At 43.3% G+C, this 121896-nt stretch overlaps 6 protein-coding genes, 1 long non-coding RNA gene and 6 other non-coding genes across 16 annotated transcripts in view; 11 read left to right on the forward strand and 2 right to left on the reverse strand.

Moving 5' to 3' along the window:
• Positions 1-1498, forward strand: part of actr5 (actin related protein 5) — a 10728-nt gene extending 9230 nt beyond the window's left edge. The window contains exon 9 of the mRNA XM_071371443.1: positions 1-1498. This exon is cut by the window's left edge and continues 454 nt beyond it. The gene's annotated coding sequence lies outside the window, so the exon portion shown is untranslated.
• A 20108-nt stretch (positions 1499-21606) lies between these two features.
• Positions 21607-25264, forward strand: LOC139557090 (cytochrome c oxidase subunit NDUFA4-like). The gene is made up of 4 exons (XM_071371452.1): positions 21607-21887; positions 23483-23568; positions 23910-23970; positions 24557-25264. The coding sequence occupies exons 1-4, from the start codon at positions 21846-21848 to the stop codon at positions 24611-24613; spliced, it is 246 nt and encodes an 81-aa protein (XP_071227553.1). The 5' UTR covers positions 21607-21845; the 3' UTR covers positions 24614-25264.
• Positions 25265-36725: 11461 nt separating this feature from the next.
• On the reverse strand, positions 36726-46360 carry LOC139557091 (neurexophilin-2-like). Its single transcript, XM_071371453.1, has 2 exons — positions 45960-46360; positions 36726-39268 (listed from the first exon to the last, which is right to left on the reverse strand). Exons 1-2 carry the CDS (start codon positions 46011-46013, stop codon positions 38483-38485), a joined length of 840 nt encoding a protein of 279 aa, XP_071227554.1. The 5' UTR covers positions 46014-46360; the 3' UTR covers positions 36726-38482.
• LOC139557092 (uncharacterized) lies at positions 43566-45302 on the forward strand. The gene is made up of 2 exons (XR_011671335.1): positions 43566-44360; positions 44692-45302. It is a non-coding gene; the product is annotated as an uncharacterized lncRNA (long non-coding RNA).
• Positions 46361-54846: 8486 nt separating the features above from the next.
• LOC139558057 (U5 spliceosomal RNA) lies at positions 54847-54962 on the forward strand. The gene has a single exon (XR_011671548.1). It is a non-coding gene; the product is annotated as a U5 spliceosomal RNA (small nuclear RNA).
• A 1235-nt stretch (positions 54963-56197) lies between these two features.
• Positions 56198-56313, forward strand: LOC139558058 (U5 spliceosomal RNA). The gene has a single exon (XR_011671549.1). It is a non-coding gene; the product is annotated as a U5 spliceosomal RNA (small nuclear RNA).
• Positions 56314-60586: 4273 nt separating this feature from the next.
• On the forward strand, positions 60587-60702 carry LOC139558059 (U5 spliceosomal RNA). The gene has a single exon (XR_011671550.1). It is a non-coding gene; the product is annotated as a U5 spliceosomal RNA (small nuclear RNA).
• A 4273-nt stretch (positions 60703-64975) lies between these two features.
• LOC139558043 (U5 spliceosomal RNA) lies at positions 64976-65091 on the forward strand. Its single transcript, XR_011671535.1, has one exon. It is a non-coding gene; the product is annotated as a U5 spliceosomal RNA (small nuclear RNA).
• Positions 65092-69364: 4273 nt separating this feature from the next.
• Positions 69365-69480, forward strand: LOC139558044 (U5 spliceosomal RNA). Its single transcript, XR_011671536.1, has one exon. It is a non-coding gene; the product is annotated as a U5 spliceosomal RNA (small nuclear RNA).
• A 4271-nt stretch (positions 69481-73751) lies between these two features.
• On the forward strand, positions 73752-73867 carry LOC139558045 (U5 spliceosomal RNA). Its single transcript, XR_011671537.1, has one exon. It is a non-coding gene; the product is annotated as a U5 spliceosomal RNA (small nuclear RNA).
• Positions 73868-75790: 1923 nt separating this feature from the next.
• stac3 (SH3 and cysteine rich domain 3) lies at positions 75791-81225 on the reverse strand. The gene is made up of 13 exons (XM_071371454.1): positions 80985-81225; positions 80436-80497; positions 80087-80165; positions 79507-79660; positions 79304-79401; positions 79112-79172; positions 78920-79017; positions 78728-78791; positions 77850-77902; positions 77626-77720; positions 77453-77504; positions 77191-77328; positions 75791-76762 (listed from the first exon to the last, which is right to left on the reverse strand). Exons 2-13 carry the CDS (start codon positions 80450-80452, stop codon positions 76664-76666), a joined length of 1008 nt encoding a protein of 335 aa, XP_071227555.1. The 5' UTR covers positions 80453-80497; positions 80985-81225; the 3' UTR covers positions 75791-76663.
• A 1674-nt stretch (positions 81226-82899) lies between these two features.
• Positions 82900-98623, forward strand: LOC139557087 (methyl-CpG-binding domain protein 5-like). Of its 3 annotated transcripts, none has more exons than XM_071371445.1 (13): positions 82900-83123; positions 83956-84155; positions 84867-85006; positions 85232-85334; positions 85445-85613; positions 86195-88357; positions 88528-89465; positions 89580-89697; positions 90127-90272; positions 90373-91023; positions 91167-91219; positions 95791-95857; positions 95993-98623. In XM_071371445.1, exons 3-13 carry the CDS (start codon positions 84891-84893, stop codon positions 96062-96064), a joined length of 4596 nt encoding a protein of 1531 aa, XP_071227546.1. In that variant the 5' UTR covers positions 82900-83123; positions 83956-84155; positions 84867-84890; the 3' UTR covers positions 96065-98623. The 3 variants fall into 3 exon arrangements, with proteins under 3 accessions (XP_071227546.1, XP_071227545.1, XP_071227547.1); XM_071371444.1 differs by having other exon boundaries at positions 82900-83096; XM_071371446.1 differs by having other exon boundaries at positions 82901-82996.
• A 453-nt stretch (positions 98624-99076) lies between these two features.
• kif5aa (kinesin family member 5A, a) lies at positions 99077-121637 on the forward strand. 2 transcript variants are annotated; one of them, XM_071371447.1, is made up of 29 exons: positions 99077-99690; positions 105063-105150; positions 105436-105509; positions 105807-105911; positions 108925-108973; positions 109079-109134; positions 109296-109383; positions 109995-110119; positions 110412-110516; positions 110984-111132; positions 111443-111591; positions 111919-112103; positions 112753-112821; positions 114466-114672; positions 114925-115071; positions 115283-115471; positions 115905-116022; positions 116110-116171; positions 116265-116395; positions 116529-116630; positions 116742-116802; positions 116994-117065; positions 117188-117292; positions 118407-118623; positions 118784-118949; positions 119061-119143; positions 119329-119356; positions 119596-119681; positions 119809-121637. In XM_071371447.1, the coding sequence occupies exons 1-28, from the start codon at positions 99562-99564 to the stop codon at positions 119672-119674; spliced, it is 3138 nt and encodes a 1045-aa protein (XP_071227548.1). In that variant the 5' UTR covers positions 99077-99561; the 3' UTR covers positions 119675-119681; positions 119809-121637. The 2 variants fall into 2 exon arrangements, with proteins under 2 accessions (XP_071227548.1, XP_071227549.1); XM_071371448.1 differs by having other exon boundaries at positions 99078-99690; positions 116265-116374.
• Positions 121638-121896: the final 259 nt, after the last annotated feature.

A 121896-nucleotide genomic window follows, 5' to 3' on the forward strand; every position in this document is an offset into this window, starting at 1 on the left:
CGTTCTGAAGGCATTGGGCTGTTTGGTTGTGTTAGTCCCTTTTATACTTCATCACATAAATGATTTGGGTTTTTACCTGTGGAGTTTTTATAATGCAATCAAGCTATGTTTAAGATTCAGTCAAGGATATGTTGTCAACCAAACATCTAGATACCACAAGCTGGCATTTGCGGTCAAATATTGTAATAAAAACATACTTTTTGTATAGCGACAATGTTTTGTGTAAGACTGTCAAGTTCCTCTTTGTTGTATGCTGTATCTAGAAGAGAGAAATCCATATCCACATGAGTATTACTGCAGTACACCATTATGCCACAGGGTGGTATTAGTCTACAGTACAGTAGATTTTTTCCCACACCTTTGACCAAACAACTGAATGCTCAGCCAATACAAGCTCTTCAGCAGCTTGTAAAGCACCATTGGCCACATTACTAGGATGTAGGAACATCCCCTTTTTACAGATGTTTTGTTATAGAGATACACATAGTTTGATCTCTACTGTAGTATTGCCACACTGTGTCCTGTTAGATATACAGTGCCTTCAGAAAGTATTCATACCCCTTGACTTATTCCACATTGTTGTGTTAGCCTGAATTTAAAATGTATTAATTCTTTCTTTTTTTCTCACCCAACTACACACAATACTCCATAATGACAAAGTGAAAACGTGTTTTTAGAAATGTTTGCAAATGTATTGAATGAAATACAGATATCTAATTTACATAAGTATTCACAGCGCTGAGTCAATACTTTGTAGAAGCACCTTTGCCAGCGATTACAGCTGTGAGTCTTTCTGGGTAAGTCTTTAAGAGCTTTCCACACCTGGATTGTGCAACATTTGCACATTATTCTTTTCAAAATTCTTCAAGCTTTGTCAAATTGATTGTTGAATCATTGCTAGACAACCAGTTTCAGGTCTTGCCATAGATTTTAAAGTAGATTTAAGTCAAAACTGTAACTTGGCCACTCAGGAACATTCCCTGTTTTCTTGGTTAGCAACTCCAGTTTATATGTGGCCTTGTGTTTTAAGTTATTGTCCTGCTGAGAGGTGAATTCATCTCCCAGTGTCTGGTGGAAGGCAGACTGAACCAGGTTTTCCTCTAGGATTTTGCCTATTCTTAGCTCCATTCCGTGTCTTTTTTATCCTGAAAAACTTCCCAGTCCTTCATGATTACATGCATACCCATAACATGATGCAGCCACTACTCTGCTTGAAATTATGTTGAGTGGTGCTCAGTAATGTGTTATTAGATTTGCCCCCAACATAAAACCTTGTATTCAGGACAAAAAGTTAATTGCTTTGCCACATTCTTTGCAGTATTACTTTAGTGCATTGTTGCAAACAGGATGCATGTTTTGGAATATTATTATTTCTGTACAGGCTTCCTTCTTTTCACTCTTGTCAATAAGGTTAGTAGTGTGGTGTAACTACAATGTTGTTGATTCATCCTCAGTTTTCTCCTTTCAAAGCCATTAAACTTTAACTGTTTTAAAGTCACCATAGGCCTCTTGGTGAAATCACTGAGCTGTTTCCTTCCTCTCCAGCAAGTGAGTTAGGTATGGATGCCTGTATCTTTGTAGTGGCTGGGCGTATTAGTACACCATCCAAATTGTAATTTATTAACTTCATCATGCTCAAATGGATATTCAATGTCAGCTTCTTTTTTTTTTTTTTACCCATCTACCAATAGGTGCCTTTCTTTGGGAGATATTGGAAAACCTCCCTGGTCTTTGTGGTTGAATCTGTGTTTGAAATTCACTGCTCAACTGAGGGACCTTACAGATAATTGAATGTGTGGGGTACAGAGATGAGGTAGTCATTAAAAAAATCCTATTGCACACAGTGAGTCCATGCAACTTATTAGGTGACGTGCAAATCTTTACTCCTGAATGTATTTAGGCTTGTCATAAAAAAAGGGGTTGAATACTTACTGAATCAAGACATTTCAGCTGTACATTTTTTTCTGAATTAATAAAAATGTCAAACTATTTCACTTTGACATTTGGTATTGTATGTATGCCAGAGGCAAAAATCTCAACTGAATCCATTTTGAATTTAGGCAATAACACAACAAAATAAGGACAAAGTAAAGGGGTATGAATATTTTCTGAAGGCACGATAACACCCCTCAGTGTTGCTTCTCTGCCACAGCAAGCTTCGAACATGTCAAAGGAGGGGGATAAATATATGATTGATTTGAATGGTTGGGTAAACTTTTGTAGTTATTGTAAAGCTGGCAGCATCATCGGGCAACCCCCCCTAGGAGTAACTCCCGGTCTGTAAATACTCATCACACAGGGCATTGGCAGCCAGACATACAGTACCAGTCAAAAGTTTGGACACACCTAATTCCAGGGTTTTGTAGAATAATAGTGAAGACATAAATACTATTAAATAACACATATGGAATCATGTAGTAAAAAAGTGTTTAAACAAAATATATGATGACATCTTTGTACACTCTTGGCATTCTCTCAACCAACTTCATGAGGTAGTCACCTGTAATGCATTTTAATTAACAGGTGTGCCATGTTAAAAGTTAATTTGTGGAATTTCTTTCCTTAATGCGTTTGAGCCAATCAGTTGTGTTGTGACAAAGTAGGGTTGGTATACAGAAGATAGCCCTATTTGGTAAAAGAGCAGGTCCATATTATGGCAAGAACAGCTCAAATAAGCAAAGAGAAACAACAGTCCATCATTACTTTAAGACATGAAGGTCAGTCAATGCGGAAAATTAAGAACTTTTAAAGTTTCTTCAAGTGCAGTCGCAAAAACCATCAAGCACTGATCTAACTGGCTCTCATGAGGACTGCCACAGCAAAGAAAGACCCAGAGTTACCTCTGCTGCAGAGGATACGTTCGTTAGAGTTACCAGCCTCAGAAATTGCAGCCCAAATAAATGCTTCAGAGTTCAAGTAACAGACACATCTCAACATCAACTGTTCAGAGGAGACTGTGTGAATCAAGCCTTAATGGTCACATTGCTGCAAAGAAACCACTACTAAAGGACACCAATAATAATAAGAGACTTGCTTGGGCCAAGAAATACGAGCAATGGACATTAGACCGGTGGAAATCTGTCCTTTGGTGTGATGAGTGCAAATTTGAGATTTTTGGTTCCAACCGCTGTGTCTTTGTGAGACGCAGAGTAGGTGAACGGATGATCTGCGTGTGTGGTTCCCACCGTGAAGCATGGAGGAGGTGGTGTGATGGTGTGGGGGTGCTTTGCTGGTGACACTGTCTGATCTATTTAGTATTCAAGGCACACTTAACCAGCATGGCTACAACAGCATTCTGCAGCGATACGCCATCCCATCTGGATTGCGCTTAGTGGGACTGTCATTTGTTTTTCAACAGGATATTGACCCAAAACACACCTCCAGGCTGTGTATGGGCAATTTGACCAAGAAGGAGAGTGATGGAGTGCTGCATCAGATGACCTGGCCTCCACAATCACCGACCCTAAGCCAATTGAGATGGTTTGAGATGAGTTGGACCGCAGAGTGAAGGAAAAGCAGCCAACAAGTGCTAGCATATGTGGGAACTCCTTCAAGACTGTTTGAAAAGCATTCCTCATGAAGCTGGTTGAGAGAATGCCAAGAGTGTGCAAAGCAGTCATCAAGGCAAAGGGAGCTACTTTGAAAAATCTATTTTGATTTAACACTTATTTGGTTACTACATGATTCCATATGTGTTATTTCATAGTTTCGATGTCTTAACTATTACTCTACAATGTAGAAAATAATAAATATAAAGAAAAAAAACCTTGAATGAGTAGGTGTGTCCAAACTTTTGACTGGTTCTGTACATCTTCCTCAGCACAGGAGTTATGAGTATTAGCAGACACCAGTGTGTCCAGAGTTCCATGAGCATGGCCTTATGTCTATTACAGCATATTGGATGACTGTCATTCATATTCCATTCACCCAGCTCAATGTAACAATGATAGGTTTAGGCTACTACATGATGCTAGAATTTTCCCTATACCCATCGTGAGGTTGCTACAACCTAGCCTATGAATGAAAGTTTACAATGTAGGTGCACACAGGTCGAGATAAAAAATTAGAGGTGACAGTGACACATTCACTACCACCTTGCACACTCTTGCCTGCATCTAGCTGATATAGGGTGTAATCATTAGTCCAACAGTTGCAAACAAGAGTTTCTATTGGACAAATTCAGGTATGTTTATTCCCGTTTTGTTCCGTTTGCTTCCGTTCTACAGAATCGACGGAATGAATACACCCCTGATCAAGCATAAACATAGTTCACTTTCATAGCAGCCACGTTGTATTCCTTCTTTTATCTATGCGCTCTACTTCTCTCACCTTTTGCTTGTGGACTTCAATGCACAAAACATCAGCTGTATGTGACCAGGCGAAAAAAACCTTTCCAAACCATATCATAACCGCTACACACAGCCTACATCGTTGTCACCATATTAGCTAAAGTAACGTCATAGTCAACATAGCTAATAGAAATAATGCGTTAGAAAACCAGTTACAATCATGCAATAACGTTAGTCAGTAAGCAGTTTAGCAGTTACACGGACAGGCCCGGTTGGCAATAAATTAGTAAAGCCAAAAGCTTACCTTGACTTGGAAGAGTTCCAGTGTTGTGTTGGATAATCATAGCCAGCTAGATAACCTATTATCCCGCTGTTTGAGCAGGGTACTTTGAGTAGGCTAAACTAGCTGACTGCATTTGCTAGTAAGTGAAAATGAAAATGAAAAACAATTACAAAATCTCTCTCGCTTCAAATTAATTTGGGAAGAAATGTATTTGTTCAAAACTGTTCAACTATTATCTATCTCTCTCATTGAGTCAACTACTCACCATATTTTATGCACTGCAGTGCTTGCTAGCTGTGGCTTATGCTTTCAGTACTAGATTCCTTCTCTGATCCTTTGATTGGGTGGACAACATGACAGTTCATCTGATAGGTTGGAGGACGTCCTCCGGAAGTTGTCATAATTACGGTGTAAGTCTATGGAAGCGGGTGAGAACCATGAGCGTCCCAGGTTTTGTATTGAAGTCAATGTACCCAGAGGAGGACGGAAGCTAGCTGTCCTGCGACTACACCATGGTGGTAACTACAGAGTGCTGTTGAGGCTACTGAAGACGTTCATTGCAAAAATAATGGGTTGTAATCAATTATTTGGTGACGTGATTATATAGTATAGTTTTATCTAAGAAGGATAACCTTTTTTATGTTTTAAAATATATATTTTTATGAAATTCACTGAGGAGGATGGTCCTTCTTCCTCTGAGGAGCCTCCACTGGCAGACACAGTCTGACTTGAATGAACCCAGCCCAAAAAGTGTGTATATGATAAGATTATCTGAGAGGACTGATCTATGGTGGGGAAGAGCAGGTTAAATTATATGTATATTGTCCTCAGAACACACCATGAACAACCTCAAACTATAGTTTTCCAGACTCTTTTTTGTAGAACAATTCAGCAATCCCATACCAAAACATAATCCACAATCTTATGCATGATTAACATTCTTAATCAAGGATATACATATGACTTTGACTAGTTGTTCAACAGGAAGTATTACAAATGGCTTTGTACTGACCTTTGCAGCAGCCGTAGAACCATTGATAATTTAATGTACAAGGCTTTCGGCCAGCCCCAAAGGAAACAGCAGGGAGTAATTTTACCCCATAGATACAGACAATAACAATGGAGCTGTTCCAAGGCAAACAAGCCAATAATCACATTAACAGAGGAGTGACGCAGCGCATCAAAACACTTGTTTCACTAAACTGCTTGATATGACTAAATCATATTCCCTCTGTACCCCCCCCCCCCTTCAAAAGTATAAAAGAGCGCATTCATTCTATTTTCCCGTCAAGTGGGGAACACTGCAGCTATATTCGAGTGTCATTGGCCACCTGGATCAACTGGATCATCATCACAGTCGGGAGAAAACAGCATTTCCTGCTGTGACCCTGGTGATAGAAAGACATTTTAACAGAACACATGCAGTGAATAATTTTTATTTATTTCACCGTTATTTACCAGGTAGGCCAGTTGAGAAAAAGTTCTCATTTACAACTGCGACCTGGCCAAGATAAAGCAAAGCGACACAAACAACAACACAGAGTTACACATGGAATAAACAAACGTACAGTCAATAACACAATAGAAAAAAGTCTATATATAGTGTGTGCAAATGGCATGAGGTGGTAAGGCAATAAATAGGCCATAGTGGGGAAGTAATTACAATTTAGCAAATTAACACTGGAGTGATAGATGTGCAGATGATGATGTGCAAGTAGAAATACTGGTGTGCAAAAGAGCAAAAAAGTAAATAAAAACAATATGGGGATGAGGTAGGTAGATTGGATGGGCTATTTACAGATGGGCTGTGTACAGCTGCAGCGATCGGTTAGCTGCTCAGATAGTAGATGTTTAAAGTTAGTGAGGGAGATAAGTCTGCAACTTCAGCGATTTTTGCAATTCGTTCCAGTCATTGGCAGCAGAGAACTGGAAGGAAAGGCGGCCAAAGGGGGTGTTGGCTTTGGGGATGACCAGTGAGATATACCTGCTGGAACGTGTGCTACGGGTGGGTGTTGTTATCGTGACCAGTAAGCTAAGATAAGGCAGAGCTTTACCTAGCAAAGACTTATAGATGACCTGGAGCCAGTAAGTCTGGTGACGAATATGTAGCGAGGGCCAGCCGACGAGAGCATACAGTTCGCAGTGGTGGGTGGTATATAGGGCTTTGGTGACAAAACGGATGGCACTGTGATAGACTGCATCCAGTTTGCTGAGTAGAGTGTTGGAGGCTATTTTTTAAATGACATCGCCGAAGTCGAAGATCGGTAGGATAGTCAGTTTTACGAGGGTATATTTGGCGGCGTGAGTGAAGGAGGCTTTGTTGCGAAATAGGAAGCCGATTCTAGATTTAATTTTGGATTGGAGATGTTTAATATGAGTCTGGAAGGAGAGTTTACAGTCTAGCCAGACACCTAGGTATTTGTAGTTGTCCACATATTCTAAGTCAGAACCATCCAGAGTGGTGATGCTAGTCGTGCGGGCAGCAATCAGTTGAAAAGCATGCATTTAGTTTTACTAGCGTTTAAGAGCAGTTGGAGGCCACGGAAGGAGCGTTATGGAATTGAAGCTCGTCTGGAGGTTAGTTAGCACAGTGTCCAAAGAAGGGCCAGATGTATACAGAATGGTGTCGTCTGCATAGAGGTAGATCAGGGAATCACCCGCAGCAAGAGCGACATCGTTGATATATACAGACAAAAGAGTCGGCCCGAGAATTGAACCCTGTGGTACCCCCATAGAGACCGCCAGAGGTCCGGACAACAGGCCCTCCGATTTGACACACTGAACTCTATCTGAGAAGTAGTTGGTGAACCAGGCGAGGCAGTCATTTGAGAAACCAAGGCTGTTGAGTCTGCCGATAAGAATACGGTGATTAACAGAGTCGGAAGCCTTGGCCAGGTCAATGAAGACGGCTGCACAGTACTGTCTTTTATCGATGGCGGTTATGATATTGTTAAATACCTTGAGCGTGGCTGAGGTGCACCCGTGACCAGCTCGGAAACCGGATTGCACAGCGGAGAAGGTACGGTGGGATTCAAAATGGTCAATGATCTGTTTATTAACTTGGCTTTCGAAGACTTTAGAAAGGCAGGGCAGGATGGATATAGGTCTGTAACAGTTTGGGTCTAGAGTGTCACCCCCTTTGAAGAGGGGGAGGACCGCGGCAGCTTTCCAATCTTTAGGGATCTCAGACGATACGAAAGATGTTGAACAGACTAGTAATAGGGGTTGCAACAATGGCTGTGGATCATTTTAGAAAGAGAGGGTGCAGATTGTCTAGCCCAGCTGATTTGTACGGGTCCAGGTTTTGCAGCTCTTTCAGAACATCTGCTATCTGGATTTGGGTGAAGGAGAAGCTGGGGAGGCCTGGGCGAGTTGCTGCGGGGAGTGCAGGGCTGTTGGCCGGTGTTGGGGTAGCCAGGAGGAGAGCATGGCCAGCCGTAGAGAAATGCTTATTGAAATTCTCGATTATCATGGATTTATTGTTGGTGACAGTGTTTCCTAGCCTCAGTGCAGTGGGCAGCTAGGAGGAGGTGCTCTTATTCTCCATGGACTTTACAGTGTCCCAAAACTTTTTGGAGTCAGAGCAACAGGATGCACATTTCTGTTTGAAAAAGCTAGCCTTTGCTTTCCTGACTGACTGCGTGTATTGGTCCCTGACTTCCCTGACAAGTTGCATATCGCGGGGACTATTCGATGCTAGTGCAGTCCGCCACAGGAAGTTTTTGTGCTGGTCGAGGGCAGTCAGGTCTGGAGTGAACCAAGGGTTATATCTGTTCGTAGTTCTCCATTTTTTTAAAGGGGCATGCTTATTTAAGATGGTGAGGAAATTACTTTTAAAGAACGACCAGGCATCCTCTACTGACGGGATGAGGTCAATATCCTTCAAGGATACCCAGGCCAGGTCGATTAGAAAGGCCTGCTCGCAGAAGTGTTTTAGGGAGCGTTTGACAGTGACGAGGGGTGGTCGTTTGACCGCAGACCCATAGCGGATGCAGGCAATGAGGCAGTGATCGCTGAGATCCTGATTGAAAACAGCAGAGGTGTATTTGGAGGGCAAGTTGGTCAGGATAATATCTATGAGGTTGCCCATGTCTATGGATTTAGGGTTGTACCTGGTGGGTTCCTTGATAATGTGTGTGAGATTGAGGGCATCAAGCTTAGATTGTAGGACTGCAGGGGTGTTAAGCATATCCCAGTTTAGATGACCTAACAGAACGAACTCTGAAGATAGATAGGGAGAAATCAATTCACATATGGTGTCCAGAGCATAGCTGGGAGCTGAGGGGGGTCTATAACAGGCGGCAACAGTGAGAGACTTATTTCTGGAGAGATTCATTTTTTAAATTAGAAGCGCGAACTGTTTGATCATAGACCTGGAAAGTATGACAAAACTCTGCAGGCTATCTCTGCAGTAGATCGCAACTCCTCCCCATTTGGCAGTTCTATCTTGACGGAAAATGTTGTAGTTGGTGGCCTTCCTAAGCCAGGATTCAGACACAGCAAGGACATCAGGGTTGGCGGAGTGTGCTAAAGCAATGAGTAAAACAGACTTAGGGAGGAGGCTTCTGATGTTAACATGCATGAAACCAAGGCTTTTACGGTTACAGAAGTCAACAAATGAGAGCGCCTGGGGACAGTCTACGCCCCTTCATCAGTGATTGGTCAACAGTACTACAACTCCTAGTATGAGTGGGAACTATGGACGGGATTCTTCAAATAAGTGTTTGTTGTTGTCATTCAACGAGGTGCAACTAGTTTTCATGTACATGTTTTCACTTGAGAAATACTGGACCAAAAATCTTAGATGTAAAATTGCGTGACTAATTTGAGATTATATCTTAGATGAATTCTGACTATTTTGAGGAAGTGATACTGGGTATGTTGTTCCTACGGCGTCTCAATAGGGAAAAACAGTAATATTGACTTTTTTCTCATTTTTAAAGCAAAGTCTTAAGAGAGTATGCGAGTCACAGACGTTTGCTTCGCCTAGCTTAGTTCTGCTAGGAGCAAACCGAACCTAGTATGCGGACATCTAAAGCTTACCGCATGCTTCCCTGTCGAAACAGTTTGTGCATACAGTATTCTATGATTACATTTGATGTTTTTGTTCATTTTGGTCATCGGCACTTTTTTTTCTCCAGCTGTTCTTTCACACACAAATGTTTCTGATGGCAAATCGGAGTTCGGTAGCCAAAGTCTACGCCCCTTCGTCGTTGATTGGTCAACATTACTACTTCTAGTAGGAGTGGGAACATGTAGTGTTGGTTCTCATTCAATGAGAGACAAGTTTTCATGCACATATTTCTTTGCTTGAGAAATACTGTACCAAACATCTTAGTTAGATGTCAAATTGTGCGACTAAGACCTCTGCAAAAAGGTCAAAATTAGTACAGATTTCTTAATCTACCTTAGATAAATTTGTACTATTTTGAGGAAGTGTATACTGGCTAAGATATTGCAACGGTGTCTCAAGAGGCACAAACAGTAAAATTGAAAAAACATAAATCTTGTTTTTCAAGCGAATGCATTTTAAGGGAGTATTCGCCTAGCCTAGCCGAGTTCTGCTAGAACCGAACCTAGTATGCGGATGCCCCACCACTTTTGATTTTGTTGATTAAAAAAATGTTGACGCAAAAGCATTGAAAACAGGGACAAAGTATGCCTACTGTTTTTTAGACTGACTTACCTCATAAGTTGGCAACTCACGCACAATTAAGCCACATAGTTTCTAAACACATTTAACATCACATCACGATCTGCGGCCAACAAGGCAGAGTTCATCTCAGCCTATGCTTCCCTCCAGTCCCTCGACTTCTTGGCACTGACGGAAACATGGATTACCACTGATAACACTGCTACTCCTACTGCTCTCTCCTCGTCTGCCCACGTGTTCTCGCACACCCCGAGAGCTTCTTGTCAGCGGGGTGGTGGCACTGGGATCCTCATCTCTCCCAAGTGGACATTCTCTCTTTCTCCCCTGACCCATCTGTCTATCGCCTCCTTTGAATTCCATGCTGTCACAGTTACCAGCCCTTTCAAGCTTAACATCCTTATCATTTATCGCCCTCCAGGTTCCCTTGGAGAGTTCATCAATGAGCTTGACGCCCTGATAAGTTCCTTTCCTGAGGATGTCTCACCTCTCACAGTTCTGGGTGACTTTAACCTCCCCACGTCTACCTTTGACTCATTCCTCTCTGCCTCCTTCTTTCCACTCCTCTCCTCTTTTGACCTCACCCTCTCACCTTCCCCCCTACTCACAAGGCAGGCAATACGCTTGACCTCATCTTTACTAGATGCTGTTCTTCCACTAATCTCATTGCAACTCCCCTCCAAGTCTCCGACCACTACCTTGTATCCTTTTCCCTCTCGCTCTCATCCAACACTTCCCACACTGCCCCTACTCGGATGGTATCGCGCCGTCCCAACCTTCGCTCTCTCTCCCCCGCTACTCTCTCCTCTTCCATCCTATCATCTCTTCCCTCTGCTCAAACCTTCTCCAACCTATCTCCTGATTCTGCCTCCTCAACCCTCCTCTCCTCCCTTTCTGCATCCTTTGACTCTCTATGTCCCCTATCCTCCAGGCCGGCTCGGTCCTCCCCTCCTGCTCCGTGGCTCGACGACTCATTGCGAGCTCACAGAACAGGGCTCCGGGCAGCCGAGCGGAAATGGAGGAAAACTCGCCTCCCTGCGGACCTGGCATCCTTTCACTCCCTCCTCTCTACATTCTCCTCTTCTGTCTCTGCTGCTAAAGCCAATTTCTACCACTCTAAATTCCAAGCATCTGCCTCTAACCCTAGGAAGCTCTTTGCCACCTTCTCCTCCCTCCTGAATCCTCCTCCCCCTCCTCCCCCCTCCTCCCTCTCTGCTGATGACTTTGTCAACCATTTTGAAAAGAAGGTCGACGACATCCGATCCTCGTTTGCTAAGTCAAACGACACCGCTGGTTCTGCTCACACTGCCCTACCCTGTGCTTTGACCTCTTTCTCCCCTCTCTCTCCAGATGAAATCTCGCGTCTTGTGACGGCCGGCCGCCCAACAACCTGCCCGCTTGACCCTATCCCCTCCTCTCTTCTCCAGACCATTTCCGGAGACCTTCTCCCTTACCTCACCTCGCTCATCAACTCATCCTTGACCGCTGGCTACGTCCCTTCCGTCTTCAAGAGAGCGAGAGTTGCACCCCTTCTGAAAAAACCTACACTCGATCCCTCCGATGTCAACAACTACAGACCAGTATCCCTTCTTTCTTTTCTCTCCAAAACTCTTGAACGTGCCGTCCTTGGCCAGCTCTCCTGCTATCTCTCTCAGAATGACCTTCTTGATCCAAATCAGTCAGGTTTCAAGACTAGTCATTCAACTGAGACTGCTCTTCTCTGTGTCACGGAGGCGCTCCGCACTGCTAAAGCTAACTCTCTCTCCTCTGCTCTCATCCTTCTAGACCTATCGGCTGCCTTTGATACTGTGAACCATCAGATCCTCCTCTCCACCCTCTCCGAGCTGGGCATCTCCGGCGCGGCCCACGCTTGGATTGCGTCCTACCTGACAGGTCGCTCCTACCAGGTGGCGTGGCGAGAATCTGTCTCCGCACCACGTGCTCTCACCACTGGTGTCCCCCAGGGCTCTGTTCTAGGCCCTCTCCTATTCTCGCTATACACCAAGTCACTTGGCTCTGTCATATCCTCACATGGTCTCTCCTATCATTGCTATGCAGACGACACACAATTAATCTTCTCCTTTCCCCCCTCTGATAACCAGGTGGTGAATCGCATCTCTGCATGTCTGGCAGACATATCAGTGTGGATGACGGATCACCACCTCAAGCTGAACCTCGGCAAGACGGAGCTGCTCTTCCTCCCGGGGAAGGACTGCCCGTTCCATGATCTCGCCATCACGGTTGACAACTCCATTGTGTCCTCCTCCCAGAGTGCTAAGAACCTTGGCGTGATCCTGGACAACACCCTGTCGTTCTCAACTAACATCAAGGCGGTGACCCGTTCCTGTAGGTTCATGCTCTACAACATTCGCAGAGTACGACCCTGCCTCACGCAGGAAGCGGCGCAGGTCCTAATCCAGGCACTTGTCATCTCCCGTCTGGATTACTGCAACTCGCTGTTGGCTGGGCTCCCTGCCTGTGCCATTAAACCCCTACAACTCATCCAGAACGCCGCAGCCCGTCTGGTGTTCAACTTTCCCAAGTTCTCTCACGTCACCCCGCTCCTCCGCTCTCTCCACTGGCTTCCAGTTGAAGCTCGCATCCGCTACAAGACCATGGTGCTTGCCTACGGAGCTGTGAGGGGAACGGCACCCCCGTACCTTCAGGCTCTGATCAGGCCCTACACCCAAACAAGGGCACTGCGTTCATCCACCTCTGGCCTGCTCGCCTCCCTACCTCTGAGGAAGTACAGTTCCCGCTCAGCCCAGTCAAAACTGTTCGCTGCTCTGGCACCCCAATGGTGGAACAAACTCCCTCACGACGCCAGGTCAGCGGAGTCAATCACCACCTTCCGGAGACACCTGAAACCCCACCTCTTTAAGGAATACCTAGGATAGGATAAAGTAATCCTTCTAACCCCCCCCCCCTTAAAAGAGTTAGATGCACTATTGTAAAGTGGTTGTTCCACTGGATATCATAAGGTGAATGCACCAATTTGTAAGTCGCTCTGGATAAGAGCGTCTGCTAAATGACTTAAATGTAAATGTAAATGTAAAACACAGAGGCGCAACACTGCAAGACTTCCGGGAACGCTTGTGAAGCAGACCAGACCGGGGTTTGTGGTTTAAGAAGTCAATGAGAGAAGTAAAAATGATTTCTTAGTTGTTCATTTTCTAAATCTAAATGCACAGCTTAGATTCAAGCCAATGTCTTAAGTAGTTGAACATGTTCACTCCAACCTCGTGAAAATGACAAACTGACACGTTTTCATTTTCATTAAAAACAGCTTAGCTAGCCAACATCGCCATGACATCACCTACAAGTGTGATCAGAGATTTATATTGTAGAAGCAGTTTCTGCCTGTCATCATACTGTACTGTTTTTGATTCAACCTTGTTCACATTGCCAGTTTGAAGTGACTCAAATCCAATTTTTTCGCATATCCAATTCGGATATGTCCTTTTTCCTGCAGTCTGAACAGCCAAAGGCACATGGAAATCGGATATTTCAAGCCACATTTCAAAACACATCCGTAGGTGGTTTGAAATCAGATACAAATCTGATTCCTGGCCATGCAACTTGTGACTAAATGGTCAAATCTGATTTATTTGCCCTGAAGTGGATTTTAGACAGTTATTTGGCATATCTTGAGGATTGCTAGCTACTCTGTTGACAGTTTGACAAGAACATGTGGTAGCTAACTAGCTTATTAATAGTTTACAACCACATTTATGAATGTGCTAGAAAGCTAAACAGCTACCTAGCTAGCTAGTTGACCGCTGTTGCTAGCCAAAAGGTTTTGAAAGTTGGATCATCTTATCCTTTGAGGCTTTAAAAGTGTTCTTACACTATAATTTTGTAAGAAAGCAACTGGGAAACCTAGGCAGGCACATAGAATTAAGAATTAGGAATTAGAATACAAGGACTATCGAGAGTAAATATTAGTTCATCATAGGAGAGCCGTAGCTCCCCCCACCGGTGATGTGGAGCAGAGCATGCTGGGCGATCTCTAACTGAGGAGAAGGAAGTAACTACAAAGTACACAAGCCGTGATAAGTTCCAGCCATCTCCTGTGATTACCTTAAGTTAGCGTTCTTTGTTTTAGCCAAGGCCAGTGTGCGTCCTTCAGAAATGTGAGGTCATATTTCTTACAATTCATGTGTTGTGGACGCACTCCTTTTGTTATGCTAATTCACGTTTTTACCGCGAGCTAGCAACTGTAAGCTTGCTAACCCTGTTGTTTCTGTCATCTCATTTCAGACATTTAGCATTTCAGTGTATAGTCTGTGGTTATATGGATGTATACAGTATAGATTATGTGGGTATTTTGTTAGCAATGAGCCTTGTGGATGCATAATACATTCAAGTTCATGCAGTTGTGTGAGGATGATGGTGCTGCTCAGTAGTGCTGTTTAGTTGCACTCCTCTGATTATTCATTAGTGAAGTCACAGCCATGTTGTTAGGTTGTGTTGCCTTGTTCAGCAGATAAACTACAAATAAAATGTCTACAATAGGTTATGTAATTGGAGGTTGTATTAAGCCTATACCTGCAATTTACTATTGTATTTAATTTACCCCTTTTCAGAACCACAAACTCTTGTTAAACACGATTGTCAAGCCATACGCTGTTCTGTGCCATTACTGCTCTGTGAATCATCGTCATTAAAACAACCTCAACTGGAATCCTACTGGTCTGTTATCTGTGCCCTTACAAGCACCTGGAAGAGATATGGGAGAGATATAGTGCTAAGTAAAACCTAAACCTACAGAATATACAGTCCACCAAGTCCTCAACTACATTGTGGTCCATTCGAGATGGATCTTCAGAGCTTTTTCCCGGAGCAAAATGAAAGACCACTACGTGAGTGAAGCTTTCACACAGCCAGCATGTCGTCCGAAGCGTCAGACACGGCCACCACAGCATCTACAAGATAGGCTATGTGAGCCATAGACTGTACGCATCACCACACCATAGCACAGCACGGTATGATGTATATGGGCAGGAAGAGGAGTGGTATTCTCATCATGAAGGAGTGGCCAAGATGACCCCCTTCTCCTCGTCATGTGCAACCTCATCCACTCGCCAGGTTCAATGGGATGCTGCCCCAGAGAGGGACCATCAGAGCCATCACCACAGAGGGTATGGTTCAGAATCCCAGCTAGCACACAGCCTGCAGAGAAAAAGAGAGCACATGGAGGTAAGCAGAGAAGCCTCCAGACCCTACGCTTACTGGGAACACAGGAAGCTGCCAACAGCTTAACAAGCAGAGCTAGAGGAGATCCGGAAAGAGAACGAGAATCTGCGTATCTCTCAACTAGCCGTTCAGAGAGAATTCGCCAAGTTTGATGGAGTTAAACATGAAATGAGGAAGCTTGTGGATAATAAGGTCTGCAGTCTCCAGTCTCCCCTTGACCTGACTAAACAACAAGAGTCTGTCCCGGCTGTACGAATTGAATTGGTTCTCCCAGTCCACCACATTCCCCCACCTGAGCTAGAGGAAGAGTTCAGCGAGGAGTACAGTGAGGAGTACGATAACAATGAAGAGGAATGCGATTATGTTGAGTGGACTGATTCACCACCATGGCCTACAGAGGGAAAATCAGAGCAGCCAGAGAAAGAGCAAGTAGTAGACCTCCTGGATAAGATGATGAGTGAGTTCAAAGTCATGAGGGATCATGCTACTTCCGCTGCTGCTAAGCAGAGCAGACCAGCATCAGTAGTCAAGACTCCAGGCCACCCTCCAAGAGAGGCTATACCTTCGCCGTGTCTCAGAGAGTCAAGTTATCACCCTGATGTGGACTATAGCCAACCTCCTCACCAGGCCAGTGCTGCACCTTCACAGCACTATGTCGGTGCAGTGACCCGGAAGTATTTTCCTCCTAGGGCTCACCTTCATGCAGCAGCCTATGAGCCACGAAGAGCCAAAGGCAACCAGAGCACCCACCAGGTCGCCGACCAGGTCAGGTTCCATGGATACCTAGGCCAGACCCTTAACCCCATCCGCAGCCCGCTGCAGCCATGCAGACCTACAGAGGGCCTAGGCCAACCATCCCTAACTTCAACAGCCGTGACCCAAGTGAGTTCGCTCGCACTAGGGAACATCCTTCCAGCTGACGGGAACGAGCTCTTCAAGTATCAGATCCTACTGCGGCGCACAATTGGCACAGCGTCATCTGGGTTAGGGTTTGGCCGGTGTAGGCCGCCATTGTAAATAATAATTTATTCTTAACCGACTTGTCTAGTTAAATAAAGGTTAAATAGTGGGTCACTTAAAGCTAGAAGAAGCCTGTCTAGTGGCAGATTCATACCTCAACTCCCCCCACGCCTTACTCAGACACCATAGTAACCCTGAACAAGAAGTTTGGACAGCCACACCATGTTGCCCTGAAGAAGATAGCCAGTGTCATGGACTCTCTCGATGTATGCCGTGGAGATACAGCTGCCTTCGAGAAGTTCGCACTACAGGTCCAGTCCTTAGTGGGCATGCTCCGGATCACTGGGTCCAGATGGCAACATAGAGCTGATGTGTGGGTCTCATGTGGCACGCCTACTCAGCAAGCTACCACCCGAGATGAGGTCAGACTTCCGCCGTCACATGTTTCATCAGCCAGGTACCACATACACCTTACTCAAGTTTTCAGAGTGGTTACAGTACGAATCCTGGTACCAAGACTATGATGACCAGTCATCAAGCAAAGGGCATAAAGACAGACTTGGGCAGAAGTCAGAAGGGCGCCACGGGAAATGTGCAACATCCATCCTTCACAGAGCTAAAGACAACCTGGAGAGTTCGGCTGCCGGCAAGAAGAAAGGCAAGGCGAAGCCATAATATCCTTATTGCAACAACCCTGAGCACTATCTCAACCAGTGCTCAGCCATCCAGATGGTCACCAAGGAGCAAGTAACAGAGTGGATCAAGACCAACAAGAAGTGCTGGCGTTGTGGAAGGGACCATCAGGCATCCCAGTGCACCCTCAAGCAGCCCTGCGGCTCTGCAAGAGAATGCATCTACAAGTCCACAAGGTCAATGCCAGAACCCCCAAAGAGGCACCAAAAGAGGAGAGCTACCTGATAAGCACAGCCACAGATGTGCTCTACCTAGACAGACCAGCTGACTGTAATTGCGTCCTACTGAAGGTGATCAGGGTGCTCCTACACCATGTAGACCGTACCCTCGACACCTACACTATTCTGGAAGACCGGTTTGAGCGTACCATGCTCCTTCCAGATGCTGCACAGAAGCTTGGGTTACAGGGGACCCCAGAAGAACTAGCTCTCAGAACCATTCGCCTAGACATCCAGACTCTCCGTGGTGCATCAGTGACCTTCCGCATCTCTCCTGCCTCGCAAACCAATACCAGTTTCCAGATCAAAGGGGCCTTCACTGCGACTCGCCTTGGACTAGCAGACCATTCCTATCCAGTGACCAGCCTTCAGAAGAGGTAAAAGCACTTGGTTGGTCTCCGCCTACAGCTGTTCATCAACGCCAAGCCTCTACTCCTCATTGGTGCAGATCATCCGCATTTGATCACCCCAATCGAACCAGGGACGTTGGGTCCTCCGGGTGGGCCATCAGCTGTCTGGACCAGACATAGATAGACGCTTCAGGGTCCGGCAAGGTTGGTGGAACAACAACTCAGGCCACAGCTATGTTTAGTGGCATCCATCATCCCCCCCAACTTCCGAGTTGTTCAGGAACGCTGAGAAGCACTGGCAGGTTGACACCTTACCGTTCGGGAATGAGAAAGGGGTGACCCGGTCAAGGCAGGACCAGGAAGCCGTCGACCTGCTCGAGACCAAGACTGTACACAAAGAGGTAGACGGAGTGTTTCGCTACGCCACCCCGCAAGAGAGACATGCCCTGCTTCCAAGCCCCTAAGGAAGCGGTGATGCAGAGCCTTAGAAGCACGGAGACATTGCTTGCTAAGGATCCAGAGAGAGCTGCAGCCTACAGTGCTGAGATACAGAAGCTGGTGCAGGCAGGCTCAGTTCCACGGTCTCAACCTGAATAAGTCCCTGTTGCCAGGACCTACCTTGGGTGCGTCACTCCTGGGAGTACTGTTGTGGTTCCGCTAGCACGCCGTTGGGATCAGTGGCGACATCAAGGGGATGTTTCATCAGGTCTGCATCCTGCCTGAAGTTAGGCCCTCCTACGGTTTGTGTGGTGCGACATGAAGAGAGAAGAGCCCCCCTGTTTTTTTGCAGATATTTCTAAAAACCTGTTTTTGCTTTGTCATTATGGGGTATTGTGTGTGGATTGATAAGGAAAAAATACTATTTAATACATTTTAGAATAAGGTTGTAATGTAGCAAAATGTGGAAAAAGTGAGGGGTCTGAATAGTTGCCAAATGCAGTGTATAGCTCCGGGAATGATTGGGTCTGTATGGAAGGTAGGGTTGTTACTGTACCATGGGGTGAAGAGGTACAAATTAGGGAAATATTAGGAAGAAGAGAGAGAGGAGGAAGAGATGGAAGGGTTGAAAGATGGCAGAGATGAGAGTGAGAGATGAGGAGAGGAAAATATGAGAGAGGGAACAAAGAAGAAGAGGATAGAGGATTGTATGAGGACCCTTCCTAAGAGGTGTGACTCCACTTGGGGAAGACTAAAACACACTGCATGCCAGTGTAGACGTTGGGTTAGAGTACAGACGTTGGGGAAGGGTCGCATCACCACCAGCAGCATCTCTTCATGAATCATGGGTAACGTGGGTGAGTCGGAGTCCATCTCGTTCCCTCTCTGACAAAAAAAGCACTTTCTAGGTTAAATTCCAACCCTGGAAACCGTGTGAGTCTTTCCCCCTTTGAGGGACCAGGAACAGCACGCCAAACCACTCAACCACCAGATACAGCTCACCTCAAACACCCCATCCTGATCATTAGGTTATTTTTTGTTGTTGAAATGCTGTGGATTATTTTAAATCACAAAGCCAGGGTGTTACCAAGAGTTGGGAAGTGCACGATTTGGGCAGCGCAGGCAGCATATCTTTTTTTGGTACGTTTTTATTTTTTTACATGACATAACATGAACACAAACATCCACAACATCCCCCATGCCCAGACCCACCTTCTCACACCCCCATGGCCTCCTACTGCACTATTTTGGTGATCTCCATCGCCCACGAACTTTCAACATTTGGATAGGCCTAATAAAGCATTTGACCTTTCCATTGTGTTAACGATAGAGGATTGGTTGATTTCCAGCTTTTTTCCCCCTCAAGATGGTGGATGAGAAAAGTATCATCCAACCAATTGGGTATCTCACTGCATCAGGTAGCCTAGCGGTTAAGCGATTGGGCCAGTAACCAAAAGGTCGCTGGTTCAAATCCCCGAGCCGGCAAAAATCTGCCGTTCTGAGCAAGGCAGTTAACAACCAACAACAACTGCTCTCGGGGAACCGAGGACGTAGATATCGATTAATAAGGCAGACCCCGCACCTCTCTGATTCAGAGGGGTTGAGTTAAATGCAGTAGACAGATTTTGGTTGAATGCATTCAGTTGTGCCACCACTGACTAGGTATCCATCCCCTTTCCCATGTCTTGAAATATGCAGACAGACGGATTAAAAATACATTTACATTGTGATACTTCTGACAGCCAATTTTTGAACACCCCGCCAATTGGACTTTATTGCATTCCCAGAAGGCATGGATTATAGCAAATTGTTGAAATGCAGTTAAATGCATCTAAAATAGACCTAGGTCTAAAATCTAAATACAAATGGCTAGAAAAACACAGAAGAGAGGAGACAAAGAAAAAAACAAATCTGTCTTTAGTTAAGCTATCAAAATTCTCAACTAGCAATAGGCTATTGAGCAAACAGTAGCCTTGTTTATTTTATTGGAACTATAGTGGCGATATGACCAGTGAGTGCGCATATTCACTGTCTGTCTTTTATTTTCTCCTCCAGGCTAGATGGACGTCATAGCCTACAATATGTGTCTCGCCTTTTCATAGGCATCGATTAGATGGTTGCATTCAAGACAAGGTCATTTTTGCCCTAAGTCTTGTGTAAAGTTGATAGAATATTATTCAAAAAGGGTTCACAGCTGTAATGGCTGCAAAAGGTGCTTCCACCAAGTACTCTGGGGTCAGAAGACATAGCCTACACAATCAAGACATCTTCGTTTTTATTTGTTCATTAATTAGGAACGTGTTTTATAATTTGTCCTTCACTTTGGAAATGTGGAGTAGGTCGTTTGCAGCGGTAGGAAAAAAATGTAATAAATGTATTTAATTTGAAGGCAGCAAAATGTGAACACTAAGCAAGGGTTGTGGAGACTTTCACTAGGCACTAACTATGGACTATGTTTTCATACATTTGTTTAGTTAAGTTGATTTATAAGCATTTTTTGAATGGCAAGATAAATATTTTTCAATAAATAGGAATCAGTGAAATGTGCCTGAAAAACCAAGATATGACATTGTTCAACGTATTTGGGTGATGTGAATAAAACGGGTTGAGAGCAACATTGGGTATTACAGTACTAATTGTGTGTTGAATAAGCTATTATTTACACCACAGCTTAGGTATTAACCAGCTATAAAGAGTGTTTTTGTTGACTATTTCAATGTTTCTATTACCGCAGAGAGGGAAACGCCGCAATGGCCCTAAGAGCAGCAGGAAGTGTGTTTCTGGTTCTCTTGCCTGTGGCAAGTAACAGCTTTTTATGAGTACATACTCTCTCTCTCTCTTATAATGATCTCTCGTCTCTTAAGTATTTCTCTTAGGTAATGTTTAATTTTTGTTTTAAACTTTGTACACACACACAGAGTGAGGAAGTAGCATCATCGGTCGTATGACCTAAAGCATGACAGAGGTAAGTATTATGGATCCCCCTGTGTAATCAGCTTTATCAGCTGGTCATTGTTTACAGGGACACTATTGACAAAGAGCATGTAAGAATGCTCACATTTCTATGCCTCCATTCTCTTTTTTTTTTAAATCAAAATTGTTTAATCAATTTGCTCTAAACCCCAGTTGATGGGCTAGTACATGCTCAATATGTCCCAAGAGGTCAGATATAGTACGAGGACAAGATGACATCTACACATTCCTCAATTCCTTAACCCTGCGAGCCCATCCCGGGCAGAGAACGCAACAGGTCCTAATCTTGGATACCAAAAAGCTTGTTTGAGGCTGTCTTTATAACGCGGCCACAATGTTTTTAATTTCAAATGACTTGTTAAAATGTATATAATAATCTTGGAATTAATATAACAATCAAAAAGTAGAGCAACAGCAAATGCCTGTTTTTGAGGTTTGTCCCAAATGACAAGTTGATACTGAGGTTTAGCCTATATCTTATAAAACAACAACGGGAATTTTGTAATTTGAATTTCATGCTCGTTTTATAATTGAAATGTAGATCAGGAATTTAATCATTGAAGTCACAAGTGTGTCCCGAAGTTGATGGGTCTATTGATCCCCTGGCCACTAGCCTGTATGTAAATCACCCTTGGAGTTTGATCAGCAACACGTGACAACGGAGTGCCCTCCAAACGAGTTTATAAGATCAGTGGTTGAGGCAAGTGGATGGTTTGGGAATCACTGCTAATATTGGTTAGTCACAATTAATATAATCATTTTGACCTTTATAATAAAGAGCAACTGCAATCAAAAATGATTAGAATAGCGATGGAATACGCAAAGAAGCATCCAGGGGTAAGAATACCTACTTATTTTTGTTCTATGGTTTATTGCCTCAAGTGACTTAGTCGTCTATAATATTGCATGACAATTCCTTCTGTCAGTGTGTATGTGCTACCAGTTGTTGCTCAATTAAATTATACAATGACTTAATTGCAGTTTACAACATCTGTTATTCACACAGACCGACTGTCATTTATGTACTTGAAATGAAAAGTTACTTCTCTAAATAGGCCTCACTACTGAATGGGCTAAATAGCCTCACTTTGTCCTCTTGTCTTCACGTTGTTGGTGAATGTTTTGTTTAAAAGAGGGGCACAAAACTGGCTATTCGCTTATGTGTAGTGACCGTGAGATTTAAAGACTGGAGATATGACCGAAATAGTTTTAAAAAACTACCATCTCATAGGCTGCATTAGCCTAGAGGTCCTCAACGCAGATCAGCAAGGATTTACATCGGGTTTCTGTCAAAATGGGAGCTTAGAAACAAACTCGAAAACCCCAGGGATCACAGGAGGTTGGTGGAATGGTATCAAACAGGATGCCATTCCATTTGCTTCGTTCCAGACATGAACCGTGCTCCCCTCAGCAGCCTCCACTGCCAGGGATGCAAGTTAGCCTAACCACCTTGTACAGAAGGATCAACATTTTGACTGCGCCATAGGATTCGCTACCAGTGTCACGTCTGAGTATAGGCTAGACAGGGCAAACTAGGTCTGAATTTATTTGGCTACATTCACGCAGGCTTACTAAAGTTATACCAACTTTTTGAAAAGGCAACAGACACGCTTTTTGGTAATGAACTTTTACAACTAATTGTATCTAACGCTGTTGTGCATTATGGTTTCAGTTCCTCTTTATTTAAAGCGCCATCATTAGGCCATGTGTGCTAACTGAAGGCAAGTGAACATTAAGGAAAGCTAGAAAAACTCAAGACATTAGATTTAAGTCAATACAGTTTATCAACGGACTACATTCAGGGCTGCCCAATTCTGGTCCTGGAAACTGAAAAACTTATTTTTTTTGTTGCTACGTGGTAGTTAATTACACTCACCTGGTGTCCCAGGTCTGAATTAGTCCCTGACTAGAAGGGTATGAAAACCAGAAGTGTTTCGGCCTTTCAGGGTCGGATTTGGGTAGCCCTGAGTCATAGCTATTTACACTTGGTCTATAGCAGGGATGGCAACTCCAGTACTCGGGGCCTGATTGTTGACACTTTCGCACCACACCTGTCTCTAATCATCGACTAATCATGATCTTCAGTTTAGAATACAATTTGTTTAATTAGGTGTTTTAGCTAAGGCTGCGTGGGGGAAATGTATGACACCAATCGGCCCCCTAGGACTGGAGTTGCCCACCCATATAATATGAAAAGGAAGTTCCATATGAGTCTCCCTGAAAAGGACAGACACAGTAGCATCATGTGTGTGTGACCTAAGGCATGACAGAGCAAAGTCTATTATGGATCCCGCCATGTGTAATCAGCTTGATTAGCTGGTCATTGTTTACTGGAACACTGTATTGACAAAAGTTATCTACGAATGCTCAGATTTCTTTGCCTCGTGAATGTCATGCTCATGTTATCTCCTTCTCTTCTTACCCTCTCATAGCTCATCCCCCAATTCTTCGTTGTCTTGTTGGGAGTAGGAGGAGCCTCCATGTATTTGTTCCGTCTTGCAAATGGGCCCCATGTTAAGTAAGACTCATTCACCCTTACACTCCATTCTCTTTTGACTCAATATTGGTTAATCAATTTCTTAATACTATCAAATCAAAACATAGTAGTGGATCCCCTTTTGCATCGTAACGCCTTGGCTAAATCAGTTCATGATTGACTGCTCTTGGTAATCCCACCTCTTGTGCAGTTCTAGGGCATCAATTTCCAATTCACTACTAATGGCCTGTACCACTGTTGTAAGTGTTTGAAAACTGCATGGCTAATGAATAGTTGATCGCAGGCAGACTAATACAGTTCCCTCTGATCCCATTTGTATCTGTCCTACTTCGGCCTGCTTTGACTATTGTGTCACTGTACAGCTGGAATAAGAAGAACAACCCTGAGCCCTGGAATAAACTTGACCCTACCTACCAGTACAAGGTACAGTACTGTTAACACTCTAGCACACTTTAGCTCCACAAAGTGAATGAATCCCCATCTTAATCGATTCTTGTTTCACAAGACAACAGTGTAATAGTAATGCAGCCAATCAATAGTACCAGTCAATAATATATTTCTGATCAATATAAGTAGCCAATAGCATTACTGTGCTTGCCTGGATCATAGAAAATGAATAGAACAGACTTGGAAGCTCTAACCATGGCATTTGACTGGTAAACTCATGAGTACACTCGCAATGGCTGCCTGGTATTTTGATAGAACATTCCAAAATCCCATTGAAATTATTGTATCAACTGATGCTGGATGGCCATGGTAATGTAGAATGTTCATTCAAATGATCCTAACTGAATGTATTTTTAATAATGTTAGTTGAGTTGACAAATCACAGCACAGATTGAAGGGTACACGTTCTGATTTTACTTCCTGGCATGGGTACGCTCAAAACTGCTGCCAGTCCACCCATTATGCCTTATTTGACTTGAATGGCGCCACCCTTTCTTTCTTTCTATTCATTCTTATTTTTATGGCCTGGATTACATAAATCCTGCCATATTTTCTTCCCCAGTTTGTGGCCATAAACACAGACTACAAGAAACTGAAGAAGGAGGGACCTCAATTCTGAGTATCTTTCCTCCTGTCCTAATGGCACAAGGTCCAGCCCACCTTACTGCAGTCAATGTAAAAAGCCTTCAGTCATACTGTGCCTATCAAACATGTGCATAGCAGCAGTAACACACATGTTAAACTGCTGTTGTAGTGGAAAAATAAAGTTAACGAAATGTGAACGTTGAAGGCCAGTGCTGAAGATCCGTCTAGCGACTTGCTGACGCCAGCCTGGCATGTTGATTCAAAATTGTCTTGTTTGATTTGTTTCAATATTTCAAAAAAGAGCTGTGAATTTTGATAACGTTATATTGTACTGTATGAGTTATGGATTTTTCCGTTACAGGGAAACTGTTATTCTGTCCGTTTTGATGTGGGGTGACTAGTTTAGAGAATGTTTTATGCCTTTGAATTAAATGTTTTGGGCCATGCAAAGTGATGTTAATTATAGACGTAGGCCTACTGATATTTGCCGCTCTGGAAAGAATAAAAGTTTGGTTGAAACCTATGTTAATGGAGACATTGTAAATCAAGCTCCTGACAAACTCCAGTTGTATGCTTTTAGACTTACTATTTAGTATTGGTTTTACATTGAAGACTTCTAATATGTAGCCTCTGACATTTGTATTTTATTGCTTAACTGTAATAAACCTGATTACTATTAATTTGATATGTAGCCTACTGTAGTCCTCATATTTCAGTATTGTTTTTAGTAGTTAAATACACTACACACAGCATAAATGCCTGGCTTCTACTGTGCCTTCTCTGATGTACTAAATGAGTCTAATGATAGAAATATGATCGTCAGGACCAGCTCAAGAGAACGCTCTCCTTAGACAAATGTAGGTGTACTTAGTATTTTGAGTGGTGATGCAAGCAAGGCTCGCTACCTTTGCTTGGCAATTTACATTTCCTCCTTTTAATGAGTTGAGATCTGTCGGACATTTCTACCTGACCCAATTAAAGCGCCCTTGGCCCAGCTGAGCAAATTAAAGGCCGATTCCACCAACTCCATGGGCCTTTATACAATTTCTGTCTGGTAACAAGCCTTTTTGTGGGGAGAAACTTTCTAATTGGCTGGACCTGGCTCACCAGTGGGCGGGCCTATGTCCAGTCATGTGAAATCCATAGATTAGGGCCTAATGAATTTATTTCAATTGACTTATTTCCCTGTAACTCAGTAAAGTCGTTTAAATTGTTGCGTTTACATATTTGTTCAGTATAGATCAAAGCTGTATCAATGTCTTGGAAGATCACTTAATGATTCATTCCCACTGGGCACAGACATCAATTTAACATCTATTCAATTTCATTTAAATTATGTAGAAACAACGTGAGATTCAACCAGTGTGTGCCCAGTGGGTTAGTATTTTACGTAACCAAATATAACAGTATAGTATAATGACACTATTACACCAAAAACACCATGGAATTTCTTATGAGATTTTAGGATGATGAGCTGAATAGTAAAACAAAATATAATGTGTCCAAAACTCAACAGCGCCACTGGACTTTGATCAAATATATATAAATATATTACAGGAAGGCTATAGGCTATAATTAGCCCACAAAACAGTAATTCAAGAAGATCTAAATGCATATTCCAATTAAAATGATTGAGATCAAATGATTGGCCTGCTTCACTGGTAAAATGAAGAATTATCCTATTTGTTCATGATTGAGCGTGATGATGCCTTGGCCTCTTTTGAAATTAGGTTAGCCCAACTTCGTGTTTGTCTTTGACGGTATTAAAAATATAAATGTTTCCGGAGACAATATGTGTGGGCATAGGCAGACGTTGCATTTTATGCATGGGATGTGCTGTGAAATGTGTCGTATTCTCTAAAAAGGAAAAGTTCCTGGAGGCACCTTTTTAGGGGTTCCTCAGATTGCGACACCAGCGGAACCCCTAAAGGTGCCTCCTGGAACCTTTTCCCTGATGAACCTTTTAAAAAGGTTCCTCATCTTTCTAGGGTTTTACGGTTCCTGTAGGAACCTTTTTATGTCCCATGTTTTATATTAATAATACAAATAACATTGAGTGGCAAACTTGGAAAGTCACAAATTCATTTTATTGACTGAAAGTTAGAAATCCAAATATGCAATCAATCAATAAAAACACTTATTATCAAGTATACTAATCAAAATCCCCATCTTACTGATAAAAAAAAAAGCTGTTTAGATACATGAAAAATATTTCACAAGGTCAATAATTAAACTCATAGGCATGTAGAGACACTAACAAAGCATTCGCACTTTCTAAGTGGTTTATAATTTGAGTTATTTGGCTCTTACAACTGATCTCGCATTACTTTGTGCTCTGGTCTCCCTTATCCCTCTCTGCAGCAAAAAGTCTGCCATTCAACATTTGTTGGTAATTTACCTCCCTCATCAATTCCCACAACATGCATAGCGTGTTGCACAGTGTAGTCCTTTTCACTAATGCTGCATACTAAATATAAAAAAAGAAATGGACCCCCATTGCCACTCCCAATCCCATGGAGTTGTCCTCAGGCTCCTTAGTGAGTAGCTCCTCTCCATCTAGGAAGACTTGGACGGGGCTCTCATCCACAAAGGGATTCCCATCTATTATTATGGTAGGTGATGGGAACTTGAACCAAATAAGATTAAGGTTACTTAAGTCATTTTCAAACAGTAAGTTAACAAATGAGCCCACCTTACACAGTATTACTTGTAACTTTGCATTTATTTCTTTATTTGTCTGCTGGGAAATACATACCCTGTCTCTGACATACAGACAGACGTATGGTACAGCCCACTTGGATCTTCTTTGAGGAGGAGCAAAATGGCTGCAGTGACCTTGACACCTTCAATTGGAGGGTGTGTAATAAAAAGGCTGGATTAGAATCAATAGAATTAGAATGGCTGCATACTGTAAAGGGTACATGCCAAATGTAATGACGGATTATTGGGACCTAGGTTAGCGGAGCAGACTTAGTCAATTACATTCCTAGAGATTGTCTCATGCTGCTGGAAATGTAATGGAATAAACAATTTGAGAAGAAAATATCCAAGCCAGCACATTATGGTCTAGGTAGGCACAATGTGGTGTACAAAGGTTATTAGTGTGTTGATTAATGTGAGTAGGAAAATGGAAGAATTCTTACATATAAGTGTGGTCTCTCAACAAGGAGTACTTCTGAATGAGCGCTGTGCAGACACCTATGTATATTTGGGTAGTGGACTACCTAAAGCAAAATGGAAACGTACAAGACTACCTTTAGACTAACAATTAGGTTTGGAATACAAATTACGTTGATTGATGGCGTTGATTATTATCAAGTAAAAGTTGAGTATGGCTATGCTATTAGCTGCAGTGATTATGACAATACATTATGGAGAGGGAGAGTATGGAGGACATAGGAGTAACCAAACACAATAATTACACTGTAAATACATTAATTCACCATTCAGTTAGTATTGGAAAATATAAAGAAATAACACAGAACACACTATAATCACACTTCAAATACATCAGAAGACTTTACAGAGGCTAACCTGTTTGTTGATCCAAAGTGAGCTTTAAATATTATCTTGCTTTGGTCTGAACTGCAGAGGACAGAACAGGACACCCCAATACACCAACCTGAAAGACAAATTAGAAACAAACAACTTAAACATGAGTATTCAAAATCAAATGTATCTAACTAATCTGATCTGTTTAATTTATTCTTATTTTTGTCAAGTTGAACATAACTTCCATTGGGTCATCTCTCTGTGTGTGTGTGTGTGTGTGTCTATTTTGCCTGTTTGTGGAGGTTGATACATTTCTCTATACATTTCCAAGCATTATGGGTTATTGTGTGTAAATGTATTTAATACATTTTAGAATGAACTCGCCACCACTTAACTGGACAGGGGCAGGATGGAAAGAGAGAAAGTGTATCATGGATTGTAAATCTTTTAGTCAAGTTTACAATCCTGGGTTGCAAGTTTAACATAACCTAGATTGGGTCATCTGTGTCTCTGTGTGTGTGTTTTACCTGTTTGTGGAGATGGACTTTTTCTATCAAAGCAGGCCACCTTTAAAAGCACTTCATGGCTACCCACGTGAGTGTTGCTGGGCAGTAGTCATTTAGGCAGGTTACCTACATTTTCTTGGGCACAGGGACTATGGTGGTCTGCTTGAAATGTAGTTATTCAGTGGCGACCTGTCATTCAGGGCAGGTGGAGCAGAGCCCCACCTGTTTTGAACCCCACATTTTTGCAAAAAATGGGCTTGCCTGTTTTTTTATGTTATTTTGGTATTAATACGTGTCATATCAGTTTGCAAATAATGTAAAAATAATATATCATTAAGTTAATAAAGCCGCATACGAACATGGTCTCTTTTTTGTTTTCTTCAGTAAGGCAGCGCCAGAAGGCAGTTTTTTCAGGCTAGCTCAGTGCTTTCTGTGGTGGGGCAATACAGCAGAAAATGTCAGTGAAGACACTTGCCAATTGGTCTGCGCATGTTCTGAGTATATGTCCTGGTAATTCGTCTTGCCCCTCAGCCTTGTAAATGATGACCTGTTTAAAGGTCTTGCTCACATTGGCTACGGAGAGCGTGATCACACAGTTGTCCGGAACAGCTGGTGCTCTCATTAATGCTGCAGTGTTGCTTGCATCGAAGCCAGGATAGGTTCATGTCACTGGGCAGCTCGCAGCTGGCTTTCCCTTTGTAATCTGTAATAGTTTGCAAGCCCTGCCACATCCAACGAGCGTCAGAGCTGGTGTAGTAGGATTACATTTTAGTACTGTGTTGACGTTTTGCCTGTTTGATGGTTCGTCTGAGGGCATAGCGGGATTTCTTATAAGCGTCCGGATTAGTGTCCCGCTCCTTTAAAGCTCTAAACTTTAGCTCGGTGGGGATGTTCCCTGTAATCCATGGCTTCTGGTTGGTATATGTACAGTACCAGTCAAAAGATGAAATCATGTAGTAACCACACAAGTGTTGTACAAATGAAAATATATTTGAGATTCTTCAAAGTAGCCACCCTTTGCCTTGATGAGAGCTTTGCACACTCTTGGCCTTCTCTCAGTCAGCTTCATGAGGTGCATTTCAATTAACAGGTGTGCCTTGTTAAAAGTTCATTTGTGGAATTTCTTTCCTTCTTAATGCGTTAGAGCCAATCAGTTGTGTTGTTACAGGGCAGGCGGGTATACATAAATAGCCCTATTGGTAAAAGACCAAGTCCATATAATGGCAAGAACAACTCAAATAAGCAAAGAGAAATGATAGTCCAACATTACTTTAAGACATGCACCTTGTGCTGGGATCAAATGCCACTCTAAAATGTGCAGTTTTGTCACACAACACAATGCCACAAATGTCTCAAGTTTTGAGGGAAAGTATAAATTGGCATGCTGACTGCAGGAATGTCCACCAGAGCTGTTTCCAGAATTTGGCAGTACGTCCAACTGGCTTCACAACTGCAGATCATGTGTAACCACGCCAGCCCAGGACCTCCACATCTGGCTTTTTCACCTGCGGGATTGTCTGAGACCAGCTGATGAAACTGTGGGTTTGCACAACCAAAGAATTTCTGCACAAACTGTCAGAAACCGTCTCAAGGAAGCTCATCTGCGTGCTTGTCGTCCTCACCAGGTTCTTGACCTGACTGCATTCCGGTGTCATAACTGACTTCAGTGGGCAAATGCTCACCTTCGATGGCAACTGGCACGCTGGAGAAGTGTGCTCTTCACGGATGAATCCCTGTTTCAACTGTACCCAGGCAGATGGCAGACTTCGTATGGCTTCGTGTGAGTGAGTGGTTTGCTAATGTCAACGTTGTGAATAGAGTGCCCTATGGTGGCGGTGGGGTTATGGTATGAGCAGACATAAGCTACGGACAACAAACAGAATTGCATTTTATCGATGGAAATTTAAATACACAGAGATACCGTGACAAGATCCTGAGGCTCATTATCGTGCCATTCATTCGCCGACATCATCTCATGTTTCAGCATAATGCACAGCCCCATGTTGCAAGGATCTGTACACAATTCCTGGGAGCTGAAAATGTCCCAGTTTTTCCATGGCTTGCATACTCACCAGACATGTCACCCATTGAGCATGTTTGTGATGCTCTGGATCAACGTGTACAACAGCTTGTTCCAGTTCCCACCAATATCCAGCAACTTTGCACAGCCATTGAAGAGGAGTGGGACAACATTCCACAGGCCACAATAAACAGCCTAATCAACTTTATCCAAAGAAGATGTGTCACGCTGCATGAGACAAATGGTGGTCACACCAGATACGGACTGGTTTTCTGATCCACGACCCTACCTTTTTTAAAGGTATCTGTGACCAACAGATGCATATCTGTAATACCGTATATGATTTATACTTTTGTTTATTGTAGCTAGCTAGCTAAAGTTGGCTAACATTTGTTAAAACATAGCTACCAAAAATTATAGCTACCACAATTACCAGCTAACTAGCTACAATCTATTGTTTTGCTAGATGATGAAAAACAAAGAGTACAATCAAGATTCTCTGGTCTGTTGAAACCAAAATTGAACTCTTTGGCCTGAATGCCATGCTTCACGTCTGGAGGAAACTTGGCACCATCCCTATGGTGAAGCATGGTGGTGGCAGCATCATGCCGTAGGGACGTTTTTCAGTGGCAGTGACTGGGAGACTAGTCAGGATCGAAGGAAAGATGAATGGAGCAAAGTACAGAGAGGTACTTGATGAAAAGGCTCAGGACCTCAGACTGAGGTGACGGTTCACCTGCCAACAGGATAACGACCCTAAGCACACGGCTAAGACAACGCAGGAGTGGCTTCGAGACAAGTCTCTGAATGTCCTTGAGTGGCCCAGCCAGAGCCCAGACTTGAACCCAATCGAACATCTCTGGAGAGACCTGAAAATAGCTGTGCAGCGACGCTCCCCATCCAACCTGACAGAGCTTGAGAGGATCTGTAGAGAAGAATAGGAGGAACTCCCCAAATACATGTGTGCCAAGCTTGTAGCGTCATACCCAAGAAGACTCGAGGCTGTAATCGCTGCCAAAGGTACTTCAACAAAGTACTGAGTAAAGGTTCTGAATACTTATGTAAATGTGACATTTCCGTTTTTTATGTTTAATCCATTAGCAAAAATGTCTAAACCTGTTTTTGCTTTGTCATTATGGGATATTGCGTGTCGATTGATGAGGGGGAGAAAATGAATTGAATCCATTTTAGAATAAAGATGTAAATTAACAAAATGTGGAAAAGTCAATGGGTCTGAATACTTTCCAAATGCACTGTAATGAATAGACCATGAGACTAGAACATAATGCCCTGATATAACAGTAATAATCACAATAGGCAGCCATAGCCTATATATACTTGAACGGTGGACACCAAGCCTTTCAAATCAAATTATTTTATTTTTATTTGTATTTATTTTCCTTAACCTTCACTTAACTAGGCAAGTCAGTTAAGAACAAATTCTTATTTACAATGACGGCCTACACCGGCGAAACCCGGAAGACGCTGGGCCAATTGTGCGCCGCCCTATGCGACTCCCAATCACGGCCGGTTGTGATACAGCCTGGATACGAACCAAGCTCTGTAGTGACGCCTCAAGCGCTGAGATGCAGTGCCTTAGACTGCTGCGCGACGAAATGCAAGCCAAGTGCAATTTTCTGCTGGGCGCAGGGGATCAAGTATTGTATACTGTATTGTGTGATTTCAATTAAATGATAAATAGACTGATTATAGGGCCTAACTATAGTGCATGGGAGGAGAAGCAAAGGAAACAGTTATATTTCCAATTCCTAAAAATGGTAGACTATTTACATTGATTGGAAATAAATATTGTTTCATACATTTGCCTATTTCCATATATAATAAGAGAGGACTGATTTTCTCAATGTTAATTAACGATTTTCTCTATTATAATTAACGTAGAGTCCCTTTTATTTCTAAACTCGAGTCTCAAGCTAAGCTATTTGATAACCCTGGTAATAGGTCAGTTGTTATATATAGCCTGATACTTATTTCTTTTTTGAATTAACATTTATTTAAATAGGCAAGTCAGTTAAGACCAAATTCCTATTTACAATGACGGTCTAGGAACAGTGGGTTAACTGCCTTGTTCAGGACCAGAATGACAGATTTTTACCTTGTTAGCTCGGATTCAATCTAGCAACCTTTCGGTTACTGTCCCAACGCTCTAACCACTAGGCTACCTGCCACCCCGATACTTGTGAGGCACATCAGAGAATACATTTAATTAACTTGTTTTTTTATTTCACTGGACTGATAATCATGTCTTAGCGGAGGGAGGGAGAGTGTGCGAGTTGAAGTGAGAAGCATGTTTCATGATATCTGAAAGTGTTGAATAAAACATTGTTGTAGTGCTGATCATTGTCTCTTAATGTACTGAAACTGTCTTTAAGGCCCTCGATTAGGTCAATGCAATCAGTGATTGATATAGAGGGGGACTGGAGGCCCTTCATGGCAAAATCACTGATATCAAATAACTTGGAATGTTGTCCAACATCCCTTTCAATACACATTCTCTTGGAAAAATGTTAGTGAGCTTTGTTTGGCCATTTCACTTGTTTTTGCTAGCCAAGTTGACTAGTGAGTATTAGCTAGCTAGCTAACAGTGACTAACCTACACAGTGTAGCCTAGCCTACACAGTGATAGCTGCTGTTTACTGCACATGGTATCAGTGCACATTATTTTGAAATTAAGCTGATTGTTTGTTTTTTACAATATGTTTTTATAGTTTTTTCAATGTAAATAATCAAGCATAATTCAAATTCATTACATATGCCTACATGAAATGGATTTTACGTACAGCACTAGATTTTATGAAAGATGTCGTTGAGTGTCCTGAAAGGCATCTGCAATATAAAATGTATTATTATTACTATTTATTATTAATATGTCAATATATATCCCTTTTGTTTTTCCACCCTCCTCCATACTGTTTACTATGAATTCTATCTGATGGCCAGTGGTTGATTTGGAATGAAATAGGTGCCGGTACTCATTTTGGGTGCATGTACCGTTTATAATTAGATGCAGGATCCCCTCAATAGTTTTGCGCTAATATTCTGTAGGAGGTGGCAGGAAGCCTAGGGGTTAAGAGCGTTCCTCCTGTAAGTCACTATGGATAAGAGCGTACACTAAATGTAAATGTAAAATGAGATGCATGAACTAAAGCGGAAGAAAATTTGAGGTGCCAGTATTTAGTTCTGGTGAGCTCCTGACCAAGGCAAGTACTGTGCTTAGATAAAAAGACAAATAATGTCCCATTTGGAACACTGACAAGTAGAGCATCATTTATATACAGTTGAAGTCGGAAGTTTACATACACTAGGTTGTAAGTCATTAAAATTCGTTTTTCAACCACTCCACAAATTTCTTGTTAACAAACTATAGTTTTGGCAAGTCGGTTAGGACATCTACTTTGTTTATGACACAAGTCTTTTTTCCAACAATTGTTTACAGACAGATTATTTCACTTATAATTCACTGTATCAGTGAAGATGCTGGAGGAAATAGGTACAAAAGTATCTATATCCACAGTAAAACGAGTCCTATATCGACAGAACCTGAATGGCCGCACAGAAAGGAAGAAGCCACTGCTCCAAAACCACCATAAAAAAGCCAGACTACGGTTTGCAACTGCACATGGGGACAAAAATCGTACTTTTTGGAGAAGGTCCTCTGGTCTGATGAAACAAAAATATAACTGTTTGGTCATAATGACCATTGTTATGTTTGGAGGAAAAAGGGGGAGGATTGCAAACCGAAAAACACCATCCCAACCGTGAAGCACGGGGGTGGCAGCATCATGTTGTGGGGGTGTTTGCTGCAGGAGCGACTGGTGCACTTCATAAAATAGATTGCATCATGAGGAAGGAAAATTATATGGATATATTGAAGCAACATCTCAAGACATCAGTCAGGAAGTTAAAGCTTGGTCACAAATGGATCTTCCAAATGGGCAATGACCCCAAGCATACTTCCAAAGTTGTGGCAAAATGGCTTAAGGACAACAAAGTCAAGGTATTGGAGTGGCCATCACAAAGCCTTGACCTCAATCCTATAGAAAAATTGTGGGCAGAACTGAAAAAGCGTGTGCGAGCAAGGAGGCCTACAAACCTCACTCACACCAGCTCTGTCAGGAGAATTGGGCCAAAATTCCCCCAACTTGTGGAAGGCTACCTGAAACGTTTGACCCAAGTTAAACAATTTAAAGGCAATGCTACCAAATACTAATTGAGTGCATGTAAACTTCTGACCCACTGGGAATGTGATGAAATAAATAAAAGCTGAAATAAATCACTCTACTAGTATTCTGACATTTCACATTCTTAAAATAAAGTGGTGATCCTAACTGACCTAAGACAGGGAATTTTTACTAGTATTAAATGTCAGGAATTGTGAAAAACTGAGTTTAAATGTAATTTGCCTAAAGGGGAATGTAAACTTCCGACTTCAACTGTGTGTGTGTGTGTGTGTGTGTGTATATATAAACTCAGCAAAAAAAGAAATGTCCTCTCACTGTCAACTGCATTTATTTTCAGCAAACTTAACATGTGTAAATATTTGTATGAACATAACAAGATTCAACAACTGAGACATAAACTGAACAAGTTCCACAGACATGTGACTAACATAATGGAATAATGTGTCCCTGAACAAAGGAGGGGTCAAAACCAAAAGTAACAGTCATTATCTGGTGTGGCCACCAGCTGCATTAACTACTGCAGTGCGTCTCCTCCTCATGTACTGCATCAGATTTGCCAGTTCTTGCTGTGAGATGTTACCCCACTCTTCCACCAAGGCAACTGCAAATTCCCGGACATTTCTGGGGAGAATGGCCCTAGCCCTGACCCTCCGATCCAACAGGTCCCAGACGTGCTCAATGGGATTGAGATCTGGGCTCTTCGCTGGCCAAGGCAGAACACTGACATTCCTGTCTTGCAGGAAATCACGCACAGAATGAGCAGTATGGCTGGTGGCATAGTCATGCTGGAGGGTCATGTCAGGATGAGCCTGCAGGAAGGGTACCACATGAGGGAGGAGGATGTCTTCCCTGTAACGCACAGCGTTGAGATTGCCTGCAATGACAACAAGCTCAGTCCGATGATGCTGTGACACACCGCCCCAGACCATGACGGACCCTCCACCTCCAAATCGATCCCGCTCCAGAGTACTGGCCTCGGTTAACGCTCATTCCTTCGACGATAAACGCTAATCCGACCATCACCCCTGGTTAGACAAAACCGCGACTCGTCAGTGAAGACCACTTTTTGCCAGTCCTGTCTGGTCCAGCGAAGGTGGGTTTGTGCCCGCTGTTGCCGGTGATGTGGGGGTGTGGACCTGCCTTACAACAGCCCTACAAGCCCCCAGTCCAGCCTCTCTCAGCCTATTGCGGACAGTCTGAGCACTGATGGAGGGATGGTGCGTTCCTGGTGTAACTCGGGCAGTTGTTGTTGCCATCCTGTAGCTGTCCCGCAGGTGTGATGTTCGGATGGACCGATCCTGTGCAGGTGTTGTTACACGTGGTCCTGAAAAAGGGACGTTTCTTTTTTTTGCTGAGTTTGTATACAGTACCAGTCAAAAGTTTGGACACAACTACTCATTCAAGGGTTTTTCTTTATTTTTAATATTTTCTACATTGTAGAAGAAGACATCAAAACTATGAAATAACACATATGGAATCACGAGGTAACAAATAACGTGTTAAACAAATCTAAACATATTTTATCTTTTAGATTCTTCAAAGTAGCCACCCTTTGCCTTGAAGACAGCTTTGCACACTCTTGGCATTCTCTCAACCAACTTAATGAGGAATGCTTTTCCAACCGTCTTGAAGAAGCTCCCACATATGCTGAGCACTTGTTGGCTGCTTTTCCTTCACACTGCGGTCCAACTCATCCAAAAAGCATCTCAATTGGGTTGAGGTCGGGTGATGGTGGATGCCAGGTCATCTGATGCAGCACTCCATCACTCTCCTTCTTAGTCAAATAGCCCTTACACAGCCTGGAGGTGTGTTCTGGGTCAATGTCCTGTTGAAAAGCAAATGACAGTCCCACTAAGCGCAAACCACATGCACGCACGCACACACACACTTGTGATTTAGAAAAACGACATTGAAGAAGCTCCCACATATGCTGAGCACTTGTTGGCTGCTTTTCCTTCACACTGCGGTCCAACTCATCCAAAAAGCATCTCAATTGGGTTGAGGTCGGGTGATGGTGGATGCCAGGTCATCTGATGCAGCACTCCATCACTCTCCTTCTTAGTCAAATAGCCCTTACACAGCCTGGAGGTGTGTTCTGGGTCAATGTCCTGTTGAAAAGCAAATGACAGTCCCACTAAGCGCAAACCACATGCACGCACGCACACACACACTTGTGATTTAGAAAAACGACATTGAAGGAGTTCTTGGCGATTTCGTGATCAGTGATCAAGATTAGGAAACAGATAAACTCATGGCCGTGACATAATATGTCTCTTTTCTTCAAATTGGAACTGGCAACATTCCACCTCAATTATTTTCAGGCTTAAATAGAAAGGGAATGATGTTCCTCAATTATCTTTGGATGAATCATTTTAATGACGGTTACTGAGCTAGAAAGTCTACCACCTATTGACGTGTTCCATAAAAATACATAAATACTCGGATGGACATGCCTGCAGTCAGCATGCCACTTGCACACTAACTCAAAACTTGAGACATCTGTGGCATTGTGTTGTGTGACAAAACTGCACATTTTAGTGTGGCCTTTTATTGTCCCCAGCACAAGGTTCACCTGTGTACTGATCATGCTGTTTAATCAGCTTCTTGATATGCCACACCTGTCAGGTGGATGGATTATCTTGGCAAAAGAAAAATGCTTAATAACAGGGATGAAAACAAATGTGTGCACAAAATTTGAGAGAAATAATGTTTTTGTTCATATGGAACATTTCTGGGATATTTTATTTCAGCTCGTGAAATATGGGACCAACACTTTACATGTTGTTTTCATATTTTTGTTCAGTGTATATATAGTGTATATATAAGATATATATATAGATTAACATCTCAGTAACGGGTGTAATAAACCCAACTACTAACAAGTTGGATTATATTGGAAAAAAGTATGGTATTTATGTTTGTATAGTATACGATTAATCAACCAGTCAATGTACAAACAACACAGGTATTGAAGCAAACAATTCTGAAAATCACCCTGCAATAGAGCACTCTGGGAAATGTGATAACGATGAGTGTGATTTTAAGTGGTTTTGAGCAAACATACATTTGTAATTTACTCAACAAGCTTGTTGAAATTCAGCTAAAACAAACTTCAATGTTAGCTCAAATTATTTTCCTTTTGAAGTCCACTCAACTCACAGACATTAAGCAATTGGTTAGGGTGGCATTTTCTTTGTGTAGATGTGTTGCCTTGGTTGCAATATGTCCCCAAATGAATAGTGAAAAGGTTCATGTAAGGGCCATCACAGATGGGCAATGTGTGACAAAAAAAGCAGACAATTCACACAAACATAATTACAGTAGTAAAAAAGCAGGAATTATTGTTGTGCTAATACCAGCTGGTTTGACATGCACATGGAGCATCACTCCAACCAAGTCAATATTTGACCCCAAATACAGTTTGCAAAATGACTAAATATCACACTTGTTCCCAATAACAACCACTACTTGATCTTCTGTAAATCTTCTACCCTTCAGTGGTGTATTATCAAAATAGTATCCAGGTGCTGATGACTTCCATTCTACCAAGCAAATCTCTCCATCTGAATGTCTGTGTTGGGCCCCCCAAGAGGTTCATCATGACCTGTTCAAAACAAATCCCTTTCTCCAGTGATATAGGAGATGAGGAAAAACATGCTTTAATAACCCGCCTAGTTCATCCACTATCCTCGTCTTCCAAAGTGCTGAAGATCAGCCTGGAAGTTGTAGTCTGGACAGACCTTCTGTGCCAGTTTGTAGTCGGTGCTGAGAAAAAAGATGAATACACAGATGACCTTGAAGGGCTTGGCACAGATCCAAGCGGCGTGAGACTGGGTGTGTTCTGAGTAGCAGGTCTGGGAGGGATCGTAGAGGCATGGCTTTGTTTTCTTGGCTCTGTTGGTCCTCTGGTACTCCACCACGCAGTTGAGGGCCTTCATCTCCTGCTGGTGCTCATTGGGGGTGGACTGCGGCTGACTCTGGAACTGGAGTTTCGGGCGTCCCACATCCTCCCATTCCACGGCTTTGGAGGGAGGAACGATGCTCACCGAGATATTCCCCAGGCGGGATGAGTTGTGGCGGAAGTACACACTGAAGGTGCCGTTGATGTGGTCCACTATCTTACCCGTCACCAGCAGGCTGAACTTGATGGTTTTGATGTTGAGGTAGAAGTTGCCCCAGCCAAAGGTCTTCTTGACCTTGACAGGTGTTTTTATGGGCGGCTTGGATTTGGAGCGAAACTGTGACTGATCCAAGGGGAGGGAGAGGTTCTGTGACCAGCCATATGGGCCAAGAGAGCTATAGCTGGAGGCCTTACGCTTGGTGGATACATGTTTGACTTTCATTACAGCTCCAAGGTTTCCTTCTTCCCCCCTCCTTCCTATTTCATAGGTAAGGGGCTGTGAGGTGTTGTCAACATTTGGGTCGAGGTTCAGATAGTCCAAGGTCTTCCCAGCATCCCCCTCCTGCACCTACGGATAGATGAATGAAGGATAAGTTTTGTATTTTTTCAGTCTGTCTCTCTTTTTGTCTCTAATGAATTGTTGTCAATCTTCACATGCCTGTGGGCTTGATATGGATGTAACCTTAATAAAGTGAAGGTAGAAATATATTGATCAGTTCCCACATGATCCTAAAAATACAATTAAGAGTACATGAGTGTTAATGAGGAATTGACAAAGACATTATTAAAATGATGGGATGATGCCACGAGCTCATGAAAATGTATAAAAAGATAGTTATTCTCATCGATCCATTATCCACTCGAAAAGACATTGGATAGAGTCTCTTTGTTCTTGCCCCGAGCCATTGTGGGCCAGGAGTGTTTAATTGGTAGGTTGATTGTAACATATAGTTGGAGAGTATAGACTGTGCTGCACTAAGTGCTCATGTAAAGTGTGAAGTCCGCTTGGCTCCATGTCCTCTGCTGCAGCCATCTGTTATCTGTTTCATAGTTGTCAGCTACAGAAATATTACAGCAGCCAAGAGCAACACACATGGACGCACACACACACACACACACACACACATTTGTGATTTAGGAAAAAAACATTGAAGGAGTTCTTGGCAGTTTCGTGATCAGTGATCAAGATTAGGAAACAGATAAACTCATGGCCGTGACATAATATGTCTCTTTTCTTCAAATTGGAACTGGCTACATTCCACCTCAATTATTTTCAGGCTTAAATAGAAAGGGAAGGATGTTCCTCAATTATCTTTGGATGAATCATTATAATGACGCTTACTGAGCTAGAAAGTCTACCACCTACTGACGTGTTCCATAAAAATACGTAAATACTAATAAGCACATCAGTCATGAGGATTTTCTATCAATCCAATATTTCTGAGATTAAGTACACAACGGTGGGTTGTAAAGTCTGCTACAGTGTACTATATGCCAAGCCCACGGGACCAATATTATACAGCATAGCATGCTCCCAATCCCATTCATTGATGGCTAATATGATATATCCTTACTATATACCCAGCACATCTCACTGTATATTAGCCTACACATCATCAACGTATAATATAGCTTTAACTACATTTCTTTTCTCTGCATGCCTTCTCATAACTACTCTCCTGTCTGTAATCCACTGTCAAACCAATGATCCATTACAGAACCCTCATCAGGCTAATGAACTCTGAGCCACTGCATTCATCTCCTCCACTAGCTGGGTGGTAAGTCAGCCATGCTCCAGCTCTAATTGGGCAGCACACTCTGACAGTCATGTCCGTGGCTCTCTGTCCGGTTGTCTGTATGTCTGGCCATGGCTGGGTTAGAATACCATCTTACATGGGGAACCTCAGCTCATGGTAATGGGGATGGCAGTGAAAGATGGTGCACGTGTTACACACCACTCCATGGGCAACAATCATTAGTGTACTCACATGATCGTCATGTATGAGAATGGTGCTGGAGGAAAGAAAATAGAGGCTGTTTTTGGTAAATGTATAGGTCATCAGAATGTTGTTAAGGCTCACTGTGGTTCATGCTGAGCCCCCCCCCCCCGAGGAAAGCGCTCAACCTGAGTTGCGCCATAACCGAGTTACACCAACTCTACTGTGAACAATGAACAATATGTTTCTCCATATTGTGTTTGCTGAGCAAATTATCAGTTTAACCCGGCACAGCTGTCAACCCTCAGGATGATGTATACCGTAACGACACATGGAGTTAATTTGCGACCGAAGAGGCCAATTAAATGATAACATTTCTAGTTATTATTGGTGCATGAATTTTAAAAAAAGTGATTAATATAGCATTAATATGGAGACTGTAGATTGCGTAAATTCCGTCTGTCTAATGATCCCAATAAGAGTTTGTGTTCTTCAACTTTTGATATTTTAAATTAATACCTTATTCAGCCAATGCATTTATAACAAATCATGAATTTGCTCAAATGTGGGTAACAGTGTCTTTATTGCTATCATCAGGAGGACTAATTAATGCCGTTACGTAAGTGAACATCTTCAGACCTTACAACTGCATAGACACAAATAGCATTTGGAATTATTTATCACCATGAGATAGTTTGAGGGAACCAGAGTCTTCTGGGGTATGTTGAATATAAGATCATAACTTAGATAAAGAGAAATTAACTTTGAGGAAGTTCTACACTGTAATGGAAAACTGTAAATTTTACTGTAATTTTTTGTTGTATTTTCAACAGTAAAATTCTCAAACGTTTTACTGCAGCATACTGAACATTATGGTGCATTGTGGGAAAATGTTGTCGGTAAGGAAAGATTGCTGTATTTTGAATGGTGCTGTAATTCCACCCCACAGTTTACAGTACCCTACCATATTTTTGGAGCGCCAAAAACCTTTGGACCACTAGTGGGTACATGGTGGTTGTTGTTTTTGGCTCAATAACATATTTTGAGGCGTGCCTTGTAATAGGCTATCTTTGTTGCACCCATGAGTGAGAGCGCTGTAACAATTTAACTCATATCTGGTTATATTTAGTGATGGGCATTCCGGCTCTTTTCAGTGAGCCTGTTCGTTCGGCTCAGCTCACCAAAAAGAGCTGGCTCTTTTGGCTCCCAAACGGCTAACAGTTTGCGATAGTTTGACTATGATTGATGTTAAAACAATTCGAATTAAATTATTTAATGAAATCATACTCTACCTTAACCACAATGTATTTAAAAATGCATTGGTTTGTTATGAAAAATAATGCTATTAAACATTTGCATTTAAAGTATAACTTTTTAATGTATATAAACAAAGTGAATATAAATCTAACCATTCAAAACGAATACAATCTGAACAGCATAATAGAATATTGCACCATATCAAAGAAAAATAACTAACAATGTGCAAAACTGCAGCATCCCACTTAAAACATTGAACTGGTCCCTCTTTTCTCTCTCTTCTTTATTACCATGTTATAACCAGCAGCACACAGCAATGCTGACCATATTTTGCTTTTATGAGAGATTTGCATTCAGAAATGCAAGCTGCCTCACTTTCGAGGGGCTGATGCAGTTCCTTCTCTCAGTAATTATTTGTCCCGTTTTCGAGAAGACCCTCTGAGGGAATGGATGTGGCCACTATGCAGAGTCCCCCTGTCATGACTTTAGTAAGCCGTGGGTAGACAGAGGCCTTGTTCTTCCACCAGCTCAGAGGATCTGCAGATCTTTGGAGGAGGAGCTCCTCCAAATAGGATCGGACCTCCATTATGGCATCTGCTGAGGGATTCCTTCGTGCTGCATCCCCAGTTGCTCTCCCGTCAAACAGCATCCAAACAGCAGACATTTGTGGCACTACTGCTGGTGCTTCTGCTCCATCTGCTTCCTCTTCTTCCTGTTGCCCTGGTGCCTGGGCCAGCTGACTGCTGGGGCTGTCCCTCCCTGCTACTGAGGTTATTCTTTGAAGAGCCTCATCAATCGCTCTGGCATCACTGAAGGCTAACTTCTTAAACCTGGGGTCAAGTACAGCGGTTCTGATAGCACATATTCCATTCTGTGGAACGTTCTGTCCATTGATGAACATAGGGGTGTCCATCAACTCTGTCACATGTCCTGTGGTTACATTTGCTTCTCTCTGGCGGCTGGCTGTGATTCGCTGCAGACCCTTACATAGGAGTATAATTTTTGAGGCTGTCACATAGCTGAAAAGAGGGAACAGTAACTTATTAGTTCAGGCTCATGTTTTGTCTACTGATACTACATTCTCATCTACTGCTCATATACATATATAATACTGGATTAAATAATGATGTAGTAATAACTGCTTACTGTACCTCTCTCCACTGATCTCCACAGTGACCTGCTCAAAGGGTTCCAAGACTCTGCACACCTCCTCCACCACCTCCCATTCCTCTTGGTTCAGAGCATCAACAGGTGCATTGACAATGGCCAGGGTAGAGATGATGGCATCCTTTGACTCAAGAAACCGCTTCAACATATAAAATGTTGAATTCCACCTTGTAGTGCAGTCTTGTTTAGGACTCAGCTCAGGCATCTCCATCTGGCGTTGTGTAGACTTTCGTTTATCGGCACCTACTGTGCTCCTGTGGAAGTGTTCCACAGCTGCTTTCACTTTGTCCACAGTGGGCTTCATCACCTTCAGAGCATCTCTTATAATCAGGTTGATTGTGTGGGCAAGACATGGATGATGGGTCCATTTTTACATTTTCATGGCTTTGGTTATGTTAGCTGCATTGTCGCTAACACAACAGACCACTTTTCCATCTACTTGCCATAACCTGGCCACTCTCAACAGTTCCTCTGCCAAGTTCTCTGAGGTGTGTCTGTCGCTGAACTCAAAGCAGTCCAGAAGACAGCTAGACATCGAAAAATCTTCAATGAAGTGACATGTAACCGACATGTAAGAAGTGGTTACCCTTGATGTCCAGCAGTCAGTGGTAAGGCAAACTGCAGTAGCTTTTTGGTCTCTTTCCCGCACTGAAGCCTGTGTGCTCTCGTACAGTTGTGGAATACGTGATTTTGAAAGGGTTTTCCTGCTTGGAATTGTGTACAATGGATTTAGACTATTGCTATAATTTCTAAAACCTCTGTCCTCCACGGTCGAAAATGGCTGGACATCGGTGGCAATCATTTTAGCCAATGCAATATCAATTTGACCTTGTTTTGCTACAGACATAGACTTTGGCATAAACTGGTCCATAGAAGACTGCGTTGCTGTGGGTCGCGGAGTAGGCCTACTTGACTGAGTGGATACATCTCCACGTGTGGAGGTGCTGGCTCCACCACTATCACTAGCAGGCCCGCTAGTTTCTCGAAGCTCCACTACAGCTAGCTTTACAGTTGGGTGCACAGTTCGCATATGCCGGTGTAGGGTGTGAGTAGAACCGGCTTTATATGAGATTTTGTTTTGGCAAATTCTACACTGTGCTCTAACATTGTCTACATTATTAAAATGCATCCAAATGCTACTGTGCATCTGACTCATTTTCCAGCTGTTGTTTTCACAGCTGTCCTTCCTCTCTCTCCTCGGCTGCTAAGTGTGTGACTGTGAGTGAGTTGGCTCGGCCCTCCCTCACGCATCTTTGGTTCATTGGTTGACACTGCGTGTCTGATTGACAGGAACAACAGGTGAGGCTGTTAGTCTGAGCAGACAGTCAGAACAAATATGCACTTGAGCATTTGGCCGATATTATTTGATTTATTTTTTCATTCTTTGAATTAGTTAATTCTATTCATTTAAATCTTTTGGTTATTCATATCTTAATTTTTAATATTTTTATAAATATATTCAGCTCTTCTGATATGCGAGCCGGCTCCCAACGTTCACCTACAAGAGCCGGCTCTTAGATCCGACTCGTTCGCGAACGACCTATCACTAGTTATATTCCCCGTCAATTTAACATGTATACAGTCGGGGACAGATTTGAGTGGCAGCATGTTTTAAACCTGTTTTTCCCAGTCCCCAGCACCAATCCTCCAGTCCCGGTCCCAGCATGACTTCCAGTCCTGGCCCCAACACTAGTACCAACCCAGGTTTTCCCGGTCCCAGCCACATCCAGCAACAACCCTGTACACCGCACCGACCTAGCACAACTGTCACCTGCTTTCAGCAACTGCCAGCCCAGACCACCCCCCCCAACCCCCAACAAAAAGACACAGACACATTGTGGACTGACTGACAGACAGATATTTTCTGATTCCTTTTTGATTGATTGATTGCTTCAGTTTTTTTGTTTTTGTTTGATTGGATGACCATTTGGTTTGCCTAATTTGAATTGATAGCTTGTTGTCGGAATTGTTTATTATTTGGCATTTGAAATGAATGATGGATTGAATTTGAACTTGAACATTTTAAACTGTATTAATAAATAAGAAAATGTTGGTCTGTTATGCCCTGTAGATGCTGCCAGTTTGGAAGCCTTTGTTAAGGCCTTTAGAAGTTCAAGTGATATAAAACAGCAAATATTCGTTAATATTCTGTAATATTTGTAAACTAAACACTTTACCAAGCAGCCAACCGGCTTGCACCAATCCCTTGTAAAATAAAATTCTGTGAAATACAAACTAAAATTGACAGTATAATAGTCCATTTTACAGTTGTGTACTGCGTGTCATTACACAGTACATGCTTTGGTACCATATTTATATTACAGGAAGTGTACTGTAATATGAAATACAACATTTTCTTGCCACGAGCTGCCTGTAGGCTACTTTACAATTCACGGTAACCCCTTTACAGTGTACCCATAGCCATTATTCTATGTTATCACCATCAACATATCTCTGCATAGCATACAACCTCCTAACTATCAACCTCTACCATAGAGACAGAGAATGTCTTATCATTGATTTCCATCTGTAGCCTATGGCTTTGTGGTAGTGTGAGGACTGAAATGCTCCCTCTATGTTCAGCAGAATAATTATTCAGATAATCAATATGATCCTGTTGTTTTCTTGCCCCAGGGATGGATTTGTTATATAATGGGAATTTAATATTTTATTTATAGTTATGCTTTCACTCTCCCTCAAATCCGCACCACAATCACAGATTTTTCTCTGCATGTGAATACACAAAATGTAGAAGGCATGAACAGGCACAAAGACAAAACACTTGAGATTTTACAAAAGCCACGTTTACTTAAACTCTCTGTATAGCATTTAGTAGCCGTTTATCTGAAAATTATTGCCAATCCTCATGTGAAAATACTGTCAAATACTGTAGCTTACCGTTGGTAGAAGCCACAGACAGAAGATGGCAAAGCTGATGAATAGTATCCTCATCTCGTCCCTGAATGTCTTATGTCGAACAAATCTGGACACCGTGGCAATCAAAGTCTGAGAGCAATTCACTTGGAAGAAAACTTAGAACACTTCAGACTGATTAAAAAGTAACAGAAAATGTTGTTAGTGGCTTCAATGACACTCTGCTGTGAGATCCATGGCTCTGTGAAAACAGGACAAACTGGGGGGGAAAGATAAAAAAGTGTTTGAGAGATTCACCTTACTGATGATATTAGACAGCCCCTGTGATTTCATTTGTGCTCTCTAGCGCTCCCTCGCACACTCGCTCTCTTTCTCTCTGTGTCATACATTCACACGTCTGTTTGCTTCTCATCATTTGTACAATGAGAGCAAATTAGAACAACTGTGTATATGTGCATAATTTCACTAACCACCTACCCTGCAGAATTTGCATTGTATCGGACTTTCTTTTGAATTTGACCATGGTAAAAATAGACCATGGTCAAAGAATACACATTTTGAGGCTAATGATACTCCATGTAGGCTATATAACTGTAGGCAGAATGTGAGACCATTGAAATCATAAAGACCCTCTCATCACACTGGTCATAAATTCAAGAGAAAATCTGACAGAATGAAGAGTTGCTCTGCTACTGTCTGTCACCAAACCTCCTGGCCCGTTAGAACTCATCCCCAGAGAGGTGACTTCTGCCCCTGGTTCTGCCACAGGGAGGCGGACACAATGATAAGAACTCTCTCCCAGTGGAATATAAAGACAGGAGGCATATAGTGCCAGTATGTGTGGATGTAGTTTCTGTAGCCATTTTGGTTGCTGCTCACTATAGTCGTATGTGTGTGATGGTGTGTGGAAATAACCTGATGAGGCAGAGAGATCATTTAATTTCTACATTGCTCTCTTGTCTTTTTTTTTTTTACCACGTGGTTAAAGTTCAGGTTTTAAATGTATATGATAGTCTAACAAGGTAGCACCTACACTAGGGAGTTTAGAAAGCCGTTTTTTACCTGTTAACTGTAGCTTTTCATCTGGTGTAGCAGGACAGTAACTTCATCTGGTGTAGCAGGACTTGCAAAAACATTTGTTTTTGCAAGATTTACAATGTGTTTTTATATGTCCTACTTTTACCAGATCAGGGCCCGGTTTCCCAAAAGCAGTCTAAGGCTAAAATTAATCGTTAGAACCTCTGTAGGAGCATCATTAAACCTCTGAGCTGTTTCTCCAAACCACCGTTATTAACGTTGCACTTGAAATTAATCTCATGCCTCGTACACATCGTGACGTATTTCATTATGCCGTACGGCATCTTTATGCAATCTCGTTCCGCTACTGGACGGTTGCCCGTACACATCGTGATCAAATCATCAAATCAAATCAAATGTATTTATAAAGCCCTTCTTACATCAGCTGATATCTCAAAGTGCTGTACAGAAACCCAGCCTAAAACCCCAAACAGCAAGCAATGCAGGTGTAGAAGCACGGTGGCTAGGAAAAACTCCCTAGAAAGGCCAAAACCTAGGAAGAAACCTAGAGAGGAACCAGGCTACGAGGGGTGGCCAGTCCTCTTCTGGCTGTGCCGGGTGGAGACTATAACAGAACATGGCCAAGATGTTCAAATGTTCATAAATGACCAGCATGGTCAAATAATAATAATCACAGTAGTTGTCGAGGGTGCAGCAAGTCAGCACCTCAGGAGTAAATGTCAGTTGGCTTTTCATAGCCGATCATTAAGAGTATCTCTACCACTCCTGCTGTCTCTAGAGAGTTGAAAACAGCAGGTCTGGGACAGGTAGCACGTCCGGTGAACAGGTCAGGGTTCCATAGCCGCAGGCAGAACAGTTGAAACTGGAGCAGCAGCATGTATTTCATGACGCCGTATGTCATCTTCACACAATCTCATTCCGCTAACTGGACGGAAAGCATAGGCAAAGATGTGTATCACAAATCCAAGATAGACCACATTCTGTCGTTTCCAATGGGAAAAAATGTGTCATCGTGGGCAGAACAAGCAAGGAGGGGGCAGAGCCAAGCACGAGCTAGCGAGATCCAATTGTCACTCTAGCAGGTATTTTCATATTTCCGTTAGAGAACACTTACTCTGTGTAATGTGCACGTGCAATAACTCAATTTGCCCTTGCACTCCTAAACGAAGCCATTTTTGGAAACTTTAGCAAAGGGTAAAGTCTAATAAACTTAGTCCACTCTGTTTGTAACAAATTCTAGTTTTGGGAACAGAAAACTTTATTGAGGACAAATGTTTCATCGATGAATGTCAGCCAAAATCCATCGTTCCATCTTCTGCCACTGCCGGCCACTATATTTGGTAGTGAGTGGAAACGCCAAGTGGATGCTTCACATTTATACATCCAGTGAAATATCTGTCTCATTGTTCTATCTGTGGCATAGAGTTTCACAAGACAAGATGGTGGAGAGCCTGACTGCTACCGTAACCAAGCTGCAAGGAATGAAGCTTGTTTGTGGATTGCAACAGAAGTAAAAATCGCATCTATGTTTTCATGACAAGAAATAGCAAACGTGGACCTCCTGAGTGGCGCACCGGTCTAAAGCACTGCATCGCAGTGCTTGAGGCATCACTACAGACCCGGGTTTGATCCCGGGCTGTGTCGTAGCCAGCCGCAACCGGGAGACCCATGAGGCGGCGCATAATTTGCCCAGCGGCGTCCGGGTTAGGGGAGGGTTTGGCCGGCCGGAATGTCCTTGACCCATCGTGCTCTAGCGAGTCCAGTGGCGGGCCGGGCACGTGCACGCTGACACGGTTGCCAGTTGTACGGTGTTTCCTCTGGCACATTGGTGCGGCTGGCTTACGGGTTAAGCGAGCAGTGTGTCAGGAAGCAATGCGGCTCAAGCACCGGAGTTGCTCTAGAGCAGAGTTTCCCAAACTCTAGTCAGGAGCCTCCAGCGACGCCCTCTAGTCAGGAGCCTCCAGCGACGCCCTCTAGTCCGGAGCCTCCAGCGACGCCCTCTAGTCCGGAGCCTCCAGCGACGGGCTTCAGTCCGGAGCAGCCAGAGTCTCCCTTCTGTCCGTAGCAGCCAGAGTCTCCCTCCTGTCCGGAGCTGCCAGAGTCGCCCTACTGTCCGGGGTCTGCTGCGAGGGTCCCCAGTCCGAGGTCGGTGGCGAGGGTCCCCACTCTGGAGGCGCCACCTAAGTGGGCCAAGCCAGAGGTGGAGCGGGTTCTACGTCCCGCACCAGAGCCGCCACCGCGGTGAAATGCCCACCCAGACCCTCTCCTATAGGTTCAGGTTTTGCGGCCGGAGTCCGCACCTTTGGGAGAGGGGGGGGGGGGGGGTACTGTCACGCCCTGACCTTAGTTCCTTTTTTATGTCTCTATTTTGGTTTGGTCAGGGCGTGAGTTGGGGTGGGCATTCTATGTCTGGTGTTCTATGTTGTCTATTTCTTTGTGTTTGGCCGTGTGTGGTTCTCAATCAGAGGCAGCTGTCTATCGTTGTCTCTGATTGAGAACCATACTTAGGTAGCCTGTTCCCACCTGTGTTTGTGGATAGTTGTTTACTGTTTTGTGTTTTTTCACCTTACAGGACTGTTTCATGCCGTTCACTCTCTTTGTTGTTTTTTTGTCATTCAGTGTTCAGTTTATTTGATTAAATTTACGATGAACACTTACCACGCTGCGTATTGGTCCGATGATTCCTATTCCTCATCATCAGACGAAGAGGAGGAGCGTTACACATATGGAGTAATAGAGATCGTTCTTTACAATCAAGAATTGATTTGTGGGTGATAACCTCTAGTCTTGAGCCCAACACTGTAGAGGTAAAAATACTGCCTGCAGTCCTGACGGATCATCAAGTCATATGGTTGACTGTAAGAATGTGCAGTAATGATGGTAAAAAATACTCTGGTGGTTATTGGAAATTAAATGACTCATTGTTATTGCATGATGATTTAAAAAATGTGATTAAGAATCTAATTTCTGTTTACTGGAGTTTAGCTACATCTAATGCAGAATATGGGAACTATTGGGATCTGCTGAAATTTATAATCCGCTCAGCCTGTGTTACTTATGGGAAACGGCTTGCTTTAAGAAGGAGATGTGAGGTAGCTGAACTCTCTAAGACAATTGCGGATATCAAAGAGATTGAGCATCTTGATCTTAATGAGAAAGCTAAATTGAATGATTTACAGAATCAACTAGATACATTGTATGAGGAAAAGCCTAGAGGAGCTTTCATAAGATCCAGAAAACAATGGCTTGAAAAAGGCAAAAACAACAGTAGATACTTTTTTAATTTGGAAAAGAGGAGAGGGGAACTCAACACACTTCGGAAATGTAAGATTAATGGGGTTACCACTGAGGATAGAGAGTTGTTATCAGACTTTACCACTAAGTTTTAAGAGAATCTTTACTCCTTAGATAACAATTTGAGTGACTAAGGATTCTCCTTGATTCTATAGAGAATGTTAATTCGGTTAGTGAAGAATTCAATCGGTCTTGTTGTCAAGATTTATCAATTATGGACATCCTGTACGGGGTTGCTCAGTTAAAAAATAACAAATCTCCAGGTTTTGATGGATTAACCTCTGAATTTTACAAAACCTTCTCTGAAGAAATAGCACCATTTTTACTTGAAACCTTTAAGGAGGCTATAAAGAAGGGAGAACTACCTGCCTCTCTGAAGCAAGGGGTTTTTACTCTTATACCATAACCACACAAGGATCTCTTAAATATTGATATTTGGCGTCCAATCACACTCCTAAATAACGACTACAAAATTATAGCCTTAATCTTTGCAAAAAGGTTCAAGTCTTGCTTGAATGATCTGATTGATGAATGTCAATCAGGGTTTATGAAAGGGAGCCATATATCTAATAATCTGAGGCTGGTGTTAGACTTGGTTGAGTATTGTGATCTATTGGATGACTTCCCTGTTATCCTATTTTTTGATTTTCAGAAAGCATTTGATACAGTAAGTCACAATTTTATCTTTGATTGTCTTAAGCATTTTTAAGCATTTTTTGTTGTTGATGCTATTAGAACTCTGTATAGTGGTGGCAATAGCTGTATCAAACTCTGTCATGGAACATCCTCAAGGTTTAACATTTACAAAGGAATACGACAAGGCTGTCCAATTTCACCTTTTTTTATTTTTGTTAATATCTCAAATTTTATGCTCATTAGTTCATAAAAGTCGATTTGAAGGCATTACATTCCAGGCCAGAGAGATCAAGATATCCCAACTGGCGGATGACACGTCACTTTTTTTGAAAAATGTGTCACAAGCTAGATTAGCATTGGATATCGTGAAGCAGTTCTCCAAAATCTCAGGTTTGGCATTAAATCTTTCCAAATGTGAGATGTTTGTTTTGAAAGGAGCTGTCAATCCAGCAGATTGTAACATCTCTGAAAAAGATACTGTAACCTACCTCGGTGTAAAGATCACCAAAAATCTTAAGGCTGTGAATGATCTTAATTTGAACCCTGTAACTGAATCTGTCAAAAAGAATTCTCATCATGGTTAGGGAGGGATTTAAGTCTTCAAGGAAGGGTGCTTTTATCCAAAGCTGAGGGACTATCTCGTGCATCCTATCTTTTTTCATCTATTGACATTCCCAAATCCACTTGCTGTACCTTAGATAGGCTATTGTACAACGTCATATGGAAAAACAAGCCACATAAGATAAAAAGAGATGTTATCACCAACAGGGTTTGTGATGGAGGTCTAAATGTCTTAGACTTCACTCTCTTCAATCAGATATCAAAGGTCAACTGGGTTAAAAGGTACATAAAAAATCCTCATAGTTTCTGGAATATTATACCTCATTTTGTTTTTAAGAAGTTCGGATTGCTTCATTTTTTACTACAATATCCACATATTGTGGGTAAACTTCCTGTGAAAATGGCGGCTTTTCACAAGCAGGTTTTAATGTGCTGGGCTTTGTTGTGTAAACACAACTTTTCACCTCATAAATGTTTTATATGGAACAATGGGTCGATATTACATAGAAACAAGATGTTATTTACCTATAAATGGTTCCTGAAAAACATTGTCCTTGTCAGCCAATTAGTTAATATTAGTGGGAATCTATTTACACGGAGAGAATTTATGGAAAGATACAACTTTGAGGTTTCAAACAAGGAATATGACACTGTTATTAAAGCTATACCTAGTGGGATAAAAACTTTACTTCAGAATAATGCATATTTTGGAATATCTCCGATTGTCAGCGATATCCAGGTGAATACTAGATACGAAATTCAACAATCATTTATTAAGGGATATTTTCTACAGGAAGTCTATTCCCTCTGCGATATTTTGTTGGGCTTCATCGTTTGATGTAAACTGGCACTGTGCTTGGCTCACTCCACACAAATTTATGGTGACCAATAAAGTAAAGGAGATCTTTAAGATTATCCATAGATTCTATCCGTGTAATAGCTTGATTTCTAAATATATACCTGATGTTACCAGTGAATGCAGTTGTTGTGAACTAGAAACCGAATCTATTGAACACTTATTCTGTCATTATTTATATAGTGAAATGTTCTGAACTGATGTAAAACTATATCTTGGCCTCAAATTGCATACAACCATTGACATTTCTAAGTTTGACCTATTATTTTACTACACTGATTCCACAATTGAACGTGGATATGTCATAAATCTCTTTATTTTATTAGGAAAAATGTTCATACACAAATCTAAATTTATGAAGAAAAATCCCCTTTTCTTAATTTTTTTAATCTGATTTGGAAAACTATTTAGAGTAATTAAAACGTATACAAAACAAAATGTTAAAAAAAATTATTCGCTACATGTCTGTATTTGAATTGATATAATGTGGATTGGTTTTTTTTATAAAAAAAATAAATATATATTTGTGGAATCCCTCTGGCTGTTATGTTTATGTTTTGCATGTTACTCTTAATAATAATAAAAAATTATAATAATGAATAAATAAAAACATTGGTGCGGCTGGCTTCCAGGTTAAGTGGGCATTGTGTCAAGAAGCAGTGCGGCTTGGTTGGGTTGTGTTTCGGAGGACGCAGGGCTCTCGACCTTTGCCTCTCCTGAGTCCGTACGGCAGTTGCAGCGATGAGACAAGACTGTAAGTACCATGAAATTGGGGAGGAAAAGGGGTAAAAACGTTTTATTTATTGAAAATTATAACTTTGAAAGGTCACACCCCTAACCCTGATTGACCTAAAGTCACGAAATCCGGGTACATAGCTCCTTCCACTTACTATGGTTTTTAAACATGAAGGCCTAAAGCGGAAAAACAACATGTTAGGCTTGTAGGCCTACAGCTAGAGCTGCTACTACTTCTAATTAGCAAACCAACAACAATTAAACAAGGCAACAGTAAACATGTTGTCCCCCACGAATGATGTAGCGCCCCTCTTTGGGCCAATCAGTGTAATTTTGTAAATGATGGATCTCTATTGGCAAGATGCATCATTCACCAAAGATTCGTCTAAATCGGGCCAGTGGTGTCTGAGATATCGCGTGGGTTAGTTAGACTCATATCCCTGAGCATATGTGCCAAATTCCATCACTCTGAGCCAAACAGATCAAACGATATAAACATGTGCCCATTATAGGGCCACCTTGTGGTCGATATGAAAGTCCTTGCATATGTTGAGTCTTGACAGTGTTTGCAACATGTGCACCAAATGTTGTTACAAAACAAATATCCTTGACTGATTTATATGCATTTATGTGCCAGACACGCCCACGTTAATGTTTATTGGTCAAAATGTTGTTTTAGTTACTCGCCTGGAAAGTATTGCGTTGAGATACCTTTGTCCATACATGCCACATATCAAATTTCTTGCAAATCGTGCCAGAACAGTAGCCTAGAGTTTTAAGAGTTTTTCACAAAATTCATAATGGTGGAAAATCCACAAATGTGTTCCTTGTAAGTGATAGGACTCAAATGACTGCATTGGTTTCACTTGTAGCTAGGCCCCTAATAATTAACCGCGAGGGCCCTGAGAGGGAGCCCCATTAGGCCCATGGGCTTTCGTCTTAACTTGTCCATTATCATTCACACTGTCACGGTCCACGGGCCTATTTTTAAGGACACCCAAGATTCACATAAATTGATGGTTCAATGTACTTATGATAGCATCAGTGTCAAAGTGGCAAGCCCTTCTACTATATAAATGGTTCAGTCCACGACCACCCTGCACGCAGTGGGTTTCATAGGCTATCATGGTGTGTAGTACTTAGTATGACCACAGCATGTCGCTAAGATTTTTTTTATTATTTCAAAAGAGTGGAGCTAATCGATTTTGCATGTTGCAGTTGCTTAAATTACTATACACATAATGACGCATTATACACAAATGCTTAGAGTCCAGACCAAACGAAGATGTCAACACAGAGTTTAGAAAATGTAGGCTTTGTTTGAGGACTGCACTATGGGGATGTGGCAGAGATGTTAGCTGTGCTACGCATGCGTGTGAGTTGCACGGTGGATCAGTTGAATACAGACGTAAGACATTTCAATTAATTTTGTTTCCTTTTTGACTATGCCTTTTACTAATAGCTATAACATTATTCCCCAGGTATAATTCGATTAAATAAAAGTAGTGGTGTATGGCATTTGGCACTATCTCTATATATAGATTGAGAAATTAGGAAGTGGTTGTAATAATCCCCAGCATGCATTTCATGAGGAGTTATAGGCTACTAAACATTTAAATATAATAGTAATACTGCAAAATGTTTCCACTACGAATGTGGTATTCTTTTCATTTGAATGTAATAAAACTGTGATTTGCCGACATTACAATTTGGGTGATATTGTTATATACAACGTTACCGGGACTTGTAATGATTAGAATGTGGTGAGAACCGGTTCGTTTAGTCTACAGTACACTCTGGTTTCTCTTCAGATCGCATAAATCTTTCGCCTTTTACTAAAGATTTCCGTGGGGAGGAACATTATGAGTATCAACTAATTTTTTGATGCCCGGCCTCACGGCTGGGCTTCCTACTGTTGTGAAATAAATATTAAGGAAGTTTGGTGAGGTGTTGTATGTATAGAGAGCTACAGGTAGTCTGCTCAATCAAGTTTTAACTAGTGACCGGAAGTTGGAATATTTGTATTTACTCTGATCTTTTCTGTTCGTTTGTTCAAAATGAAAATATTTCGTTCACTTTAATCAGCAATGCCCAGAGCACGCAGGACCCCATACCCGCGAACGATGAACTGAAAACTCGAAAGAGTCATGATTTTACGAGCCTCCCGTTCACATGTCGTTTACCAAATAGGGCTTTTTGGAGCTGTCATTTGAGACTGAGACTTGTGAACAGCCCCAGACCATTATTCCTCCTCCACCAAACTTTACAGTTGGCACTATGCATTGGGGCAGGTAGAGTTCTCCTGGCATCCGCCAAACCCTGATTTGTCAGTTGGACAGCCAGATGGTGAAGCGTGATTCATCACTCCAGAGAATGCGTTTCCAGTGCTCCAGAGTCCAATGGCGATGAGCTTTACACCACTCCAGCCGACGCTTGGCATTGTGCATGGTGATCTTAGGCTTCTGTGCGGCTGCTAGGTCATGGAAACCCATTTCATGAAGCTCGTGATGAACAGTTCTTGCACTGACGTTGCTTCCAGAGGCAGTTTGGAACTCGGAAGTGAGTGTTGCAACCGAGGACAGAACATTTTTACGAGCTACGCGCTTCAGCACTCGGCGGTCCCGTTCTGTGAGCTTGTGTGGCCTACCGCTTCGTGTCTGACCTGTTGTTACCACTAGATGTTTCCACTTCACAATAACAGCACTGACAGTTGACTGGGGCAGCTCTAGCAGGGCAGAAATTTGATGAACTGACTTGTTGGAAAGGTGGCATCCTATGACGGTGCCAAGTTGAAAGTCACTTAGCTCTTCAGTAAGGCCATTCTACTGCCAATGTTTGTCTATGGCGATTGCATGGCTGTGTGCTCAATTTTATACATCTGTCAGCAACGGTTGTGGCTGAAATAGGAAGTGTTGTAATAATCCCCAGCATGCATTTCGTGCGGAATTACAGGCTACTAAATGTTTAAATATAATAATAATGTTGCAAAATATTTCCACTACGAATGTGGTATTCTTTTCATTTGAATGTAATAAAACTGTGATTTGCCGACTTTACAGTTTGGGTGATATTGTTATAAAAAACGTCACCAGGACTTGTAATGAATTGAAGATGTTGAGAGCCGGTTCGTTTAGTCTGCAGTACACTCTGGTTTCTCTTCAGATCGCATAAATCTTTCGCCTTTTACTAAAGATTTCCGTGGGGAGGAACATTATGAGTATCAACTAATTTTTTGATGCCCGGCCTCACGGCTGGGCTTCCTACTGTTGTGAAATAAATACTGAGGAAGTTTGGTGAGGTGAGGTGTATGTAAAGGCTTTTGCCATAGAGAGCTACAGGTAGTCTGCTTAATCAAGTTTTAACTAGGGACCGGAAGTTGGAATATTTGTACTTACTCTGATCTTTTCTGTTCGTTTGTTCAAAATACAAATATTTCGTTCACTTTAGTCAGCAATGCCCAGAGCACGCAGGACCCCTACCGGCGAACGATGCACTGAAAACTCGAAAGAGTCATGATTTTACGAGCCTCCCGTTCACATGTCGTTTACCAAATAGGGCTTATTGGAGCTGTCATTTGAGACTGAGACTTGAACACGTGTGCTTTAAACAATGTAGATTTGTTGATTGATAGGCATACAAATAAGATGATTTTTTGATACATTTGAAACGAGGTTTAGCTGTGGCTGCTAAGGGTATAGATTTTGAACGAAATACATTGCTTGACTGAGGTGAGATTGATGCGCACAGTCGTTCGCGAACAGCCCCCCAGACAATTCGTTCTCGAGTTTGTTGGCAGAGGCTGTGAATGTTTTGGTTCTACAAAGCTGTGTCCATCACATTCAATGATCAATTAATTGCAGTCATCCTTGCACCATGCGATCAATTATCAGTGATAAACATGTATTTTTATTCTCTTTGCTCAAGACAGATAGTGGTCGGAGCACGTCTCTGGAGCCGCTGACCCTGAGGAGCGTGTATTAATCCTGCTGTATGACTCTAGTGATGGGCATTCGGAGTCTTTTCTGTGAGACGGCTCATTTGGCTCAGTTCACGTAAAAGAGCCAGACAGACCATTTGGCTCCCAAACGGTTCTTCGGTCAAAATGCTTCGAAATCGACCTAGAACAATGAACAAAAATGCAAATATCCAATGTTATGCCCGAAAAGTAGGCTACCATTATGTCAGATAGTAAAATGCACGTTCAAATAAATGTTTACCTGGCCAAATTATTTGATGGCCTGCAAAAGAATGAAGAAAATAAATCTGCCTGGACCAGATTGAGGCGCTCTCTCTTGTTTCTGCAGTGACGATTCACCCTCTTTAGATAATTACTTTATGTCTTATCTGCAGAAAAACAGCATGTTCACCAAAAATATCCGTTCAAAAAGAGCCGTTCGTTCGCGAACGAGCCATCACCATAGGACTCATTGCAGCCTGCAGTAACTAGCAGGTCAAACCAACGGTGTTGTTTTTAACACACTGATATCAATGGAATCTCATTTAGGATTTTGAAATGATTCATGCATTATGTTTCTTCCAGTGTGAGTTAAAATTACATCATTGTTATCCATGATTGACACAGCAACATATCAACGTATAGCCAGTCCATGGTTATACGTCTAAGAAGAAGAGAAAACAAACAATAATCAATTGGGGAAACACTATCGACAACACTACAGCAGATATTGAGAGTCTATTTACTTATTCAACATTTTAATTTAGGACAAGGAGTACAAATTTACAGTGCATTCGGAAAGTATTCAGACCCTTAACTTTTTCAAAGTTTTGTTACAATGCAGCGTTATTCTAAAATTGATCAAATCATTTTTTCCTCGTCAATCTACACACAATACCCAATAATGACAAAGCAAAAACAGTTTTTTGACATTTTTGCAAATGTATACAAAAAAAGAAAAAAACTGAAATATCACATTTACATAAGTATTCAGACCCTTTACTCAGTACTTTGTTGAAGAACCTTTGGTAGCGATTACAGCCTCAAGTCTTCTTGGGTATGACGCTACAAGTTTGGCAAACCTGTATTTGGGGTGTTTCTCCCATTCTTCTCTGCAGATCCTCTCAAGCTCTGTCAGGTTTGATGGGGAGCGTCGCTGCAGAGCTATTATCAGGTCTCTCCAGTGTTCGATGGGGTTCAAGTCCGGGTTCTGGCTGGGCGACTCAAGGACATTCAGAGACTTGTCCTGAAGCCACTCCTGCATTGTCTTGGCTGTGTGCTTGTCCTGTTGCTCAGTCTGAGGTCCTGAACGCTCTGGAGCAGGTTTTCAACAAGGATCTCTCTACTTTTCTCTGTTCATCTTTCCTTTGATCCTGACTAGTGTCCCAGTCCATGCCGCTGAAAAACATCCCCACAGCATGATGTTGCCACCACCATGCTTCATCGTAGGGATGGTGCCAGGTTTCCTCCAGACTTGACGCTTGGCATTGAGGCCAAAGATTTCCATCTTAGTTTCATCAGACCAGAGGATCTTGTTTCTCATGGTCTGAAAGTCCTTCAGGTGCCTTTTGGCAAACTCCAAGCGGGCTGTCATGTGCCTTTTACTTAGGAGTGGCTTCCGTCTAGCCACTCTTCCATAAAGGCCTGATTGGTGGAGTGCTGTAGAGATGGTGTTCCTTCTGGAAGGCTCTCCCATCTCCACAGAGGAACTCTGGAGCTCTGTCAGAGTGACCATTGGGTTCCTGGTCATCTCCCTGACCAAGTCCCTTCTCCCCCAATTTGGTACCCTTGCCCAAATCTGTGCCTCAACACAATCCTGTCTCTGAGCTCTACGGACAATTCCTTCGACCTAATGGCTTGGTTTTTGCTCTGACATGCACTGTCTACTGTGGGATCTTATATAGACAGCTGCGTGCCTTTTCAAATCATGTCCAATCAATATAATTTACCACAGGTGGACTCCATTCAAGTTGTAGAAACATCTCAAGGATGATCAATGGAAACAGGATGCACCTGAGCTCAATTTCAAGTGTCATAGAAAAAATGTATAAAATCTAGTTTTTCCTTTGTCGTTATTGGGTATTGTGTGTAGATTGATGAGGGGAAAATCTATTTAATCAATCTTAGAATAAGGCTGTAACGTAACAAAAATGTGGAAAAAGTCAAGGGGTCTGAATACTTTCCGAATGTACTGTACACTACATGACCAAATGTATGTGGACACCTGCTTGTGGAACATCTCATTCCAAAATGATGGGCATTAAAATGGAGTTGGTCCACCCTTTGCTGCTATAACAGCCTCCTCTCTTCTGGGAAGGCTTTCCACTAGATGTTGGAACATTGCTGCAGGGACTTGCTTCCATTCAGCCACAAGAGCATTAGTGAGGTTGGGCGATTAGGCCTGGCTCGCAGTCTGTGTTGCATTTCATCCCAAAGGTGTTTGATAGGGTTGAGGTCAGGGCTCTGGGAAGGCCAGTCAAGTTCTTCCACACCGATCTCGACACACCATTTCTGTATGGACCTCGCTTTGTGCACGGGGGCATTGTCATGCTGAAACAGGAAAGGGCCTTCCCCAAACTGTTGCCACAAAGTTGGAAGCACAGAATTGTCTGGAAGGTGGAACATCACTGGAACTAAGTGGCCTAGGACGGACCATCAAAAACAGCCCCAGACCATTATTCCTCCTCCACCAAACTTTACAGTTGGCACTATGCATTGGGGCAGGTAGAGTTCTCCTGGCATCCGCCAAACCCTGATTTGTCAGTTGGACAGCCAGATGGTGAAGCGTGATTCATCACTCCAGAGAATGCGTTTCCAGTGCTCCAGAGTCCAATGGCGATGAGCTTTACACCACTCCAGCCGACGCTTGGCATTGTGCATGGTGATCTTAGGCTTCTGTGCGGCTGCTAGGTCATGGAAACCCATTTCATGAAGCTCGTGATGAACAGTTCTTGCACTGACGTTGCTTCCAGAGGCAGTTTGGAACTCGGAAGTGAGTGTTGCAACCGAGGACAGAACATTTTTACGAGCTACGCGCTTCAGCACTCGGCGGTCCCGTTCTGTGAGCTTGTGTGGCCTACCGCTTCGTGTCTGACCTGTTGTTACCACTAGATGTTTCCACTTCACAATAACAGCACTGACAGTTGACTGGGGCAGCTCTAGCAGGGCAGAAATTTGATGAACTGACTTGTTGGAAAGGTGGCATTCTATGACGGTGCCAAGTTGAAAGTCACGTAGCTCTTCAGTAAGGCCATTCTACTGCCAATGTTTGTCTATGGAGATTGCATGGCTGTGTGCTCAATTTTATACACCTCTCAGCAACGGGTGTGGCTGAAATAGGAAGTGGTTGTAATAATCCCCAGCATGCATTTCGTGCGGAATTATAGGCTACTAAATGTTTAAATATAATAATAATGTTGCAAAATATTTCCACTACGAATGTGGTATTCTTTTCATTTGAATGTAATAAAACTGTGATTTGCCGACTTTACAGTTTGGGTGATATTGTTATAAAAAACGTCACCAGGACTTGTAATGAATTGAAGATGTTGAGAGCCGGTTCGTTTAGTCTGCAGTACACTCTGGTTTCTCTTCAGATCGCATAAATCTTTCGCCTTTTACTAAAGATTTCCGTGGGGAGGAACATTATGAGTATCAACTAATTTTTTGATGCCCGGCCTCACGGCTGGGCTTCCTACTGTTGTGAAATAAATACTGAGGAAGTTTGGTGAGGTGTGGTGTATGTAAAGGCTTTTGCCATAGAGAGCTACAGGTAGTCTGCTTAATCAAGTTTTAACTAGGGACCGGAAGTTGGAATATTTGTACTTACTCTGATCTTTTCTGTTCGTTTGTTCAAAATACAAATATTTCGTTCACTTTAGTCAGCAATGCCCAGAGCACGCAGGACCCCTACCGGCGAACGATGCACTGAAAACTCGAAAGAGTCATGATTTTACGAGCCTCCCGTTCACATGTCGTTTACCAAATAGGGCTTATTGGAGCTGTCATTTGAGACTGAGACTTGTACACGTGTGCTTTAAACAATGTAGATTTGTTGATTGATAGGCATACAAATAAGATGATTTTTTGATACATTTGAAACGAGGTTTAGCTGTGGCTGCTAAGGGTATAGATTTTGAACGAAATACATTGCTTGACTGAGGTGAGATTGATGCGCACAGTCGTTCGCGAACAGCCCCCCAGACAATTCGTTCTCGAGTTTGTTGGCAGAGGCTGTGAATGTTTTGGTTCTACAAAGCTGTGTCCATCACATTCAATGATCAATTAATTGCAGTCATCCTTGCACCATGCGATCAATTATCAGTGATAAACATGTATTTGTATTCTCTTTGCTCAAGACAGATAGTGGTCGGAGCACGGCTCTGGAGCCGCTGACCCTGAGGAGCGTGTATTAATCCTGCTGTATGACTCTAGTGATGGGCATTCGGAGTCTTTTCTGTGAGACGGCTCATTTGGCTCAGTTCACGTAAAAGAGCCAGACAGACCATTTGGCTCCCAAACGGTTCTTCGTTCAAAATGCTTCGAAATCGACCTAGAACAATGAACAAAAATGCAAATATCCAATGTTATGCCCGAAAAGTAGGCTACCATTATGTCAGATAGTAAAATGCACGTTCAAATAAATGTTTACCTGGCCAAATTATTTGATGGCCTGCAAAAGAATGAAGAAAATAAATCTGCCTGGACCAGATTGAGGCGCTCTCTCTTGTTTCTGCAGTGACGATTCACCCTCTTTAGATAATTACTTTATGTCTTATCTGCAGAAAAACAGCATGTTCACCAAAAATATCCGTTCAAAAAGAGCCGTTCGTTCGCGAACGAGCCATCACCATAGGACTCATTGCAGCCTGCAGTAACTAGCAGGTCAAACCAACGGTGTTGTTTTTAACACACTGATATCAATGGAATCTCATTTAGGATTTTGAAATGATTCATGCATTATGTTTCTTCCAGTGTGAGTTAAAATTACATCATTGTTATCCATGATTGACACAGCAACATATCAACGTATAGCCAGTCCATGGTTATACGTCTAAGAAGAAGAGTAAACAAACAATAATCAATTGGGGAAACACTATCGACAACACTACAGCAGATATTGAGAGTCTATTTACTTATTAAACATTTTAATTTAGGACAAGGACTACAAATTTACAGTGCATTCGGAAAGTATTCAGACCCTTAACTTTTTCAAAGTTTTGTTACAATGCAGCGTTATTCTAAAATTGATCAAATCATTTTTTCCTCGTCAATCTACACACAATACCCAATAATGACAAAGCAAAAACAGTTTTTTGACATTTTTGCAAATGTATACAAAAAAAGAAAAAAACGGAAATATCACATTTACTTAAGTATTCAGACCCTTTACTCAGTACTTTGTTGAAGAACCTTTGGTAGCGATTACAGCCTCAAGTCTTCTTGGGTATGACGCTACAAGTTTGGCAAACCTGTATTTGGGGTGTTTCTCCCATTCTTCTCTGCAGATCCTCTCAAGCTCTGTCAGGTTTGATGGGGAGCGTCGCTGCAGAGCTATTATCAGGTCTCTCCAGTGTTCGATGGGGTTCAAGTCCGGGTTCTGGCTGGGCGACTCAAGGACATTCAGAGACTTGTCCTGAAGCCACTCCTGCATTGTCTTGGCTGTGTGCTTGTCCTGTTGCTCAGTCTGAGGTCCTGAACGCTCTGGAGCAGGTTTTCAACAAGGATCTCTCTACTTTTCTCTGTTCATCTTTCCTTTGATCCTGACTAGTCTCCCAGTCCATGCCGCTGAAAAACATCCCCACAGCATGATGTTGCCACCACCATGCTTCATCGTAGGGATGGTGCCAGGTTTCCTCCAGACTTGACGCTTGGCATTGAGGCCAAAGATTTCCATCTTAGTTTCATCAGACCAGAGGATCTTGTTTCTCATGGTCTGAAAGTCCTTCAGGTGCCTTTTGGCAAACTCCAAGCGGGCTGTCATGTGCCTTTTACTTAGGAGTGGCTTCCGTCTAGCCACTCTTCCATAAAGGCCTGATTGGTGGAGTGCTGTAGAGATGGTGTTCCTTCTGGAAGGCTCTCCCATCTCCACAGAGGAACTCTGGAGCTCTGTCAGAGTGACCATTGGGTTCCTGGTCATCTCCCTGACCAAGTCCCTTCTCCCCCAATTTGGTACCCTTGCCCAAATCTGTGCCTCAACACAATCCTGTCTCTGAGCTCTACGGACAATTCCTTCGACCTAATGGCTTGGTTTTTGCTCTGACATGCACTGTCTACTGTGGGATCTTATATAGACAGCTGCGTGCCTTTTCAAATCATGTCCAATCAATATAATTTACCACAGGTGGACTCCATTCAAGTTGTAGAAACATCTCAAGGATGATCAATGGAAACAGGATGCACCTGAGCTCAATTTCAAGTGTCATAGAAAAAATGTATAAAATCTAGTTTTTCCTTTGTCGTTATTGGGTATTGTGTGTAGATTGATGAGGGGAAAATCTATTTAATCAATCTTAGAATAAGGCTGTAACGTAACAAAAATGTGGAAAAAGTCAAGGGGTCTGAATACTTTCCGAATGTACTGTACACTACATGACCAAATGTATGTGGACACCTGCTTGTGGAACATCTCATTCCAAAATGATGGGCATTAAAATGGAGTTGGTCCACCCTTTGCTGCTATAACAGCCTCCTCTCTTCTGGGAAGGCTTTCCACTAGATGTTGGAACATTGCTGCAGGGACTTGCTTCCATTCAGCCACAAGAGCATTAGTGAGGTTGGGCGATTAGGCCTGGCTCGCAGTCTGTGTTGCATTTCATCCCAAAGGTGTTTGATAGGGTTGAGGTCAGGGCTCTGGGAAGGCCAGTCAAGTTCTTCCACACCGATCTCGACACACCATTTCTGTATGGACCTCGCTTTGTGCACGGGGGCATTGTCATGCTGAAACAGGAAAGGGCCTTCCCCAAACTGTTGCCACAAAGTTGGAAGCACAGAATTGTCTGGAAGGTGGAACATCACTGGAACTAAGTGGCCTAGGACGGACCATCAAAAACAGCCCCAGACCATTATTCCTCCTCCACCAAACTTTACAGTTGGCACTATGCATTGGGGCAGGTAGAGTTCTCCTGGCATCCGCCAAACCCTGATTTGTCAGTTGGACAGCCAGATGGTGAAGCGTGATTCATCACTCCAGAGAATGCGTTTCCAGTGCTCCAGAGTCCAATGGCGATGAGCTTTACACCACTCCAGCCGACGCTTGGCATTGTGCATGGTGATCTTAGGCTTCTGTGCGGCTGCTAGGTCATGGAAACCCATTTCATGAAGCTCGTGATGAACAGTTCTTGCACTGACGTTGCTTCCAGAGGCAGTTTGGAACTCGGAAGTGAGTGTTGCAACCGAGGACAGAACATTTTTACGAGCTACGCGCTTCAGCACTCGGCGGTCCCGTTCTGTGAGCTTGTGTGGCCTACCGCTTCGTGTCTGACCTGTTGTTACCACTAGATGTTTCCACTTCACAATAACAGCACTGACAGTTGACTGGGGCAGCTCTAGCAGGGCAGAAATTTGATGAACTGACTTGTTGGAAAGGTGGCATTCTATGACGGTGCCAAGTTGAAAGTCACGTAGCTCTTCAGTAAGGCCATTCTACTGCCAATGTTTGTCTATGGAGATTGCATGGCTGTGTGCTCAATTTTATACACCTCTCAGCAACGGGTGTGGCTGAAATAGGAAGTGGTTGTAATAATCCCCAGCATGCATTTCGTGCGGAATTATAGGCTACTAAATGTTTAAATATAATAATAATGTTGCAAAATATTTCCACTACGAATGTGGTATTCTTTTCATTTGAATGTAATAAAACTGTGATTTGCCGACTTTACAGTTTGGGTGATATTGTTATAAAAAACGTCACCAGGACTTGTAATGAATTGAAGATGTTGAGAGCCGGTTCGTTTAGTCTGCAGTACACTCTGGTTTCTCTTCAGATCGCATAAATCTTTCGCCTTTTACTAAAGATTTCCGTGGGGAGGAACATTATGAGTATCAACTAATTTTTTGATGCCCGGCCTCACGGCTGGGCTTCCTACTGTTGTGAAATAAATACTGAGGAAGTTTGGTGAGGTGTGGTGTATGTAAAGGCTTTTGCCATAGAGAGCTACAGGTAGTCTGCTTAATCAAGTTTTAACTAGGGACCGGAAGTTGGAATATTTGTACTTACTCTGATCTTTTCTGTTCGTTTGTTCAAAATACAAATATTTCGTTCACTTTAGTCAGCAATGCCCAGAGCACGCAGGACCCCTACCGGCGAACGATGCACTGAAAACTCGAAAGAGTCATGATTTTACGAGCCTCCCGTTCACATGTCGTTTACCAAATAGGGCTTATTGGAGCTGTCATTTGAGACTGAGACTTGTACACGTGTGCTTTAAACAATGTAGATTTGTTGATTGATAGGCATACAAATAAGATGATTTTTTGATACATTTGAAACGAGGTTTAGCTGTGGCTGCTAAGGGTATAGATTTTGAACGAAATACATTGCTTGACTGAGGTGAGATTGATGCGCACAGTCGTTCGCGAACAGCCCCCCAGACAATTCGTTCTCGAGTTTGTTGGCAGAGGCTGTGAATGTTTTGGTTCTACAAAGCTGTGTCCATCACATTCAATGATCAATTAATTGCAGTCATCCTTGCACCATGCGATCAATTATCAGTGATAAACATGTATTTTTATTCTCTTTGCTCAAGACAGATAGTGGTCGGAGCACGGCTCTGGAGCCGCAGACCCTGAGGAGCGTGTATTAATCCTGCTGTATGACTCTAGTGATGGGCATTCGGAGTCTTTTCTGTGAGACGGCTCATTTGGCTCAGTTCACGTAAAAGAGCCAGACAGACCATTTGGCTCCCAAACGGTTCTTCGTTCAAAATGCTTCGAAATCGACCTAGAACAATGAACAAAAATGCAAATATCCAATGTTATGCCCGAAAAGTAGGCTACCATTATGTCAGATAGTAAAATGCACGTTCAAATAAATGTTTACCTGGCCAAATTATTTGATGGCCTGCAAAAGAATGAAGAAAATAAATCTGCCTGGACCAGATTGAGGCGCTCTCTCTTGTTTCTGCAGTGACGATTCACCCTCTTTAGATAATTACTTTATGTCTTATCTGCAGAAAAACAGCATGTTCACCAAAAATATCCGTTCAAAAAGAGCCGTTCGTTCGCGAACGAGCCATCACCATAGGACTCATTGCAGCCTGCAGTAACTAGCAGGTCAAACCAACGGTGTTGTTTTTAACACACTGATATCAATGGAATCTCATTTAGGATTTTGAAATGATTCATGCATTATGTTTCTTCCAGTGTGAGTTAAAATTACATCATTGTTATCCATGATTGACACAGCAACATATCAACGTATAGCCAGTCCATGGTTATACGTCTAAGAAGAAGAGTAAACAAACAATAATCAATTGGGGAAACACTATCGACAACACTACAGCAGATATTGAGAGTCTATTTACTTATTAAACATTTTAATTTAGGACAAGGACTACAAATTTACAGTGCATTCGGAAAGTATTCAGACCCTTAACTTTTTCAAAGTTTTGTTACAATGCAGCGTTATTCTAAAATTGATCAAATCATTTTTTCCTCGTCAATCTACACACAATACCCAATAATGACAAAGCAAAAACAGTTTTTTGACATTTTTGCAAATGTATACAAAAAAAGAAAAAAACGGAAATATCACATTTACTTAAGTATTCAGACCCTTTACTCAGTACTTTGTTGAAGAACCTTTGGTAGCGATTACAGCCTCAAGTCTTCTTGGGTATGACGCTACAAGTTTGGCAAACCTGTATTTGGGGTGTTTCTCCCATTCTTCTCTGCAGATCCTCTCAAGCTCTGTCAGGTTTGATGGGGAGCGTCGCTGCAGAGCTATTATCAGGTCTCTCCAGTGTTCGATGGGGTTCAAGTCCGGGTTCTGGCTGGGCGACTCAAGGACATTCAGAGACTTGTCCTGAAGCCACTCCTGCATTGTCTTGGCTGTGTGCTTGTCCTGTTGCTCAGTCTGAGGTCCTGAACGCTCTGGAGCAGGTTTTCAACAAGGATCTCTCTACTTTTCTCTGTTCATCTTTCCTTTGATCCTGACTAGTCTCCCAGTCCATGCCGCTGAAAAACATCCCCACAGCATGATGTTGCCACCACCATGCTTCATCGTAGGGATGGTGCCAGGTTTCCTCCAGACTTGACGCTTGGCATTGAGGCCAAAGATTTCCATCTTAGTTTCATCAGACCAGAGGATCTTGTTTCTCATGGTCTGAAAGTCCTTCAGGTGCCTTTTGGCAAACTCCAAGCGGGCTGTCATGTGCCTTTTACTTAGGAGTGGCTTCCGTCTAGCCACTCTTCCATAAAGGCCTGATTGGTGGAGTGCTGTAGAGATGGTGTTCCTTCTGGAAGGCTCTCCCATCTCCACAGAGGAACTCTGGAGCTCTGTCAGAGTGACCATTGGGTTCCTGGTCATCTCCCTGACCAAGTCCCTTCTCCCCCAATTTGGTACCCTTGCCCAAATCTGTGCCTCAACACAATCCTGTCTCTGAGCTCTACGGACAATTCCTTCGACCTAATGGCTTGGTTTTTGCTCTGACATGCACTGTCTACTGTGGGATCTTATATAGACAGCTGCGTGCCTTTTCAAATCATGTCCAATCAATATAATTTACCACAGGTGGACTCCATTCAAGTTGTAGAAACATCTCAAGGATGATCAATGGAAACAGGATGCACCTGAGCTCAATTTCAAGTGTCATAGAAAAAATGTATAAAATCTAGTTTTTCCTTTGTCGTTATTGGGTATTGTGTGTAGATTGATGAGGGGAAAATCTATTTAATCAATCTTAGAATAAGGCTGTAACGTAACAAAAATGTGGAAAAAGTCAAGGGGTCTGAATACTTTCCGAATGTACTGTACACTACATGACCAAATGTATGTGGACACCTGCTTGTGGAACATCTCATTCCAAAATGATGGGCATTAAAATGGAGTTGGTCCACCCTTTGCTGCTATAACAGCCTCCTCTCTTCTGGGAAGGCTTTCCACTAGATGTTGGAACATTGCTGCAGGGACTTGCTTCCATTCAGCCACAAGAGCATTAGTGAGGTTGGGCGATTAGGCCTGGCTCGCAGTCTGTGTTGCATTTCATCCCAAAGGTGTTTGATAGGGTTGAGGTCAGGGCTCTGGGAAGGCCAGTCAAGTTCTTCCACACCGATCTCGACACACCATTTCTGTATGGACCTCGCTTTGTGCACGGGGGCATTGTCATGCTGAAACAGGAAAGGGCCTTCCCCAAACTGTTGCCACAAAGTTGGAAGCACAGAATTGTCTGGAAGGTGGAACATCACTGGAACTAAGTGGCCTAGGACGGACCATCAAAAACAGCCCCAGACCATTATTCCTCCTCCACCAAACTTTACAGTTGGCACTATGCATTGGGGCAGGTAGAGTTCTCCTGGCATCCGCCAAACCCTGATTTGTCAGTTGGACAGCCAGATGGTGAAGCGTGATTCATCACTCCAGAGAATGCGTTTCCAGTGCTCCAGAGTCCAATGGCGATGAGCTTTACACCACTCCAGCCGACGCTTGGCATTGTGCATGGTGATCTTAGGCTTCTGTGCGGCTGCTAGGTCATGGAAACCCATTTCATGAAGCTCGTGATGAACAGTTCTTGCACTGACGTTGCTTCCAGAGGCAGTTTGGAACTCGGAAGTGAGTGTTGCAACCGAGGACAGAACATTTTTACGAGCTACGCGCTTCAGCACTCGGCGGTCCCGTTCTGTGAGCTTGTGTGGCCTACCGCTTCGTGTCTGACCTGTTGTTACCACTAGATGTTTCCACTTCACAATAACAGCACTGACAGTTGACTGGGGCAGCTCTAGCAGGGCAGAAATTTGATGAACTGACTTGTTGGAAAGGTGGCATTCTATGACGGTGCCAAGTTGAAAGTCACGTAGCTCTTCAGTAAGGCCATTCTACTGCCAATGTTTGTCTATGGAGATTGCATGGCTGTGTGCTCAATTTTATACACCTCTCAGCAACGGGTGTGGCTGAAATAGGAAGTGGTTGTAATAATCCCCAGCATGCATTTCGTGCGGAATTATAGGCTACTAAATGTTTAAATATAATAATAATGTTGCAAAATATTTCCACTACGAATGTGGTATTCTTTTCATTTGAATGTAATAAAACTGTGATTTGCCGACTTTACAGTTTGGGTGATATTGTTATAAAAAACGTCACCAGGACTTGTAATGAATTGAAGATGTTGAGAGCCGGTTCGTTTAGTCTGCAGTACACTCTGGTTTCTCTTCAGATCGCATAAATCTTTCGCCTTTTACTAAAGATTTCCGTGGGGAGGAACATTATGAGTATCAACTAATTTTTTGATGCCCGGCCTCACGGCTGGGCTTCCTACTGTTGTGAAATAAATACTGAGGAAGTTTGGTGAGGTGTGGTGTATGTAAAGGCTTTTGCCATAGAGAGCTACAGGTAGTCTGCTTAATCAAGTTTTAACTAGGGACCGGAAGTTGGAATATTTGTACTTACTCTGATCTTTTCTGTTCGTTTGTTCAAAATACAAATATTTCGTTCACTTTAGTCAGCAATGCCCAGAGCACGCAGGACCCCTACCGGCGAACGATGCACTGAAAACTCGAAAGAGTCATGATTTTACGAGCCTCCCGTTCACATGTCGTTTACCAAATAGGGCCTATTGGAGCTGTCATTTGAGACTGAGACTTGTACACGTGTGCTTTAAACAATGTAGATTTGTTGATTGATAGGCATACAAATAAGATGATTTTTTGATACATTTGAAACGAGGTTTAGCTGTGGCTGCTAAGGGTATAGATTTTGAACGAAATACATTGCTTGACTGAGGTGAGATTGATGCGCACAGTCGTTCGCGAACAGCCCCCCAGACAATTCGTTCTCGAGTTTGTTGGCAGAGGCTGTGAATGTTTTGGTTCTACAAAGCTGTGTCCATCACATTCAATGATCAATTAATTGCAGTCATCCTTGCACCATGCGATCAATTATCAGTGATAAACATGTATTTTTATTCTCTTTGCTCAAGACAGATAGTGGTCGGAGCACGGCTCTGGAGCCGCAGACCCTGAGGAGCGTGTATTAATCCTGCTGTATGACTCTAGTGATGGGCATTCGGAGTCTTTTCTGTGAGACGGCTCATTTGGCTCAGTTCACGTAAAAGAGCCAGACAGACCATTTGGCTCCCAAACGGTTCTTCGTTCAAAATGCTTCGAAATCGACCTAGAACAATGAACAAAAATGCAAATATCCAATGTTATGCCCGAAAAGTAGGCTACCATTATGTCAGATAGTAAAATGCACGTTCAAATAAATGTTTACCTGGCCAAATTATTTGATGGCCTGCAAAAGAATGAAGAAAATAAATCTGCCTGGACCAGATTGAGGCGCTCTCTCTTGTTTCTGCAGTGACGATTCACCCTCTTTAGATAATTACTTTATGTCTTATCTGCAGAAAAACAGCATGTTCACCAAAAATATCCGTTCAAAAAGAGCCGTTCGTTCGCGAACGAGCCATCACCATAGGACTCATTGCAGCCTGCAGTAACTAGCAGGTCAAACCAACGGTGTTGTTTTTAACACACTGATATCAATGGAATCTCATTTAGGATTTTGAAATGATTCATGCATTATGTTTCTTCCAGTGTGAGTTAAAATTACATCATTGTTATCCATGATTGACACAGCAACATATCAACGTATAGCCAGTCCATGGTTATACGTCTAAGAAGAAGAGTAAACAAACAATAATCAATTGGGGAAACACTATCGACAACACTACAGCAGATATTGAGAGTCTATTTACTTATTAAACATTTTAATTTAGGACAAGGACTACAAATTTACAGTGCATTCGAAAAGTATTCAGACCCTTAACTTTTTCAAAGTTTTGTTACAATGCAGCGTTATTCTAAAATTGATCAAATCATTTTTTCCTCGTCAATCTACACACAATACCCAATAATGACAAAGCAAAAACAGTTTTTTGACATTTTTGCAAATGTATACAAAAAAAGAAAAAAACGGAAATATCACATTTACTTAAGTATTCAGACCCTTTACTCAGTACTTTGTTGAAGAACCTTTGGTAGCGATTACAGCCTCAAGTCTTCTTGGGTATGACGCTACAAGTTTGGCAAACCTGTATTTGGGGTGTTTCTCCCATTCTTCTCTGCAGATCCTCTCAAGCTCTGTCAGGTTTGATGGGGAGCGTCGCTGCAGAGCTATTATCAGGTCTCTCCAGTGTTCGATGGGGTTCAAGTCCGGGTTCTGGCTGGGCGACTCAAGGACATTCAGAGACTTGTCCTGAAGCCACTCCTGCATTGTCTTGGCTGTGTGCTTGTCCTGTTGCTCAGTCTGAGGTCCTGAACGCTCTGGAGCAGGTTTTCAACAAGGATCTCTCTACTTTTCTCTGTTCATCTTTCCTTTGATCCTGACTAGTCTCCCAGTCCCTGCCGCCGAAAAACATCCCCACAGCATGATGCTGCCACCACCATGCTTCATCGTAGGGATGGTGCCAGGTTTCCTCCAGACTTGACGCTTGGCATTGAGGCCAAAGATTTCCATCTTGGTTTCATCAGACCAGAGGATCTTGTTTCTCATGGTCTGAAAGTCCTTCAGGTGCCTTTTGGCAAACTCCAAGCGGGCTGTCATGTGCCTTTTACTTAGGAGTGGCTTCCGTCTAGCCACTCTTCCATAAAGGCCTGATTGGTGGAGTGCTGTAGAGATGGTGTTCCTTCTGGAAGGCTCTCCCATCTCCACAGAGGAACTGGAGCTCTGTCAGAGTGACCATTGGGTTCCTGGTCATCTCCCTGACCAAGTCCCTTCTCCCCCAATTTGGTACCCTTGCCCAGATCTGTGCCTCAACACAATCCTGTCTCTGAGCTCTACGGACAATTCCTTCGACCTAATGGCTTGGTTTTTGCTCTGACATGCACTGTCTACTGTGGGATCTTATATAGACAGCTGCGTGCCTTTTCAAATCATGTCCAATCAATATAATTTACCACAGGTGGACTCCATTCAAGTTGTAGAAACATCTCAAGGATGGTCAATGGAAACAGGATGCACCTGAGCTCAATTTCAAGTGTCATAGAAAAAATGTATAAAATCTAGTTTTTCCTTTGTCGTTATTGGGTATTGTGTGTAGATTGATGAGGGAAAAATCTATTTAATCAATCTTAGAATAAGGCTGTAACGTAACAAAAATGTGGAAAAAGTCAAGGGGTCTGAATACTTTCCGAATGTACTGTACACTACATGACCAAATGTATGTGGACACATGCTTGTGGAACATCTCATTCCAAAATGATGGGCATTAAAATGGAGTTGGTCCACCCTTTGCTGCTATAACAGCCTCCTCTCTTCTGGGAAGGCTTTCCACTAGATGTTGGAACATTACTGCAGGGACTTGCTTCCATTCAGCCACAAGAGCATTAGTGAGGTTGGGCGATTAGGCCTGGCTCGCAGTCTGTGTTGCATTTCATCCCAAAGGTGTTTGATAGGGTTGAGGTCAGGGCTCTGGGAAGGCCAGTCAAGTTCTTCCACACCGATCTCGACACACCATTTCTGTATGGACCTCGCTTTGTGCACGGGGGCATTGTCATGCTGAAACAGGAAAGGGCCTTCCCCAAACTGTTGCCACAAAGTTGGAAGCACAGAATTGTCTGGAAGGTGGAACATCACTGGAACTAAGTGGCCTAGGACGGACCATCAAAAACAGCCCCAGACCATTATTCCTCCTCCACCAAACTTTACAGTTGGCACTATGCATTGGGGCAGGTAGAGTTCTCCTGGCATCCGCCAAACCCTGATTTGTCAGTTGGACAGCCAGATGGTGAAGCGTGATTCATCACTCCAGAGAATGCGTTTCCAGTGCTCCAGAGTCCAATGGCGATGAGCTTTACACCACTCCAGCCGACGCTTGGCATTGTGCATGGTGATCTTAGGCTTCTGTGCGGCTGCTAGGTCATGGAAACCCATTTCATGAAGCTCGTGATGAACAGTTCTTGCACTGACGTTGCTTCCAGAGGCAGTTTGGAACTCGGAAGTGAGTGTTGCAACCGAGGACAGAACATTTTTACGAGCTACGCGCTTCAGCACTCGGCGGTCCCGTTCTGTGAGCTTGTGTGGCCTACCGCTTCGTGTCTGACCTGTTGTTACCACTAGATGTTTCCACTTCACAATAACAGCACTGACAGTTGACTGGGGCAGCTCTAGCAGGGCAGAAATTTGATGAACTGACTTGTTGGAAAGGTGGCATTCTATGACGGTGCCAAGTTGAAAGTCACGTAGCTCTTCAGTAAGGCCATTCTACTGCCAATGTTTGTCTATGGAGATTGCATGGCTGTGTGCTCAATTTTATACACCTCTCAGCAACGGGTGTGGCTGAAATAGGAAGTGGTTGTAATAATCCCCAGCATGCATTTCGTGCGGAATTATAGGCTACTAAATGTTTAAATATAATAATAATGTTGCAAAATATTTCCACTACGAATGTGGTATTCTTTTCATTTGAATGTAATAAAACTGTGATTTGCCGACTTTACAGTTTGGGTGATATTGTTATAAAAAACGTCACCAGGACTTGTAATGAATTGAAGATGTTGAGAGCCGGTTCGTTTAGTCTGCAGTACACTCTGGTTTCTCTTCAGATCGCATAAATCTTTCGCCTTTTACTAAAGATTTCCGTGGGGAGGAACATTATGAGTATCAACTAATTTTTTGATGCCCGGCCTCACGGCTGGGCTTCCTACTGTTGTGAAATAAATACTGAGGAAGTTTGGTGAGGTGTGGTGTATGTAAAGGCTTTTGCCATAGAGAGCTACAGGTAGTCTGCTTAATCAAGTTTTAACTAGGGACCGGAAGTTGGAATATTTGTACTTACTCTGATCTTTTCTGTTCGTTTGTTCAAAATACAAATATTTCGTTCACTTTAGTCAGCAATGCCCAGAGCACGCAGGACCCCTACCGGCGAACGGTGAACTGAAAACTCGAAAGAGTCATGATTTTACGAGCCTCCCGTTCACATGTCGTTTACCAAATAGGGCTTATTGGAGCTGTCATTTGAGACTGAGACTTGTACACGTGTGCTTTAAACAATGTAGATTTGTTGATTGATAGGCATACAAATAAGATGATTTTTTGATACATTTGAAACGAGGTTTAGCTGTGGCTGCTACGGGTATAGTATAAAGAGCCAAATCCACTAATTTGAACGGTTGTCCACATACTTTTGTATATGTATAGTGTATGTGAACCATATGCGTCAAAGGTTTTATTGTATAGCCTATTGGAGTTCCTGTGACTTTGTTGGGAGATTGTCACATGCCATTTGAACATTCAGGTTCAAATCAAATTTCTGCCCTGCTAGAGCTGCCCCAGTCAACTGTCAGTGCTGTTATTGTGAAGTGGAAACATCTAGTGGTAACAACAGGTCAGACACGAAGCGGTAGGCCACACAAGCTCACAGAACGGGACCGCCGAGTGCTGAAGCGCGTAGCTCGTAAAAATGTTCTGTCCTCGGTTGCAACACTCACTTCCGAGTTCCAAACTGCCTCTGGAAGCAACGTCAGTGCAAGAACTGTTCATCACGAGCTTCATGAAATGAGTTTCCATGACCTAGCAGCCGCACAGAAGCCTAAGATCACCATGCACAATGCCAAGCGTCGGCTGGAGTGGTGTAAAGCTCATCGCCATTGGACTCTGGAGCACTGGAAACGCATTCTCTGGAGTGATGAATCATGCTTCACCATCTGGCTGTCCAACTGACAAATCAGGGTTTGGCGGATGCCAGGAGAACTCTACCTGCCCCCAATGCATAGTGCCAACTGTAAAGTTTGGTGGAGGAGGAATAATGGTCTGGGGCTGTTTTTGATGGTCCGTCCTAGGCCACTTAGTTCCAGTGATGTTCCACCTTCCAGACAATTCTGTGCTTCCAACTTTGTGGCAACAGTTTGGGGAAGGCCCTTTCCTGTTTCAGCATGACAATGCCCCCGTGCACAAAGCGAGGTCCATACAGAAATGGTATGTCGAGATCGGTGTGGAAGAACTTGACTGGCCTTCCCAGAGCCCTGACCTCAACCCCATCAAACACCTTTGGGATGAAATGCAACACAGACTGCGAGCCAGGCCTAATCGCCCAACCTCACTAATGCTCTTGTGGCTGAATGGAAGCAAGTCCCTGCAGTAATGTTCCAACATCTAGTGGAACGACATGATGAACGACATGATGCAGAAGAAGAAGAGGAAGAAGAAGAGGAAGAAGAAGGGGAAGAGGACGAGGAAGAAAGTCAAATGAAGGACTAAAATGAACGAGTCACTAAAAAAAAAAAAATAATGTCTCTCGAGTCAGAAAAAAAGAGTAGTTAAAAAATAACGACATAAATAAATATCGTTCGCAAACTGCACATCACTAGTTGTCAACATCAGGGCCATGTATTTAGAACAAATATATGGCTCTGGTCCCCATCACTGGATCAAGATACATGACATGAGTACCTGTTATGACTATTTTGTAGACAAAAGCTGAACTGATAAGGCCTACCTGTTTAGGTTAGGCATATGAGTCCTGAATTATAGTAGACACACACAAATCAGTGAATGCAAAAAACTGCTACAAAAAAGAAAGTACATTATTTCTAATTGTGAATTGATTTCATGTTTACACAATGGTCAGTCATTCAAGTTTACTATGACGGTATCACAGAGTTATACAGGTTTTGAAAGGATGCATATCATGACAGACAATACATGGGATAAGCCTGCACTTGGTACTGCACTGTTGGTATTTCAATAGAGCATGAATTACAAATGGCTGTACTGTAATGTTACAATCTTGCATCAATGATAGGCCTACGTTAGTCTGGCAAAAGCATGTGGGTCTGTGTGTCAGCATAGGCTATTGCTCTATATAAATTCCTCAAATATACAGCACATTGTTTTGGCAATGATTATAAAAGACGGGCCCATGCAACAACAAAAAATACAACATGCACTTTAACAAGCTCCCTTTAACATCGAGGGGGAAATAAAGCACGAGTATTTCAGCTGCGTATAAAAACAAGGAACTACTACAGTGACAGTAAGCAATAGGCTCCAAAATATACAGCCATTGCCTTTTGAACCTTGCTGAATATCTAGTTTAAGGTTGTCCAGTTTTAATCACATTAAAATGACACAAACATGTTAACGTTTCAAATTCCCAACACACACATTTACGGTCTTACCTAACACATTTCTCCATCCAGCTCGGATTGCATGGCCGGCTGACCCAGTTCAACAGGCTGGGGAGGCTGCAGTATTAGGTTACACTCAATAACCTTGCCCTCTCTGAACCTTTACAGCCTTCAAACAGCTTACAGACTCACCAGATCAGACCTAGGCCCCTACAGGTGGAAAATGATAGTGGTGCTAGATTGGTAGTATAAAAATGCTGTGCCTGGTCACGTGTGTTCACTGGAACTGGGTTTGATGAATTGTGTGATTATGGTCCTGGTGACGGTGTGACCCAAGTCCTATGGTTGTGGTTGTGATCCGGGTAAGGTTCAGATCTCCTGGAGCAGGTCGGCGGGGAAGAAGCCCAGCTTGCGGCCGGTGCTGACCTTCAGGTAGCCATTCACCTCCTCTCCCTTCTTCACCACGATCTGCGACACAACACAAAGAGGGTGGAGGAAGTTGCTGTGGCTCCACAGAGGTACAGTAATCGTTGCAGAAGACCAGGCATGCGCGCACGCACACACACACACACACACACACACACACACACACACACACACACACACACACACACACACACACACACACACACACACACACACACACACACACACACACACACACACACACACACACACACACACACACAGTAGCAACCGTCATTACAGTCACTGTCCACATGCACACACCCATCCATACTGTTCATGATCATAAAGCTGAAATCAGTTTCCTGTACAAAGAAAAACGCAACACATTATTTTCATAGAAACATAAAGCACACCTAAATTACAGTACTTTCAAGTATGTGATAGTATTTGACTCAGGTCTGACAAACAGCGACACATCTGTTTCTTACCTGGTCTTTTTTCAGAGTGATCTGTCCCATCTCTCTGTTTCCCACGACGGACCGTGTCACCTTGAACACCCTCTCCCCCGTTTTTATTCTAATGATGTAATTGGTGGGGAGGTAACCTGTCTTCTCACCAATCTTCCCCTGAGAATAGACAATAGGCCTTATTTACGATGTTGACAATAAATTACAGCCAATGAGTTAGTAGAGCCATTGCTAGTTTCGATCATTGTCAGCTTGCTTGATCATTTTGCCAGGAACCATTTACCCTCCACCATTCTTCATTGGCGTCATCAATTATAGTGATTCGATCACCAGGACTGAAAGACACACAAAGGTTTGTATATTTGTATGAAATTGGATTAAAAATGTTCACGAGACTGAAATATTGGACATAAAACGGCATTCATACAATATAAGGAAATATTTGAGTAAACTCACTGGAAGTCAAGGTCGTCTTTCTCAATGGCCTTGAAGCGGTACAGAGCCAGGTAGTAATGGGACTGATTTCCCATGTTTCCCATCTCCTTCTTTTTCTGTAGCATACATACACCGATGTTTGTCTACTAATTGTATTGATGTACCAGACAGGGTGTTATTGTTGATGTGGACGTGGTTAGTGTATACATGACGTCAGGGCATGTCAGGCGGTTAAAGCCCCTTACCTTGTCATCTGCTTTGTCAGCCTTGTCTCCCTTCTTATCCCCCTCGGGTTTTCCTACAAACACATCACACATGGTCTTTGTAGAGTTTCAATACAACAATGGTGAACTCCTCAACGTTAGACCCAGTATTACAAGTATTTTATGTAGCTCCTTGACATTCAGTGTAAGAATTTTTTGATTTGTTCTGTACTGTATGCCATTCTGTTTTGTCTGAGAAAAGGTTGACATACATACACAAAACATTAAGAACACCTGCTCTTTCCATGACATAGACTGACCAGGTGAATTCAGGTGAAAGTTATGATCCCTTATTGATGTCACCTGTTAAATCTACTTCAATCAGTGTAGATGAAGGGGGAGACAGGTTAAAGAAGGATTTTCAAGACTTGAGACAATTGAGACATGGATTGTGCATGTGTGCCGTTCAGAGGGTGAATGGGCAAGACAAAAGATTTAAGTGCCTTTGAACAGGGTGTGGTAGTAGGTGCCTGGCGCATCGGTTTGTGCCAAGACTTCAACACTGCTCGATTTTTTTAACGCTCAACAGTTTCCCGTGTGTATCAAGAATGGTCCACCACCCAAAGGACATCCATCCAACTTGACACAACTGTGCAACTCAATATTAGGAAGGTGTTCTTCATTTAATTTTTTAATTTTTATTGAACCTTTATTTAATGCTGCTTAACAACCGCTCAGTTAGTTTACCATTCCCTTATGGGCTCCAATATCAAATCACATGGCACAATTTGTTTAAATAAAACTATGTGGTTATAAATAAATACACCATATTTTTGTACAGTTGATGCAGTGGAACCATAGACGGCACCAACTTGAATTATCACGTGTCTATACGGACATCCTTCATCCTCTTTTAATACCTTCTGCCTGCTCGTCTTCTTTGGGTTGTTGTGATTCCTCTTCCTCCATCATCATCATCATCATCTTGGAGGGGGAAAAATATGGTTAACATACAATTTATATTCCCTATGCAAATGTCTGTCAGTTAACGATACCGTCATTGCGACTTATCGTCATTCATTTCTCTTTTGGCTAATGTGTGCCACACTCACATTCTTCTTGTCTTCAGACCCCTTCTTGCGCTCCTTGTTTGCCATGACAACCCCAACCCGCAGGGTGTCAAACACAGGGTCGTTACGGTTGGAGTGGGCTGGACAGGAGAACGCAGCAGAGGGAACACACAGTTCAAAATATGTTGAACACAAGTTGAAACCCTTAGCTTGTTGAGATGGTTAGTGGCTTACCTGCATCTGTCTGGTCACTGCTGTATAGAGGGGAACTGTATGCTCGTCTGAAACCTGGGGGCTAAAGGACAGACAGCAATATGAATATGTAGAGGAATTGATGTGTTTCTGGCAACCACATGCAACATGAACTTGATCGTGATCTGACTTTATACAGATCAATACCTAAACTATGAATCAAAAACATCTTACAATTTTTCCAAAGCACTTCTGATACTCAACATAGGACTGGCACGAGTGGTGGATGTTGGTCTTGCAGTTTTTGCACGTCAGAGCAAACTTGTTGTTGACTGAAGGGTTGAAAATATGTACAGTAAGAAGCTAGTCAGTATGATTAAGCTTTACAGATAATATTAATAAATACAAGAGCGACTCCTGGTCAATTTTAAACTTACGGACTATCATACGAGCACAGACGTCACAGAACTTGGGTGTCTTGCAGTAGTGGTCTTTGAACTTGTGTGGTTTGTCATTCACCAATATAACAACGGGCTCAGGCTCGGGCTCCTTCTCCTCTACTTCCACCTCCTCCTCATAAACGAAGTATACCTGCAGAGAGAGTGGCTATGTCTCAATACTACTAGTGGTAGACAGCTTTCCTTCCTTCTCCCTAGTGACTACTGTTTGGAAAGGTAAGAATCAGTCTAGTCAAAATAATACTTTCCTGTCATTGACAAGTCCACACGGTCGTTCTCTATAACGTGCAAATGTTTTTGCATCAACGAGGTAAATCAGTAAAGTAAAAGTAGCTTTTCATTTAGCAAGCATTTAAAATATTATTTTACTTCTGGCGAGTATGTGGTCAATGAAAAAAAAAGCTCTAGGTTTAGCCCATAGTGTCACCTAACTACAGAATATAAATAGGGGACGGGAAAGCCTGACATATATTACACTAATGAGCGTCCTAGTTGGCTGCTATTTTAATCTGTTTGGGGGATGGTGTTACCATCCGTGGCAGATTGACGTGCTACTCACAGTATTGTCTTCCTCTTTTACAATATTGTCAGGGGTTGTGGGGTTGTCGTGGATATCCAGCGAATGTTTATCTTCCAGTCTAACACAGACAAACGAACAGAGAACATTAAGCAACATCGAGCAACAAGGACATCTGAAAAGTATTTGAGAGTGAAACATTGCAGTAGAATTGTTATGGTGGCTGAGCTTTCAAATTTGACCAAGTTTAACATGATTATTGCAATGAATAATATAATTCCTAAAGCTTTCCCATGTTGTGTTATTTAGAACCAGGGGTAACTGTTAAAAAGGACTATCCAAATTATGTACATAGAGTGTATTGAGTTCAGCAACATGAGAATAGACTCACTGGTCATATTGAGCCATGGTGTGATGTGTGAGCTCTCACACTCGTCCTGCAGTGCTACGCACCTGAGACATAAGACAGTTTAGGGAACAGAAACACTGGCTTTCAATATCACCTTCAGTCTGAGAACCATTTGAATGGAACACTTGACTACAGTGGCCTACTCTGTGGGAGTTTTAAAATGATTTACAGAACAGCTAGGTATGGGCAGGATGATTTACCCACACACACAAGCATACATGGACATACCCCCCCCCCCCCCCCCCAAAGATACGCTCGTCCACTCTACTATTTTGGGGAAGGGTAACTCAATCTCATCATAGCTAAATTTGGGCATGAGCTGAGAAGTTCTGGGGAAAAGTACAACGATATAAGACCAGAAGTCTTTGTGAATATTTGACATTTCAGTCCCTTCTCAATGAAAACTTAAACAATTTGCTATCTAACTAAAAGCTGACTGAACAATTAAATATATGATGTCGAGTTAGAAAAAACTGAACAGACCACACGCTAAAAACAGAAAAATGCAATATAGTTGAAATTGAGACATACTTGGTCCCACTGGTTGCTAGTCCAGTCAATGAAGAAATTGAATCTGGTATGTGGATGAATGGCAAAGGCTTTCTTCACCAGTTTGGATTCAGAGATGTTCCTTTCGTGTGTGATGAGCAACCTGTCACACCGGAGACCTCCGAAACCCTTCCAACTCTTGATTGGTACTTCCCTTTTGAGCTATTCTTCATGCATGTCATTTCCTAGCAGTGATCCAATGGTTAGTGGTTAGAGCAGAGGGGTGAGTGAGTAAGGGACTGTGAGTAAGGGACTGTGAGTGAGTGAGACAGCTGGGTAACTTTCAGGGCACCGATGACGAGGGGAAATCAGACCCCACTCACAACCTGAGAGGGCAGGCCAAGACACATAGCCTACTGTTGGCTTACTGTACAAACTGCAGGCATCATCAGAATTGCTGTAGTTTCTCGCATTTTCAATACACGGTGAACACCACATTATACTATCCCATATAAAACCTTTAACAGTTAAAATCCTTATTGAATAGGAAAGAAATTATAAAACAGAAAGAAAAAAATTGTAGTTTTTATGTAAGAGAGGGTCAAAATAATAGAATGAGAAAATGTATTCATATTGTGGAAGACTGATATGGGAGTAGCCAGAGATAGCTAATCCGTAGATGAAAACATGAGATTTTACAAAGGCCTATTTTTGGCCCCAGCACAGTTGAACAACAAACTGGCTAGTTTATTGTATTTTTTGCTTCGGCTACCACAGAGAGATAGCGCGAAGCAAGAGGTTTTACTCCGCCCAAAATCTGTCCATGAAAATAAGGGGACTTATTATATGATGGTCAATGAGATTGTTGAATTTGCTCCACAAAAAAATGTAATTGGTAATTTGCTACGTGTGGCTAATTTGATCAAATAAACGTTTCGTAATGTTTAGGTTGTTACAATGCACCGATATAAGTGGACGCACATGGCATTTCAACATACTTTGAAAAAACTACCTAATATTGAGTTGTGTTTACTGTCATAGAGATCGAGGACTCATCATGCATCTAACCTGTTTGAGCATGGACATTGCCACTGAGGGCTTCCACCATTTTAAAGTAGTCAATTGGGTGGGGATTCCTATGAGTTTGGAGCAATCAGTCAATGAGGAAGAAGAAAATGTACTACTTTAAATGGAGATGGCATTGCCCATGCTGTCACAGACGCTATAATAGCACAGATACAAAGATGAGTCCTCTATCTCAGTGGTTCCCAAACTGTGGGTCGGGACTCACTTGTGGGTTGCGGCAGGGGTCCAGGTGGGTCGTGGGATTACATTTTTTGTAATAAAAAAAAAAACGCTTTCAGTGTAAACTTCAACAACTAAAACCAAATAGAAATAGCCTAGAATCTTTAAATACTTACAATCATCAAAACTAGACAATCAGGCCCCCATGGATGTTGTTATAATAAGAACATAGCATTAGCCATATGGAAAAATTTATTGCAGAAAAATGTTCTCTAAAACTGCAACATTTTATTTCAGCTACATTACAAAATGTGTAAATTTGCAGGAAATTAGCTTTAAAACGGCAACATTTTCTCTCTGCTGCCAAGGTTGTATTTTTTACTTATTGTATGGTCTGTGTATGTTTTTTCCCCCGCCCAACCCATATGGTGGGTCAGGACTCAAAAGACAACTCAATTGGTGGGTCACGAAGCAAAAAAAAGTTTGGCAAACCCCGGCTCTGTCTATCTCCATGGCTTGCTGTTCACACGTGTATCTGCCCTCTCATTGGCTGGAATGGTTCCACCCGATGTCGCTTCCTCCCGCCTGCCTTCCATCTTTGAGGACATGTATTTCCATTGTTAGAGCGGTCACTTAACTATCTTGTCAATATAGTACACAATCTTTGGCTACCACTACAAAGGTCCCATTGCATTGTGGGTACAATAGTCTATCGCATCCCAAGTGCGCATGCTCCTTAGAAAACTCCATTATTTTTTGCACGGAATCTGCAAGAAAAAATATGTAAACCGTGAAATAGGGATTAAAAGGTGCATCAGCTACGCTAACTTTTTGCTTAACGTACACCGACCTGATCGAACAGTGTCTGGAGATAAGAACTGAATAATTTGGCGACACGATCGGACATCGGTGGGTCTTGGGACACTACAGAATCAAGTAAATGTCTGTCAATGCTAGCGAGCTAGCTTCGCCCCAAGATCATAGGCGCAGTAAAATGAAGCATTATTGCCCTTTGTTTTTAACCCGATGGGCAAATGTAGCGATCTAATAGACAGACGGAGATTTGATTGGTGGCGAAAAGACTGCACTGAAAGATTGATCATCGTATTGGCTGTCTAGATAAGGTTAACATCCAAAATAGTTTAGCATTACCAAGCCAGCTAACTATGTGTTCTCCCGCGAGCTTACTGGAGAAGACTCCAAAAACTTCGAGAGCTTGTTTTAGAACAGAACGGTTGAATGCAATTGGCTTAATTGTTCGTTATCTAGTTAGCATGCATGCCTAGTTATAAACAACAATTTTTCCAAGTTCTCATTATTAAAATGCTGTTATTTCACACTGTGTCTATCAAGCTGTCACGAAACATCAGACTGCAACATTGGCTAGTTTACGTTAGTTGGCTAGCTAGTTGGGATAAAGCTAGCCCAACGTTGGATATAGGACTTTACTCGTTGTGCATGTGATTTCGCTACTTTGCGTGTCGCTTTTGCCTGTAAAATATTAGATAAGTATAGTGTGCATTTAGCTATTTATTATCAGGTTACAAATGCTGGGTTTCCCTTCTCATTTCAACATCCAACTAGCTAGCTATTTGATACTACGCCACTGACTCAATTGAAATAAAACTAGGCATGTCCAAATATGTATTCCCTTCTATGTTTGTGTGGGTTATTGTAGCGATCAAAATTGAAAGATTCCTTTTGTTCAACATTTCATGTGTTTATTTAAGGGCTAACTAACTAGGTATATCTTTATCTTCAATTGCAGACATACAGTGGCCCTAGTGTGAGCTGCAGCGTTTTGGAGGGGCTGACTTCTGAAGTAGGGTCCGAAGACTTAGTTCTTGGATAGTTCTGCAAGGCGTTTGGAGGGAGATTGGCAGAGTCTGTTCTTCTCCGCTGACACCATGGCCTTCAAACGGTGGATACCATAGCCAATATTATCTTTGGCTTTTCAAAGATGACAAGGTACACTGGAGAAAACATGATATCCTCCCTCACTCATCAGGCGTTCTCTGTTAGACTTTATATTGGTTTCTATGAGTTGGGACTCTGGTTGTGTTTTTGGTGGGAAAACATTGAAATCAGAATCTCAGTACAGGTGTCGTAATAGTTGTTCATTAAAGCTCTCATGCGTTCATACTAGGGCTGGGACAACACCAGTATCGTGATACTCGTTGGTATCGTGGCAAGGAAACAAACCATGAAGAGGGTTTAACATCTTAAGGGAAAAGCTGTCTTAAAAAAAAAAAGAAAAAAACTTTATTTAACCAGGTAGGATAGTTGAGAACAAGTTCTCATTTACAACTGCGACCTGGCCAAGATAAAGCAAAGCAGTGCGACACAAACAACAACACACATGGAATAAACAAGCGTACAGTCAATAACACAATAGGGAAAAAAGTCTATATACAGTGTGTGCAAATGGCGTGAGGCGGTAAGGCAATAAATAGGTAATGTTGGAAACAAATATCATTATGTTGTCCAGAATCCAGAGTCACATGTATTTATTTTCCAATCTATAGCACACAATATGTTACGTACTACAGGTTTATAAACGACTAAAGAGTTTGGGCTGCTTCATGTTTCAATTCTTTCCGTGGAAGAAATATTGCCATTCTGGGATCGTCACAGCCCTAATTCATACTACATTTGTTAACCGCCACTTCTATCCCAAAGGTGCTGCAAGGCGGTTTTTACAAAATGATGGGAGGCAGTGAGAGTGGCAGTGGAGACACGGATGGAGTCCAAACTGTGGCAATACAAGTCCCCATTGGCTGGCAGAGGAGAGTGGAGGACGCGCTTGTGGTGTATGTCAGGTAAGCAAGTTCAGTAACAGGTATAGTACTTGTTTTATGAACATTGAATCTATTATTAAATGTCTTATACGACGTTATTCCATATTATATATTCAGACTAGTCTGGGTGTGTGTTGTCTTCATTTCCCAAAAGCTGGGCTAGAACAGGGAATTGTCAAATATATTTGATTTCCCTTCTCTTTTGTTTAAAAAACGAATCTCATGCATCCCTGTCCATTCCTACAGTCCAAGTGGCACAGTCCTGTCTTCACTGGAGGAGGTTAAGTCTTATCTGTTGACCGATGGCACATGCAAGTGTGGCCTGGAATGTCCGCTGGTCATCCACAAGGTAAAGTAGACGTAACTTTCCCCTCTGCATCACCCATCTCACTTCCGCTGTGTCACAACTGATTTTTGACTGCGGTTTGCTGAAGGTATGTCCCTTTATTGTCTCGGCAGGTGTTTAACTTTAGCCTAGGGGTCAAAGTTCAGCAGCGCAGCCAGCTGGTGGGGAAGGCAGAGCAGGACATGACAAAGCTCTGTAACCATCGAAGGAAAGTGGTTGCCATGGCAGCGCTCTGTCGCAGTATGCAGGCTTCACAGCTGCCCTATGTTTCCTGTCACACAGGTAAATATGGGAAAAATAATAGATCTAATGTAACAGAAGTACTTGTAGGATATTGTACTGCTATTACCGGTTTTCATGGTGCTATTGAAAAATTGCTCTCAGAAATGTAACTAATCGTGTTGGCTAGTTCTGTGACAATTATGGGATTTTGGGTAGTGATTAATTGTCATGCAAATGACCACAGTTATTGTCACAGTAGTTTTAGTTTATAGTTTGTAACGTATCATAATGCATCTTTGAAAATGTGTTACGACATACCTAATGATTACAACACAGCTTTTGTGAAACCCGTCTTAAAATAACAAATAGTTTTGACCACTTGGGACTTATTCAAAATAATCTTCTCCTCCCGACCATGCCATTCTGCTCGTAAAAATGATTAGGCCTGCCAACTTTACCCTCTACACTTACAAATGAATGTGGGAAAAAACTGCTTTTGGGTAAACTATATTTACTTGAAAATAAAGTTGAATTGAGACCGCTATGACAATGTGTTTTTGTTTTGTTCATGGTTATTGTCCGTCGTTGTCAACTATACGATTATTGTGCCCGCCCTAATGTATTTTCTTGTTTGTTTGCAGAGGTCACCAGTGCCATGGAGAACCGAGATCCAAAGAGGATGGGAGTGGACAGAGAAGAAGAAGAACGTGGCACTTATCCCTCTAAACACCATCTAGTCCAGTCCAGGCCCAACAATAATCTCAACCACAACCCTTGTGGCAGTCCTAAATATTCCACCCAACTTGTGTATTCTTACAATGGTTCCTCACCCCTCTCACACGCTAGCACTAACTCTCATCACTCTCCTGAGATTCTGAAGAGACTGCCCCCTCCTCTCCATTTCCCTCCCACCACCTCTCAATTCTCCAGTTATGGGGTACCTCAGAGGTCCCCATGCACCCCCACGCCTCAGAACTTCAGTCAGGGTCAGAGGACACCCCAGACTCCGGAAGCCCCCAGATCTCCTCATTTGGGGCCCCTCTCTCCCCTACCTCCCTCCTCCCCTGGAACACTGGGAAAGGGAGGGCAGAGCCACCCACATGGTATCATCATTGGGTCTCTCCTGTCCCCCTCATGTTCCCCCTCTCCCCGCCAGCGCTCACGCCACCCCTCCGCCTCTTCCTCGCTTTCTGAACAGGGGGTGGGAGGGGTGGTGCTGGGCGGCTACCCCCCCAGAAGGATATCCTCTTCTTCCCCACACTCTCCTCTACCCGGGGGTTCCCCTAACCTCCATTTCCCCAAATACAAGCTCGAGGACATCTTAGAGCAGTTCAGGAACTCAGGCAACGGTAGCACTAATAATCACATCCTTAACCCAAACTCACTGAGCAACCAAAGCAATCCTCAGATCCTCTCTCTAGCTCTTGAAAAGGGTGAGAAGCCCACAAAGGCACCTGCTTCCGCCACCGGCTCAGGCATGGGGATCAGTGCTGGTCCTTCTGTGTTGCCTCTTGGACAGTTCTTGAACCACCAGAAGCAACCACACACAGCCTCGTTTCCTGCCAGTAGCCTCCTCTCGGCAGCAGCTAAGGCTCAGCTGGCCAGCCAGATGGCCCACGACCACAGTTCCAATTCAGCCAGCGTCCTCAGCTCGGCCACCTCTCTGGAGGTCTCGAAAGAGTCTCGGCAGTCAAAGGTAACAAACAGCACTTTACACAACAACAGCCATCCCTCCATCACTAGGCCCCTCCCTGCAGCCTCCCACCTGCTTCTCCACCCCTGCGCCACCCTCTCTCAGCCCCGAGCCTCGAGTCCCCTGCACCTCTCCCCTACAGACCGGACGTCCCACAGGAAGCGGCAGCGGCGTTCGCCCACGGTGCTCAGCATGCTGAAGGACTCCCAGGTGAGCGGTCTCAGAACCCCCGGCGACGTGCTCAACCTCTCCGCCTTGCACTCTCAACCCTCTTCTACCTCAGGCTCGTCCCACTCTGCCACGTCAGAGAACCACCTCCAGGGTCTGAGGCTCTCAGTCCGGCACTCCTGCCCGCTCACAGGGCCCCAGAAGCAGCCTGACGGCGCCCTGGACTTCACTACAATCATGGCAGGTCAACCGGATCCCCCCACCCAGCCTCTCTCCGCTCTGCTTCACCTGCTCAGTATGCAGAACGCCCAAGTCGCCGGAGCCCAGCCCGGCTCTGGACACGGTACAGGAAGCACGAGGCAGAGCCCCAGGCAGTCTCCCTCTCCCTCCCATTTAAACATTAGACCATTCCCCATGCAGTCCCCCTCTCACCCCTGTACCATGCAAGGCCTGTCACAGCCCCTGTCTCCCTCTCAGTCATTGTCCAGGCTTGGTAGTGCTAGTGCACAGTCTCCACATTCGAAGGCCAGTCCCAAACAGAGACTGTCTCCTTCCACGGCCCTGTCCAACGCTCAGTCAGCACACCATGGCGGTAGCCCCTCGCCCACCCCACACACCCCTGATAGGCTACGACAGGCCCAAAACCAACCTATGGATGCCGCCACCACCACCATACAGTCTCCCATGTGCCAGGCGTTGCCCGACGTCAGTGCATCAGTGGAGATTGAGAGCATGTCAACACTAGGCCCTGGTCTCAGCCTGGGTCATCCTCCCAACAGCACCCCCACCTCCAACCATAGCACCACCGTCACCAGCTGCAGCAGCACCACCTCCCCCAGACCCCTGGATCTTAGTAACCACGTGCTGGCCCTGCTGGCAGCCTCCTCCACCACGCCTCTGGAGGAAGGGGGCCTGGACACAACCACCGGCAACGACACTGCAGGTGAGGTTGAGCCTTAAAAATCTGTCGCTAACTAGGCGAAATCCACGGAATAGGAAAATTGATTCATTGTTCATTCGACTTTATTCGTGTTAGTTGTTGTTGAGCACTGTGCATTTTGAACAATCATCTCCCTCACTCCTTTCATCCTGGTTCTGTTTTATCCTCTCTAGGGGTGCAAGAGCCTGAGAGTGTTGATCATCGTAGCTCTACAGTGAGCAAACCCCCAGGAGGTTGCAGCCCCGGCCCCTGCAACACCCCTTCTCTAGGGGACACCTCCGGCTCCTTACCCTTGGCCGAAGCCTTCCCCTTCATGAGCCAGGAGCAGCTCCTCCAGCTTCTGTCTGCCACAGCCGGCCTGCCCTCCCTCCTGGATCCCACCATCCTGGGCTCCCTGCCCCTGGGCCTGTGGCTGGGCGGTCAGCAGGGTCACCTCTCCACCTCTAACACCTCACAGCAACACCATCAACTGCCCGATCATCATCAACAACAATCGGAACATCAACAACTACTCTTACAGCATGAACAACACCAAGAGCAACACCAGAAACAACAACAGACTGCCCATCTGAACCACAACTTTCCGTTTAGCTTACTCCCCTCTCTAATGGGAGGTCAAGGAGAGCTGCCTCTCAATCTCCTGGGTCTGTTGAACCCACTTCTACCCCCCTCTGCCACCCTTACCCCAGGCCAGGAGGGTGATCTGGGTATAGGGGAGAAACTGGGCCTCCAGGCTCTCCTTATGGCCTCCCTGCTACTTGGCCAACAGCAGGCTGCCATGTTGCCCCTGTCTGGGCTGGGCCAGCTGAGCCTGGACCTCCCCCTGCAGCAGCAGCACATCCCAGCCTTGTTGGAGGGTTTGTCTCTAGATAAAGGCTCTGGACTCCTGGACCTGTCGTCCCTCCCCGGCCCTGGGCTCCTTGAGGCCCTCCAGGGCCTGCTTCCCCCAGCCGAGGGGCCCCTCCAGGCCCTGCAGTCGCTCCTGCTCCCCGCTCCTCTCCCTCCCCCAGGCTTCCTCTCCCTCAGCCCCACTCTGCTAACCGCTGCCCTGGGCTCTACTGACCTCCCGCCCACCCCTCAGCTCCCCCCACCCCAACAACCCCCACCTCAGGTAGGCTCCCTCCCTTATCTTAGTGCTCGTACTCAGTAGTTTGCCCTTGTGAAAGAGTTAGCGCTATCTGTATTGGAGGGGTCAGTTGATTGTTTTGGTCCCGTCTCCATCCAGGTCTCAGCTTCAGGCCCTGATGGGGGGGTGGACACCCTCATCCCCCTGTCTGTCCAGGGGAAGGACAACCCTGTTCTCCACCAGTTACTGCCCACTCTCCTCAACCCAGGCCTACTAGGTTAGTCACAGCACCGTTCATTTCCACTGCTGTTAATATCAAGCGGTTTTGTTGCCTATTGATTCTGAAACAATTGGCTTTAAAGTTCTGAACCCTCACCGGTTTGAATGGTGTCAGCAATTTTTTTTATCTTGTATTCTTTTGAACTTAACAGCATTCTTTTGGGGGTGTTTTAGAGTACTATATAGTTAGAGAACATTGAACAGAACAAGGCTGTGTAAATAACTCATTTTTGACAAAAAATGAACCTTATAGTCCCAAGCCCTCGCGATGCTGAATCATAGTTAGTATTGTCTATTACATTTAACTCTCTGAATAGTGAATTATGTACAACTGTGGGGAACAGCTACAACAAAGCTATATCTTGTAGATTACCCACATATTGATCATTCGGAAACTGTTTTGGTGATGAACCATGTGTCTCTGTAGGAGACCTGTCTGCTCTGACTAGTTTCCACAGTCTGCTGGGGCTAGGTGCCGGCCCTCTCCTCCTCCCCCCTGTACAGACCTCTGCCCTGGGCATGCCTCTACTCCAGGGCCCTGATGGGGCCATCAACCTCCTCAACAACATCCAGGTACTTGTTGTGTTCCGCTCCTGACACAAGCCTTGTCCTGTGATTTTTAAATATCAGCATTGGATGTTGATCACATCATCCGTTCCTCTTCCTCCTTCAGCTCAACATGGCGCCGCCCTCAGAGGGAGAAAAGCCCATCTCCTTACAGGAAAAAGACAGCCCCGCCCCTCAGGAGGATATTCCAGCCAATCGGCTTACCCCAGAGGCTGCGCCCAGCCCCTGTCCCGTCCGTACCCCCGTGTCCCAGCGTGGTGAGGGCTCTGTGGGGAGCGTCCTGGACCCCTATGCCTCCTTCATGGACACCATCTACACCTCTTTCCTCCAGGTCAGTGCTAAAGAGCAAGAATCAGCTCAGACTGGGGCCGACGTCCTCTGTGCCTTACCCCCCTCCTACCCTGGGGAGCCCCCTGCCCCCCTGTCCCTGAGCCCTCGCCTGGCCTGCTCCCTGAGGAACCCGGAACTGTCCCGGCTCAACATGGAAGCGGCCCACTCCCCAGCTCAGGGCACCCCCAAACCCAGCAACGACGGCTCGTCCACACCCCTGCAGAGCAAGCCAGGGGTCCCAGAGGGTCACACTAACCCCCCTCTGCCTCCCATCTACCTTGAGGAAGCCAAGACCGAGTCGTACAGCCAGGCTGTCACAGATAGGCAGGGGGACAGACCCCAGGCAGGGGGGTATCTGAGCCCCAGAGACGGGGGCAGCTGCCACAAGGAGGAGACTGTGGGTCTGCAGCACATGGAGCAGGGCAGGGTGAGCCATAAGGATGTATTGTTTTACCACTGCATGGCTAAAAATGCCATTCCTCCACAATATTGCATATTACATTACATGCAGTGAAAGATTTGAGATAGAATTTGTGCGTTATTGACTTCCGTGCCCTTGTTCCCTTTCAGAACCAAACTGCACAAACGGTAGGAGCCAGGAGGGGCAGGAAGAGAAAACAAACGTGAGCTCATTTTGATTCTGTACATTAATCTTTGATAACGATGAGAACCAGCGTTCTTTTCTGCCTATCTTCTCAATGGTACTTATAACACTACCACTTTTCCTTAGAACAATTAAATTAAATACCCGTATATATGTATGTATGTGTGTGTGTATACAGTGCATTCGGGAAGTATTCAGACCCCTTGACTTTTTCCACATTTTGTTACATTACAGCCTTATTCTAAAATGGATTAAATTATAGTTTTCCTTATCAATCTACACACAATAGATAGACAAAGCAAAACAGGTTTTAGAAATTTGTGCAAATGTATTCAAAATAAAAAACTGATACCTTACTTACGTAAGTATTCAAACCCTTTGCTATGAGACTCGAAATTGAGCTGATGATCATTTTTTAGATGTTTCTAGAACTTGAATGGTGTCCTCCTGTGGTAAATTCAATTGATTGGACATGATTTGGCAGAGTGGCCAGATGGAAGCCACTCCTCAGTAAAAGGCACATGGCCCGCTTGAAGTTTGCCAAAAGCCACCTAAAGGACTCTCAGACCATTAAAAAACAGATTCTCTGGTCTGATGAAAACAAGATCGAACTCTTCGGCCTAAATGCCAAGCATCACGTCTGGAGGAAACCTGGCACCATTCCTACGGTGAAACATGGTGGTGGCAGCATCATGCTGTGGGGATGTTTTTCAGTGGCAGGGACTGGGAGACTAGTCAGGATCGAGGGAAAGATGGAACGGAACTAAGTACAGAGAGATCTTTGATGAAAACCTGCTCCAGAGCTCTCAGGACCTCAGACTGGGGCGAAGGTTCACCTTCCAATAGGACAACGACCCTAAGCACACAGCCAAGACAATGCAGGAGTGGCTTCGGGACAAGTCTCTGAATGTCTTTGAGTGGCCCAACCAGAGCCCAGACTTGAACCCAATCAAACATCTCTGGAGAGACCTGAAAATAGCTGTGCAGCGACGCTCCCCATCCAACCTGACAGAGCTTGAGAGGATTTGCAAGGAAGAATGGGGGAAACTCCCCAAATACAGGTGTGCCAAGCTTGTAGCATCATACCCAAGAAGACTCGAGGCTGTAATTTCTGGCAAAGCTGCTTCAACAAAGTACTGAGTAAATGGTCTGAATACTTATGTAAATGTTATATTTCAGTTTATTATTTTTAATACATTTTCAAAAATAATTCTAAAGATTTCTAAACTGTTTTTGCTTTGTCATTATGGGTTATTGTGTGTGTATTTTGATGGGGGGGGGACGGACTATTTAATCCATTTTAGAATAACGCTGTAATGTAACAAAATGTGGATAAAGTCAAGGGGTTTGAATACTTTCCGTATGCACTATATGTGTGTTCGACACCTTGTAGAGCAGGGGTGTCAAAGTCAAATGGACGGAGGGCCAAATAAAAAATTTAGCTACAAGCCGAGGGCCGGACTGTTCGAATGTTCATTGAAAAAATTTTAAATGACGCATATAGTCTAGTGAACCTAATTGAACCTACTGAAAACCTAACAAATATATTCCAATATGATCAGATAAATAAAGCAATATTTTCTTATGGCTCTGTCAGTAATCTTTAATTTTCAACAGACACAAAAGACAAATTTCCTTTATATAAAAATCCCCATAACATGAACATTAAATGAAAGAAACCGGTATTCAAGGCACCATCAGTAGCCTATATTTTCTATTTTAGCAAAAGTGGGCTAAATTTACTTCAAAGAAAAAAACAATAATAGCAATTTTCTATCATCCACTCAACTGAAATATTTTTAAAATATAATTGGATTGAAATACAATAAAATAAAGTGCAAAAATCTATTAATCAAAAACAACACTTTGTTTAAGGAGAAGTAACATGCAGTGAAAACAAATATTAAACTTTAACTTTTAAACTTGAACTGAGTAAAAACTCTAAATATGTGATTGCACAGTAATGTTCACTTGTTTGAGGTTGAGGGTGATACTTGGTGGTGTCCCATCTTTTCCACAAGTTCATCAATGTTCGGGGTAAGGCTCTGAGCTGAGGAAATCCTCAGAATTGAGTGGAGGTGTTCAGCAGTAAGTCGACTTCTGTGTGATGTTTTGTTCAGGTTCATCAAAGAAAACAGTTGTTCACACAGGTATGTGCTGCCAAACATAGACAACGTTTGAGCAGCCTGGATGCGCAGCTGGGGCATTGTGTCGGGGAGGAAACGGGCGAACTCCGCAGCACCCACTGCCGCATATTTTGCCCTCAGTGCATCATTGCATTGGAGGTCAATCAACTCCATTTGGAGGTTTGGTGGTGAGCTTTCCACGTCAACAGCAAATGGGTTACCGAGCAGTTCCAACCTGCTTTTTTGTGCTTCAAAGTCAGCAAATCGGCGTCGAAAGTCAGCGGCAAGCATACCTATTTTATCAGCCAACTGTGCGCTCGGGAACGCACTGGTAGAGAGCTTCTCTTTCATGGTCTGGCAGCTGGGAAAGTGGCTCAAATTTTCTTTCCGCATCTGCGTCTCCCACAGAGTCAGTTTGGTTTTAAATGCCTTCACTGTACTGTACATATCAGAGATGACATGATCCCGACCCTGCAGCTGCAAGTTCATTGCATTCAGATGACTCGTAATGTCACACAGAAAAGCCATTTCACACAGAAACATTTCGTCTCGGAGTTGTGTTGTGTCTTTCCCTTTGCTGTCCAAGAACAGACAAATCTCCTCACGAAGCTCGAAACATCTTTGAAGCACCTTTCCCTGGCTTAGCCATCGCACCTCTGTGTGATAAGGCAAATCACCATGCTCCGTTTCTAACTCCGTCAGAAATGCCTTGAACTGGCGGTGATTCAAACCTTTGGCTCTGATAAAGTTAACTGTGCGCGTGATGATGCTCATTACATGCTCCATTTTCAAGGCTTTACCGCACAACGCTTCCTGGTGTATGATACAATGATAAGCTGTCAGCTCACCTGTCGCGTTTTCCTCTTGCATCTTTTCCCGTATCTTCGCCACCAGTCCGCTCCTGTGTCCACACATCGCAGGTGCTCCGTCGGTTGTCAAACCCACGAGTTTTTCCCAAGGCAGCTCCATCTCATTTACACATCTTGACACCTCTTCATACAAATCATGCCCCGTAGTTGTGCCATGCATAGGACGTAAAGCCAAAAACTCCTCTGTCACGCTTAGGCTGGAGTCCACTCCGCGGATGAAAATTGACAACTGGGCAATGTCAGAAATGTCGGTGCTCTCATCCACAGCCAAGGAATATGCAATGAAATCTTTTCCCTTTTTCACAAGCTGCTCTTTTAGATTGATGGACAACTGGTCTACTCTCTCGGCAATGGTGTTTCTGCTCAGACTCACATTTAAAAAGAGTTGCCTTTTTTCTGGGCAAACTTCGTCACAAACTTTAATCATGCAGTTTTTGATGAAATCCCCCTCCGTAAATGGCCGGGCTGATTTAGCGATCTCTTCTGCCAAAATAAAACTGGCCTTGACAGCAGCCTGGCCTTGTGATTTGGCTTTTTTGAACAGAGCCTGTCGAGATTTGAGGCCTCGTTTTAATTCCTCTGCCTTTTGTAGCCTTTGTTCCATGTCCATATTCTTGTTTTTGTCCGCGTGTTTCGTTTCATAATGTCGTCTCAGATTATACTCTTTCAGTACCGCCACACTTTCTCCACACAGAAGACACACAGGTTTTCCAGCTACCTCCGTGAACATATACTCCGACTCCCACCTTGTTTGAAACCCCCGGTTCTCAGTGTCCACCTTCCGTTTTGCCATTTTTGATGGGTATCTGAAAGTTAATTTTACTGTGATGCTGACGACTGCTGTGCCAATAAATATTGAAATGAAGCAGCCTACTGCTCGGTGCGTCACCGTTGCATTGTGGGAAATGTAGTATTGGTGCGTGTAAAAGATCTGCGGGCTGCCGGCTTGCTGCGGTCTGCGGGCCGGTTCTAATAATAAATCAAGATCATCCCAGGGGCCGTAAAAAACCTTCTCGCGGGCCGGATGTGGCCCGCGGGCCTTGACTCTGACATATGTGTTGTAGAGCATGCGTCGATGAATTGAGACTCTTCTGAGGGCAAAAGGGGGTGCAACTCAATATTAGGAAGTTGCTTGGACTCTACAAGGTGTCGAAAGCGTTCCACAGGGATGCTGGCCCATGTTGACTACAATACTTTCCACAGTTGTCAAGTTGACTGTATGTTCTTTGTGTGGTGGACTATTCTTTATACACACGGGAAACTGTTGAGCGTGAAAAACATAGCAGCGCTGCAGCTCTTGACACAAACCGCTGCGCCCGGCACCTACTACCATACCTTGTTCAAAGGCACCGAAATCTTTTGTCTTGCCCATTCACCCTCTGAATGGCACACATGCACAATCTGTGTCTCAATTGTCTCGGGGGCTTAAAACTCCTTCTTTAACCCGTCTCCTCCCCTTCTATGTGGATTTAACAGGTGACGTCAAGGGATCGTACTGTAGCTTTCACCTGGTCAGTCCATGTCATGGAAAGAGCAGGTGTCCTTAATGTTTTGTACACTCAGTGTGTATATAGTGATTTCTTTGTGTGTCTTAGGCTACAGAATGTGCTGGAGGATTTCCGAGATCTAGATAATCCAGAACTAGAGGAACCTAAACGCACGGTAAAGACCTTCCCGCAACTCTCATTTAACATAATTTGACCTCTTATATCAGTGTGCGTCATATCAACTCCGTTGCCACGGCCTGTTTTCTAACAGCAGTGCCGTTGTAATGATGACGTGTGTCTTGTGTTGTAGGCGGTGCTGCTGAAGCCTGAGAGGTCGGTCCGGGGCAGGAGGCGGCGGGGGGCCAGGTCCCAGAGACAGTGACTGTTTCCCCCTCACCGCCAACCCCATCCCCTATCACTGCTTTATATTCTCCTGGCTCCCCCACTGTTTTAACTGCACTACTATATCGTCATGCCAACCTCTTACCTTTGACCAGGAGTGATCTAGATAAAATAAAAAACATCATTCTGTGGATGCTTTCACTTAGGAGAAGACCCGTCTTAAGTCTGTGTGGTTGCTTGGCGTTATTGATTGAGATCCGTTAGGATGTAAGTGTTAGATTTGTCTACAAGAAAACTGTACTGTTTCTCAGTGTGTTTACTGTGAGTCAGGATTAGAGTATCCGCTTGAATGACCCACGTTTGCTCTCTGTTTGAGATTGTATGATATGTGTGGTTTGTGTATGTTCCAAGAATGTTTTTTCGAGATGCTAGACGTTGTCCCTGACCACAGATCTAGGATCAGATAACCTAACCCCAAATCCTTATGAGGATACAAAATATATCTAATCCCGGACCTGAGTTGTGGGGCAACTTATACCAACGCCTAGAGATGCCTGCTATTGCTGAGCCCTTTCACTGTGGTAGTCATACAGTATGTGTACCCGGAGAGAGAGAGAGACCATGTATCTGTGCCAGACAGTCTCAGGCTTCTCTGCAGACAGACACTACTACCCAACATGTAGCCTAGGTGTGAAAACAATGCAATGGCAAAAGTAATAATTCCCAATCAGGGGGTGTATCACAAAGCAGGATCAATGAGTTAGCCAGCAAACTCTCCAGCCTAAATAGTCCGAAGTCATATTTTCAAGTTCATAAAGAAAATGTGAAATGGGCATGACTTGACACTACTAACAACCCACATTCAAGATAAGCTTTCAGGGTAGGACACTTTTTTTCCTTCAGTTTTCTTCTAAAGATGACACACCCAAATCTATCTGCATGTAGCTCAGGCCCTGAAGCAAGGATATGCATATTATTGATACCATTTGAAAGGGAACACTTTGAAGTTTGTGGGAATGTGAAAGTAATGTAGGAGAATATAGCACATTAGATCTGGTAAAAGATAATACAAAGGGGAAAAAATGTGTTTGTATTTTTTATTTTATTTTGAAATGCAAGAGAAAGGCCAATAAATGACTTAGGAATCTAGGAGCAATTTAGATTTTGTCCGCTAGATGACAGCAGTGTATGTGCAATGTTTTAGACTGATTCAATGAACTATTGTATTTCTGTTCAAAATGTTGTATCAAGACTGCCCAAATGTGCCTAATTGGTTTATTAATACATTTTCAAGTTCATAACTGTGCACTCTCCTCAAACAATAGAATGGTATTATTTCACTGTAATAGCTACTTTAAATTGGACAGTGCAGTTAGATTAACAACAATTTAAGCTTTCTGCCCATATCAGATATCTCTATGTCGTGGGAAATTTTCTTGTTACTTACAACCTCACGCTAATCACATTAGCCTATGTTAGCTCAACCGTCCCGCAGGGGGACACCGATCCTGTAGAGGTTTTAATGTACCAGCTCGATCTGGTGGTCATGTTTTGTGATACACTCCTCAACATATTCTCTGTGTGATGTTTAGCAAACAATGTACATTTCAATTATTTCCTTTCATGGGAATGGCTGAAGAAATAGTGTGTTGAGATATACATCCAAGTCAACAATTATTGGCACTCGTGGTAAAGATTTAACAAAAATGACAAAAAAAATCATAATCCTAATACTGAGCTATTGTATGCTCCAAAATGTTTTAGAATTCTATTATTTTATACAATTGGAAACGAAAAGATTTTGTTTAGTAAGAAATATTTTTTCTCAAAGATAGGGGTCGAACTTATTGACACCTCTGAATTCAATACCTTTAACTCACCTTGTGAGGATAATGGCACTGAGCCTTTAAAAAAAAATGTTTTTATGTGATTGGAGAACACATTGGTTTAGACCATTCCTCCATACATAATCTTTCCAGGTCTTTGATATCCTTTGTCTGTTCTCATGGCTTACCCTCTTCAATTCAAACCACAGATTTTCAATGGGATTCAAGTCTGGAGACTGAGATGGCCATTAAAATATGTTGTGAAATTTGTTAAACAAAATCTCTTTCTCTGAACAATTTGTATTAGCATAAAGGAAATATAATTTTCCATGTTTTTTAGCATACAATATAGCTCAGTATTTGTATTTATTTTATAATTTTTTGCCCATCTTGTGTGGGTTTGTAACGCAATGTATTTTTGGTGGGATAGAGTTGTACTTTCTTTGTCCTTCAAATCGCTTTGCTCTGTACACTATCTGCCAGCCCAGTAATACTGGCATCTCTTACTGTATTTAAATAAAATGAAAAGAAGCAGATTATGCAATTTCTACACTTGGAGATGTGTAAATATGTACAGTTAATGTGTTTTATTTTGATTTTATATTGTTAGAGAGACAACAATGAATTGTGAATTTTTGGGGGGAATTGTAATTAAGTATTTTCTCATACCCTTGCTTTCAATACTTATGTTTGAAGATTAAATTGTGGACTGTAGCTTTCTTTTTATATGGGAGTCTTTTTTTATTTAATATTAAACTATTTACAGAAAATGGGCCTTCTTTTGTGTTGGTATTTGCAACTAATAGTAGGCTTCATCTACTGAATTGTGTCTAGCAAATCTCTTATTTGCAAATTCATGCTTGAGACAGTGGAAAAAGGCCAGGAGCCCAAACTCAGCTTTTGATCAATAATTTAAGTTGCTTCCCATCGGTGATGTGACGAGCATACATTCCAGTAAGTCTTCATGGGGGAGAGAAAATAAATTAAGGCGCTTTTAGGGCTACATTTCATTCATGCATGCAAGTGGGGGTAAACACATTAACGTCAATGAAATTGTACGATTTAGGAAACATAATTCATAGTCCTTTAATAAAAACATAAACAATTAAACCTTTCATCCATAAGACGTTATAGGCCTATGCAAAGAACGCGGTGATGATGCTGATAGGCTACATCCGGTGTCTGGATAATGTGGATGCTGAGGCGGGTACCATAAGGGAAGCGACAGACCACGCCCTACGCTCTACACAGTGGACCCCAGTGCAAAACAGGCGATACACTGGCTTACCTCAGTCTGCCTCACCTTCAACTGGCCCGACCGAGTGGTGCCATCATCTAACAACGACAACATCTAAGAAAAACATCAGAGACTACGTCCATCTTTAAAGATTTGGCCAGAGGATGAATTCGACATTATAATATATTCTTACAATGATGTAACCCACTGCGATTTTAACTAGAGTTTATATGCATAGGACATTTTTGCTGCGACATGCTCGAAGCATCATTTTTGCTCTCTAAATTGTAATTCATCCGTAGTTAACTGTCAAGCTTTACCTCTGGGCTGCAATCTTTTTCAGCCTTGAAGACATAAGAATTAAGGACGTATCTTTTAGCATCCAAGCAGATCTGTCATTACTTATTTTACAGTCGACTGGGCCTGCAAATTGTGATTCTCGACTAGTTTATTCCAACCCCGTGAATTTGCGCAATGGCGGATGTAACCTCCGAATGTAATATCAAGGTGTTGTGTCGCTTTCGCCCTCTGAATCAATCGGAGATTCTGCGTGGGGATCAATTTATTCCTACATTTCTGGGAGATGACAGTGTCAGCGTTGGGGTAAGGCACTTTGTTTCTGATATGCTCATTAAGAAATGATTAACTTTTTCTGTTTTCGTTTGGACTGCCAATATCAATAATTTGTGATTAAAATTAGGCTACTTGACTGTAATAATTTATGTAAACTGCGTAGGCATCAGTTGACCATTCAGTGCAGTCGGCTCTGATTTCCCCCCAGTGTATAGGCCTAACACGTTGTATTTACTGCGGCTACATATCAGGCCTCATATCCAATAACCTACCAATGTACATTAACCTTGTACTTGCTTAGGTTATTGATAACAGAAATGAACCCCTTTCAATGGAAATGGCCTCAAGATATTTACTACAGTCCGCCGCCTATATGGATGGTCTACATAGCCTGCCAATAGCTAATATTGCTCGAATGTTATTTTAGCAACAATATGCTGTTGTTATTCTCATTGGAATGATTTGGTTCGTATATGTAATGGCAATGGTACTTTAAATGTATAGGCAGGGATTGTATTAGGCCTATGTAATAAATGGCACATACATATTGTACGCCACAGTATCACAATCATCCCTCCTCAGACAGGCCTACTAGTCTGTTGGGTTCTTCAGGGCCAGGGCAGAGTGGAATGAGAGAGTGGATTTATTTACAGTTTAACTGAGGACGTTAAGGGACACACCTTTGGCTGACCTTCTCTTCAGTCATAATTCTTTACAGTGGGCCAAGAATCTGTTCTCTAACTGCATATGGAGGAGAGGATCAATAATTATTCTCCTGTTTAGAACCGACTCACCCCACCTCTGTGCCAGACTGACTGCCTCACTCTGGACAATGATTTTTGTTCATGACGATGCGTCTGCATTGCTAGTGATGTGAATGGGTCAGCTTCAGGCTAGTTTTGTTATGTTTTTCTGAAGGGAGTGATATTCAATGTAGGCCTATTGAACAATGGACATGTGAACGATCATCCTTTAACTATTACAATGCATTCTGAATGATTTCCCCATTTCAAGACCAGCCATGTCAAGCTCTTGGCCACGTGTCATCTGCTTCAGAAAAGTGAAACGTAATCATAGATTCACAATGAGTAACGATAACGTGGCTATACACAAGGGGTACCAGTACCGAGTCGATGTGCAGGGGTACGAGGTTATTGAAGTAGATACAGTGCATTCAGAAAGTGTTCACACCCCTTGACTTTTCCCACATTTTGGTGTGTTACAGCCTGAATTTAAAATGGATTAAATGTCGATTTTTTTCTCAATGACCTACACACAATATCCCATAATGTCAAAGTGGAATTAGGTATTTCAATATTTTTTTACTAATTAATAAAATCTTAACCCCTTTGGCAAGCCTAAATACATTCAGGAGTAAAGATTAGCTTAGCAAGTCTCATATTAAGTTGCATTGTCTCACTCAGTGTGCAATAATAGGGTTTAACCGGATTTTTGAATACCTCATCTCTGTACCCCACATATACAATTATCTGTAAGGTCCCTCAGTCGAGCAGTGAATTTCAAACACAGATTCAACCACAAAGACCAGGGAGGTTTTCCAATGCCTCGCAAAGTAGGGCACATGTTGGTAGATGGGTAACAATAAAAAAAACAGACATTGAAAACAATTGAGCATGGTGAGGTTATTAATTAATTAATCAATTAATTACACTTTAGACGGTGTATCAATACACCCAGCCAATACAAAGATACAGGCGTCCTTCTTAACTCAGTTGCCGGAGAGGAAGGAAACCGCTCAGGGATTTCAACATGAGGCCAATGGTGACTAAAAAATTTTACATAGTTAATTGGCTTTGATAGGAGAAAACTGAGGATGGATCAACAACATTGTAGTTACTCCACAATACTAACCTAATTGACAAGAGTGAAAAGGAAGCTTGTACAGAGTAAAAATATTCCAAAACATGCATCCTGTTTGCAACAAGGCACTAAAGTAATAATGCAACAAATGGAGCAAGCAATTCACTTTTTGTCCTGATTACAAAGTGTTATGTTTAGTGCAAATCTAATACAACACATTACTAAGTACAACACTCCATATTTTCAAGCATAGTGATGGCTGCATTATGTTATGGGTACTGTATGCTTGTAATTGTTAAGGACTGGAACATTTTTCAGGATAAAAAAGAAACCGAATGCATCTAAGCTCAGGCAAAATCCTAGAGGACAACCAGGTTCAGTCTGATTCCACCAGACACTGGGAGATTAATTCCTTTCAGCAGTACAATAACCTAAAACACAAGGTCAAATCTACACTGGAGTTGCTTACCAAGAAGACAGTGAATCTTCCTGAGTGTCCGGGTTGACTTAAATCTATTTGAAAATCTAGGCAAGACTTGAAAATGGTTGTCTAGCTATGATCAACGACCAATTTGACAGAGCTTGAATTATAAATAAAATAGTAATGGGCAAATATTGTACAATCCAGGTGTGGAAAGCTGCTAGAGTCTTACCCAGAAAGACTGCCAAAGATGCATCTACAAAGTATTGACTCAGAGATATGTCTGTATATATTTTTCAATAAATATGCAAACACTTCTAAAAACATGTTTTAACTTTGTGATTATAGGATATTGTGTGTAGATTGATGAGGGAAAAAATCTATTTAATCCATTTTTAATTCAGGCTGTAACACAACAAAATGTGGAATAAGTCAAGGGGTATGAATACTTTCTGAAGGCACGGTATGTAGAGTGCATTCGGAAAGTATTCAGACCCCTTGACCTTTTCCACATTTTGTTACGTTACATGCTTATTCTAAAATGGATTACATAGGTTTTTTTCGCTCATAGATCTACACACAATTCCCCATAATGACAAAGCAAAAACTGTTTTTTAGAAATGTTTGCAAAAAAAAAATACCAAAAAAACTGAAATATAACATTTACATAAGTATTCAGACCCTTTACTCAGTACTTTGTTGAGGCACCTTTGGCAGCGATTACAGCCTCGAGTCCTCTTGGGTATGACGCTACAAGCTTGGCACACCTGTATTTGGGGAGTTTCTCCCATTCTTCTCTCGAAGATCCTCTCAAGCTCTGTCAGGTTGGATGGGGAGCGTCGCTGACAGGTATTTTCAGGTCTCTCCAGAGATGATCGATCGGGTTCAAGTCTGGGCTCTGGCTGGGCCACTCAAGGACATTCAGAGACTTGTCCCGAAGCAACTCCTGCGTTGTCTTGGCTGTGTGCTTAGGGTCGTTGTCCTATTGGAAGGTGAACCTTCACCCCAGTCTGAGGTCCTGAGAGCTCTGGAGCAGGTTTTCATCAAAGATCTCTCTGTACTTTGCTCCGTTCATCTTTCCCTCGATCCTAACTAGTCTCCCAGTCCCTGCCGGATGATGCTGCCACCACCATGCTTCACCGTAGGGATGGTGCCAGGTTAACTCCATACGTGACACTTGGTTTTATCAGACCAGAGAATCTTGTTTCTCATGGTCTGAGAGTCCTTTAGGTGCCTTTCGGCAAACTCCAAGAGGGCTGTCATGTGCTTTTTACTGAGGAGTGGCTTCCGTCTGGCCAGTCTACCATAAAGGCCTGATTGGGGGATTTGTCCTTCTGGAAGGTCCTCCCATCTCCACAGAGGAATTCTGGAGCTCTGTCAGGGTGACCATCGGGTTCTTGGTCACCTCCCTGAGCAAGGCCCTTCTCCCTCGATTGCGGCCAGCTCTTGGTGGTTCCAAACTTCTTCCATTTAAGAATGATGGAGTCCACTGGGTTCTTGGGGACCTTCAATGCTGCAGACATTTTTTGGTACTCTTCCCCAGATCTGTCCCTCGACACAATTCTGTCTCGGAGCTCTACGGACAATTTCTTCGACCTCATGGCTTGGTTTTTGCTTTGACATGCACTGTTAACTGTGGGATCTTATATAGACAGGTGTGTGCCTTTCCAAATCATGTCTAATCAATTGAATTTACCACAGGTGGACTCAATGGATCAATGGTAACAGGATGCACTGGAGCTCAATTTTGAATAGCATAGCAAATAGTCTGAATACTTATGTAAATAAGCTATTTCTGTATTTGTTTTGTGATAAATTTGCAAAAAAATAAATACTGTTTTGGCATTGTCATTGTGGGGCATTGTGTGTAGATTTCTAGGGATTTTTTATATTTTTTATCCAGTTTAGAATGAGGCTGTAAAGTAACAAAACGTGGGGAAGAAATCAAGGGGTCTGAATACTTTCTGAAGGCACTGTACATATAACTAGGCATGAAGTGACAGATAGTAAAGAGTAGCAGCAGCGTATGTGATAAGTTTGTGCAAAAAAGGTCAATGCATATAGTCTGGGTAGCTATTTGGTTAACTATGTAGTTTGTGCAAAAAGTGGCAGTGCAGATTGTCTGGGTAGCTATTTGGTTAACTATGTAGCTAACTATTTAGCAATCTTATGGCTTGGTGGTGGAAGATGTTCAGGGTCCTGTTGGTTCTGCTACCGCTTGCCGTGTGGTAGCAGAGAGAACAGTCTTGGTTGGCTGGAGTCTTTGACAACTTTTAGGGCCTTCCTCTGACACAGCCTGGTATAGAGGTCCTGAATGGCAGGGAGCTCGGCCCCAATGATGTCCTGGTTGCCAAGCAGTTGCCATATCAAGCAGTGATGCAGCCAGTGAAGATGCTCTCAATGGTGCAGCTGTATAACATTTTGAGGATCTGAGGGCCCATGCCAAGTCTTTTCAGCCTTCTGAGGCGGCAGAGGCGTTGTCGTGCCCTCTTCACGATTGTGTTGGTGCGTTTGGCACATGATAGATCCTTAGTGATGTGGACATCGAGGAACTTGAAGCTCTTGACCTCCTCCACTACAGGCCGCCGTCGATGTGGATGGGGGGGCGTGCTCGGCCCTCCATTTCCTGTTGTCCACGATCTGCTCCTTTGTCTTGCTGACTTTGAGGGAGAGGTTGTTGTCATGGCACCACACTGCCAGGTCTCTGTCCTCCTCCCTACAGGCTGTTTCATCATCGTCAGTGATCATGCATAGTGACTGTGTAAGCACTGGACAGATTAAACAGTATTACCTACAGTCTATATCCTAGGTCACAGGATTATTTTGCTACAGTTTTGGTTTTTGTCCTTGTTGTGTCTGAGCATATTTTTTCGTCTGTCCCATTAATTTATTCAGTGATTGACATACATAAATCATCTATCACTATCCATAAACAAGGAACCAAGAACAAACTTGATTGCTTTTCCATGGTTTGTTTGTTTGGGATATATAAATGAAATAGCAATGCTAGTTGGAAAGACAATTGGAGACAAGAAAATGTCCCTCATTATTTTCCACTTCAGTATGTCTATACCATGGTTCATCTTGGTCTGTGTATTCCAAATAATAGCTACAGTATTTGGTTTACAAAACTGACCTAAAATCTCTTTGTGTCTCCCAGGGACGGTCATACGTGTTCGACCGGGTTTTTCCCACCAACACCACTCAGGAGCAGGTCTACAATACCTGTGCTAAACAGATTGTCAAGGGTAAGGAAAAAATACTGCCAATGGCAGAATGAACATCCACACACAGTCCGTGGAGGTGTATTAGAGAGACAAAAGAGAAGTCAATGTGAGGTTCTGACTCATCAATTGATTAAATCAGTCGGCGACGTCACACGTTAGTAGCCTACTTGCTGCCTTTGTTTCCCATAACTGTGTTCATATTAAAGGTTATTGGTGTCTTTCTTATTTTCAAACCTGAAGGCCTGAAGACATTTTTTCATTTCTGTAATTTCCTCAAATTATCTTGGTTTCCCTCTGTTTATATAGATGTTCTGGGTGGATACAATGGCACTATTTTCGCATATGGACAGACCGCCTCCGGCAAGACTCACACCATGGAGGTACAGTGGGAGTCATTGCAATTATATGCATAATACAGTATTTTCAAATACTTCTGAAAAAGTGATGATCTCCCATTATGAAATAACTCAATAAATCAGCATAAATTTGGCTCCCGTTTCGTTTCAATCTAAATGTAATACCCCGGATGTTGCTTTGGGGGCATTTGCACCCCATCTAGTACATGGTATTGGAAAAATACTGCTGATAATGATATGAGGATTTTAATATTCATACAATATATAACAGGTATTAACCTCTCAAACTCCAGAGACTGACTGCACAGTATGTCTTTATAGGGGAAGCTGCATGACCCCAATCAGATGGGCATCATCCCCAGGATTGCAGAGGACATCTTCAACCATATCTTTGGCATGGACGAGAACCTGGAGTTCCACATCAAGGTTTGGATTCATCTCCATCTCCTCATCCATATATAGGATGATTCTTTTTTTTTTTTATCCCTTACACTCTTAGAAAAAAGGGTTCCAAAATGGTTCTTCGGCTGTCCCCATAGAAGCACCATTTTTGGTTGCAGTTAGAACTTCGGCTGTTGCGGTGACCATATTACTATCATACCAGTAAGATTCCACGTGACCATGGTCACGGTAATCTCCTTTTATGTACTCTGGACATTGGTAATACCCAAACTCGCTAACAATCATCAGGTCGCTAAAGGCCTGGTACTCAGGGTTCTATTGTCTCTCTAACCACTCTGACATCAATGCAAATGCAATAAAAAATGTCCTTAAACACTTATCATCAAAGCAGTATGTGCTTTTGTAACCGATGTGAAATGGCTAGCTAGTTAGCGGTGGTGTGCGCTAATAGCATTTCAATCGGTGACGTCACTCGCTCTGAGACCTGAAGTAGTTGTTCCCCTTGCCCTGCAAGGGCCGTGGCTTTTGTGGCGCGTTGGGTAACGATGCTTCGTGGGTGTCAGTTGTTGATGTGTGCAGAGGGTTCCTGGTTCGAGCCCAGGTTGGGGTGAGGAGAGGGACGGAAGCTATACTGTTACACTTTTAAAACTCACTCCACTGTGATTAATACATTTGAAGAAAGAAGTGGAACACGTGGTCGTTGTGGATGTTGTTTCAAAGCCTAACAACGAAATGGACCGCACTTTGATTAATTCAAAACACCCATACACAATATTAGAGCTTATGCATACGAGCCCAACCTCGGGAAAAAAAGAAGGATTGTGCTATTATACAGTACATAGCCTACCACATATTATGAATGGCAGAAAAACATACACAAAAACTGATTTAAGATTTAAGTCAAAACTGATTTTTTAACATTTTTATTTCACCTTTATTTAACCAGGTAAGCTAGTTGAGAACAAGTTCTCATTTGCAACTGCGACCTGGCCAAGATAAAGCAAAGCAGTGTGACACAGACAACAACACAGAGTTACACATGGAATAACATGGAGTAAACAATAAACAAGCCAATAACACAATAAACAAGTCAATAACACAGTAGAAAAAAAGAAAGTCTATATACAGTGTGTGCAAAAGGCATGAGGAGGTAGGCAATAAATAGGCCATAGGAGCGAATAATTACAATTTAGCAGATTAACACTGGAGTGATAAATGAGCAGATGATGATGTGCAAGTAGAGAGATACTGGTGTGCAAAAGAGCTTGTGATGTCTTTGGTCTAGCCTATACTCCAAAATGTAACAAATTCTGGTAATCGCCTTTGAGTGTGGACTGTATTATTATGCATACTAGATGGACTGGTTACATGATGCCACACTCCAAACTTTCTATCCAGTCTAGGAGAGAATGTAGGCTATAGGCCTAGGCGATGCTGTTGGTTCGTTGATTGTGCAGTGCGGCTTACAGACGTATCCTACAATTATAGTGAATTTGTATTTGATTTTGAATAGCGTAGTAATAGGGTGACACATTAGGCTACCTTTATCGGCAGAATATCTCACCACCGTGCGTTTCCATCTCCTCCCCTCTCTCCTTCATTACTTTCTCAAGCATGCAGAGAGAGGAGCTGTCAACAGTTTAATGAAATATGTTTAGTTGTGAAAACATTTTACTATCGATTTTCCAGGACAGATTTCACTTAGTTTCCCAAATTAATCACTGGGTAGCTGCAGGAACAGGGTTGGAGAGCCCCTGGCATACAGAGTTTGGGCGGAATACCACCTGTCATGCTGAAGTGAAATAACCAGAGTAGCTTACCCGGCACGAGTCAAAAACAAACCTGAGTGAATGTGTGCTCCATTTGCTATTAGAGTGCATACAGATTACGTCTTTTTTCCCCAGGCCCATTTGATAATGGGCCATTCAAAATCGAAACAAATTTGACATATTAGTAAAGACAATATTAAATTGAGAATAGTCCGATGGGTGATAATATGATCACTTGATGAGAGAACAGCGTGTGCAGCCTGAGGGAAGGATCAGAGTGCAAGCTTTTTTTGCTTCTTTCTCAAATCATCAATAGCCTGTAGTCGCATCATGCAGCCCATATATGTCTTGATTTCTAAAACATTCTAAGGTTTGCATCATTCACAACTAAAGTTGCCAAATAACTAAACGTATAGGACCTGTTTCAAATGATCGTTTTTACGCTCAACATAGTGACGGCATGTACACTATGTTGAGCGTACATGTTCTTATGTACACTCGCTACGGAATGGGAAAAATAACATTTATATTTTATTCAGCTCAAGTTCAATTATATTCCTCTTACTGTAAAATCATATAATGTAAAATATTGACACAGGACTTATAAGCATATCTTGTCTGCTAAATGAACAAGCCTACAGCCTATGGCACGGCGCATAGCCGGATAACATACAGTAGTATCATATTCTGTCCTTCTGAAATACATTCTCTTCACATCGTAATGTTTCTTTAGACCTGCCGAAAATAAACAATGGATTTATTTTGATGGTGTACATTCAATTGATTTATTAGACATTTTTAAATGTACATTTTCTAAAGGTCTCTAGGCGTGGAGGCCTGGAGATGCTAAACCTGTTTATGTTCATTAACGGCCAGTTACCATGACACCAGCAGTCTTTTGCAATACAATAACTGGCTGACAAAATGTCATGACCGCCACAGCCCTAGGTAGAACCTTTTTGGATTCCATGTAGAACCCTTTCCATAGTGGGTTCTACATGGACGCCAAAAGGTTCTACCTGGAACCAAAAAGGTTCTAACCGGGAACCAAAAAGGTTCTAACCGGGAACCAAAAAGGATTCTTCAAAAGGGTTCTCCTATGGGGACAGCCGAAGAACCCTTTTAGGTCCTAGATAGTACCTTTTTTTTCTAAGAGTGTATGAGTAATCCTCCATTTGTATACCGCAATGACTTGGTGCTCTTACATGGAGCCACGGTATGGATGACTTGATTGAGGCTATCTTCTCTTTCCCCTTTCCTGTGCTTAGGTTTCATATTTTGAAGTCTATATGGACAAAATTCGGGATCTGCTGGATGGTTTGTGCATAGTTCTTTACTTACCAAGTCCACATCTAATGCCATGACAAAGCCAAATCTTCTTCAAAAATGGTCTGACCTAAAGGTTGTTCCTGTATCTTTTAGTGACCAAGACTAACCTGGCTGTTCATGAGGATAAGAACAAGATCCCATATGTGAAGGTGGGTTTTGACGAGTCCCACTTGTCACCGAATACACCTACATCGGTTCCTAACGGTTCCTAACGTTTTCCAAGAAAAGAGGAGCATGCGTATTCATTATTAACCCTTTATCATCGCACTCGGCTGTCATCCCTCCCTCCTCCCCCCTCCCTGTGATGTAGGGCTGCACCGAGCGCTTTGTGTCCAGCCCTGATGAGGTCATGGATGTCATTGACGAGGGGAAGAACAACCGCCATGTTGCCGTCACCAGTAAGTCTTCAGAATGTTCTCCATTCGTCCGTTCCGTTTCATTCCTACCCCTCTCCTTTTTTAGCAGTGAATCCAGTGCCCCGTCCTTCTGCTAGCAGGAGAGTTGCATGGTTAGTCGAGTGTCTCATGACAGTTGGGTCATGTGGCTCGTTATATGGCTTATATAACAGGACTTCTTCTCACATGTGTTCTGCTTACAAGCAGCATCTCTATTCGAAGGACGTTCACAATTACAATGGTCCAACTGGGTGTCTGCTGGCTGGTGTAATACTCTCACTGTAAAATAGTGATAACACAGGAACGGGCTCAGGTCTGACATTGTTAAGTTGGTGCAATAAGATAGGAACAGATAAGTAACATGAGCCCTTATTCTGGGGACTGTAGGTCGCGTCAGGAGAAGGATTCAGGTATGAGTTCTGTCCTGAAAAAGGTTCGGTCGGGCACATAACGATCATTTGAATCTTATATCAGTGAAATTCACCTTATGTGTCCGGAAAAGCATTCATTAAACAATCCACATGTAAATCAATCCCCGTAAACACTAGATTAGACGTTGTGCATATTGACATGAAGGTGCTCATTCGCCTCCGTGTTGTTCTCCCTCCTCGTAGACATGAATGAGCACAGCTCTCGCAGTCACAGCATCTTCCTGATCAACATCAAGCAGGAGCACGTGGAGACGGAGCAGAAGTTGTGTGGGAAACTCTACCTGGTGGACTTGGCTGGTAGTGAGAAGGTAAGACTTCACATCCTTGTCTGTCTGGTTTATCTAGCTGGGCTGAGGTGAGTGAGACTATGGGTCAGTCTACTCTGCATATGCCATTGTGACAGAGCGGATATTATAAGCACAGTGACACTTCGGTTTTTGACCTTTCCAAAGGTCATTGAGTCACAGTCAGTAATTTAGTCTCTCTCGCTCCTTTGCTCTTTCTCTATTGCTCTCTATCTCTCTCGCTCTCTCTCTCTTTCTCTTTGCACCTGTCCCGCTGTGTCTATCTCTGCCGCCACTCTCTTTCTCTCTCTCTCAGGTCAGCAAAACAGGCGCTGCGGGTGCCGTTCTTGATGAGGCCAAAAACATCAACAAGTCTCTGTCAGCCCTGGGCAACGTAATCTCTGCACTGGCTGAAGGGACGGTGAGTCCAGGACAGTGAAGCCGTCTACCTTACACACCTGTCACCCTAATGTCGATCCAGCCCCTACACACATCCATCAGTACCAACTCACTGTACAATCATCTCCCTGGTATCCGTACCATAACCCATCTGAAGCCTGGTCAATGCCAACTCACCACACACACCTATCAATGCCAACCTTCTCCTGGCCTTACTCTGCCGTCAACTGAAAAAAAGTGCTATTTGGAACCTAAAAAGGGTTCTTCGGCTGACCCCATAGGAGAACCCGTTGAAGAACCCTTTTTGGTTCCAGGCAGATTCCTTTTGGTTCCAGATAGAACCCTTTCCACAGAGGGTGACCTGGGAGACCTGGAACCAGAAAAGGGTTCTCCTATGGGGACAGCCGAAGAACCCTTTAGGAACCCTTTTTTCCCCCCGAAGAGTGCACTTACTCACTTCATCCCTTCTTCCTCCCTTTTGTTTGCTAGAAAACCCACGTGCCATACCGTGACAGCAAGATGACCCGTATCCTGCAGGACTCTCTGGGTGGTAACTGTAGGACCACCATGTTCATCTGCTGCTCTCCGTCCAGCTTCAACGACGCTGAGACCAAGTCCACCCTGATGTTTGGACAACGGTAACAAACACTTTGCCCCCATCTTGTCTTCTCCCTGCGTTGACAATGTACCATGTCAGCAGTGTCAGCTGTCAGTTCTGCACAGAAAGGGCCAATGTACCAATATGTCCGTAGTCAAATGATTTTGCATGCAATATTTCCTTAACCCGTATTCATATTCACTTGTTCCAATATGAATATGCCGATATTACTGGTATGATGAGTATAAGCTGTTGAATATGCAGATATTACTGGCGCGACGAATAGAAGCCGTGGAAGCCACCGCTTCAACGTGTCGTTAATGTCATTAACGTCCCCCCCTGCCCTCCAGCGCTAAGACCATCAGGAACACGGCCTCCGTCAATCTGGAGCTGACGGCCGATCAGTGGAAGAGGAAGTACGAGAAGGAGAAGGAGAAGAACAAAACCATGAAGGAAACGGTTCAGAGGCTGGAGGCTGAGCTCAACCGCTGGAGGAACGGTGAGACGTACTGTAATACACGGAACCGGAGAGCATTTATCATGGTTGAGGATTCCTAGTCTACGACTTTGTTTTGTTGTTAATAATGATCGTTTTTTCCCCCCTAAATGTTGATTGAATTTATGCTGTTAATATACTTTAACAAGAACATGCTTGTCATGCATATTCTTGATGTTCCTTGAACTCTGCTTGAGGTTGGGAGCAAAGGGCACACGGTCATTTCATTTCCTGGAAAGAGCTAGACCGATGAGTAGGAAGTCAATTCTCTTAAGAGCTGACGTAGACTGCTGACGCATCACCTCCTCTCCACTCTTCTTGCTCCTCCAGGGGAGAATGTTCCTGAGACGGAGAGGACCACTGCTGACGTGGTGCGCCTGGAGTCGGCGGAGGAGCGGAGCCCCGTGATGATCCTGGACAACGACACCTCCTCCATCGTGGTGCGCATCTCCGAGGAGGAGCGTCAGAAGTACGAGGAGGAGATCCGCAAGCTCTACAAGCAGCTGGACGACAAGGTCGGGGCCTGTTGAAACACACCATACACCACGCCATACACACACACACACACATTGAAGGGTATTACATACCCTGAGTGTTACAAAACATTAAGGACACCTGCTCTTTCCATGACATGGACTGACCAGGTAAATCCAGGTGAAAGCAATGATCCCTTATTGATGTCACTTGTTAAATCTGCTTCCATCAGTGTAGATGAGGAGATAGGTTAAAGAATGATTTTTCAGGCTTGAGACAATTGAGACATGGATTGGGTATGTGTGCCATTCAGAGGGTGAATGGGCAAGACAAAAGATTTAAGTGCCTTTCAACAGTGTGTGGTAGTAGGTGCCAGGCGCACCGATTGTGTCAAGAGCTACAACTCTGCTGTGTTTTTCACGCTCAACAGTTTCCCGTTTGTATCAAGAATGGTCCACCACCCAAAGGACATCCAGCCAACTTAACACAACTGTGGGAAGCATTGGAATCAACACGGGCCAGCATCCCTGTGGAACGCTTTCGACACCTTGTAGAGTCCATGCCCGAAAGAAATTGAGGCTGTTCTGAGGGCAAAAGGGGGTACAACTCAATATTAGCAAGGTGTACCTAACGTCCATATTTCCACTAGCAGACCAAGTGACCATAGTGTGTGTGTGCGTGTCTCCACAGGATGATGAGATCAACCTGCAGTGCCAGTTGGTTGAGAAACTGAAGGAGCAGATGCTGGATCAGGATGAGGTGAGGACACACTCGGACACACGCTCGGTTCCCCTCTCTGTATGTATCTCTGTCCAGGCATCTCTCGTTCACACAACGGTCTCATTAACAAATATGTTAGCTTTTTATTGTGATACAAATCTTGATGATCCTGAATCTATACATGCTGGTATAATACTATCGTAGCATATAGTGCTCTTTGTGTTATGGGCGCTAGGGGGAGTAGTGGTAGAGGCATACAGATGGAAAGAGGTCTCACTTTTGTATATCTGCCATTATAGCATGGGCAGCGGCATTTAGGCAGTCGTGGGTAGATGGCATACAGCTTATGTCAAAGTGACGTCAAAAGTTGCACGTTCAGCGAAAATGTGGGGATTTTATATTGTATAATTGTATACCAGCCGAAACGGCTACAATTTTCCGCCGGCTTCCAACGGTTTCATTTTTATTGGATGTTACATTTACCCTCCCCACACATGCCCGTAGAAGGGTGGCTGCGTGTTATGTTCGTCACTGTTTTCCCGACCGCCAGTGTGTTGTCCGGTTGCAGTAAAGACGATCAACCTCTCAAAAGGTTATGTTTGTTTCCTGTTAGAGTCGCAGGGTTCGCCACAAAAATGATGGGGGTTTTTCATCTGCGATTTCCTGGCCATCCTCACGTACTGTCGCTCCTACGGTACTACTCTGCTGAGCACCTTTGGCGCTCCGCCCAAGCAAGGCATTTGATTGGTTTGAAGTGTTGCGAAGCGTCACTGATTTACACTGGGTTTTCCACCCCTTTGAGCCATTGATCTCACCAGGCTTCACCAGGCTTCACCAGGCTTTCCGATTAGGGTTCTCAACGAGGCTAACCCTAACTCTAACCCTTTTTCTAACCTTAACCTAATTCTCCTAACCTACCGCCTAAGTTCTCCTAACCTGCTACGAAAAACTCACTTCTGACCGTAGCTGTATAACATCTAGTCAAAACCCATTGAGACTATCTCCATTTTAAAGTAGGACATTTGATTCTTCTTTTGTGTTTGAAAAAAGTGTACAGCTAATATTGGTGATGTACTGCCACCTGCAGCGCTAGAGTCCTGAACCAGCTCTTGTGTGTCATTCGTTTATTGTGACCACTGGATGGCAGTGATATAGCTTAAAGCCATTTACAGACCATAGCACCCAATTTCAAGATGAAGACAATGCTCTGATCATTGGCTGATCTCTCCCAACCCATAGGAATCCCCACCCTGTTGACTACTTTAAAATGGTGGAAGCCCTCAATGGAAGTGTCCATGCTAAAACTTGGGTTATATGCAAGTAGAATCCTTTAATTGTCTTCATTGGTAGAGGTGACATCTTATGGGGATGTACAGTAGGCCTATACAGAAGATGTTGTAGAATTATAACCAAGCAAACAAATAACCTGGAATCCTCTCTATATCTACCCTAAATGTAGTTCATAATCTGATACATTTGGCTGTAGCTACAAGCCATTTCCTACCCTTTCAGTTAGGCAGCAGATCTCTTTCAGTTGAACAGTTGTCATAGCAACAACAGGGGATGACTCATGCCAATTCTAAATCCAGGCCATCTGTGTGTGTCTTGTGTCTGGTTGTACTGTGTAAAATATGAATATTACGAGTTCACGTGATCGTCTCTCTCTCTCTGTGTGTCTTCTAGCTGCTGGCGTCGTCCCGTGGGGATGGGGACAAGGTGCAGGCGGAGCTGGGCCGCCTGCAGGTGGAGAGCAACTGTGCCAAGACAGAGGTGAAGGAGGTGCTGCAGGCACTGGAGGAGCTGGCCATCAACTACGACCAGAAGAGCCTGGAGGTGGAGGAGAAAGGCCTGCAGAACCAGCTGCTGGCCGACCAGTTGGCCCAGAAGATGGTGGGTTCAGCAGGGCATAGAAATACAAGGCATAGAACGGACATAAAGTCTACAATGCCTTTCTATGAAGTGTTGTATGAAGTCTATGTGGTCTTTATGGATTCTTTGCTCTGCTTGGAATTACCAGAGCTCTGCCAACGTGGCGGCATCATTTTGATTAGATTTTTGCACACGGAAATCTGTAGCCTATCTATCATTTTTTTTTCTGCCCTCGTTCAATCATCTCGTCTCACTCTCCTGTCTGCGGTGCAGGCCAATCTGATGGAGTTGGAGGCGGAGCTATCCCACATGCAGGAAGTGAGTGGTCAGCAAAGGAAGCGCATCGCTGACGTCCTCAACGGCCTGATGAGGGACTTAAGTGAGTTCAGCACCATCGTGGGCAACGGGGAGATCAAGCTGGTGAGTTACTTCCATCTCCTACTGCCCCTCTGGAACCACTGAGATAGAATAGTTAGATAGATGGGCAGAGAGAGAGAGAGGTTTTGTATACAATATGCGCTTCATCTCCCTCCCCCTCATCCCTCCATCTCTCACCCTCCCTGTGAGCCTTTCTTTCAATCCCTCTCTCTCCCATCCTTCTCGAATCTCTCTCTCTCTCGCTCTGCTGCAGCCGGTGGAGATCAGCGGGGCGATCGAGGAGGAGTTCACGGTGGCCCGTCTCTACATCAGCAAGATCAAGTCGGAGGTCAAGTCCATGGTGAAGCGCTGCCGCCAGCTGGAGAACCTGCAGCTGGAGTGTCATCGCAAGATGGAGGAGACGGGCCGCGAGCTCTCCTCCTGCCAGCTCCTCATCTCACAGGTCAGACTGGGCACCTCGGTGTACGCAAACGCAGACATCACAACCAGCTAGAATGACTATACTCTACACAGCATATGTATATAAATACATATGGTATGTTGATACCATGTATACCAGAGGAGGCTGGTGGGATGAGCTATAGGAGGAAGGCTCCTTGTAATGGCTGGAATAGAATCAATGGAACGGTATCAAACATATGGAAACCACACGTTTGCCTCCGTTCCGTTAATTCCATTCCAGCCATTACAATGAGCCCGTCCTCCTACAGCTCCTCCCACCAGCCCCCTCTGATCTATACATAGATGCACTTTACCACCGCACACAATGAACACATTCTTCCGTCATGTCGTTGACAAAATGTGTCTACGTTTTATAAACTGTGTAGATGGGAGTGTATTTGTGCGCTAAGTGACTCTGTGTGGGCTGTTCGCAGCATGAAACGAAGATCCGCTCTCTGACGGAGTACATGCAGAGTGTTGAGCAGAAGAAGAGGATGCTGGAGGAGAGCCACGACTCCCTCAGCGAGGAGCTGGCCAAGCTGCAGGACCCGGGTAACACACCTCCACACACCATCCACCCTCACATCAGCAGGCCCCGGGTGGGAAACCAGATCTTACCGATCTCTCTCTATGTTACAGATAACTCTCTGCTTGAGGAGAAGGATGGAGAGAAGGGTGAGACCGAGGAGGGTAACGTCAAGGTAAACATTGATTCCAATAATGCTAATTATGTCACCTGTTAATGAGCAAAATGAAAGGATTCTGACATTGTTCTTTTCCTTATGGTGGTTCAGAAGGTTCCTCGGCAGCAGGGGGACTCTCACCGTGGTCTCCAACAAAGGCAGATGGCCCGTCTGCGGGATGAGATCAACGAGAAGCAGAGGATCATCGATGACCTCACTGAGTCAGTGTCATCAAGACTACTGTAACCCTCTCAGTTTAAGTGCCGTTGATGAGATAAAAAGAAAATATTCACTTCACTGTAAAAAGCATTCAATTTTTTGTCCCTCTCTCTCTTATTAAACATGATCCTCTCTCTCTCTCTCTCTCTCTCTCAGTCATAACCAGAAGCTGCAGATTGAGTTGGCTCAGGTGCTTGCCGAATTTGACCGTTTGAAGAGCGTGGACAGCAGCAAGAGCGAGCGGCTGGAGGAACTGTCGTAAGTCTGAACACAGACAAACACACACACACACAACGTGAAGTCACAAAGTTAAGAAATGTATTCTGATTTGGATGTTGCTGATGAAAATGCGTTTTCTCTTCCTGTCAGATTCCTGCATGAACGCCATGAGCAGACCAAGCAGGACCTCAAAGGGCTGGAGGACACCGTCGTGAGTGGCCCTCTCTCTGTCTCGCTCTCAGAACCCTCCTCTCTTCCTCCTTCTCTCCCTCATTGCCCCTTACGTCTCTTTTCTCACCCCGTCTGCCTCTTTCTTCTCTCTCTGCTTCCACCTCTCTTTTCTCCACTTTCTCCCTCTTTTTCCTCCCTTTTGATACTCTTCTTCTCCATCTCTGTTTTCAGGCCCGGGAGCTCCAGACCCTCCACAACCTGCGCAAGCTGTTCGTTCAAGACCTCACGTCGCGGGTTAAAAAAGTGAGCAAGAGATGGCGGAAAGACAGAAGATGCCCCCTATTAATCACTATGCAGGGCACTAAACCCCCCTTTCATCTCTCTCTTTATTTCTCTCTGTTCCAATTATTTTCTTTCTTCCACAGAGTTCCGAAATGGAGCCTGATGACAGTGGGGGGCCTTGCACCCAGAAACAGAAGATTTCCTTTCTTGAGAATAACCTGGACCAACTTACAAAGGTTCACAAACAGGTGAGAGCCTCACAGGATAGTTGTGTCGTCTGACTTGTTTTGATGACGTCAAACCTTACTGGTCACACCAGGAACTTCTCTCCTGCTCCAAGTGTGAACACTCGCCATGATCCTACATCGCAACCGAGCATCGCCCCGTTCCCTTCTCAACCTTTTCCCCCCCTCGCACACTCAGCCCTCTACCCTTGGCTCCTCTTGTCTCTGTCTCGCTTCTATTCCCTTTTCACCTCTTGTTCTTGTGCTTTTTAGTGTGTGTGAGCATGGATGTGTGTGTGTGTATTGGGTTTCTGTTGTTGTTCTTGTTGTTGTGTGTTAAGAGCACACCCGGCAGGTGATGGAGTGCCACAGACAGGTACAGGCCCTCGCTTCTCCTTCGCTTCCATCTCCCAGCAGGCTTGGCATCCCCTTTTCTTCTGTATATTTTTTTTAACCTAAAATGTCCCTCTGCCTTTGGCACTACGCATAAGGCTTCTAAAAGGGACACACACGGCTCGATGCTTCCTTAACACTCTTTCTTGGCATGCCGTTCTTTTGTCGTTGTACATCGGAGATGTTTGAAACGGAGAGAGATGTTTGAAAGAGAAAAAGAGTGAGCCGCATGTGAATGTGTGTGTTTGTGCGATGCCGTACTCACGGAGACGTTGTCACGTGTTATCTGACAGGTTCTGAGCTGTTTTAGTCTGGCATGAACCCATAGAGGAAAGGTTACACCGTATATTTATCTTTGAATGTTTACATGATTTCATGCTATGGATTATGAGAGAAGAAACATTTCCATTCAAAATACTTCCGTGACACAAGATATTCAGGGGACACAATAATATTGAAAGAAAACGGGCGAGTGTGGCTAAATGTCACTTTTGATGAGTCATAAAACGCATCGTTTTATGTCAAGGTCAGTGTGCAGTCTCCTCTCCTTCCCTGTTGTTCGTACAATCTCCCCTCATCTCTCTCACACTGGCGTCACCCAGTCTCATCCCGCCCTCTCTTACCTTATCCACCCCTGATCAATCAGTATTCCCTGCTATAAATCTCTCTTCCCTTGTGTCACTCTTTTATTTCTTCTCTCTCTCCTCCCTTCCCCCTCTCTCTCTCTCTTTGTGTTTCTCTGTAGCTGGTTCGTGACAATGCAGATCTGCGCTGTGAGCTTCCAAAGCTGGAGAAACGTCTTCGGTCTACTGCTGAGAGAGTTAAGGCCCTGGAGACGGCACTGAGGGACGCCAAGGAGGGCGCCATGATCGACAGGCGTCGTTACCAGCAGGAGGTGGACCGCATCAAAGAAGCCATGAGGACCAAGAACGCTCTGAGGCGCCCCCATGCGGCACAGATCGGTAGCGCACCCACTCCATATATAGTTCTACTGACTGTGATTCTGCGCTATTTATTGGATGGAGAGCTACATAGGCAGTCATTGATAAACGGAATAATACATGAATAATGATTGGAAGAGTGATTGATTGATTGACCCTCAGCATTACTGTCATCCTGCAGCCAAACCAGTGCGACCGAAGCAGCTGCCAGTGTGCTCTCCTACCAACCCGCTCTACACACGTGTCAGTGAGCCGGCGAACACCTACAGTAATGCCCTGTTCCAGAGCTCCATCACAGAACAGACCACCGCACCCATCTCTCAGATCAGCTCCGTCTCGACCAACACGTGAGTCCCGTCTCACGCTCGTATTAAGTTCATTTAGCTTGGAATAGTTGACTTGTATTGGTGTGTTATTAGACTTAGGAGGGACTGTGTCTTGTTGTCTGTGTTGAGCAGAGTGTCCACAGCGCTGGGCTACAGAGCAGTCAACCCCGCAGACATGCTGGAGTCCTACCCACTCAACATAGACAGGGATAACGGTGAGTCCCAGAGCCATACAGTTCACCCAATCACCCACGTCACCAGTTCTGTTTGTTTTTTTCACTGTACATTATATGTTACTCTAGCTAAGAGCTTGTAATTAGGTTATTGATTGTCAGAAAAAAAATGTACAATTGTTTTATACACACTAATGCTCACTCTTCCCTGTTATATACATGAACAGGAAACACTGTAGACGTCAATGACAACAGGTAAGCATATCGGCGCCTCAAATGTATATTGTACAAGCATTACAATGAGACTAATTGCCACTACTACTAGCTTTTGTTACTCTATTAGTACTACTACCAGAGCTGCTTCTCCCACAGTACAGTACTGAATTGTGTGTGTGTGTGTGTGTGTGTGTGTGTGTGTGTGTGTGTGTGTGTGTGTGTGTGTGTGTGTGTGTGTGTGTGTGTGTGTGTGTGTGTGTGTGTGTGTGTGTGTGTAGGAGTGATGTGCACTGTGGCAGTAAGGTGGACGACCCAGGCAGACTCTACATCGTTCAGCAGGAGACCGCTGCAAGTTAATGACATGGTAACTAACACGCATGCACGCATTAACTCGCAACAAATGATGTCATCGGTACACATGCCGAAGGATGAATTACTCTTCCCTGTTTGAAACTAGTCTCCTAGCGACCTATTTCCTTTTCTTTCCACAGATGGCCGAACACTGTGTTCAGTACCTCTCCCATATATTTGCATGCCGCCGTCTAGCGTCCCTCCCCCTGCACCCGTACGTGGCCAATGATGCCCCCCTGTAGCCCAAGTCTTACTGTAATAGCTCAGCCCCATGCTCCCAATGGTGACCACCCACTCATACGCTCCTGTGATTAGAACACATAGTAGTGTATACTCCTGTATGGGTATTGACCAGCACTGTGTCTGTGTATGTACTGTCCCACTTTACTCGACAGTGGCATCATAATGCTGACCTAGAGCGTTGTCGTAACCATGCCCTGGCATCTCTCCTATAAGACGTCGTGTCGGCTTACGAACAAAGGATCTCACTCTGCATGTTGCCCAGCTAGCCAATTAGCCAACCTGAATCTGTGCATGTTTCATGACAGCGTTACTCAATTTTTCTATGAACTGGGCTAAGCCGCTACAGATGTCATGCAGAGTTTATGATGCTTTTGTACTAGCTGTACGATGTCATTGTCCAGTCAGTACTGAGGCATGTGTAACTCAGCCGTGCTCTATGGCCTTTAGAGTCTAACACAGCCTTAATAATAAATGACAACAGCTGATTTCACATGATCATAACATGCAGTCATGTGTGTACATATAGAAGTATCTGTGTATTTCCTACCTCTAGCTCTACTGATACACCTTTTGGCGTCATTTCCAAAACCGATTCCAATATGTTGTTATATTAGTAGATTGTAGGCAGTGAAGCGAGCTGTTGTGTTGTCCAGTGAACTCGTTTGTTTATACAAAGACTCCTCTTCATGAAGTAAAGCATGAGGTTATTGATCAGATAGTCTCTATTTTAAAATAGTGGCCCTTCTACCTGCTCCTCAAAAAAATGCATTTTGACAAGCGGTTCTCTCTGTGTTCTGTTATAGGGAACAAAATCACGTCAAACGTTTTTCAATGTACCCACAAAACACCATCTGAATGTGTTTTCAAACTTCTCCCAACTGAGCTGCCACCAGAAATGGGTTTGAAAGCATTTCATTTTCTAGTAACCGTGGCATGTTAGTAATATCAGCTTTGCTTTACTCTCCAGTGCTCTGCTGTGTTTTCTCAGTCGCAATCCTGATCAGCCAATCGGGACAGAGAAAACCAGCGGTTGCTGGAGCTGTGTTGGTCTTTTGACAGGTATTGCACTGTATAGAGTTGGTACACTGACTGTAGTCTGACTGTACAGTGTTGACTTCAGGTCAACACTAACAGACACTTTGACCCACATGTTGGCCTACTAATATCAACAATATGACTGGAGCCTACAGCATCTCAGGATCTCTGATTGATAACAGTGTGTAGTGGGGCCACCTATGTCTTGTCTATTTAACAACAAAATTGCTAAGTGATCGAAGACTCATAACCTCCTCCACTTGGATACATGAAAGACTGAATGATTTCGAACCAGGCTTGCCCCTGATGATTGTTTTGATTCCCGTTTGAGGTCGTTTTTGGATGTAACATGTTTGAGAAATTGTACTACAGTCTATAGTACAATAGTGTGTCACTGTCTGACTTTAGCATATCTAACATATGTGATAATATTGTTCAACTTGTAAGTATAACTGCATATCAGTATGTGATTAAATGAAAGGAAATTAGCCACCTAATATTACTTTGTTATGGAACCATAATGTGTACTGTATGTATTCATTTCTGTAGGCCTATATGCTCGTTATGTGATTCATCGTGCGACATGCATATTTCTGTATATACTCATTAAAATATGTGAATCATTGTGTTGTAGTTGGCAGAAATAAACCCTTACCGAAATAAGTTATTAAAGACAATCATGTCCAAAGAACCATTGTGTTGTGAAATGTATTGTGTGAGTGAAGACTGTCCGAATGGTTACTGAGTGAGTCCACAATATGTGCTGGGCATATAGTATGAGTGCACAGTGCATTAGGAAAGTATTCCATATTTTGTTACATTACAGCCTTATTCTGAAATGATTAAATACATTTTCCCCTCATCAATCTACACACTTAAAAAAAAAATGTTTTTGCAAATGTATTAAAAATAAAAAACCAAATATCTTATTTACATAAGTTTTCAGACCC

Source organism: Salvelinus alpinus, chromosome 28 (genome assembly GCF_045679555.1).
Source record: "Salvelinus alpinus chromosome 28, SLU_Salpinus.1, whole genome shotgun sequence".
NCBI classification, from domain to species: Eukaryota; Metazoa; Chordata; class Actinopteri; order Salmoniformes; family Salmonidae; genus Salvelinus; species Salvelinus alpinus.

Excerpts from the sequence above, each read along its gene's own strand:
- LOC139557090 (XM_071371452.1), top strand. The coding sequence starts at position 21,846 with ATGATTAGAATAGCGATGGAATACGCAAAGAAGCATCCAGGG. Across the intron at positions 23,569-23,909 it reads GCAAATGGGCCCCATGTTAA|CTGGAATAAGAAGAACAACC; the intron begins GTAAGACTCATT and ends GTCACTGTACAG. Across the intron at positions 23,971-24,556 it reads ACCCTACCTACCAGTACAAG|TTTGTGGCCATAAACACAGA; the intron begins GTACAGTACTGT and ends TTTCTTCCCCAG.
- LOC139557091 (XM_071371453.1), bottom strand. The coding sequence starts at position 46,013 with ATGAGGATACTATTCATCAGCTTTGCCATCTTCTGTCTGTGGCTTCTA. Across the intron at positions 39,269-45,959 it reads GTCTGTGGCTTCTACCAACG|GTGCAGGAGGGGGATGCTGG; the intron begins GTAAGCTACAGT and ends ATCTATCCGTAG.
- stac3 (XM_071371454.1), bottom strand. Across the intron at positions 79,402-79,506 it reads CTGTGCTCGTATGATAGTCC|TCAACAACAAGTTTGCTCTG; the intron begins GTAAGTTTAAAA and ends TCAACCCTTCAG. Across the intron at positions 77,721-77,849 it reads CTGACAAAGCAGATGACAAG|AAAAAGAAGGAGATGGGAAA; the intron begins GTAAGGGGCTTT and ends TGTATGCTACAG.
- LOC139557087 (XM_071371445.1), top strand. The coding sequence starts at position 84,891 with ATGATGGGAGGCAGTGAGAGTGGCAGTGGAGACACGGATGGAGTCCAA. Across the intron at positions 85,335-85,444 it reads GTCCGCTGGTCATCCACAAG|GTGTTTAACTTTAGCCTAGG; the intron begins GTAAAGTAGACG and ends TTGTCTCGGCAG. Across the intron at positions 89,466-89,579 it reads CCCAACAACCCCCACCTCAG|GTCTCAGCTTCAGGCCCTGA; the intron begins GTAGGCTCCCTC and ends GTCTCCATCCAG.
- kif5aa (XM_071371447.1), top strand. The coding sequence starts at position 99,562 with ATGGCGGATGTAACCTCCGAATGTAATATCAAGGTGTTGTGTCGCTTT. Across the intron at positions 105,151-105,435 it reads TGCTAAACAGATTGTCAAGG|ATGTTCTGGGTGGATACAAT; the intron begins GTAAGGAAAAAA and ends CTGTTTATATAG. Across the intron at positions 108,974-109,078 it reads AATTCGGGATCTGCTGGATG|TGACCAAGACTAACCTGGCT; the intron begins GTTTGTGCATAG and ends TGTATCTTTTAG.